At 36.5% G+C, this 144,179-nt stretch overlaps 8 protein-coding genes and 1 long non-coding RNA gene across 16 annotated transcripts; 6 read left to right on the top strand and 3 right to left on the bottom strand.

The window, feature by feature from the left end:
- The first annotated feature begins 7,031 nt into the window (after positions 1 to 7,031).
- On the top strand, positions 7,032 to 8,393 carry LOC138310590 (uncharacterized). The gene is made up of 2 exons (XR_011206457.1): positions 7,032 to 7,239; positions 7,519 to 8,393. It is a non-coding gene; the product is annotated as an uncharacterized lncRNA (long non-coding RNA).
- Positions 8,394 to 15,847: 7,454 nt separating this feature from the next.
- Positions 15,848 to 27,943, top strand: LOC138310512 (uncharacterized). 6 transcript variants are annotated; one of them, XR_011206443.1, is made up of 3 exons: positions 15,848 to 15,995; positions 26,129 to 26,221; positions 27,189 to 27,943. XR_011206443.1 is itself a non-coding variant. In XM_069251763.1 (3 exons), the coding sequence occupies exons 1-3, from the start codon at positions 18,382 to 18,384 to the stop codon at positions 27,351 to 27,353; spliced, it is 336 nt and encodes a 111-aa protein (XP_069107864.1). In that variant the 5' UTR covers positions 18,291 to 18,381; the 3' UTR covers positions 27,354 to 27,943. The 6 variants fall into 6 exon arrangements, 2 of the variants coding, with proteins under 2 accessions (XP_069107864.1, XP_069107865.1); XM_069251763.1 differs by lacking the exon at positions 15,848 to 15,995 and adding an exon at positions 18,291 to 18,459; XR_011206446.1 differs by lacking the exon at positions 15,848 to 15,995 and adding an exon at positions 21,423 to 21,444.
- An 8,203-nt stretch (positions 27,944 to 36,146) lies between these two features.
- Positions 36,147 to 40,952, top strand: LOC138310451 (uncharacterized). Of its 3 annotated transcripts, none has more exons than XM_069251677.1 (2): positions 36,147 to 37,863; positions 39,579 to 40,952. In XM_069251677.1, exon 1 carries the CDS (start codon positions 36,437 to 36,439, stop codon positions 37,844 to 37,846), a length of 1,410 nt encoding a protein of 469 aa, XP_069107778.1. In that variant the 5' UTR covers positions 36,147 to 36,436; the 3' UTR covers positions 37,847 to 37,863; positions 39,579 to 40,952. The 3 variants fall into 3 exon arrangements, with proteins under 3 accessions (XP_069107778.1, XP_069107780.1, XP_069107779.1); XM_069251679.1 differs by lacking the exon at positions 36,147 to 37,863 and adding an exon at positions 37,886 to 39,073 and having other exon boundaries at positions 39,588 to 40,952; XM_069251678.1 differs by lacking the exon at positions 36,147 to 37,863 and adding an exon at positions 37,886 to 39,073.
- Positions 40,953 to 51,381: 10,429 nt separating this feature from the next.
- Positions 51,382 to 63,249, top strand: LOC138310148 (uncharacterized). The gene is made up of 5 exons (XM_069251275.1): positions 51,382 to 51,590; positions 54,198 to 54,333; positions 57,522 to 57,655; positions 58,410 to 58,587; positions 62,468 to 63,249. The coding sequence occupies exons 1-5, from the start codon at positions 51,382 to 51,384 to the stop codon at positions 63,092 to 63,094; spliced, it is 1,284 nt and encodes a 427-aa protein (XP_069107376.1). The 3' UTR covers positions 63,095 to 63,249.
- LOC138310147 (uncharacterized) lies at positions 63,175 to 70,289 on the top strand. The gene is made up of 3 exons (XM_069251274.1): positions 63,175 to 63,200; positions 66,117 to 66,294; positions 68,377 to 70,289. Exons 1-3 carry the CDS (start codon positions 63,175 to 63,177, stop codon positions 68,911 to 68,913), a joined length of 741 nt encoding a protein of 246 aa, XP_069107375.1. The 3' UTR covers positions 68,914 to 70,289.
- Positions 70,290 to 75,550: 5,261 nt separating this feature from the next.
- LOC138311013 (uncharacterized) lies at positions 75,551 to 90,837 on the top strand. The gene is made up of 5 exons (XM_069252440.1): positions 75,551 to 77,978; positions 80,275 to 80,410; positions 83,610 to 83,743; positions 84,497 to 84,674; positions 87,602 to 90,837. Exons 1-5 carry the CDS (start codon positions 77,770 to 77,772, stop codon positions 88,223 to 88,225), a joined length of 1,281 nt encoding a protein of 426 aa, XP_069108541.1. The 5' UTR covers positions 75,551 to 77,769; the 3' UTR covers positions 88,226 to 90,837.
- A 2,678-nt stretch (positions 90,838 to 93,515) lies between these two features.
- LOC138311084 (uncharacterized) lies at positions 93,516 to 112,164 on the bottom strand. The gene is made up of 8 exons (XM_069252524.1): positions 112,145 to 112,164; positions 111,922 to 111,954; positions 110,741 to 110,779; positions 109,038 to 109,076; positions 101,094 to 101,208; positions 100,704 to 100,963; positions 96,008 to 96,666; positions 93,516 to 94,037 (listed from the first exon to the last, which is right to left on the bottom strand). The coding sequence occupies exons 6-7, from the start codon at positions 100,841 to 100,843 to the stop codon at positions 96,429 to 96,431; spliced, it is 378 nt and encodes a 125-aa protein (XP_069108625.1). The 5' UTR covers positions 100,844 to 100,963; positions 101,094 to 101,208; positions 109,038 to 109,076; positions 110,741 to 110,779; positions 111,922 to 111,954; positions 112,145 to 112,164; the 3' UTR covers positions 93,516 to 94,037; positions 96,008 to 96,428.
- A 436-nt stretch (positions 112,165 to 112,600) lies between these two features.
- LOC138310146 (uncharacterized) lies at positions 112,601 to 136,349 on the bottom strand. The gene is made up of 19 exons (XM_069251273.1): positions 136,217 to 136,349; positions 130,473 to 130,536; positions 130,056 to 130,094; positions 128,974 to 129,003; positions 126,579 to 126,608; positions 125,855 to 125,869; positions 120,795 to 120,821; positions 120,480 to 120,509; positions 120,333 to 120,365; positions 120,146 to 120,187; positions 118,458 to 118,472; positions 118,080 to 118,109; positions 117,791 to 117,820; positions 115,400 to 115,432; positions 114,047 to 114,067; positions 113,699 to 113,728; positions 113,497 to 113,511; positions 113,175 to 113,210; positions 112,601 to 112,640 (listed from the first exon to the last, which is right to left on the bottom strand). The coding sequence occupies exons 1-19, from the start codon at positions 136,347 to 136,349 to the stop codon at positions 112,601 to 112,603; spliced, it is 693 nt and encodes a 230-aa protein (XP_069107374.1).
- Positions 136,350 to 137,635: 1,286 nt separating this feature from the next.
- Positions 137,636 to 143,224, bottom strand: LOC138310787 (thyroid hormone-induced protein B-like). The gene is made up of 5 exons (XM_069252116.1): positions 143,149 to 143,224; positions 142,833 to 143,003; positions 141,831 to 141,953; positions 139,432 to 139,595; positions 137,636 to 138,383 (listed from the first exon to the last, which is right to left on the bottom strand). The coding sequence occupies exons 1-5, from the start codon at positions 143,222 to 143,224 to the stop codon at positions 138,201 to 138,203; spliced, it is 717 nt and encodes a 238-aa protein (XP_069108217.1). The 3' UTR covers positions 137,636 to 138,200.
- Between the last annotated feature and the right edge of the window lie 955 nt (positions 143,225 to 144,179).

Below are 144,179 nucleotides of genomic sequence, written 5' to 3'. Positions count from 1 at the left end.
GGTAGGGGTAGAGCGTAAAGGGTACGGGTAGATGGTAGAGGATAGGGGGTAGAGAGTAGAGGGTACAGCGTAGGTGATAGTGGAAAAAGGGTAGTTGTTGAGGTTTAGGGGTAGGTAGTAGGGGGTAGAGCGTAAATGGTAGGGGTAGATGGTAGAGGATAGGAGGTAAAGAATAGAGGGTAGGGATTGGGGGTAAAGAGTAAAATGTAAAGCGTAGGGGATAGTGGAAAAGGGTAGGGGTAGAGGTTAGGGGTAGGTAGTAGGGGTAGAGCAAAAGGGGTAGCGGTAGATGGTAGAGGATATGGGTAGAAAGTGATGGGTATGGGTTGCGGGTAGAGGGTAGAGGGTAAAGCGTAGGGGTAGAGGATAAAAGGTAGGGGTAGGTAGTAGAGGTTATAGCGTAAAGGATCGGGTAAATGGTAGAGGATATGGGGTAAAGAATAGAGGGTAGGGATTGGTGTAGAAAGTAGAGGGTAAAACGTAGGGGTAGAGGATTACGGGTAGAGATAAAGGTTTGGGGGTAGAGAGTAGAGGGGAGAGGGTAAGGGGTAAAGAGTGGAGGGTTGGGGTAGAGCGTAGTAGGTAGAGAGTAGAGGGGAAAATGTATAAGGTAGTGGCTAGAGGGTAGAGGCTAGAAGGTAAATAGTAGGGGTAAAGGGTAGGGGTAGATCGTAGAGGTAGGAGGGTGTGTGGTAGAGGGTAGGTGATAGTTTGTAGATCATACTAGAATCAGTTATATTATATATGTATGAAGGCGTGCGTGATTGACTTTGCATAGCAAGTGTGCAGATGGTTAGTCGGTAGGGGTAGAGGGTAGGGGTAGATGATAAAGGTGGGGGGTAGAGGATTGAGGATAGGCGTGCGTGAGTGAGTTAGCTAAGAAAGTGACTGGGTGGGTTGGTGGGTGAGTGAGTGAGTGAGTGAGTGAGTGAGTGAGTGAGTGAGTGAGTGAGTGAGTGCAGGGAGGGAGGGAGTGAGTGAGTGACGAGGGAGTGAGTGAGTGACGGAGGAAGTGACGGTGTGAGAAGAGATATAGTAACAAGATTCGGTGAGTGATTGAGTGTGTATGTGTGTGTGTGGGGGGTTGGGGGTTACTGAGTACATAATATACATCTCCTATCTTTGATATTACCGCTATCGATGACAATAATTGGATATTAAATATTGCTATTTATGAGCATCTTATGTGAGTATGGATTTAAGTCAGACCTGTATCGGCTGTCGTAACTATTCGGGGAAAAATAAATCGCTGTCACATACCCTATTGCCGCATATACAGCACACACAACCAATACTTTAGATAAATGAAATGCTAATTCCTAATTACTATTAAAGACGTAGGAACACTGTAATTTAATTTCAAAATTAACCAACAATGGCAAGTAAAAAAAACAACAACATAATTTTAAAATACATGATAACTAGCTATTCACTCAATCAGATATCATATCATACTTATAATATTTGGTCATAATACGAGAAGCTTTAGAAAATATATCAATCCATTATCAATTTGTTGACGATGAATTGTTAATTGATGCTTTAGATAGTAAGTTCCTAAAAGTCGCCTTTCTACGACCATGCAAAAGGAGCAACAGGTACAATTCTAACATCCTTCCTGTAAGGCAAACACAGTATTAAATATGTACCTTATTAATTCCATAGCTTTCACGAAGAGTTGCAAATTTTCACATAATTTAGAGGTATATGTTTTATATAGAGATTGAACAGTGTTTTGATTGCGTTAAAGGTGGTATGAACGCAATGGGATACAGACATATTCAATGTAGCGCGTTAGCGCTACATGTAGAATATGTCTGTATCCCATTGCGTTCATACCACCTTTAAGGCAATCAAAACACTGTTCAATCTTTATATTTACATCAATAAGTCTACTTTTACGTCAAATTTAAAACGGTGATGGTTGCTAAGTTGGGTAACTACGGTAGTCAGGATGACCGAAGATATAGTTCCGATTGTTGAATGTTATAGCTGCAGTTTGATTTGAAATATAACAATGACACCTTTAATTATTTTTAAATTATATTTTGTTCCCAATTTGATAATGTATCAATAATGTCCATTTCGAATAAAAATTGAGATAACCAAGGCGGAGCGACTACTGGTATCGTTGTCAGGGTAGTGATGCGGTCCGAAGTGGAGCGAGCCGCCATATTTGATTTTCAACCGAGGAAAGTAACTGTGAAATAGTCTGTTGACCAAATGGTATGACTGTTGAGCTGCTGAATGTTTCTAATGTATGTATCGGTCTACGCACGCGATATAGACTAAATTCTTCATAGTCACGACTTTTATTTTATTGTACGGATGATAGACAAGTGTTTGCATGGTGTGTGACTGACTTAACTATGGAATTCCTTGAACATTCCTGAGGAAAGCCCCCGGTTGTAGAACCCGACCAGCGATTCTTTTTGTTGTTTATTACCGTTACAATGCTTGAACACATATTCTGTTTTGATGTCAAATACATTTTAATTGGATCTAATAACGACTCTTTATTATTATTTTGAATCCGATAACGATGAAACTTTGTTTACATTTCATACAGTAGGCCAACCGAGTAGGCTAATGACGAGCATGTTATTGTCTGTGCCGCCTAAGGATCAGTCTTGAGACAAATAGAAGACCGAAACCGTTTTTTTAGTTTATTATTAATTCAAAGCAAATCTGTCATCTGTGAAAAGGTAAATGTAAATTAAGTAATTATAGTTTATTTAGATTATCATATGTTGCAAAATCTTACCGAAGCGTGAACTAGAAATCGTCCGATCCTACTTTGGGTTTGTATTCATACGTCGTTGCGTTTACGCTAATTTGAACGCAACTCCCCTCCCGTTGACTATATAGAGGCATATGTAAATATATTAGTTAAGATGCGTTATGAGATTGAAATGCTTAGAACAATTTAACAATACTATTTAAGAAACCCAATTTTAAAAATTTCCAAAATACGAATCTTTGTACACAACCTTAATGTAGAAAAGGGTCGTTACCCAAATATGCCACAACATGTACGAATATATACATTACATAATTAAAATGATGTTGAAGATGAATTTATTTTGTTTTAAAAATGTCCATGTTACTCTGATATCCGTAAAAATGTCATGAAAAACTACTATTGTTTGTATTATATGGTATACAATTTGAATGTCGTGTATAAAGTATGTATATCCATTGTTAGATATAATTGTTATCAATTATCAATGATCAGTGGTTATAGTAGAGTTGCATTTAAACGAAAGTTTATGATAAAGAAAGTATAATTATAAAAAGTGGTTTGCTTTTATTTATGATTTATATATTATATACCAACACATTTTAATCTTTTTTTTATATATTGTCCTCTAAGACGAGTACACTTCGTCATATATGAACATTGTTACTAAGAAATAAAACCGAAGAAGAGTATACACGGTCATTTCATAAACCTCCCGGCCGCCACAGCCTCTTCAGAACAGATTGTTTACTAAGCACATGAGAGTTTAATAATGAAATAAAACAAAAGACCAATGACCTCATACCTCCCTGGCAGGTCAAGGCTATTCACATTTTTTTATATCTAACCTTCTGTATTTATATAATTAATGCGTATCGGTGAGCTGGAGAAGGGTGTAATACTAGGCATGGCTACTCTAGTGCCTTATCAGAGAGAGTGCGAGACAAAACAGACTAATTTGTAAAGTCATTAATCAAAACTCTCTGGCTAGGTCCCCCCAAACCTAAACATAAAACAGTTATTAAATATATTAGGCCGTCGAATGGGAAAAGTCACAAACAATAAGGGACTCTGACTCCGAGAGACCCGATTATTTTACTACATGTAGATATCCCCGGTAATGTGACTATCCAGATATTTTTCCTCGTTACAACTGTTGGATGAAAAAATAATAATTACTTTATACTGATATTTCAGAAAGCAAACCTAACAGTTTATAGAAATGTAAGTTTTAGTTTGAAAAAAAAATATTTGTTCGTTTCAAATATTTGAGATTGTAGCGATGTAATTCAGTGCATTTGTAATTAACTATTTTTTATGCGACTGTCACCATATTCCAAACATTCGTAATATTATGATATCGTAAATATCGGATCCGAGTGCAGCGTACATGAACTCACGGGAACCCCAGGGGCTAACACCCCTTTGTAGAGAAGCGTCGATTTACTACGACGGCCGATAGCGGAATGTCCAAAAATTGTTTTTGGTACCCATGTTCAGTGTTGATCTGTAAGACAAAATATGCTGTCAATAACTTTGTTTTTATCAAAAAGACTAAAGTTCTGTTTCAAGTACAAAAAAAGGCACCACGAGCAACATTTTTTAGCTCACCTGGCCTATGTCATGGCGCGGCGTCCGTCGTCCGTCCGTCCGTCCGTCCGTCAACATTTCCTTTAAATCGCTACTAGTCATAGAGTTCTGCATGGATTGTAACCAAATTTGGCCACAATCATCCTTGGGGGAGGGCGAACAGAACTTGTATACATTTTGACTCTGATCCCCCGGGGGCAGGAGGGGCGGGGCCCAATAGGGGAAATAGAGGTAAATCCTATAAATCGCTACTTGTCCTAGAGTTCTGCATGGATTGTAACCAAATTTGGCCACAAAGATCAATTTTGGAAGGGGAACAGAACTTGTATAAATTTTGGCTCTGACCCTTTGGGGGCAAGAGGGGCGGGGCCCAATAGGGGAAATAGAGGTAAATCCTTTATATCGCTACTAGTCATAGAGTTCTACATGGATTGTAACCAAATTTGGCCACAAACATCCTTGGGGGAGGGCGAACAGAACTTGTATAAATTTTGGCTCTGACCCCCTGGGGGCAGGAGGGGCGGGGCCCAATAGGGGAAATAGAGGTAAATCCTTTAAATCGCTACTAGTCCTAGAGTTATGCATGGATTGTAACCAAAATTAGCCACAAACATCCTTGGGGGAAGGGGAACAGAACTTGTATAAATTTTGGCTCTGATCCCCCAGGGGCAGGAGGGGCGGGGCCCAATAGGGGAAATAGAGGTAAATCCTTTAAATCGCTACTAGTCATAGAGTTCTACATGGATTGTAACCAAATTTGGCCACAAACATCCTTGAGGGAAGGGGAACAGAACTTGTATAAATTTTGGCTCTGGCCCCCCGGGGGCTGGAAGGGTGGGGCCCAATAGGGAAATAGAGATAAATTCTATAAATCGCTACTTCTCCTAGAGTTCTGCATGGATTGTAACCAAATTTTGGCCACAAGCATCCTTGGGGGAAGGGGAACAGAACTTGAATAAATTTTGGCTCTGATCCCCCGGGGGCAGGAGGGGCGGGGCCCAATAGGGGAAATATAGGTAAATCCTATAAATCACTACTTGTCCTAGAGTTTTACTTGGAATGTGACCAAATTTGGCCATAAACATCCTTGGGGGAAGGGGAACAGAACTTGTATAAATTTTGGCTCTGACCCCCTGGGGGCAGGAGGGGGGGGCCCAATAGGGGATTTAGAGGTTAATATTAAAATTCCTTCAGAAAAGAAACAATGAACCTGTTTTCAGAACATTACTTGGCATTACAAACCAGGTGAGCGATACAGGCCATCTGGGCCTCTTGTTGTACATTAAGAACAAAACTCGAGTTACATGTACATATTTACGTTCTTTAAGGCCACTGTCAACAAGTGAATCTAAAAATAATTGCATTTGCTAAAAGGTGTTGACCTCCTTTCCCTAGCTATATGCTTTCATTCAGTATTGCAATGTAAGATATCGGGTTTAAAACAATAATACGAATGGAAGGAAGTAAATGGTAACAAGTAAAATGTTAATTTTCTATGCTTCAGAAATCACAAACTATTAATATCATTTACAGTTTTGCATGCTGATAATCATAATTGTTTTGAAGTAATTATGAAAAAAGTTTCGTTTTAAAAATCACTGCTATCTTTTATTTCAGAATCATAGTTTGATGGTATTACTGTAAATATTAGTTTTTGATTTCTGAAGTATAGAAAATCACCAACTTATTTGCTACCATGCTTTCTTCCATCCGTAATACTAAAATAAAGCATATTCAGATATTGCGGCCACGCGACCTCTGCATTCCTTCACGAGCTGGTAACTAGGGAAGGTTAGCACTAAAATCACAGACAATTGTATTTATATGTACTTGTAAGATATTATATATATATATAACACGACCTTGAAGGAAAGCGATTATGTATATGTAACTAAAGTTTTTCTTAGTGTATAAAAACTGTTACACATTACTTTATCTGTACTTGAAATACATTTTTTCTTATAAATACAAAAAAAAGGTTATTATAACATTTTTTTCCAAATTAAAACAATGCTGAATATATAAAATATACAGTAACCTCGTACAAAAATAGTTATTGCAATTTGCGTACATCCCGCTATCGGCCATCGTAATTCACAGCATTGCATCACAAACTAAAGGTTCCCCTTATTACTTACTAACGAATCAGGTTAACGCTATCAAAATAATTTCAATTCGAGCGTAGCTTAATATCTTTCGATGTTATTAATCAATGTTCTACAAAAGCTGGAATGGTTGTCGAAAGATGAAATATGTTATCTTGTACGATTTAGTATGTTGGTTCTGTCCCATGGCCGAGATACAACAAAATCATTACAAATGGCAGTTTCTGCTCCTGTTTAGTACTCAGCATACCGGAAGTGGAACGGCTATATCGCCAGTTGTTAGTATAATATAACTGGTTGGGGTGTGCTGTAAGAGTTTCACTATACAAGAAGACACAACACGAACATACCGCAGTCTCCCAAAACACGCATACCTACGGAGCCCGCGAAGGGACATGGAAATATATTTATTAATCCGTGCACACGGTTTGTCAATCCGTTCGCACGGATTACTAATCCGTGACCACGGTTTGTCAATCCGTGCACACGGTTTGTGAATCCGTGCACACGGTTTACCAATCCGTGCACACGGTTTGTCAATCCGTTCGCACGGATTACTAATCCGTGCACACTGTTTGTCAATCTGTACACACGGTTTACTAATCCGTGCACACGGTTTGCCAATCCGTCCGCACGGTTTGTCAATCCGTTCGCACGGTTTGTCAATCCGTCCGCACGGTTTACTAATCCGTGCACACGGTTTGTCTATTTGATATATTATTAAACCGTGACGTGTACATTGAACATTGAACCATCGACTACCTTCGAGTCAATTGATTATAGAGGGCACGGCGGCAACATGAGGTAAGGAAATCTAGGTTTAATTAATGGATAATACAATGGAGACCTATAAACATGTATCTTACAAAACGTTTAATGTGTTTTTTAATTGATGCCTACAGATTATTGATTATTTTCAATTTGTAAGTATGAAGTAAACGACATGTTATAAGTATGCTTAGAAGTCGATGTTAACATTTTAAGTAATTAGATCACAGAGTAAAGAGTAATATTAAAAAGAATATACGCAATGCATGTATATATGTACTTCATCTAATAGACAATTTCTACTTCATATTCCAGTTGACGGCAATTCAAAAACAAAGACACGTGCTTCCATTACGGGAAAAAGTAGTCAAATATTATTGTGTAACTCAACGGAGAGACGACATACTGGTGGTAAAACGATACCAAAGTTTTTAAGAAGAATACCGGTTGACTGTGTTTCAATGTGATGCTAAAATGGCTCTATCTAAAATCTGACATTGATTAGTTAACCATATTATTAATTGTCCTTAAAATAATGTCACGCTCGCCTGGTGATCAAGGATAAGATCAGACAGGGCTATAAAAGGACGAGTCTTATCGAGAGAAAAAAAAAGCAAGAGTACGTATTGGGAGAAAACCATCGATATGTTTCAAAATCCTGACAACTGCCCCACTCCACATAGGTTTCGAACTCAAGGTGAAAGACATCGCGCGACTGTCACTAATTGGACCAAAGACCAATAAACACTGCCATTCAAAAAAAAATGTTTCTTTAAAACTACATGTGAAGAAAATATTCATTGAGCTGTTTTTTCGTCTGACACAGTGATAGTCAACTAACGCACGATGATTACAACGAGGCGGAAAGCATAAGACGACCCGCGTTAGGAAGGTGAACATTTTATTTAAATTGTTCAGAAGATGATGATAAGTGTAGTGTTAATTAACTTTTGCAACTCTACAAAATTATCAGTCTCGTTTTATATTCCTATTTTTTAAAATAAAAGGTGTTTCGACAAGGTACATGTTTTGGGGTTTTATGTCAAACGGGATATTTTCCATGGATTTATTGTTGACTTTAATAAAAAAAAAAACATGTATATACGCTGACTGATACACAAATGTATCTCATTATTTTACAAATGATAGTTGATTGATTGTCACAATAAATCGATTTGTTTTGGCTACGTTTTCACATTTTTTGTTACATGTATAATCAGTGTATGTATGCTGACCTGTACATATGAAAATATTTACATTAGCAATATTTAAATGAGTTGTAACATGGTCCGTCTTCATATAGTGCTTAAATACATGTACAATAATCTAGTATTAAATGGACACAATATATTGTTTGTTTCTTAACATCAACCTGTACATGGATTCGTTCACTTTTAAAATTGTACAGTTGTCCTCGTCCGAATGTTGGAGCTCAAAGGCATCTGCAAATTACTTAGTTTATAGACATGTATAACCATTTTCAGTCGTTGTATAGATTTATATAATAAATCGGCTGGAATCATACTCTACATGGTGTACATGTATAAGACAAATGTAAGATTTAGACCTTTAAAACGTATTGTGGTAGACACAGGTCATACAATGTTTTCCATACTCGAGTTCAAGCTCGTAACTTTTAACAGGTAACTCACCCTGCGGCATATATTCTGTATGCAACAACAACGACTCTTGTAACCTGTATTTCTATAAACTGTAACTAATTATCAGATCCCTGTGTTTGGCTTACTGACGACTGGGAACCAATCTGACAATGTGACGTCTAAAGACGATATCAAGTTTGGTAATATGACCGAAGGCTTCAGTAAGCATAAATTATGCAATGTTAAAAAGTTCAATTTATGGAAATAACGGAGCCGAATTTTTTGTTTATTTTTTATCAATATATATTTTCACACTATCCTTGTCCCCAAATCCCCATTTGAGAAGGAAACCCACATAAGAGAAGAAAGAAACTTTTATTTCCGTAACATATATTGGACGTTAGTTTATCACTTGAACGCTTGCAAATAAAGAGCAACAGCACTGAGCTTCTGTCGGATGAAGATCACGTTCGTCGGATCTTAAAAGGCTTTGAATCGCTTGATTATATAATGAGCTGACTTCAAACATCGCATTCCCGCTGATAAGATTTTTTTACAGTGGATAAAAAAATGGCGGCCGCAAACTGAAGTTGTCAGTGTGTAGGATTCAATTTTAAAGAGTGTGTTTTTTCTTTATTTTCATGTACGAAGGGCGGCGACCTTATAAAGACAGTTCGGACTAGCTTCAATGTTATTTTTGTAATATTCTTTGAACTTTTTCGGCTGAGCGTTGTAACAAATTTCGAAACATGAGGTGCGTGTACTTTCAAGTAGAAGTGGATAACATTGGCGAATATAGAGGAGATGTGACGAATACCTGTGCTCAAAATCCCAAGGACTGTGTTATTCTTTATATACAGGCACATATGACTTAATTAACACAGAAAGGCACAAATATATGTTGTTTTTTTTTAAATATATACATGTACCATACGCATCGTTGTGTGCAGCAATGTTTTACAGAATTTGGTAAAACACCATAGAGTATTTAGGTACACATTCCTTGTTTTGTGGAATCGCCTTGGCGTCGGCGTCAGATTTGGTTTTGGTTTGTTAGCCGTTGTAAATGACATTGCTTTCTACATTATTATATGGTCATTATTGCTGTATATGCAAAACATTTAAAGGGAGAAAATGTAAGATTTTGAGAATTCCAAGAACCTCAATTTACCTGCATGGGTTCAGCGCAAAAAAGGATGCCCAGTGAGGGGCGGTCATCCTCGATACTCCATGGGTTGCTATCACTGACGATATATCCACGGTCGATATAAAAACAGTCATATTAACACTGGGTTATCGAGGATGAGTAAAGATTAATAAGTTATCTTGTAGAAATTATGATGTGCTTTGTTAAAGATAGGATATTGACTGAATAATGGGAAAACATGAAACTCGTGCTTGTATTTCGTCAATCTATAATATGAAGTGATTCTTCGCAGCCTCCTATCTATACACCACACACTACAGCGATTTCTCTTGTACACGATGTGAACCACAGTAGGGAACAACCAACAAAATGAAAAAAAGACCTTCGAAATGGTCCCTGTGTATACGAGCCCAGGATAAAATTTAACCCGGCCGCTGATTGGCTGGCTAATTATGAATTTCTAAAGTAAAAATGTTTTCTGACAGGCAATTATTCCTAGATAACCATGATATGAATTTGGAAATTCATATTGAGATTTAAGTTCAAAATATCAATTTTGATAATGAATAGGTAAAATATTAGAATTTCAGGATTTTTTAGCGCATAATGCGCCTTAATTCAATATAGCTACCCTGGTTGGAGTTTGAGCAGAAGGACCCATTTTTGTTCTATCTAGTGTTATATGAGAACCTAGACTTTAATTATAGAACTCAATAGCTAACTAATATTCCTCTGTTGGTACAGAACAGTTGGTTGTTTTCTATAAGGACGTAATCCTTGACCACAGGGACTTGATGGTCCATATGTACTTCAACTCGTAATATTGGACATACACTGTCCTCCAAAAGTTTTGTTACACATGGATTTTTGTCAAAACTATTTTATACAGAATCTAGACACTTGTAACAGACCTTTTGGATGGCAATGCATATTATATATTTTAAGGGTCTAAATTAAAATCGGTAAAAATCATACCTCTTTGTAATGTATACAGTTGTATACATAGGGAAGAAAGTTTTGAACTCGCGATCCAGAGGTAGTGTGGTAATATGTCAGGACATCTGAACCACTTGGCAACTCTCCTTTAACTAATTCGTAGGCTTCTATATTGTGCACGCGTTTAGAAATGATATGATAGCTACGGCAACTTTAGAATGAATTATAGGTATTGATATTACATATGTAGCATTCTTGAATAATGACACAACATAAAGAGTAGGGCTCCAATCGGTCAGACAACCGAGTAATGTCCCGACAAGCAAGGTAGCCCGAGTTACTAAGACACTGATACCGAACTATAGAGTATGATTTTTACCTATTTTTTTTTTATCTAGCCTCTAAAACATCTAAAATGGTCTGTGGGCACTCTGGTGTGTCCATGGTTATATAAAGTGTAACTAATTCTCATGTCCCTGTGAATCAGGCGTCAGCTGGCATGCTGCCCCTAATTATATAAATTGCCAGTTCGAAACTTGCTTTTCGATGGCTATGGCATAATAAGGCACTACTCATATATCGAAGGTACACAGTTTTCCCCGACTGTCACGTCACATTCTAAGACGTTGTTCCATCTATTTAAAACGATGTCTTATATTCACTTGTATTTACACAGAATTTCAGGATTACTTTAAATTTAAATACGTCGCATTTCTATTATTTTAAGTTTATCCGTGAAGACAGTCCCTTCATTGGTCAGGAACTAAGATCATTCATTATTTCTGACAATTATCTGCACTGTAGTTAACAGTTTATTAAGCCCGTTGTATCACCGTGGATAATATCTATAGGGGTATTTTAAGCTTGCAGAAACTCTGGGTTGCTAAAAGGACTTAAATGATTTATCCCAATGACCAATGTACATATTCCACATCAAAACTGAAGTTATGATTTTTAATCAAGCGATTCTATGGATATATTTGACGAAATATCGATTGTCCAATGGCATACATGTACATCCGTCATCCATACCTGTAACAGAAAAAATACAATATTTTGCATAAACTTCAGACAATACACTGTAATACCACATTTTATCATATGTATCTCAAAATCTGGATTTAATTATAAGCCATTATCTTCTAAATTTATATATAACAATATTGTATAAGAACGTCGTATAAACTCGAAGAAAAACGTGACAATTGTACACCTGGTATGTTTTCTCACATCATTTTGATTACATTCACACGAAGTAAGAAGTAGAATACAGCTATTCTCCCTAACAAAATAATACAAAGAATTGACCAAAAAGGTTAGATAAGAGAAAGTAGCATGTCTTTACCTTCTATGACCGTGTAATCCTTAATACGAGTCCGTGTAAACCCTAAGTATTGAATTGAACCCTTGTCCAGTGAAGATAGTAATCCCAGTGCATAGATCTAGTAAACCGTGTGGACGGATTGACAAACCGTGTGCACGGATTGTAAACCGTGTGCACGGATTAGTAAACCGTGTGGACGGATTGACAAACCGTGTGCACGGATTGGTAAACCGTGCGGACGGATTGTCAAACCGTGTGCACGGATTGGTAAACCGTGCGGACGGATTGTCAAATCGTGTGCACGGATTAGTAAACCGTGTGGACGGATTGACAAACCGTGTGCACGGATTGACAAACCGTGTGCACGGATTGACAAACCGTGTGCACGGATTGGTAAACCGTGTGCACGGATTCACAAACCGTGTGCACGGATTACTAATCCGTGCGAACGGATTGACAAACCGTGCGGACGGATTGGCAAACCGTGTGCACGGGTTGGTAAACCGTGTGCACGGATTAGTAAACCGTGCGGACGGATTGGCAAACCGTGTGCACGGATTAGTAATCCGTGCGAACGGATTGACAAACCGTGCGGACGGATTGACAAACCGTGTGCACGGATTAGTAATCCGTGCGAACGGATTGACAAACCGTGTGCACGGATTAATAAATATATTTCCATGTCCCTTCGCGGGCTCCGTACATACCGCACTTAACACAAGCTGCACACCGCATGCATGTGAGGCCGTCCATACATATACATAACCCGGGCGGCTAAAAGGATTTAATTACTCAAACAAATAAACAACTTTCAGTATCGTGTACGTACAACTTAGTATCATGTACATACAACTTAGGAACTTGTAAACTTAATATCTTGTACGTACAGATTAGTATTTTGTTCACTCAACTTAGTATCTTGTACGTAAACCTTTTTATCTTGTATGAACAAGACAGTATCTTGTACGTACAACTTGTATCTTACACGTACAAATTAGTATCTTGTTCGCACAACTTAGATTTAGTATCTTGTTTGTACAAGTTAGTTTCTTGTTTTTACAACTTATAATCCTGTACTTACATTATATCATCTTGTACGTACAACTTGTATCTTACACGTACAAGTTAGTATCTTGTTCGCTCAACTTAGATTTAGTATCTTGTTTTTACAAGTTAGTTTCTTGTTTGTACAACTTATTATCCTGTACGTAAATGTACATTATATCATCTTGTACGTACAACTTAATACCATGTTCGTAAAAGTTGAGTTGATCTGATATTTTTACTAATTGAAGATACTCTCTTTAGTACGACGGCGTATTAGGGTCACAATGCTGTACGTAAAGTTAGTAACTTCTACGTACAAGTTAGTATCTTTATGTACAACTTATTTTCTTGTACGTAAAACTTGATCTGCTGTTTGTCACCGAAGAAATTAATCAACTTCCTTATATTTTTTATAAGTAATAAGATATTCTGTCTACTTAGCATTGCTTCAAGCACGACCACGGGTTTATAAGCTAATCTGAAAAAATATAAATGTACATTAATTAGTACCTTATCTTTTTTACCATTGCAATTTGTAATTGCTGATTATCAGGTAAAACTGTAAAGTTATTTGCATTGTTTTGAAACTGGCGCTGTATAGTGGCATGCGAGGAAACTATTTAGTAGCTTGCACCGGCACTATATAGTAGCTTGAGAGGAAATCGTAAAGTAACTTGGGAGGACACTGTACAGTAGCTAGCGAGGATACTGTTTAGTAGGTTGCGAGAATGCTATACGGTAGCTTGCGAGGATACTGTATAGTAGCATGCGAGGATACTGTATAGTAGCGTGCGAGGATACTGTATAGTAGCTTGCGAGGATAATGTATAGTAGCTTCCGAGGACACTGTATAGTAGCTTGCGAGGATAATGTATAGTAGCTTGCGAGGATAATGTATAGTAGCTTGCGAGGATACTGTATAGTAGCTTGCGAGGATACTGTATAGTAGCTTGCGAGGATACTGTATAGTAGCTTGCGAGGATAATGTATAGTAGCTTGCGAGGATACTGTATAGTAGCTTGCGAGGATACTGTATAGTAGCGTGCGAGGATACTGTATAGTAGCTTGCGAGGATACTGTATAGTAGCTTCCGAGGACACTGTATAGTAGCTTGCGAGGATAATGTATAGCAGCTTGCGAGGATACTGTATAGTAGCTTGCGAGGATACTGTATAGTAGCTAGCGAAGATACTGTATAGTAGCTTGCGAGGACACTGTATAGTAGCTTGTGAGGATAATGTATAGTAGCTTGCGAGGATACTGTATAGTAGCTTACGAGGATACTGTATAGTAGCGTGCGAGGATACTGTATAGTAGCTTGCGAGGACACTGTATAGTAGCTTCTGAGGACACTGTATAGTAGCTTGCAAGGATACTATATAGCAGCTTGCAAGGATAATGTACAGAAGCTTGCGACGATGCTGTATAATAGGTTGCAATTATACTGTATTGTAGCTTACGAGGATAATGTATAACAGCTTGCAATGATACTGTATACTAGCTTGCAAAGATGAGGTCTAGTATCTAGGATAGCATATGGAAGGTTGCGATGATACTGTATAGTAGCTTGCGAGGATGGATACTGTATATAAGCTTGCGAGGTTACTGTATATAAGCTTGCGAGGTTACTGTATATAAGCTTGCGAGGACACCGTATAGTAGCTTGTAAGGATGCTGTATAGTAGCTTCCGTGGATACTATATTGAAGCTTACAAGGATAATGTATAGAAGCTTGCGAGGATACGGTATAGTAGCTTGCGAAGATACTGCATAGTAGCTTTCCAGGATACTATATAATAGCTTGCGACGATGCTGTATAATAGGTTGCAAGTAATGTATAGCAGCTGAAAAGAGGGACTAACGAATGACTTATCTGAATACACTTCCACGACATTTGTGCTGAGATTATGAAGTACAAGGTCTTGTGCCGAGTCTGGACAGTTTTCGAAATTGCATTACATGGCTGCAGGAGATGGCTACCATGTAATGATGCATAATTTCCAGTTTGTATATGGTGATATTCATACTTTACTGAACCCGAACAGTTGCAATATGTACTTTGTAGTTAAATAACAAGCCTCGTTTTCGTTTGGTGCATGAAATGGCAAACCTGTAGTCATAAGGTGCTCCAAGAACGGATACATAATATACCAACATTACAAAAGTGATAAAATCAACTTTACAAGCATACTATATCAAAATTTCCTTTCAGTTCTAAACACATATGGAATTAATTTAGTCCTTGCTTCATTATTGGACATTTTAATGTTCTTTCCCCCGTTCAGATTTCAGTATTGTGATTACTAATAGAAACGTTTATCCGTGCACCTTAACAATATGTTACATAGATGTTGTCATACTTGACCAAAAGTTAGACGAGTCTTTGACTCATTTTTTCATCAAGCATAATTAAAGACATATATATTCATGAGATTTTTAAATAGTCTTACATTAAACCCTCGCTTAGGACCATGTGCCCCTGTGACCCAGTCTTGCAATGTAACAAGCCCCTGTGGTCTCGGTCATGTACTATCATATAGCTATGCACGGACTCGCGCACGTGCTCCAAACTGGTTACATGTAGTATTCTGGTTACTAACCCATGCGCGTGCGTTGAAATGGGTAATACATTTAGTATTAATTCCAATCAAACAAAGATGTTACATGTAGCCTGATTTGGTACAAACGTTTACGAGTGGGGGTTGTCCAGTTCAGGAGTTGGTGTACATGCACACAGGTATGTGGTTTTTAAGATGTTATTCTTTATTTGAAATAATTATGTACAACCGATATGATCACTGGTTCGATATCCGTTAATGCACAATGTTACACATACTTCATTGTGAGTTATATGGATATATATACATATATACTGTATGACACGGAGTTACCTAAACGATAATAGTGGCCAACGTAAGCAGTATTAATTCTAAAATGATGTGGATACACGGCAGTACCGGAGTCTATGGTGGCTACATAATCAGTATTAATTCTAAAATGATGTGGATACACGGCAGTACCGGAGTCTATGGTGGCTACATAATCAGTATTAATTCTAAAATGATGTGGATACACGGCAGTACCGGAGTCTATGGTGGCTACATAATCAGTATTAATTCTAAAATGATGTGGATACACGGGAGTACCAGAGTCTATGGTAGCTACATAATCAGTATTAATTTTAAAATAATGTGGATACACGGGAGTACCGGAGTCTATGGTGGCTACATAATCAGTATTAATTCTAAAATGATGTGGATACACGGCAGTACCGGAGTCTATGGTGGCTACAGTATACTCAGTATTAATTCTAAAATGATGTGGATACACGGCAGTACCGGAGTCTATGGTGGCTACATAATCAGTATTAATTCTAAAATGATGTGGATACACGGCAGTACCGGAGTCTATGGTGGCTACATAATCAGTATTAATTCTAAAATGATGTGATATACGGCAGTACCGGAGTCTATGGTAGCTACATAATCAGTATTAATTCTAAAATGATGTGATACACGGCAGTACCGGAGTCTATGGTGGCTACATAATCAGTATTAATTCTAAAATGATGTGATACACGGCAGTACCGGAGTCTATGGTGGCTACATAATCAGTATTAATTCTAAAATGATGTGGATACACGGCAGTACCGGAGTCTATGGTAGCTACATAATCAGTATTAATTCTAAAATGATGTGGATACACGGTAGAACCGGAGTCTATGGTGGCTAAATAATCAGTATTAATTCTAAAATGATGTGGATACACGACAGTACCGGAGTCTATGGTGGCTACGTACATAATCAGTATTAATTCTAAAATGATGTGGATACACGGTAGAACCGGAGTCTATGGTGGCTAAATAATCAGTATTAATTCTAAAATGATGTGGATACACGACAGTACCGGAGTCTATGGTGGCTACGTACATAATCAGTATTAATTCTAAAATGATGTGGATACACGGCAGTACCGGAGTCTATGGTGGCTATATACATAATCAGTATTAATTCTAAAATGATGTGGATACACGGGCAGTACCGGAGTCTATGGTAGCTACGTAATCAGTATTAATTATAAAATGATGTGGATACACGGCAATACCGGAGTCTATGGTGGCTACATAATCAGTATTAATTCTAAAATGATGTGGATAAACGGCAGTACCGGAGTCTATGGTGGCTACATAATCAGTATTAATTCTAAAATCTAAATTTCTGCTTTGATAAATAAAACATTGTTTAAGGAAGGTTCGATCAGAAATTATGATATAAACCTTCCTATCAAGGAGAACTTTCCGTTGCAATCAATAATCAATTCTTTCATTCCTCAAAGATGATATTAATATTTACACATAAAAATCTATTGAAGTTCTGTTTGAAAAGGTTTTATTTTTTTGTTCTTCTACATTATATTCGTTGAACGTTGTAAATATGTTTCTCTATACAATGTTCTTTGTGAAGAGATAGAATTAATTTTGAAGTTTTAAGGCAATTGCAAGATACGTGAAATTTCATTTTTACGCTTTAGTGCTATATTTGCGGCATACAGTTGTAAAATTAATAATAAAAAAGAGGCAAGTAAACAAGACAGAGAAAGGAAGAATATAAGCAACAATACATATATCACAGACGCATATATAATTAATTTAGTTAGACTTAGCTCAAGTCATATTAGTTAAAATATGAGCAAAATATTAGAAACCAGAACGTACCCTCCACGAGCCCCATATTTGATGATAATCTAAATAATCGTTTGTTTGACGTATAGTTACCGACAGTTTATGTATACATTTGTATTTGGATATATCCTAGTGACCTCCATCCTCGATACTTCAGGGGTTACTAACTTTCATTGGTGTGAATATATATTATAACGACTGTGATAGTAACCCTTGGAATATCGAGGATGTATGTATAGAAATGTAAGTAGGTTTATTAGTGGTGTAGTGCGGAGTTGATTACTTTTCACCTAGTTGGAAGTTGTCACTATTGGCTGACACGACTATGCTGGTCACGTGACAGAAACGAAGACTATTACTGGTTCAGAAAATTTTCTTCGGCTCTCGGCCCAGATCTCAGAAACCTTCTCAGCCATACGCACGCTTTTGTATCGATCCAAGAATGGAAGCCTTTCTCCGTTTTGTCATTGCCATGGAACTTGTGTTTCATTGCTTAAACAAGGCTATTGCTCGCGGACAGGTATGTAACCTAAGGTTTGTTCCTAGTCCGGACTAATTAATTAAGTTAGTTTAAGTTACTATTGACTTTAAACATAATTTATTGTCTTCACAAAAAAATCACGGGATTAGCCACAAGTTATTACAACTGATGAGGTTTTCCCCAATCAATATGTTAATTAATAATAACTGGGATTGAGAAAAATATCTTTCTGGAGTGAAAATCCCAGAATTTGAGGTTTAATGCTCTTTGAATCAGTCGGAACAATACTTGGTAAACGAGGCCGCGATGCCATGGACAGACGATTAAATAAGATTAATTGGTAGCATGTTTGTATGAAGGACTACATGTACCTCAAGCTATCAAATGAATGACCTTAATATTCACTGAAGGTCACAAGGGTAAAACAGAAAACCCTTTTAGCATACCTCTATAAACGCCACATTTTCCGAAAATGGCGGGAAAACTAAGACGTCACTCATAAAATGTAGAAAATTTATTAATACACAGTGACTAGATCTACAACTGTTTAAGAGAGTGCATTCTGAAGTCTATGAGTAGCTCTCGCTACAGGGGAATAACTCGCACAAGATTTTTGTCTCTTCCTTACATGGTAATTCAGTCCATCTGATAATCCTTACACATTAAATTCCAAATCATTGACTTTCTACTGCAACAAAATCCTACTTTCCCAACTTTGATGGTAATGTTAAATTCTTATCTTTTTCTTCTTTGAAACGATATCTCGTCCCTAACCTATTTATACACATGAATGTACTTAGTAAGACTTCAGTGTTTGTTACCTTTCACCTATAAATTTGGCACCAGACTATTTGTGATAACTATGGCAACATTTATAAAAATGCTAACCATTTCTTTCTTGAATGTCGATCAGAATTCTACTACTGCCCGTGCTGATATGGCCCAAGTTTTTAATGACCTGAACATAAGAGTAGATCTAAATTTGTTACATTATGGAAATGAAAAACTTGGGCAAGAACGTATATGAGAAGGATAAGTCACACAGGGTTTTGGGCAAGTACGGCGCAGGAGTTTTTGTGTTTGTGCACTGACTGTGACGCTGGTCGACCACTGATTTTCCTTTGTTATCCGCCGGCGTCTTACTTTCTGAAGCGAGCCGTCATTTCATGAGCTGTCGTATTTTTTTAACGAAAATTTAAGACATTTCTTTTAAATATTTCCGCCCTTAAAGCAAGTACTAAACGTTGTGAAATTTTATTAACTTTACATTGGTGTTTCGTTTGACTCGACAAGACAAGTATTTGTTGAGAAAAATGGTTTTTATTCCCGGTTCATAGGCGTCTCGCGTGGTGTTAAGTAGTGTAAAGAGACAGTGACGAATCCTTCTCAATTATAAATCCTTGACTTGGGTTTGTAAGTTAATTGTTATTTATTTGAACCTGTTCAGTCATTTATAAAGTCCAGTAGAATATTTGAACATAATTATTGTATATCTTGTTATTAAGTAAACAGTATGTTAAATTCAACTTATTTATACCTATGCCATCACTTGGAAATTATTACATGTTAATTGAAGAAGGCTAAAATAATAATTGCTAAAAGTTAAAATAACTTACACCTAATCCATTTGTACTTATGATGACAATAAAGTCAAAAGTCAAAACAGGGGCTTTCTGCTTACTAAAAATATCAACTATGACCATTCAGTCCTACTGTATGCACAACTACTAGGGTTGCAGTGTATTATATTTTAGGATTGGTCAACAAGCTAAGATGGCTGGCAAGTCGCCATCTTGGATTTTGATAGTTGGAGTTTGTAACCCTTATTTCTCAGAAAGGGCTAAAGGGATCTGTCTCAAATTTCATATGTAGTTTCTCCTGATGGCAAGTCGCCATCTTGGATTTTGATAGTTGAAGTTTGTAACCCTTATTTCTCAGAAAGGGCTAAAGGGATCTGTCTCAAATTTCATGTAGTTTCTCCTGATGGCAAGTCACCATCTTGGATTTTGATAGTTGAAGTTTGTAACCCTTATTTCTCAGAAAGGGCTAAAGGGATCTGTCTCAAATTTCATATGTAGTTTCTCCTGTTGGCAAGTCGCCATCTTGGATTTTGATAGTTGAAGTTTGTAACCCTTATTTTTCAGAAAGGGCTAAAGGGATCTGTCTCAAATTTCATATGTAGTTTCTCCTGATGGCAAGTCGCCATCTTGGATTTTGATAGATGAAGTTTGTAACCCTTATTTCTCAGAAAGGGCTAAAGGGATCTGTCTCAAATTTCATATGTAGTTTCTCCTGGTTACCAGAAACATATATACATAGAGATTGGCAACTCCACAATTTTTACGATCGGCAGATGTACCTCTGTATGTGCTTAGGGGGTTTTAGATAAACTCTTAAACAGTTAAATACAACAAAATAAATTTGATATGTTATAAAAGTTCAGTATTTTTCAGATGGTTTGAGTACGATTTTGGATAGAAAAAATAATATTTTAACTTGTATTTGAATAAAACAAAATGCACTCTCGGTTTTGAATGTCTGATTTTCGAAAAACTAGGTAAAATTGCTGATTTTCATGCTTTCAAAAATCACATTAAATAATATCAATCGGGAAAACTGGTCACAGTCAAACCATGACATAATGTTTAAACTTTGAGTTGATGCAAAAATATCATGTTTGAAAGAATACACTTAAAAGTAGTTAGCCAAGGGAATATGCCTATAAACCAGAGGTCCCGCTGCCTGTCAACATAGACAAAGAAGGAGTTTTCAATCTCTATGTATATATGTTTCTGTGGTTACTACTAGTATATGCTATTGATGCAGTATCACAGGGACCTGGAACGAATTTCTAACCATATATGTATCATATATCTATGTGTGTGTACATCAGAAACATATATAATATGTATATGTTTCTGTGTATATACTGTTGGTTAGAAATTCTTTCCAGGTTCCAGTGTGCAGTTTGGAACCGATTGGTCAACAAGGTGGCCACCAGACCGCCATCTTGGAATTTGATAGGTAAAGTTTGTTACCGCTTTTAGTCTTTTACTCAGAAAGCACTAAAGGGATCTGCCTCAAGTTTCCCTGTGGCCCTAGCTGTGCATATTCATTTTGAGACAAGATGGCATCATCTTGGATATTGATATTTTTTTTTTTTTTTTTTTTTATGTCTCATTCATATGTCATACACAATTTTAAATAGGCTACCGTGATAAAAAGAAAGAGATTTATTTATAAAGAGTGAGCTTATTTGTACACAAGAGGTCTACATAATTAACATGAAAGATATAGCAATGTAAGCAATTTTGGTTGAAAATAAACACGGTCTTAGTTAGCAATATGGTTAAAGGTTAATATTGTTTTCAATTTTTATGTAATTAATTAATATACTAGATTGGCTGAGATACAACTTTGCAAGGGATTGTGGGGAGTTCATCACCAGACAGATCTGCCCAAATGTTTACAAGCTCTTTCCAGAAAATATTTAGGGAATTTGAAATTCTTAAAGACCTTCTCTCTTCATTTTGAAAATTTTATCGCCACCATAAGTTTCAATTTTATACAGAAACAGCGTTTTCCAAGGGGAAGAATTCAACAGATTTTCTCTCGGAACGCTTCTCGACTTTACATATCGTGACTATATTATGCAAATTATGTAATGTTGTACTTGTGGGTAAACTCGAGAAGCGTTCCGAAGAACAAATGAACATGGCGGTGACGGTTAAAGTAAGTGAGCAACACGATGTTTAAATGGAGTTTCTACAAAGTACGGGTCATGACACCTCCAAAGGAGATTGTGGATGAACACAGTTTTGGGTACTGTTTACCACCACAAGCGTAGATTTTGTGTGAAACGAACTACTTCCTCGTTTCTACTTGAGGGTTTCTCACTCAAGTCTAAAATACTGGGTTGTGATCACAGATCATCTGATTAGACAATTATTGGAAAGAATAACTCAACGCTTCCATACAAGTTCATACATATAATTCTGGTTCTGCAGATACAGAGTCACAATGTGTAATCACACTCTCTATCACTCTAATTACTGTACAACTAGAGATTATGCCAGAATATAGAAGCTATAAATGGTAGCGAGTACAAATGTACAATTATCTAAGTTGATAGTTAAACTCCCTGTTATAATATATGACTTGTCTTTTTATAAAGAAACAACAAAGTGATAACTAAGATGCAATAGCAACAATCGCGACAACAGAATAAAGATAATAGTAACTCTGTATATTTAGTTAGTAGTTTGTAGAAATTGATCAATATGCATCAATTTCTCTATGACAAGATTTCAACCCAAATATCTTGTAATAGATATACAAGAGAACACTAGTCTCTTGTATTAACACATGTAATTATCTACAATTATTTATGGAAATTGAGCAATGCATCAATTTCCCTATTACAAGATTCACAATTCCAAATATCTTGTAATAGAAATACTCAAGGCTTTTAAACCACTGTGTTTGTAATGAACAAAAGTATTTATTGAAATTGATCAAGTAATCAATTTCACTATTACAAGATTAACTATATCTTGTAATAGAAATACAAGAGTACACTAGACTCCTGTATTATCCTAAGTACAATTTATAGAATTTTAAGAATAATTTATAGAAATTGATCAAGTAATAATCAATCTCACTATTACAAGATTAACTATATCTTGTAATAGAGATACAAGAGTACACTAGACTCTTGTACCTCAGTACAAATTATTTATGGAAATTGATCAAGTTATCAATTCCTCTATTACAAGATTCATCTCTAAATATCTTGTAATAATCCCTATTGAACAATAGACGATTTGTATTATAAGTTATGCCAACTTTCCTATAATCAATATAAGGGAGATAACTCCTGTAGGCCTATCTACTAATGTGTCATGATGAGAACCAAAATGGCGCAAGAATACGTATCCGATGTCGGGAGGAGACGTTAAAAATCACAGTAATCGCTCCGACTTATATACCCCTCGGGCGTCCACATTTCCTTATATGGAAAAAGTGGAGGCAATGTGGAGGCAAAGTGGAGGCCCTCCAGGCTGTTTACAACAATAACAGTTGTACATTGCCGACATCACAATATAGTGCCAAAAATGTAGCACAAAGAAAAGGTTATACATAGCGTAAACCAACTGTTTATCGACTGAAAAATGTTCTTTAAATACACAAAATATAGTTACAAGTATCTGATTCCGTTTCCGATCCATATTTAAAAATGTACACAAAAACCAGCCGGAACGTCAGCGTCAACAGTTTCACCGTGAAAGCAGTACAACTGCTCGGACCGAATATGTCTTGAAATCGGCCGTTGTACGCCACAAGTACGTATTAAACACATACATTTTGATGAATAGTATTGTTATTGTCTTAACAATCACTGAATTAAATCATAAGATTGATCATGGAGCTTACATAGACAAAATAGCTAATTCAAATTCTGACCGCCTGCTTAGTCACGATCCAATATGGCGGCTATCGTAGCCAGTGACACACTACTTGCCAACAAACTGTTTCACATACAATCTGTTATCACATACATTTACCATCTGATAGCATGGTCAGTTAGATAAAAACATTGCCATTTGCCATGTACTACTAATAATATACAATTCAACCGTAATGACACGTTTATTCCATGTAAACACACCAGGGGTACAGTTCAGTAACATAAACACACAACAGCTGATCGTCAGTCAGCTGATCGTTACATGTGATTTTGGCTTGGTTTTTGAGGTGTCCATTAGAGCCGAGACGACATTTCGTGTCTACCTAGCATATTTTTTATTTTCCCGATTCATCAAGCCATAACTTTGTCAATACTTGGCCAATTTTGTTCATCAAGCACTCGATGGAAAGATAACTTATTTCTCTTTCAGGTAAGATATCCGTCAATGTTATATAGAACCCATTTATTAAAATAATCACGGTTTGAAAAAAAGGTCTATTTTTCTCTACTGCCGAGTTCATACCCGTGATACTATAGGCCTAATATATAGATGTATACTATTGGTTAAAATTTTTCGTGCCAGGTCCCTGTACATAGAATGGCCAGAAAATATCCTTGGGGGAAGGGGAAAAGAGTTTGAAGTTTGTATAAATTTTGGCTCTGACCCCCCCCCCCCCCCCCCGGGAGCAGGAGGGGCGGGGCCCAATAGGGGAAAAAGAGGTACATTGTAAATCGCTACTTGTCATAGAGTTCTGCATTGAATGTAACCAAATTTGGCCAGAAACAACCTTGGGGAAAGGGGAACAGAGTTTGTATAAATTTTGGCTCTGATCCCCCAGGGACAGGAGGGGCGGGGCCCAATAGGGGAAATAGAGATAAATCCTTTAAATCATTACTAGTCATAGAGTTCTGCATAGAATGTAACCAAATTTGGCCAGAAACATCCTTACGGGAAGAGAACATAGTTTGTATAAATTTTGGCTCTGACCCCCTTGGAGCAGAAAGAATGGGTCCCAATAGGGAAATTAGAGGTAAATCTTTAAATTCCGTCAGAAAAGAAACAATGATCTTGTAATCAGAACATTACTTAGCATTAAAATAACCAGGTGAGCGATACAGGCCCATATCACTTTGCCAAAAATTGTGTCATATTAATCATCTTTAGCGGTCATTAGTGTCAGACCGCAAGCGTTTGGTATAATGGCTCAATAGATATTTTAAGGTCACCTGACCCAACGGATATATAGCCATCAGTAAACTTTTCACATTTTGAACATAAGTTCTGTCGGTGCGATTTGGCTGAAACTTGCCTGAAATGATACTGACATGGTTCTGACAAAATGTTGTTATTTTTTGGGTTGATCTGAAATCCAAGATGGCTGCCACAGCCACCATGTTGAAGACACATTTTGAACTTCTCAAGTTCTATCAGTGCATGTGGTTTGGCTGATATGTATTGTTACGTCTCTGGTTGATCTCAAATCGACCATGACACCATATCTAATAATTTCCTTTATGACTATCGTCAAGGTAGTCAGATGACCTTTAAGGTCCTTGGGCCTCTTGTTATCTCTCTATCTTTCTATATCTATATATATGTAATATTTTATTACATATATATATATTTATACATAGTTATATAAAATTGGAAGAAAATAAAAATAATTATAACATGTCAGTGTTTGTACTATTTATCGAGGTACAGAATAAGAGAAAACTACGATTTTGTCATCCCTGATAGTCCAGGGGTTCCAATCACTTACGATCTCAACACCCCTGGACTATCTTATAGTGAAACTGAAGGCCACTGAGAGGAAAAAATCTGAACCAATCACAGGCTAACACATATTTCCTTTGAAGACTACAGAGAGACTACCAGGAGAGAAGAGATCATAAGTGATCGGAACCCCTGGAGTATCAAGGGTGCTATATCATATATGGAGAGGAAGGATTATAGGACACTATCACCATGTATATGAATGATAGAGACATTCTACCCTCTGGGTCACAAACACAATGTATTAATAAATATACATTTAAAATATGATCCTAAGGTAGATTACCCCCGACTTCTCTATCCACTTAAAAAAGAGTCTTATTTTACTGATATCAATTAATTTTATTCAAGTAAACATACCAGATCAGTTCGATCGACAAGATTTTTACTTGAATATCTGCGGAATATTGTGTATTATGTAACTTTATTTGTTTACTGAAATTTTGTCACTCTTGATCTTGTAGGCTGTGTCCTTCCGTGGCCTTAGCCTGGTTAGCCGGGTGGCAACCTCGATTGCTGTTGCGGCTGGCCAGCGTCTGTCTCTGTCGGAGGCCGTGGTAAGATGTTACATTTTAACGCTAAGTGTAGAATACATTATCTTTAAGCTGTAATATTGTAGCTTGAAAGATTTCTAGACAGATAATGTTGTCTTCTTTAAAGTGTAGTCAGGCTGGGTACGTACATGTACATATACCATAACAGTTTTCACACTATAATTGAACTCTCCTTATTACCGTATTCAACCCAATAAGGGCCCATGTCCCTATAAGCGCCCTTCCTCTTTTTGAAGCCTCCATTTCAATTGCCCAGGCTTAAAAAAAACCAGAACTATACAAAACTGTTTAGATTTTCAATAATATCGTCTTATTATTAGCACCTTTTCATTTTTTAATTTTTAAACGCCTTTTTGGGTTGAATACTGTACATGTATCGTTCTGTTTGATAAAGGATCTGGCAACAATCCATTAGGAGTGACTTTCTGGTGACCATCAGAATTGTCCAATTGTCCAGCTTCTAGAAACTGAGAAGTGACTTTTCAGTTTTCATTTATGTAACAGAGTGATTTTAAGAATCTGTGTTTTTAATTAGATTGACTTGGCACCAATGTAATTTGATATTATTGTAAAGTAGGCGAAGAGTTGGACTCTTGTTTAAAATATATAAAAAATAGTTCATTAGACTGTCAGAGACATATAGGTAGTATATACACTATCTAAATCTCTGGCACTGTACTGTATCAGGAAGAATTATGGATATTCTGCACTCTAGATCACAAAATATATATATAACAGTAATACAATGCGATATACAAATAAGTAAACAATATTTTTGGCCGTCGGTTAGATTATTCCTATCCTTCATATCCACTAAATAATCATAAATATATATATATATAAGGGATATCACATGCACATCAACATATCTGATCATTGGTTAGGCCAGATTCTAACTTGAATATCTACAAAAATACTGTGCATTAAGCACTTTTATTTGTTTACTGAAATGTAGCTTGTGTTCTTGCAGGTTGTGTACTTTGCTGCTACGCTCGACTGCCGAGGGGAGGATAGCCTTAGCCTTGCAGATGTCGATGATGAGCCAGCCACACCACCCGCTCCCACCCCTGTGTCTGTCCGTAGGTCTGGCCGTGTGAGGAGGGCACCAGCTTGGCACAAGGATTACATCATGTGATGTACTGTAATATCCTTGTAAAGTCCATGGACTGATGTCGCTTGAGGAAGTGGTAACCCCTCAACAATCGTCCCAATCCCACTCCCTCACCCAAAAATCTATACCCTGTTAATTAAACCACATGCACTGACACAAGTGTGGGGTTGTTTGAGGTACATAAGGGTTTTGAGAAACTTGACAGACATACTCGTGGGAGTGTGCTTAAAGGGTTTTTCAGGATAGAAATTCCAAGATGGCTTCCAGGGTCCACTTTCTGTTCTTAGATTTGGGTCTCCGATTTTGGTCTACATTGGTAAAAGGGGGTTTAAAGGGATGCGGAACAGCATTCCTATGTTTTTGGATACTGTGATAAACGAAGGCCTCTGACTGGTCAAAATTTATGAGTTGCTAGAAAAAGATAAAAATTGGTACTTAAAGGTTTTGAGGGACAATGAATACATGCAGTGATAAGACTGTGGAGTTGTTTGAGGTAGATGTGTAATGGTTCCCATTACAATCAGTACTTGTGTACAATGTTGGATTTGACTCAACTGAAGTGTACAGAAAGTAGTTAATAGGTTTTTTTTTTTTTTTGTCCCTGGCCCTAACAATACTCACTTTACCCAACCCATATACCCCAGCACAAACACAGCACACATTTAGTATTTAACATTCTAACCACTACTTTCTACATGTACACTCTCAGTTGACCTGTTCAAAAAATTGTAAATAATTGATTTGATTTGTTTTATGTCTTATTAACAACCAAGGTCATTTATGTACATTTACATGCCAGGGTCAAAGGTTGATTGAGAGAAAACCCTAGCCAGCGGCTAGTACCCGGCAACCACCCCACATGGGATTTGAATTTTTTTGAAAAAAAAAAAAATGAATGGCCCTAATTAATGGTCATCAGACAATCTTGGCACCAGAGAACTAGGAAAAGATTTGAATAAAAGACTTTCAAGATGATGACTTTTGCGCCCATCCTTGAAGTTCAAAATGTGTTTAAAGAACACTTGGTTAGGACCATTTCAGGATCATTAGCTTAATTGCATTGATAGAACTTGAAAAGAAGTTCAAAGTTTGCTTATAAGATGGGGGTCAAAGCAAGCATCTTTGGTTTTTTGGTTCCAAACCATATCAGGATGATTTCATGCAAGTTTCAGCTAAATTGCACCAGTGGAACTTGAGAAGTAGTTTAAAATATTTTAGATATGGATGCTGTAGTGGCCATCTTGGATTTCCGATTGACCCGCAAAATAGTAATACTTGGTCGGGACCATTTAGGGATCCTTTCACAGGTGTACTTAATTGGGACCCCAGTGATTTTACATAGATGTAAAAAATTATTCAAATCTGTTTGACATTTGTCAGAGTTGTTTGGGGCGTCTGTTTAAAATATAAAATTGTGGGACAGCACAAAGTAAAAACCAGAAAACATAGAAACTAACAGCACTGATTTTACAGCCTTAGTGAAAGATGAACGGCAAGAAGTGTTACCCTCAGTATCACACACTAAGCAGACACAATAACATGGAAATATGTCAAATATAAAACCAATGAGATTATATATGGAAATTATTTCTGTATAATAACAATGCGCATTATATAAGGGAAGTAACCATGATTAAAAACCAGGCGCAAGAGACATAAAATTGGTGTTAAACTGGTTAAAACCCTTGCACACCAGAACTATAAATGTTGTTAAACCAGGTACAAACCCTGCACAACAGAAATATCAAATAAAACCCTGCACAACAAACAAATCAATTTGTTGTTAAACCGGGTACAAACCCTGCACAACAGAAATAACAAATTGTTGTTAAACCGGGTATGAACCCTGCACAACAGAAATAAGTAAAGTATTGTTAAATCGGGTATGAAGCCTGCACAATACATACATACCTTGATAAAAGGTTGTTAAAGCAAATAGCAACAATTGTATAAAATATTGAACATAATAACTTAAAAATATACAATTATGACGAAGCAGCTACTACTTGAATTAGTTTATATAGATCTATAAGAAAACAAATAACAACAGTAGGCCCTACCGTGAGCCGAAGTTGTCAAGCCATGGGACACTATCTAATTATCTAATTAATATCAGATTGTATAGGCCTAATCAAACAATCACTCAGTTGATTTATCATTCAAAATTCAGACCGCAACGCGAGCTGTGGTAACTATAGCTGGCTTAGGAATATAATTGAAGAGAATACTGTTACGTAATCGTTTCTGGGTACACATGCTCGCTAAGTAGAACGACACATATATAAATGAGTTGAAAAAACCAGATAGGCGGATGTAAACAATCCAGCGCAGTCGCTATACATATAGAGTTGGGCGGATGTAAACAAACTCCGCGCAGCCGCAATGACTACCAAGTTCATGGTGTGAATGAATAGAGTTGGACAGATGTAAACAAAGTCTGCGCAGTCACAACGTGTGTTCATAGTACTACTAACCTTAAACGGAGCGGTCCGGTACTTGTATTTACGTAACCCTTTGTCCGAAAGATGTACTCCATCTTTGACACAAACAATCAAAATAAGCGTCCTTCATACCTTTATGTCGCCAGTAAAAACAACCTTCAATGGATCCACACATTGACTTTACGACATCATTAACACTATCTACGCTATGATTGTAATCCTGCACAGTAATATTTCGAGTTTTCCCGCGATAGAAAAGTTGCACATCCCAACCTGTTGCACAGAGAATCCTTCGCGTAGCCACTGAGGTACTGAAATCAAGTCTCTCGCTAAGCGATCTCGAACATTTTCAAAGTCTCTTGAGTCAATATCGTTGCCTCCAATCTGGATTAAGACTATCCTAGGCTTAATTGTCGATATGGCATCAGACATACATGAATAGATATCTCTCAATCGACCTCCAACTTTACCATAACAATGAACACTTATCGAGTCGTTATCAAACCCCAAATTTGACCATTCACCCGTTAAATCATCACGTAACCGACGTATTAAACTGTGACCGATTATCATAACATTCATTACATCACGGTCATCCATAATCACAAACGGGAAAGTCAAATAAAATCATGCAACAATCTGACCTTGACCAGTGACCATATTTGTTACTGCACAGGCTGGAAAGACTCTTCGTACAATGAGGAAGGCTCTGGGTTCTGTTCCCTGGCCGAGACACACCAAAGTCTATAAAAGTGGTAGTTTCTGCTCCTGCTTAGCGTTCAGCATACAGGGAGTGGGACGACTGGTTCGCCCGTTGTCAGTATAATGTGACCGGGTGGGGTGTGTTGCTTGGTGTCTTCGGCGGCATGCTTCAGTGATATAGCACTATAAAAAGGCCAACAGTTCCACTATACAAGAAGACACAACACGAACATACCGCAGTCTCCCAGTACACGCACCTCGCACAACATACACGCAACACACCGCATACATGGGAGGCCGTCCTTACATGACCATAGCTGTTAATAGGACGTTAATAAATCAAACAAACAAACAAACAAACAGCATCACATAGGAGGACGATTTACGTACCATAACATCAGACAAATCATGGGTGATGTGTTTTGGCACAACTAGCTCCATCCATTTAAATGAAGAGCAGTGAGTGATGATTTCCCTTCCAACCAGAACTTTAACTGCTTTTAGGAACTGATTGATTTCATAGTTTGATGGTAGAAACCTGTGTATGGATACTTCATTTCTTTGTTGCAAAAAAGCAGCAGGAATGTCATCTTCTTGGAGACGAAATTGGGTCCAGCCACTGGCAAAGAAATGGTAATCCTTATCATGATTATACATGCGAACATCATTTGTTTTAACGTGGAGGTCAAGGTTATCCCCATTTATTTTGCCATCTTTTCCACTATGAAGCTCTTTGAAGATACCCTTCTCTGTCACCGAAGCAAACTCTTTCACTACATTGCTCTTGCTTGACAAAGTGAGGTTGATCTTGTTTAATCGTTCAAGAAGCTACAATAAGAAAATTTAAGACTAAACAATATGTTGTTGCATTTCATATTAAGTTCAAATGGTATTTAAATATATATTAATTAGCAAAGTTTTGATGAAACTAAGGAAATACCATATAACAAACAGGGTCTCTAAATTTTACATTGTCAAATCAAGAATTAATATATATATATTTAAGTATAATGTTTAGTTAGACTTGATAGTCTTTATGGTAAGCAAAGTACACATATAAAATTAAAAGATGCTGCTGTTAATTTATTCACTTTAATGAAATGTGATTCACTAATGAAATGATTGAATTGTCCACATATCTTGACGTCATTTGAACCAATAGCTACCAGCACAAATGTATTATACATGAATGATATAGAAATATCACTTACTTTGTTATCAGCATGACATTTGATAGCAGCTGTAGTCCACATTCTCTGTATGGCAGAGGCCTGCATGTTTCTGCTGTGCATGATCATGCCATAAATTATGGCAATAGTTGCAACCTTTGTGCCAATTGCTTCACCAATCAAAGATGTTAACATTTCCAAAAGGAAATCAATGATGCTGGTGAAATAGGCTTCATTTTCTATTAATGCAACCGCATTTTTTTCGAACAGCACTGTGGATCCTTTTTTACAAATTGTAGAAAGACTTGCAGTCAGGTCATTTATCAATTCTGCTTTCACAGGGGCGTATGAAGCGGGGGGGCAGGGGGGGCAACTGCCCCCGTTCCCCATGACAGGAAGCTACGGAGGTTGTTTTGAATTCCAGAATGGTTTCCGATAAGCTACGACATTTCACTTGGATATTTTTAATAGCTGAAAATTGTCTTCATATAATATTCAATGTTTAAAATCATTAAATAAATTAAATAAAAGCAATGAAGTGAACATTAGATGATATCTCTGAGGTTTTTGCGGTCCCTGCCGTAAATGGGAATGGATTTTCAAACACCGGAAGTAAGGTTCGTCGCAATAAATGATAAGCGGGGACCCGTTCGGACCGAAATTCCGGAATTCTAAAAAATCCCATACGGATTTTCTTAAAGCACAAAATTTTGAGAAAATCATAATAACAAACAGACATAAACCAGATACAATACAACAAAAACATATGAACTGATGTGGAATATATTTTTGAGGCATGATTTTAAAACAATAGTCAAAAATGACCCATCTTAGCAGTGAATGAAATGGGGGTAGGGTTGTGAGTTACAAACTTCAAGCTTACAAAATTGTGAAAATTTGGCAAAATATGGCAAAACATGATAATTACGTATAGAAACGGTCATGAGAAATAACGAAAATTAGTAAGCATTTGTAAAAATACAAGAGTTTTGTATATTGTTCTATCGTTAGAAATTTAGGACAAAAAATCAACAGGATCGAGACTACATTCACCCTAATATTACAGAAAACATAATTTTATGAATTTTTCTATTTTCGGCCAGCAAATTTGCACGGATGGTATATTTCAAGCTCAAATATCTCAAAAAGTAGTTCGAGAACACCCATTTATCTTTACAGATTTGAAATCTACATGAAAAATGCAAGAAAATAAGACCTGTTACAAAAAGATGACATGGGTTTTCCCAAAAGTATGGATCTATGATTAAAGACACAGACAGCCCATACAGCCTATTTGCTTAATTGAGTAAATATAATACCATAGAATTAAACAAACAAACCATAGAATTAAACAAAGACACCAGGAGATCCCACATACCAGCTGTCATGTGACCGAAAGTAGTCCAAAATGGCTACTACGAGTCTAGTTTCGGAGAAAATGACGAAGAGTTCCAATTGTTGTTGCATGATCGGAAAGGGCGACTAAAGTTAGGATCTTGTCTTCTTTCCTAATGCCTCACTTAGCTCTGGGTTGGTTCTGTCCCCTGGTCTAGACACACGGAGTGGGACGACTGGTTCGCCCGTTGTCAGTATAATGTGACAAGGTGGGGGTGTTTTGCTTGTTTTTTTCGGCGGGTCTCAAAAACACGCACATCGCACTTCACGCACGCTACACACTGCATACATGGGAGGCAGTCCTTATATGACTCTGGCGGTTAATAGGACCTTGAAATAATCACACAAACAAACAAACAATGCTATATTCCTAAGATCATAAAACAAATATTTGTTCTGCATTGCTTTTAGATCCACGCTGTTTTTTTCTAAATAACGTGACATGTGCTTGAGAAAAGGCTGTTCCAAATGTAATGCAAACAAATCCTCATCCAATTGGCTCTGACGTGATAATATCGATTACCATGGGTACGTTGCTTTTGCTGTGTCTTCTAATCAAAATACTCATAATGTTCTTTATGCAGAAGAACAGTTTTCAGGTGGAGTTACATTGAAAATTGAAAGGTGCAATGCCGTGATAGTCCAGATAGTGTGATATGCTCCATCAGTGCAGATTACTTTTTTGGCAGTGGTCGCAAACATAATAATGTCGGTTTGGTTTCCAAATGACGTTGCAAAGTGTTTAGACCTTAAAACATTTTGCACATTTTTAATGTATTACTATACTACCTGTACAAGTTTTTATGTATTATAGTCTTCCCATACTCATTGCAAAGTTTATTCTTTCCTCTGCTGTTATAGAGGTAGAGGTGGTAAGAAAGTCTCTTCCTCCCACTGGATATGTAACGGATCCAAAAAGGACCCATCTTGACTGGTTCGCCCGTTGTCAGTATAATGTGACAGGTTGGGGTGCATTGCTTGATGTCTTCGGCGACATGCTTCAGCGCATACATGGAAGGCAGTCCAGACATGACCCTGTCTGTAAAATAATCAAACAAACAAAGAAATGGGATGACTGGTTCGCCCGTTGTCAATATAATGTGACTGCATGGGGTATGTAGCCCATCTTCACTGTGGACTTCCTTTTTCTGCAATAAATGCACAAGGAAATATTGATTAATATTTTAATTTCTTTCAAATACAATTATGAATTTTCTATTTGTTACTGAATCATCACCACTAGCACGTCACTGGTGTGGAACAAGTTCGAATCCCGGGGTTCAGACTTTTTCGGCTGGGTTTTTTCGGTAATATAATTTAGGTTTTTCAAATTCAAACCATTCGGATTGGTCTTCATATATGGAAAGGAGAAACACCTCAAACTGTGGAATAGTCAAGATAATGGATAGTTCGAGGCCGACTATTCCAGAGTTTGAGGTGTTTTTTCAGTATAATGTGACCGTTTAGGGTGTGTTGCTTGGTGTCTTCGGCGGCATGCTTCAGTGATATAGCATTATAAAAAGGGGCAAAAGTTCCACTATACAAGAAGACACAACATGAATATACAGCAGTCTCCCGAAACACGCACCTCGCACAACATACACGCAACACACCGCATACATGGGAGGCCGTCCTTACATGACCATAGCTGTTAATAGGACGTTAATTAATCAAACAAACAAACAAACAAAGTTCATTCTAAAAAGGGCAACAGTTCCACTATACAAGAAGACACAACACGAATATACCGCAGTCTCCCAAAACACGTAACTCGCACAACATACACGCAACACAACGCATATATTGGAGGCCGTCTTTACATGGCCATAGCTGTTAAAAGGACGTTAATTAATCAAACAAACAAACAAACAAAGCCAAAATGAAACTTTTAGCTGGACAGGGAATAGGAATCACGAAGCGCCAAGCTTCAGTGATTTCGTTTGAAGAGGAAAATAAGATGTGGTCCTTCGGAATCCTGGGACGAAACACACCACAAAAACTTTTATACCTATTATATACTTTAAGACTAAACTCCGTGCTTGAGTACAGGGCACAGGGCTTTGAGAGTTGGCCCAAATTCACAGCCAAGATTATATGAAGGAAATGGTCGCAGATACATTCAGTACACAGAGGATTTTTCAAAGACTAATCCCAGGGGTCTTGGTCATCGTAAACTTACACCGAAACAAGACTCGTTTTTATGAAAACCTAGAACAACCTGATAGATATCCCGTGAGAATATATAAACAATACACGAATCCATGATAAGTATTAAATATTTTACACTTATCTAGCGCCTATTCTTAACCAACATATTTCAAGAAAGAGCAGTATCAACTTTTAAAATTTAATTATCCGTTTTGCTCGGTTGAACAATGTTACCCTCTAAATTCCGGATACAAACACAAAAGAAGAAAATCCAGTCTTCTATATTAAATCTAAAGGTCACAAATAAACGTGCCTAGTTCGGTGGATAACATGGGACTGATTTATCGAGGATCACCTCGCCATTGTGATCGTGGTTGCAAAATTCTCTTTCAGTCAATTTCCTCAATATGATTGGCTTAGAACTTGCTCGCAGATACTAGCGCTCCTAACGGCAGTGTATTCAACAACTTTGATTTTACCGGGAATTTTAAATAGCAAATTTTGAATATGAAAGTTACTGAAATAAGCGTATCTGTAATGTTGAAATAGGAGAAGTAGATAACTGCTTTCATATCCTTACCATATACACTATCCAAATGATCTTAGGTTGGAAAATTTTTCACTTGAATTGTTTACAATGTATCTAGACTTTCCGTCCCGAAAATGTTGTTAACAATGCATGAAGACGTTTCGTCCCGAAAATGCTTCGCTTCGTCCCACGCGTTTTGTCCCTACTAGTGACAATTATCCCGAAACGGAAAAAATGAAATCAATGTTTCACCTCAAACATCAAAATTTTTACAATAATGATTTTTGTAATTTGAATCATATTAGTTCGGGAGCAAATAAATCTCAGGACGAAATGGAGATTTGTTTATCACGGCTGCGTTATGCCACATGTACGTGTAAATCCACAATGGAAGAAAGACAACTCTAAGAAAATTTAGGATAAACTTTGTAAACTGATTCTACCTCGTCACGTGGTCAATCAGGGATCCAATGAGAAGACACTTCCGGTTCCAGCATCAGACGCTACGGTTCCTTTTGTTTAGATAAGATCGATAATAATTTATCGATCTTTTATGCGGTAATCTGCGCTAATTTTAGTGTTTTTGCTAAAATTATTATTGACATAATTGTCAGTATTATTCAAGGAACATTTTGGTATTAATGATATATTAGGTTACTGCGGATTCTCACAGTAATCTGTGTTCAATTGTCTGACTGACCGTGGGTCAGTACTCTGGCCAACATGGCCTCAGGCAGCAGTAAGGACGCCATTTTGAAAAAAGGGAAAACGGACGACAAGCGAACACAATTGTTCAGCAGTCCGCTCGACCTCATCCCGGATGCAGGTGCTAAAATTACAGAAAAGGTGATATCAAATAAGCCCAATCAAAAGAATGACAATGATGGGAAAAAATCCACGTCAAAGTCGGTCAAACCTGCGAGCAGGCCTACCGCCGCCATTACAAGCGAAGAACGAGAGACCTCGAACTCGCGCAAAGAATGCAACAACACTGTACCGACGCAATCGTCGTACAGTGGCAGGAAAGACGATATTTCGGCCTTAGAAAAATCATTATGTGCCCTAACGTCACACATGACTCAAATGTCGCAGAATATGTCGAGTTTTATGACGGAGGTCAGAGGTCAGCAGGCAGAGATTTTTGAGTGCCTCGCTCAGAACAATGGCGAATACGCCGATACATACGAGGAGGAAATGGATGTGGAAACAGATGGCGTATGTGATCTGGCACCACAACAACAAATGTCGATGTTGTTGGAGAATTCAGACACAACAGCAGTTGATAGACAAGCAACAAGTTCTAGTACGGCTGCTAGTACTAGTAGGCCTAATAACGAAACTGAAAGTGAAAGTGTTTTGTTAACACAGCTACAAGACAAATACAACAAAACTGAGAAAGTGTCGCCAGCCATAAATCCAGAACTGGCTAAAGTGGTTACAACTATGGTTGATCAAGGACTTGATGATACGCATGTGACGGAACTCATGGAGAAATATAAACGTCCAAATAACTGTGACAGCCTGACTGTTAGCAAAATAAACCAAGAACTATGGGATCAAATTCAACCTGGAACGAGGTCTCAGGACATTAAGTTACAAAAGATACAGGCCACGCTCGTCAAAAGCATGATCCCCATTGTGAACATTGCTAATAACATTTTGGAAGTGAGGGCTGGACGTGCACAAAAACTGTCAGATGATGATATTTTCCGACTTGTAACAGACAGTCTCAGTCTAGTAACATCAACTAATCAAAACATAACGTCTCGTCGAAGGGAGATCATCAAAACCGACTTAAAAGACGAATACAAGTCTCTGTGTTCCAACAAGTTGGATGAAACCAAATTTTTGTTTGGGGAAGACTTGCTCCAAAAAGTACAAAACATCAACACAACTAATAAGGTCACGAACCAGCTCATCCAACGTCCATATGGACGAGGACGACCCTACCACATGGGTTATGGCCGAGGCAGTAGAGGCCGGTACACACCATACTACCATCATGAGGATGGATATTTTAAAAGAGGTTCTGGTCGTGGACAGAGAGGTTTTTTAGGCAGAGGCGGACGCGGCAGGCGCCCTCCATACCAACAGGCCCGAGGCAAGGCACATGTCAAGAAAGCCCAGCAATAAATCTACAGAACACACAGGTGAGTGATCATAACCATGACATAGAGAGTGATAAGACTGTAGAAAAACAACAGGCTAGAGAAAACATGTGTAACATTGCTGGTAGACTAAAAGATTTTATTGTAAGTTGGGAAACCATAACACAAGATCCATGGATATTAAAACAGGTGCAGGGGGCTGAAATAGAGTTTATTAGGAAACCTGTGCAGAATAAGCCCTGTCGTGAAAACAAATTTAATAAAAAAGAACAAGTTATTATTGATCATGAAGTAAAGAAACTTTTGGATAAGGGAGTCATTGTTGAAAGTCAGAATGAACCAGGCGAGTTCATATCTCCTATTTTTGTGCGTCCAAAAAAGGATGGGACATACAGAATGATTCTAAATTTGAAGGAATTAAATGAAGAGGTGGAATATCACCATTTCAAGATGGATAGTTTCCAGTCAGTAGTAGATCTTATTAGTGACAATTGTTTTATGGGCTCTATAGATCTAAGGGATGCTTACTACACTGTACCTATTGCATCACACCATCAGAAATATTTAAAATTTTCCTGGAAAGGGCAGCTTTATCAATACACCTGTATGCCTAATGGTTTGGCGTGTGCCCCTCGCTATTTTACAAAAATTATGAAGCCAGTGTTTGCGACTCTCCGTAGCCGGGGATATATTTCAAGCAGTTACATTGATGATGTGTTCTTGATGGGAGAGACCTCAGGTCAGTGTTTAGATAACATAGTAGAGACATCAACTCTCTTAAAATCTCTGGGCTTTATAATTCATGATGAAAAATCTGTGATCCAACCAACTCAGAGGCTTACTCATTTAGGGTTTATCATTGATACTATTGATATGACTATAGCATTAACAAAGGAGAAAATTGACAGATTTATCTCTGATGCAAAATATGTTTTATCTGGAACTAAGATTACTATTCTCGAGGTAGCTCGACTTATAGGTCTTATGATATCCGCCCTACCTGCAACAGACAGGGGAGCTCTGTATTATAGAACCCTAGAACAGGAAAAAATAGCAGCATTGAAAGTATCTAAAGGAAATTTTGCTGCTGTATTTGAGTTGTCTCCCTTGGCCCATCATGAAATTAAATGGTGGTGTCAGAATATAGCCACAAGTGTCTGCCCTATCTACAGGAAGGTACCTGATTTTGTAATTCAGAGTGATGCTTCAAATCAAGGATGGGGTGGTGTATTGGGAGACAATAACACTGGAGGTAGATGGAACACAAATGAAAAAGAGTTGCACATAAATTGTTTAGAATTAAAAGCTGCACTTTTTACACTACAAGCTTTTTGTAGTGAAGTCTCTAATAAGCATATCAAACTAGAAATGGATAATACTACAGCAGTAGCATATGTGAACCATAAAGGGGGAAGTAAATCAGAGGTGTGTAATGAAATAGCTAAAACTATGTGGGAATGGTGTTTTGAAAGGAACATTTGGTTAACAGCCACACATATATCAGGCATATCAAATGTAGATGCTGATAAAAAATCACGTTGTTTTGAGGATCAGACTGAGTGGATGTTAGATAAGAAAATATTTATGAAAATGACAGAGTTATTTGGTATACCAGATATTGACTTGTTTGCCTCCAGATTAAATTATCAAGTTAAACCTTTTGTGTCATGGCAGGCGGATCCAGAAGCTTATACCGTAAATGCTTTCTCTGTTTCTTGGAAACAATATGATTTATGTTATATGTTTCCTCCTTTCAGCCTCATCAGCCACATCTTACAGAAGTTAAGTCAGGAGGAAGCAGACGGGGTGATTGTAGTACCCGCATGGACAACCCAATGTTGGTTCCCCAAGCTACTTCATGTGTTGACAGCTCCACCAGTATATGTATCAGCGAAAAAGACACTTCTACAAATGCCAGCTTCTCAGACAGAAACTCATGTGTTATGGAAAAAACTAAATCTCCTGATTTGTCGTATATCAGGCAAGATCTCAAAAGTAAAGGAATTTCAGAGGACGCTGCCAGTGTCATCTTGGATTCTTGGAGAACCTGTACAAAACAACAATACAATGTCTACATACAAAAATGGACTCTGTTTTGTGATAAACGGAAGATTAATCCAATGTACCCATCTGTAGCTCTAGTGTTGGATTACCTGTATTCACTTTACAAAGGTGGACTAGGATACAGTGCGATTAATACAGCAAGATCTGCATTAGCGGCTGTATTTACTTTACCTGGTAATGTTATGATTGGAACACATCCACTGATTTGTCGTTTTATCAAAGGTGTTTTTCAACGGAAACCAGCTATACCTAGGTATGCAGTTACCTGGGATGTTAATATTGTACTTAAGTACCTTAAATCATTATTTCCTGTGGAAATGTTGACTTTGAAACAAGTTACCTACAAATTAGTGACTCTTGTGGCACTTGTGACAGGACAGAGATGTCAAACACTTGCACTATTGAATTTGGATAACATGCATAAAACACCATCTGGGATAGTTTTTCATATACCAGACAAAATCAAACAAACACGACCAGGATATGTTAACCCAACTGTTGTCTTGCCAAAGTTCAGTGGAAACCGGAAACTTTGTGTGGTGAAAACCATGGAACATTACCTGCATCTCACTGAAAGTCTTCGTAGTGATCAGACACGTGAACTGTTTATAACACACTGCAAGCCACATGGTGCTGCATCTAAAGCTACAATTTCTCGGTGGGTAAAGGAAACTTTACAAAAGTCAGGGATTGACACTACAATTTTCAAAGCCCACAGTACACGGGCAGCATCTACTAGTGCGGCGATGAGAGGAAATGTTCCTTTGGAGACAATTTTGAAAACAGCAGGATGGAACAAAGACTGTGTATTTCGCAAGTTCTATCAGAAACCAATTTTATGTGACAACAGTAGTAGTGAGTTTGGTTTAACTGTTTTATCTGAGAAGTAATGCAAATCTGCTGGTGGAGCAACTTAGTTTGGAGTGAAACTGGACACATATACATATATAAAGTATGTCTTCACTTTGTGGACAATGTTCGCTACATCATGCATGTACCGGTACATGCTTTTCAGTGTCGTTTTACAATGTAAATATGTTTTGAGTTTAATAGAACATTTAACTTTAGTTTCTTGTTGGTTATTTGTTGAATCATAATTAATTTAGTACTATTTGTACTAGTTTATCATAGCTCATGCCACTTTAAAATCTCATTGGATCCCTGATTGACCACGTGACGAGGTAGAATTGAAAAATTAAACGAGACTTACCTGGAAGTTGAAGTTTGATTGGAATTCTACCGAGTCACAGGGGTCAATCAAGGGATCAAATGCCCTCCCTTTATCTTCCCTCCCTATTTTGGGTGTACTATTTTTATATGTAACTCGCTTTTGGTTGGTGTATGCTTTAGCATATTTACATTTGCATTTTTATGCTTGGCTTATGTGCGAGTCTGGCATGTCGCTATGCTTTGAATACTGATGCTGGAACCTGTAACATGGCCAACATGTCAAGTTTTACACCTGAGTGAGTTTCAGCTATAGTCTTTCTTACTTTCTATGATATGAAATATTTATAAACCCCTGTTAAAATCGATTTGTGTAGGAAAGAAGTTTTAAAAGTTACATTTTCAGGTACTTCCATTAATAATTCTATTAAAACTTTTTTTCAAATTATCAATAACGGAACCTTCATTTCAAGATGGTAACTCACTACTTTGTTTTACAAAATGATCCATTTAGAAAAGAAAACAAATAAAATGTATGATTTGCAATTTTAATTCTAAAAATAGTGTCTTCTGATAATTATAATAATGCTTGATAGCCTTTCTGTAGAACTGGTACATATAATTAGATGGTATATGCATTAATGACTATAATGCTGTTTTATCATCGTTAATTAGGCTGTTTGAGCAATAATGGTACATATTTTCCTAATATATGAGATACATGTAAGTGTTGTTATAATTAATTAATCGAAATAGTGAATTCTTACGTTAGCAGTGTTTTTGAATTATGGATGTGAAATATGGGGATTTCATAAAGCTCCTGACATTGAAAATGTACAAAGCAGTTTCTTTAAAAGAGTACTTGGTGTGAAGAAAAACATTACTAATGCTATGGTAAATATTGAACTTAGAAGAGTTTCTTTATCTATTATCAGGGAAAGTAGAAATCTAAGAAAATAATCATAGCTGGATTTTTCAGTCTAGATTGGAATTAAACAATTGTGGTTTGGGCTATATATACTGTATATACATATACGTACATGTATATGATTTGGAATCGTTTCTTAAATCTGATTCTTATCGATTTAAACTCAAATTAGAAGATCTTTTTAGACAGGAATGTATACGTTTGATAAATGATTCATCTAAAGGAAATTCATACAAACATATTATTTTTGTCAACCTTATTCAAATAATTTTCTAGACATTAAAGTTAAGAGAAACATATCTAAATTCCGATCATCTGCACATGATTTGAATATAGAGAGGGGAAGATACAGGAATATACCTAGGAATCAAAGAATATGTTCATTTTGTAATGATGATATTGAAGATGAATTCCATTTCGTTATAAAATGTAAGGTGTATGAAGTTTAAATTTTATAAAACCATATTATGTCAGAAATCCTAGCTTGTTAAAGTAAATTCAATTATTAAATACACAAAATGTAAAGGAATTAAATAATTTGGGTAAATATATTTCTTTTGCTTTAGAAAGAAGAAAATTGCTGTCAGGTTGAGACCAACAATTGTTACTGTCTCTCTCTCTCTCTCTCTCTCTCTCTCTCTATTCTACAAAAGATGTAGAATTTAATGTTGTTGTTTTTTTTTTAATTTTATTTTATCTCATTTACTACATTTGCAGTAAAGAACTGTACATGTATTAAAATATGCACTGTAAAAATGTGATGAAAAACATTTCTAGTGTTGCTTGCTGATGAACTTAGGTGGAAATAATTTTAAAATAGTAGCTATATTCTCACTATATAGTTACTTTTACTATCCATCTGGTTTATATTTATTTGTGAATTAAATAACTAAAAAAATAGTAGCTATGTTCAAAATGTTATTACTTTTTTGCCCATTCTGATATATATTTATTAAAAATGAAATTTATTTAACTAATGGATTTAAAAGTAGGAAGTTTTATGAAACAGTCTATAACCTTACCTGTAATTATCTGCTATTGTTCTATCTTTCACACCTAGTCTCACCTGGCCAACAAAATACCTTACCTGTATACCTCAAAATTCAGAATGTTGGCTAAGTGAGAAGACACCCTCGGAACCCACTTCCTGCCAAAATATTTTACTTGTCAAGTTTTACTCTCGAAATATCTCGGGTGTTTTCATAACAATAATGTTAAAGGTAGGTTTCGCCCAATGAAATATAAAGACTACGAAATTGAAATTTATCCTATACATAGATATAATCTTCAGATCATTTTCAATGCATACAGCGAACAATATGGGTGGTCAGTTGCCTAGCTTGACCAGGAAAATACTCCTCTAAAAATAGAGCGAAGTCAAGCTTTACATAGAACATGACGTATTTTTTTTCAAAACGAGGCCGCAGCAACATACGGAAGCGTGCAACAAAATGTCAGATAGAAGTGACAGTCTTGCCACGGCATGTTTAGTTAAAAAACAACAACAACAAATCGAAGTGCGAGGGACTGTTAATACATATCATATAATCTAAAACACTTCATGTTACTTACACACTCTCGCTAACTTTGTACACAAAATATACATGTAGTTAGTCTGCGACTGTTTGTGCGCTGGCATATGTGTTGAAATTTAACTCACCACGTACAATGCCGTTACACAAGTCCCAACAGATCCCAGCAAGTTCCGCTTGAGATGTGGCTTCTGTTTCTTTTATTGCTACATGCCATTTCTGAATTTAATTCCCTATAGATATCCTAGGGTGCTGCCGAATCCATTATAATTTCCTCCACTTTGTTGCCGATTCAGATATATTTTTTTCATCGCACACACTTTCGTTCAGCCATTTTGTTTACTTTTAGTGCGTGACAATGCGCATGCGCCAAACTTCGACAACACAATCCATCGCAGCTTCATTTGCATATTATTTTGTCTGACGGACACCGTAATAAATCAAGGATTTCCTTCAATTTTGTATTCAAGACACATTTGTTCAATCTCAAACACAAAGAAATTAAATTGAGATATTTTAATATGTTTTTTCATCTTTTCTTCCGCTTATCGCATTTCACAAAAAAATATTTATTTGGTTGGGCGAAACCTACCTTTAAGGACGCAGTCCTCTGAGGTTTTAGCCCCGTTGACGTCTCGTTTCAATAGATATCAGAGACGTTAGGAGGTTTTCAAATAAAATCTATCATATCTGTAGCAAGTTGCTAGTTGTCAAAAAAATGACATTTCCATTATTGGTAGATTTCTGAATTCTAGAAAATGTTGACTTCTCCGAAGTGTGCATCCTTAACAATTATCAGACAAATAGATTTAATCAGATTAAAATACAAATCCTTAAAATCACTACAATCCCCTATTGAACGGAGAGGTTATATATATCTGTATTTCTATCAGATAAATTTCAAGTTGTTGCTAACATTATAATTGCATTTGAAATTGTTAAAAATAAACTGTTGAAGAATATGTAGACTGTATTTTCTTTCATTTTGCTAATATTGTCAATGAAGTCTTCTCATTTTACACTTGTAGGAGTCTATACAGACATTTAACAAAAGAGAATGATGTGCTGGGATAGAAAACGATTATACACCAGCTAGAATTACAGTGTACATCTTGGTATGAAATATTTCATCAGAGCAGAAGAGTTCATAAAGTTCCTAGAAGAAATAATAGAAGTAATCAATTGTTTTGTAAAATTAGAATGCTAGTACCAAACTAGCATGTGTTATCATTAATATACGTTTATCAGTGGACATTTCACTGCATAAAGCCTGACGACGTCATTGCTCAAAGGTTATATGTGCTTGTCATCATCTTAATTTGAATTTTTATTTAGGTATTCCTGAGCCATGTAAGAAAACCCCTTCATACAAAATTGCCATCCAACGTCATAGAAAAACCCGGTATCAGTAGTGTGACTAAAACCGGCATTTTGTTCAATGATGCCACACAAGAAGATGTCGATGCTCTCATTTTCTGTACAGGATACAGAGCAGAGTATCCTTTTCTTTCAACAGACATTTTACAAATTGAACGTCAACGCATTACCCCGCTCTATAAGCACTTTGTTCACATTAAGTTTCCAACTCAGTTTTTTGTTGGAATTCCAAAACTTCTTTGTTACTTTCCACAAAGCTACGACATAGCAAGAGCGATAGTGACTATTATGAACGGCAATGTCACACTTCCTTCAGAAGCCGAAATGTTAGATGATGAGGAACAGGAATTCTCCCCTCGCATAAATGTCCACGTTTACATGGTTTATAGTACATGTAGACTGACGCGTACCCGGGGCTAACCAACGCTAGTAATAATATAAGTGACATTGTAATATATTTGTAATACTAGAAATTTGTTATTTTTAAAATCTGTCATATCTTAGTTTGTTAAAAATTGTACCACTATCACGCGTATGTCATGTAGTGCGTTTACGATCAGGACTAGAGATATCTGATATTTTACCTCCGACCATTAGGTTTGACAGGTCACATGACTGTAAATAGACGTGAAAATGGCATCAAATTTTATCATCAATTTATATTTGTATCGATTATGCACGACTCGAAATGAGACGAATATGACTAATAACTTTCTGCTTCACAGTTCGTCTTAAAGTATGTTTCACAAATGGCCAATATTTTTTTTATGTTTGATTGTAAGAAGTTCATTGAAATTAACCCAACTTTTCCTCATATTCACTGAATAGTTTTACTCGTCATCTGACATCGTAAGCCATGTTGTGTTCCTCATATTCACTGATTAGTTTTACTTGTCATCTGACATCGTAAGCCATGTTGTGTTCGTCATATTCACTGATTAGTTTTACTCGTCATCTGACATCGTAAGCCATGTTGTGTTCCGCATATTCTCTGATTAGTTTTACTTGTCATCTGACATCGTAAGCCATGTTGTGTTCCTCATATTCACTGATTAGTTTTACTCGTCATCTGACATCGTAAGCCATGCTGTGTTCCTCATATTCACGATTATTTACTCGTCATCTGACATCGTAAGCCATGCTGTGTTCCTCATATTCACCGATTAATTTACTCGTCATCTGACATCGTAAGCCATGCTGTGTTCCTCATATTCACCGATTAATTTACTCGTCATCTGATATCGTAAGCCATGCTGTTTTCGTCATATTCACTGATAAGTTTTACTCGTCATCTGACATCGTAAGCCATGTTGTGTTCCTCATATTCACTGATTAGTTTTACTCGTCATCTGACATCGTAAGCCATGCTGTGTTCCTCATATTCACCGATTAATTTACTCGTCATCTGACATCGTAAGCCATGCTGTGTTCCTCATATTCACCGATTAATTTACTCGTCATCTGACATCGTAAGCCATGCTGTGTTCCTCATATTCACTGATTAGTTTTACTCGTCATCTGACATCGTAAGCCATGTTGTGTTCCTCATATTCACCGATTAATTTACTCGTCATCTGACATCGTAAGCCATGTTGTGTTCCTCATATTCACTGATAAGTTTTACTCGTCATCTGATATCGTAAGCCATGTTGTGTTCCTCATATTCACTGATTATTTTACTCGTCATTGATCGTAAGCCATGTTGTGTCCTCATATTCACTGATAGTTTTACTCGTCATCTGATTGTGTTCATATTCACTGATATTTTTACTCGTCATCTGATATCGTAAGCCATGTTGTGTTCATCATATTCACTGATTATTTTTACTCGTCATCTGACATCGTAAGCCATGTTGTGTTCCTCGATATACCAGTGCCAGTTTAAAACCGTCACGTGTCCAGGAGTCAAATATCCAGTACCCTTCTCGGAACCCACTTTCTGCAAAATATTTTACTTGTCAAGTTTTACTCTCGAAATATCTCGGGTGTTTTCATAACAATAATGTTAAGGACGCAGTCCTCTGAGGTTTTAGCCCCGTTGACGTCTCGTTTCAATAGATATCAGAGACGTTAGGAGGTTGTTTCAAATAAAATCTATCAATATCTGTAGCAAGTTGCTAGTTGTCAAAAAAATGACATTTCCATTATAAGTAGATTCCTGAATTCTAGAAAATTTTGACTTCATCGAAGTGTATATCCTTAACAATTATCACACAAACAGATTCAGTCAGATTAAAATACAGACCCTTAAAATCACTACAATCCGCTATTGAACGGAGAGGTTATATATATCTGTGTATCTTTCAGACAAATTTCAAGTTGTTGCTAACATTTTAATTGCATTAGAAATTGTTACAAATAAACTGTTGAAGAATATGTATACTGTATTTTCTTCCATTTTGTTAATTCTGTCCTCGAAGTCTTCTTTTTGTACACTGGTAGGAGTCTAAACAGTTATTTATATTTTCTAGTACATGTAACTCAAACATTAACAGTTAGAAATTCGGAATAATTAAACATATATTGCCCTGGTATGAGGGCGACATGAATATTTGTTTCCCCTTTATGAATCATGTTTTCCGAGGGCGTAGAGGGAAACATGACTTAGCTTATCAAGGGGAAACAAATCTTAATGTCTCCCACATACCAGGACAATAATTGCATATCATAGCATTTTATAATTATGATATCCTGCCATATTGATATAAGTTTGAAGAAAACCGCATCAGGGGCGTAGGAAGATGAAACGTAATGGGGGGGGGGGGGCAAAGGTCCTCAATATTTTGTAACACCCCCCCCCCCCCCCGCCGCCGCACCTACAGGAGGAGATTAATTCAACTCCCAACCATATGTGTTTTATGTACATTTTTCATATATCAGTAAATTTAATCCTTGTACACATTTATAGACAGTCGGGTCGCTATAAAAGGATATTAACGAATACGCAAATTGGCCAGATTAGCGTGTGAGCGCCGAAGGCGCGAGATTTTAGTGTTTTAGGTGTATGAGGGTGACCCCCGGAAAAAATATAGTAATTTAGAATGGCTGAGATGAGTTTTACAATGTATTTTGATGATTTTGCGAGCGCCCGAAAGCGCAGGATTTTGGTGTTTGGGGGGTCCGGGGCCTCCTCTAGGAAAAATATTACGATTTAGAATAGCTTAAATGAGTTTTGAAAGCGCGAGATTTTGGTGTTTGGGGGGTCCGGGTGTCTACCCCGGAAAAAAAATACGGTTTAGAATGGCTGAGATGAGTTTTACGATGTATTTTAATGATTATAAAGCGTTCTTAACATGGTAATTTTTCTATTTAAAACTGCTTGCATTTAGAAATGATAATTGTGTCGTCAAAACATTATGCAACCCTACTCGATCTGAATACACCGGCTTCACACCATCGGCACATGGTTGTGTAACATAAAAAATGAATTAATATTGTCTCGCTAAGACATAAAACAAATTGATCTTTTAAGAGAATTTTTTTAGGTAGTACATAAAATCCTGTGTATTGAATTTTGACAAGGCCTATTTAAGGTTTGACATTATGTGCTTGAACGTTTTAGGAAATACGCCGCGCAGCGGAAAATTTTCTAGAATGAAGTACGAAAAATGTGCAGGAGGACCCTTTTTTCTTTCAAATAAACATTTTTAGAAAATTTCAGTCGGCGAAAATGGGGGGGGGGGGGGGCAAAAAGACATGTTTGCCACCCGTCCTGGGGAACGGGGGGGGGGGGGGGGCAGTTGCCCCCCCCCCCCTGCTCCCCGCTTCCTACGCCCCTGCGCATTGATTCTCCATATACGAAAATTGGAAAGTTTTTCTTACACACAAATCCCGTTGTTTGCATTCATTATAGAAACGCTAGCGTCTTTTCTGAAAGTAACGTTTACATTTCACCGTGAAAGTAAGTAATTTTGTTCATCACAAACTTGTACTTCATGAGAGGTCATACGACACGAGTTTATTGCGTGAGACCAGTAACCGTAAGTAAGAAAATGTTATTGGTAAGAGGTCATTTTCCCATGTGTTCACTTTGACGTTTTGATGGATATAATTGATGAATATGTTTTAATGGGTATGTTGCTATTATCGCTCATGATTAACGTTAATTCACTACTTACCCATTTTATCTGGCGAAAGATTTCTGACGGGTCGTTGATCTTGTAACTTTTACGTGAGAGAACTAAATGTATGTTAGTTCAATATTTGATGAATAAATATATGATTGAATTGTATCGGTTTATCTCTGAATCATGCTGATACAGTTGTATATCATGAGACTGTATAGCACCACTATTCCATCATCATCATCATCATCACATGTGTTAATGGTTCTGATTAGACCGAGAAATACGTATTAAAGTATCTATACGTCATTTGTACCCGTACTCTCTAGTTTTGACTCGAACTGTGAAAACTGTCAAAACAGGACGTTTTCGCCAGCAACTGGTAAGTGTGTATATTTATATTTCGTTTCGTTATCACCAAAGAACACTAGATGTGACCAGCAAACATAGTATAATTATTTTGGTACTGAAATACTAGTACGCTGATGTAAATATGGGACATACATTGGTATGTACAATGTATTTTTGTAGAATCAATGGGTAAGTATTAATATATATGATAAATATAATCTGTCATGAGTTTCCCTACATATTTGATTGATGATACTGGTTTGGAATTTTTGTAACGAGTACATAACAAGTCTTTTATGAAGGAAAACGAAAATTAAATTATATTCATCATATGACTTTCCATTTAGAGCTTTCGGCCAGATTATTGATCAGTTGCGTTTCGGACCTCATCACTTACAAGAGACCCACAGGGTCTGTGTCGCTTACATAGGCCTGGTTTGTAATTTTGAATACAGGTTCATTGTTTCTTTTCTGAAGGAATTAAAATATTACCTCTAGTTTCCCCATTTTTAAATGGAGCCCCACTCTTAATTTATACCATATATATTTTTTTTTTACAAATTTTGTTACCCTTTCCGAGATGATGTTTCTGGCCAAATTTGGTTACAATCCAAGATTTACTCCATGACTATGACTAGTATATGGATTTCAAGGATTTACCTCTATTTCCCCTATTGACCCCCGCCCATCCTGCCCCGGGGGGAGGGGTCAGAGCCACAATTTTTACATACTCTATTCCTATCTTCTAGAAGATGTTTCTGACCATATTTGGTTACAATCTATGTAGAACTATATTACAAGTAGCAATCTAAAGATACTCAACTGCTGACAAATGCTAGTATTTCTTTATCTAAAACAAGACCAGTCGAATTAGTATGTATTTTAATGAGATTGATCAGTCTTCTTTTATGACTTCCGGTTAGGCTTTGTAGAAAGATGAGCTGTTTCAATTGATTATTTCTAAAGAAATTATTTACCATAATAGGTATTGAATCTAATTCAAAAAGGATTAAAAAGTAGCATATGTTCATCATAAAATTAAATAAAATAAATAATATAATTACGTGTATAGAGATAGATAATACAGAAATTTATTCATAATTACGTGTTAAGAAATCAAAAATATTTTTTGATGAAGTAAAAACACAACATATTTCTACCAAGCTTTAACTGAAAAGTTATATGTAATGCAATAAATAACAATAACTCACATATTCGTTCATACATTCTGACTAGAATGTTATAAGGATGAGTATTCAACATAACAAACATGCTGTAATAATTAATTTAAAGTGAAAGTAAATACTTGCATTACTACTAAAGACATCAATACATATATATTCTTATTTATACAAAGAAAACTGTTTTTATGATTTAATATATAGGTTTACATATTATAGAGTAGATATATTTAACTCATCAGGAGCATATAGAATGCTGCACACTAAGCATTTATGATGTATATAACCTAAAGGTTGTAGATGGATATGATATGGGTCTTAAATTGGAATAAATCGGACATTGAAAGAAAATGTACAAAATCTTCACTAAGAGCACCAAAAACACAGGATGGGTTATCAATCATGTGATCAAAATATTTATCATAATTAAGGAACGCTTGGTTAACTGTAGTTTTAATACTTAATTTCAGATATTTTAACAATTATTTTGTTCAAACTTGCACGAGATGAGAGTTGATACTAATTTTAAGCACCGTTATTAAACTACTGCATGATGACATGTAATGTCTGGTTAAAACATTACGGACAATTTCGTTTCTACCTGTTATCTCTTTTTATTGGATTGCTATTCGGGACATTTTTCGTTGCTCAACTCATTATGTTATAGTAAAATCGTTAAAATGTCCATACATTTTACCACACACCCTGCACCTCTAGGTTGAATAGTTAGAATCCTACGTGTTGTCGTTGTCTGATACTGACCTCTGATCGATGGTTTTTCTCCTGGTACTTAACCTTGCCTCCAGCTAAACATTAAACAACCAAACAATCCCAACAATTTATTTCATATTCTCAGATACGCTTCGCTTCCATACTTTCGTTTTTTAGTAATAAAAATGCCGGAAGCGTCCAGGCGTGTAGCTGTGATTGGAGCTGGTGTTGCCGGTCTGTGTACCCTCCGAAACCTTCTGTACACTGACAAGACCTATATACTGACCTGTTTTGAGAGAGGTCCAGATGTAGGAGGATTATGGTTTTACGGAGAGAATACACACACAGAGGAAAAGGGACTGCCGGCGTTTAGGAGTGTCTACCGAGATTTGGTGTAAGTGAACTAAGAGATCCAGTGTTGCTTAACTTTAATTTTGACGTAATTATAGTCACGAATCAGAAGGTTTTACAGAGGTTACACAACGAGAGGTTGTTGGATATGGAATTGATTTCACACGAGTTATTTTTTTTTAAGTTACAAGACACGAGCTTTAGCGAATGTCTTTTGTATCTTTTAAAACAGAATTTACAAGTGTGAAATAAATTCCAAATCTAATATCCCCGAGTTGTGTGACCTGTTTCTACCTTAATTAAATCATTTACAAGAAGACCAAAATAAGACAACGTTTTTTGCCGACATACGCAAATATTGTGTAGTGATATCATCATAAGCAAATAGGCAGTCATTAATATTAAAAAAACTTAAGTGCATACTATGTTAATACCAAATCATTTTAATTGTGAACAACTATTCCAAGCATTGCTACTTACCGAACGGCTTTTTGTATCTAGATTTCTATACTTATCATTGTCAACTACATTTGGACATGTTAACGGCAAAGTGGCACCTACTTACCGCCAGATAGTCATCAAACCATTGTAACCATGCACTTACCGCCAAATAGTCAGCAAACCATTGTAACCATGCACTATCCGCCAAATAGTCATCAAACCATTGTAACCATGCACTTACCGCCAAATAGTCAGCAAACCATTGTAACCATGCACTAGCCGCCAAATAGTCATCAAACAATTGTAACCAAGCACTTACCGCCAAATAGTCATCAAACCATTGTAACCATGCACTTTCCGCCAAATAGTCATCAAACCATTGTAACCAAGCACTATCCGCCAAATAGTCATCAAACCATTGTAACCATGCACTTACCGCCAAATAGTCATCAAACCATTGTAACCAAGCACTTACCGCCAAATAGTCATCAAACCATTGTAACCAAGCACAATCCGCCAAATAGTCACACACCATTGTAACCATGCACTATCCGCAAAATAGTCATCAAACCATTGTAACCATGCACTATCCGCCAAATAGTCATCAAACCATTGTAACCAAGCACTTACCGCCAAATAGTCATCAAACCATTGTAACCATGCACTATCCGCCAAATAGTCATCAAACCATTGTAACCAAGCACTTACCGCCAAATAGTCAGCACACCATTGTAACCATGCACTATCCGCCAAATAGTCATCAAACCATTGTAACCAAGCACTTACCGCCAAATAGTCAGCACACCATTGTAACCAAGCACTTACCGCCAAATAGTCATCAAACCATTGTAACCAAGCACTTACCGCCAAATAGTCATCAAACAATTGTATCCATGCACTATCCGCCAAATAGTCATCAAACCATTGTAACCAAGCACTTACCGCCAAATAGTCAGCACACCATTGTAACCATGCACTATCCGCCAAATAGTCATCAAACCATTGTAACCAAGCACTTACCGCCAAATAGTCATCAAACCATTGTAACCATGCACTATCCGCCAAATAGTCATCAAACCATTGTAACCAAGCACTTACCGCCAAATAGTCAGCACACCATTGTAACCAAGCACTTACCGCCAAATAGTCATCAAACCATTGTAACCAAGCACTATCCGCCAAATAGTCATCAAACCATTGTAACCAAGCACTTACCGCCAAATAGTCATCAAACCATTGTAACCATGCAATATCCGCCAAATAGTCATCAAACCATTGTAACAATGCACTATCCGCCAAATAGTCATCAAACCATTGTAACCAAACACTTACCACCAAATAGTCATCAAACCATTGTAAGCATGCACTATCCGCCAAATAGTCATCAAACCATTGTAACCAAACACTTACCACCAAATAGTCATCAAACCATTGTAACCATGCACTATCCGCCAAATAGTCATCAAACCATTGTAAACAAACAGCTGTGTACCTTAATACTACCGAAATCAACCCAAGGTTCGTTCTACGGAACATATACTACTAAACATTATACAATTAGGCATTTCGAGTCGATATTTTATGCTACGAATGAAAAAATGCATGAAAGATTCAGAAGCCGTCTTATATCCGGTTTCAACAGCAGTTTGCTCTGTCAGAAAGGATCGTAGCACAGCAACATGATGTCATTCGATAATTGATGACGTTATCAATTTGTGACACTTATTTAAATGAGACAATCTAACATAAATGTACCTGACCATACATCTTACAGAATTATTCAATGGTTTTTTTAATGAATTCAATAGACATAAAGCTGTCGGAACACGAATAAATAAGCATCATATTGATAGCCATTGGCGTTTACAATTTAAGGACGGCCTTCATAAAAAGGGCATCAGTTCCACTATACAAGAAGACACAACTTGAATATATCACAGTCTCCCAAAACACGCATCTCGGACAACATACACACTACACACCTCATACATAGGAGGCCGTCCTTACATGACCATAGCTGTTAATAGGACGTTAATAAATCAAACAAACAAACAAAATCATATATCGTGTGTTGTGGTGTGTGTATATCATGGACGTCTTCGATGTAATCGTTGTGAAATAGGTTAGGGGATAACAATTCTTTAGAACTACACGGTATTATCATTTAATGTAGCCATGTAGGCTCTACTCCATTAGGTTTGATTTCCAGAACAAGCATTCCCAAACAGTTGATGGAGTTTCCTGATTTCCCCCACAAAGACGGATCATCCTACCTCCACAGACAGCAAGTTTGTGATTATTTACAGCGATATGCGGATAATTTTGGTCTCAGAAAGTACATCAAGGTTTGTTTATTTTCAGTTTTTTTGTTGTTTTGTTTGTTCTTTCCATTAACGGATTAAATTAATTCATTTAATGACGGACTCTCCCGAAATCGTTTGTTGACCTGCAGTGACTGCATTTCTTATGAAACAGTAAAGACGACAAAGGTTTTGTTACTAAATACTACACTTATAGATGCCCTTTTTCTAAATAAAATAGTACAGCGCTATACAAAAATGGAACTTGCATTTAAATATGTTCCAATCACGAATATACAGACTAATCGATATCATTAGTAAATATTGCTTCGAAATACTGGAGTCGAGACAACGACTCGACAACATATTGTAAAAATATGCATCACAACTTTGGGTCTTTAGTGCATACGTCGTTATTAAACGATTCAAGATTAGAAAGCTTTCATATTTTCGCATTATGCTTGAACACCTGTGTCATTTTTTCCGTTATATTATGAAGTTTTATCTATTTTCTTACTAAGTCCGACTTTCTGATTGGCAGATTCTTTTTCTTCAGTGCCCTGCAGGTAGGGCGTTAGAATTGTACCTACTGCCCCTATTGCATGATCGTAAAAGGCGACTAAATTTAGGATCTTACTGACTTTATCTTTCCTAATGTCTCCCTTGGCACCGCCTCATTTTTGGCCTTGAGTTGAGCGTTCGCCCCTGTGAGGAAGGCTCTGGGTTCTGTCCCTTGGCCGAGACACACCAAAGTGGTAGTTTTTGCTCCTGCTTGGCGCTCAGCATATATGAAGTGGGACGACTGGTTCGCCCGTTGTCAGTATAATGTGACCGGGTTGGGCGTGTTGCTAAGTGTCTTCGGCGGCATACTTCAGTGATATAGCACTATAAAAAGGGCAAAAGTTCCACTATACAAGAAGTCACAACACGAACATACCGCAGTCTCCCAAAACACGCACCTCGCACAACATACTTGCAATACACCGCATACATGGGAGGCCGTCCTTTCATGACCATATCTGTTAATAGGACTTAATTAAACAAAAAAACAAACAAAAACGTTTTCTTCAGGTTTTTATGAATAAAAATCCGAGAATGTTGCCTGGCAGACCATCATCTTGGATTTTGGTAGTGAAAGATTGCAACCGCTATTTCTTCGAAAGTACTGTAGGGATCTTTCTCAAATTCCATTTATAGGTTTTCCCAGGCCCCTAGTTGTGTATATTGCATTTTGGGAACGTTCAACTAACAAAATAGCCGACCGGCCGTCATTATGGATTTTGATAGTTGAAGTTTGCTACCGCTATTAAACTACGTCAGATGTAAGTTCACATTGGGCTGTCGTTTGGCATATTACATTTTGTGGCCAAACGGTCAGCGAGATGACCAACAGGCCACCATCTTGGATTTTAAAAAGCAGAGAAAGGATTCCACTTTCAATTGACAGTCAGCAATCTTTGGTGGGAGCCAAGATCCCTCTGTGATATCCTGTTGTTAGATGAGCATGTTTCTTTTTGTCGTTAGTTGAGCACCTCTATCAACATCCTATCAGGAGTCACGTCCAGATGAAATGGCCAACATAATTGGTACTGCCAGAGTCTTGACTGGGGACTGAATATTTTGCAAAAGTTGTCAGAATTAGTTTTGTATACGTAGTCAGCCGAAAGAGCACAACAAAGCTAAATGTATATGTATTCTGGGACGAAATGCCGTTATCAATTGTAGTAGCAATGTGTAGAAAATATGATATGATGTACACGTGGTAAAAAGGTCATCCAAACATGACCCTTCATGGAATGTTGTCAGGTCCTCTATTTAACGGAGTGGTTATAAGGATCTGTATTTTAATTAGATTACTTACTGTGGTTTTTTCTCGTTAGATGAATACCTGTGTCTTTGTTTCGTTAGATGAACACCTCTGTCTTTGTCTCGTTAGATGAACACTTGTATCTTTGTCCCGTTAGATGATCATGAACACCTGTTTGTTTTTGTTGTAAATGAACACCTATGCCTTTTTCTCGTTAGATGAACACCTGTGTCTTTTTGTCGTTTAATTAACACTTAAGTCTTTATCTCGTTAGATGAACACCCTTGTCGGTTAGTCATAAGATTAATACCTGTGTTTTTTGTTGTTAGATGAACACCTATGCCTTTGTTTCGTTAGATGAACACCTATGTATATTTGTCTTAAATGAACACTTGTGTCTTTGTTGTCGTTAGATGAACACATGTGTCTTTTTGTCGTAGATGAACACCTATGCCCTTGTCTCATTAGATGAACACCTCTGTCTTTGTCGTTTAATGAACACTTGAATATTTGTCTCGTAAGATGAACACCCGTGTCTTTTTGTCGTAGATGAACACATGTGCCCTTGTCTCGTTAGACGAACACCTGTGTCTTTTTGTCGTTAAATGAACACTTGTGTCTTTGTTGTCGTTAGATGAACACCTGTGTCTTTTTGTCGTAGATGAACACCTATGCCCTTGTCTCGTTAGATGGAAACATGTGTCTTTGTCTCATTAGATGAACACCTGTGTCTTTTTGCCGTAGACAAACACATGTGTCTGTGTCTCGTTAGATGAACACTTGTGTCTTTTTGTCGTTTAATGAACACTTGTATCTTTGTTTCGTTAGATGAACACCTGTGTCTTTTTCTTGTAGATGAACACCTATGCCTTTTTCTCGTTATATGAACACCTGTGTCTTTTTGTCGTAGATGAACACCAATGCCTTTTCTCGTTAAATGAACACCTATACCTATTCTCGTTAAATGAACACCTGTGTCTTTTTATCGTAGATGAATACCTATACCTTTTCTCGTTAGATGAACACCTATACCTTGTCTCGTTAGATGAACACCTATACCTTGTCTCGTTAGATGAACAACTGTGTCTTTTTGTCGTAGGTGAACACCTATACCTTTTCTCGTTAAATGAACACCTATACCTTGTCTCGTTAGATGAACACCTATACATTGTCTCGTTAGATGAACACCTATACATTGTCTCGTTAGATGAACAACTGTGTCTTTTTGTCGTAGGTGAACACCTATACCTTTTCTCGTTAAATGAACACCTGTGTCTTTGGCGTTAGATGAACACCCGTGTCGGTTAGTCGTAAGATTAATACCTGTGTTTTTTGTCGTTATTTGGACACCTAGGTCTTTGTCTCGTTATTTGAACACCTAGGTCTTTGTCTCGTTAGATGAACACCTATGTATTTTTGTCGTTAGATGAACACCTGTGTCCAGGCTGTGATTCCAAATAACAACGAGAGATGCACCACATGGACCGTGGAGTATTATGACGTAAGGAAGAAACAGAAAATTCGCTCTGACGTTTTTGACTACGTCATCGTTTGCACTGGGTAAGACATAGTATGAATTAATTATTGTTAGTGTAAAAAAAGATACGGTATATATGATTAAAATCATGTTTTATCCTTATCTCTGTCAACCCCGGTGTAATTGCATGGCATTTTGTTCTTCATTTCTAGTATTAAACGCCTGTAAAATCCGCACACAAAACAATACCGACCATTCTGGTGATCCTGTTAACATTCGGTTTAGACAAATTACATTGTGTAAGTCAAAAAGTCTTCATGGAATTTCCTATATTTCCTAGAATAGTGACTTGGCATGTATGTTTCTGTAGCTGCAGTATATAATCGCAATATGTCTTATTAATACTTAGAATTCATTTCCAATTTTACACACACAAAAATACACCCTATCCGGTCTCATTATACCGACAACGAACGAACCTTCCCGTTTATTACGAGAGCTCGGCATAAACAGCAACCGCGGTGTGTATTGAATATGATATGGATTTACCAGAGAACATAGTTCGGAGCATTACGAACAGCGGCTAATGCTCAACTCGCTTAATATCAGGCGGCGTCACGACGTTTGGGAGAAGAAAGAAGATCAGGGCGTCCCAAATTTAGTCATCTTGTAATTATAATGCCATATGGCCATTACACTAAATGCTAAGTGCATAAAATATGATAAATGAACAAAATAAACAATAAGATAAATTACATAGATTGATTTTATTTTGTCTGATAACTGTATATTTGCATACGAAAGAATAAATCCATATTATTAATTTTCGATTTCTAGCCACCACGAAAATAGTTATACCCCGAAGTTAGAAGGAATTGACGATTTCCAAGGTGATGTTCTCCACATCCTCGACTACAGAGTCCCAGAGCCGTTCGCGGGGAAAACAGTCGCAATACTGGGTGCTGCTTTCTCTGGAGTTGACGTAGCCTTTCGATCCTCCTCAACGGCGAAAAAGGTTCAACTTTTCTTGGCATATGTCATCAATTTAATAACAATAATTATCTAAAAAATGTTATATTTTTATTGCTATACGGACAATAGTCGTTTGAACGGTCATCATTCTCCCAATTGTAACCTAATGTTGACCTTTTGCTTAGTACCGTATCATTAATTATGAATAAAATACATATCCTTATTACCAACCGTCTTACCAAACGTAGTGATACACATTCTTATAACCACCCGTCTTATCGAACATAGTGTTATATATCTTTTTAACCACCACCCGTCTTATCAATAGCAGTTATACATATCCTTATAGCCACCCGTCTGATCAAACGTAATTATATAGATCCTTATAGCCACCCGTCTTATCAAACGTAGTTATACATATCCTTATAAACTACCCGTCTTATCAAACGTAGTTATACAAATCCTTATAGCCACCCGTCTTATCAAACGTAGTTATACATATCCTTATAACCACCCGTCTTATCAAACGTAGTTATACAGATCCTTATAGCCAACCGTCTTATCAAACGTAGTGATACAAATCCTTATAACCACCCGTCTTATCAAACGTAGTTATATAGATCCTTATAACCACCCGTCTTATCAAACGTAGTTATACATATCCTTATAACCACCCGTCCTATCAAACATAGTTATATAGATCATTATAACCATCCGTCTTATCAAACGTAGTTATACAAATCCTTATATTCACCTGTCTTATCAAACGTAGTTATACGTATCCTTATAACCACCCGTCTTATCAAACGTAGTTATATAGATCATCATAACCATCCGTCTTATCAAACGTAGTTATATAGATCCTTATAACCACCCTTCTTATCAAACGTAGTGATACAAATCCTTATAACCACCCGTCTTATCAAACGTAGTTATATAGAACCTTATAACCACCCGTCTTATCAAACGTAGTTATATAGAACCTTATAACTACCCGTCTTATCAAACGTAGTTATACAGATCCTTATAACCAACCGTCTTATCAAACGTAGTTTTATAGAACCTTATAACCAACCGTCTTATCAAACGTAGTTATATAGATCTTTATAACCACCCGTATTATCGTAGTTATACAGATCCTTATAACCATCCGTTGTATCAAACGTAGTTTAATAGAACCTTATAACCAACCGTCTTATCAAACGTAGTTTTATAGAACCTTATAAACCAACCGTCTTATCAAACGTAGTTATATAGATCCTTATGACCACCCGTCTTATTAAACGTAGTTATATATATCCTTATAACCACCCGTCTTATCAAACGTAGTTATATAGATCCTTATAAACACCCGTCTTATCAAACGTAGTTATATAGATCCTTATGACCACCCGTTTTATCAAACGTAGTTATACAAATTCTTATAACCACCCGTCTTATCAAACGTAGTTATACAGATCCTTATAACCACCCGTCTTATCAAACGTAGTTATACATATTCTTATAACCACCCGTCTTATCAAACGTAGTGATACAAATCCTTATAACCATCCGTCTTATCAAACGTAGTTTTACATATCCTTATAACCACCCGTCTTATCAAACGTAGTTATACAGATCCTTATAACCAACCGTCTTATCAAACGTAGTTTTATAGAACCTTATAACCAACCGTCTTATCAAACGTAGTTATATAGAACTTTATAACCACCCGTATTATCGTAGTTATACAGATCCTTATAACCATCCGTCTTATCAAACGTAGTTTAATAGAACCTTATAACCAACCGTCTTATCAAACGTAGTTTTATAGAACCTTATAACCAACCGTCTTATCAAACGTAGTTATATAGATCCTTATGACCACCCGTCTTATTAAACGTAGTTATATAGATCCTTATAACCACCCGTCTTATCAAACGTAGTTATATAGATCCTTATAAACACCCGTCTTATCAAACGTAGTTATATAGATCCTTATGACCACCCGTTTTATCAAACGTAGTTATACAGTTATAACCACCGTTTATCACGTTAATAGTTTACAATCTTATAACCACCCGTCTTATCAAACGTAGTATACAGATCCTTATACATCCCGTCTTATCAAACGTAGTTATACATATCTTATAACCACCCGTCTTATCAAACGTAGTGATACAAATCCTTATAACCACCCGTCTTATCAAACGTAGTTATACATATCCTTATAACCACCCGTCTTATCAAACGTAGTGATACAAATCCTTATAACCACCCGTCTTATCACACGTAGTTATATAGATCCTTATAACCACCCGTCTTATCAAACGTAGTTATACATATCCTTAGTAACCACCCGTCTTATCAAACGTAGTTATATAGATCATATAACCATCCGTCTTATCAAACGTAGTTATACATAATCCTTATAACCACCCTTCTTATCAAACGTAGTTATACAGATCCTTATAACCACCCGTCTTATCAAACGTAGCTATATAGAACTTTATAACCACCCGTCTTATCAAACGTAGTTATATAGAACCTTATAACTACCCGTCTTATCAAACGTAGTTATATAGATCCTTATTACCACCCGTCTTATCAAACGTAGTTATATAGAACCTTATAACCACCCGTCTTATCAAACGTAGTTATACAGATCCTTATAACCACCCGTCTTATCAAACGTAGTTATACAGATCCTTATAACCAACCGTCTTATCAAACGTAGTTTTATAGAACCTTATAACCAACCGTCTTATCAAATGTAGTTATATAGATCTTTATAACCACCCGTATTATCGTAGTTATACAGATCCTTATAACCACCGTCTTATCAAACGTAGTTTATAGATTTTATAACCCCTTTATGTAACCAACCGTCTTATCAAACGTAGTTTTATAGAACCTTATAACCAACCGTCTTATCAAACGTAGTTATATAGATCCTTATAACCACCCGTCTTATCAAACGTAGTTATATAGATCCTTATAACCACCCGTCTTATCAAACGTAGTTATATAGATCCTTATAACCACCCGTCTTATCAAACGTAGTTATATAGATCCTTATAAACACCCGTCTTATCAAACGTAGTTATATAGATCCTTATGACCACCCGTTTTATCAAACGTAGTTATACAAATCCTTATAACCACCCGTCTTATCAAACGTAGTTATACAGATCCTTATAACCACCCGTCTTATCAAACGTAGTTATACAGATCCTTATAACCAACCGTCTTATCAAACGTAGTTTTATAGAACCTTATAACCAACCGTCTTATCAAACGTAGTTTTATATATCCTTATAACCACCCGTCTTATCAAACGTAGTTATATAGATCCTTATAAACACCCGTCTTATCAAACGTAGTTATATAGATCCTTATGACCACCCGTCTTATCAAACGTAGTTATATAAATCCTTATAACCACCCGTCTTATCAAACGTAGTTATACAGATCCTTATAACCACCCGTCTTATCAAACGTAGTTATACAGATCCTTATAACCAACCGTCTTATCAAACGTAGTTATATAGAACCTTATAACCAACCGTCTTATCAAACGTAGTTTTACAGAACCTTATAACCAACCGTCTTATCAAACTTTTTTTACCTGTTATCATAAAACCATACTTGTACTTCTAACGCGCAGGTTTTAATTTCCTACAGACAAATATAACTTTAAAATGAATCTTCGCAGTACTGCCAAAATAATTATATTTAAGTTTACAAAAAGAGTTATGCACGAACATATAATTTTAATATTAATCTGATCAACTTGTAAACTAGCAAACTAGAAATAGAACATTAGAGATCTGAAGTATAATGAACTATTGATTTATTGATTACATTACCAGCAAATTGTATGTCACTGCAATTTTTTTCCAATTCTTCAATTGCTAAATGCATCACTTTTTGTTCGTAATTAGGTTTTCCTATGCCATGACAAGAAACCCCTTCAGACGAAATTACCTCCCAACGTCATAGAAAAACCTGGCATCAAGAGAATGACTAAAACCGGCATTTTGTTCAATGATGCCACACAAGAAGAAGATGTCGATGCTCTCATTTTCTGTACAGGATACAGAGCAGAGTATCCTTTTCTTTCAACAGACATTTTACAAATTGAACGTCAACGTATTACGCCGCTCTATAAACACTTTGTTCACATTAAGTTTCCAACTTTGTTTTTTGTTGGAATTCCAAAACTTCTTTGTTACTTTCCACAAAGCTACGCCATAGCAAGAGCGATAGTTGCTATTATGAACGGCAAAGTCAAACTTCCTTCAGAAGCCGAAATGTTAGAAGATGAGGAACAGGAATTCGCCCAGAGGAAGAAAGAGGGATTTGGTCCCAATAAAGCTCATTTCATGGGAGACGGGGATCGGCAATGGAGATTTAACAAAGAAATAGCTGAAATTGGCGGGTTTGATCCACTTCCGGCTACGTTTCAGCGTCTGTGGGATTACGTGACAGTTCAGAGAGATTTTATCTTCGGTTCATTCCGGAAACATAATTTCAGAATAATGGACTTTGATAAATTCATGGAAGTTTAAGAAATTCTGATTTCAGAAGAGTTGGCTTAAATTTCGGATACCAAGCCAAGTTGCTAGATACGGTATCTTTACGGTAGATCATGACGTTTGGGAGATACACACGATTGTAAATAGGCGGGAAAATTGAATCGATTTAGATTGTGATAGTTTACACAATAGCGTCTGCGTTCATTCTACCGTATAAAGTATAAAGTATATATATTTAGAATTGTGTAGTCAACTTTGACTTTTTGACATTTTTTTTGGACAATTATTAACAATCACACTCACTTAGAATAACAAACTCATTTATTCAGTGCATCAAACTAATTATTATACCGAGGTAAGCCAGCTCGGTCATCTATAGTCCCAAAACTACCAGTATAAAGAGAAATAGTTAGGTTTTATCCCTTTTGGGCCCCATCTCACTTGCCCTGGGAGTAAAAGCCAAGAAACCCTTATCCTCTTCTCCACGTATGTTTCTAAGTAAATTTCTTCACTGAATGCTTTATGATTAAAAGCGATATTAATTAACTGAATTTACCACCCATGAGTTATGTAAGATTTATTCAATATTATTTATTTATATTTCCAATTTCTGATGATGTTTCTTGCCCGTTACAATTATTTGTACGAAAGTAGTTTTGATTTTTGAATTTAAATTAGTTAATTGCATTAATACACATATGTCAAAATACTTAAAACCCGATTGGACCATTTTACTTGCAGCGCCCCCTACATTAACACATGGTAAATTTAAAGCCCATTGGGACTTTACCTGGCATAAGTCATAGATAAAACACTTAAATCACGTTTTTCTTATGATTAAAAATACCACATAAAATTGTCTTTTTAACGACATATCACACTTGGCTGTATCCAATGTCATTTTATCATAAATGGAACGTAAATATCAAATTTGACAGAAATTACGACTTTTTGAAGGTTACGTTTTTTCGTTTGATCAACAGAATAAGTAAGGCACTGCTCGAGTACCCTAAACTTTTGATGTTTAAGATTATAATTTGGTTATCATCGTTTCACCATAAACAGCTCAAGTTGATGAATCACTGGAAAAGCCACTTTTTTTAGGTTTATTTCGTCTACCCCCTGTTCTTTTCCATAATATCAAAGTACTGAGAGTACACTGTCAAATATTACCGACTTTACTGTAAGAGTAGAATGTGATGATGAGTTGCGTATTTCAACCAAACCTTGAAACTATCATCATAAACTCATGTTTATGATATTTTTCAGAAATTCTGCTTATCTGTTTTGAAACAGTGGGACATATAATACCGACAGTTATGATTTAACATATACACAATGTCATATTGCATTCCAGAAACTGTATAAGCATTAAGGTAATAAATATGACAGTATGTGTCCTTTGCCCATTGTTAAAGGGAACCATCAATGTTGCCATCGTCTCGGATAGGGCGTTAGAATTGCACCTGCTATACCCATTGCAAAAGGCAACTAAATTTGGTTCCTTTTTTGCTAACGTCAATCAGACATCAGACGAGGCGCTATGTCTCATTTTACCTTTAGTATTGCGAAATAATACCATCAAAAAGTTTACCAGGTACTGATTACAAGTTATAAGTTTTTTCTCATCCAACATCCTTCAGTGCATGCTTTCTAGATTATCTAATGAAAGTTCTAGAAACGCTCTAAGAAGTTCTAGAACAGTTCTATAACTGTTCCAGAGCGGTTCTACAATGTTAAATGAGACTTTTTCAGAAAAGTTCTGAAACTATTCTAGAAATGTTCTAGAACTGGAACTGTCCTAGAACTCCTCCAGTTTTCAATTCCAGAATAGTTCAAGAATTGTTCTAGAACATTATTCTAGAACACTGTTCCAAAACAGTTCTAGAGCATCGTTCTAGAAAAGTCTCATTTAACATTGTAGAACGATTCTATAATTACTTTAGAATAATTCTAGAACAGTTATAGAACTTTTTCCAGAACTGATCTGGAGCAGTCCTAGAAATCCTTGCAGGGGTAGCAACACATTCCCACCCAGTCACATTATACTGACAACAGGCGAACCAATCGTCCTACTCTCTTAATGCTGAGCGCTAAGCAGGGTGTAACGTGTGTCTCGGCCAGGTGACAGAACCCAGAGCCTACCTCACAAGGGCTCTCAACCGAAGGCCAAACGTGAGGCAGTGTCAAGGAAGACGTTAGGAAGTATAAATTAAGTTAGGAAGAAGAGATGCTATGATACGATCCTAAATTTAGTCGCCTTTTACAATCATGCACTAGGGGCAGTAGGTACAATTCTAACGCCCTACCTGCAGGACCGCGTTTTCATCGTTAGTTCATTTTAATGTCATAAGGTCATCTAAGCCGAATGGTCAGGTTGACCTATAGTCACCATGCTTTGTCCATTGCTGTGCGCTGTTCTCATTTCATCGTTCGTATAAACTTTTCAATGAAACGACTTCTTATCAATATCCAAAAGGCCCAAGAAACTGATATTAGGCATGTAGAACACTGGAATGATGGACCACCAAGTACCAAGGATACCTAGATACCTGATATAAGGCCTGTAGTATGCTGGCATGAAAAACTACCAAGTTCATTTAAGGTTACAATGGTCAAATAGGCTAAAAACTTTAAACGACTTATTGTGAATAACTAAGAGGTATTGGAATATGATATTGTGACTGTAGAATAAATGCTTAAACGACTACCGAGTTTGTTCAAATGAATGACCTTGACCTATCTTCATGGTCACATGAGTCAAATAGACTAAAATCTTTAAACGACTTCTTGTAAATAACTAAGAAGACTAGAGACCTTATATTGTACATGTTCATAATTTTTGCTAAACGTAAACTAACCCGTGATGATATAGATCCAAATTGTTACATTTTCTATTTCTAGCCACCACGAAAAGAGTTATTCACCAAAGTTGGACTTCTTGTAAATAACTAAGAAGACTAGAGACCTTATATTGTACATGTTCATAATTTTTGCTAAACGTAAACTAACCTGTGATGATATAGATCCAAATTGTTACATTTTCGATTTCTAGCCACCACGAAAAGAGTTATTCACCAAAGCTGGAAGGACTTGAGGATTTCCAAGGTGATGTTCTCCACATCCTCGACTACAGAGTCCCAGAGCCGTTCGCGGGGAAAACAGTCGCAATACTGGGTGCTGCTTTCTCTGGAGTTGACATAGCCTTTGGGATTTCCTCTGCGGCGAGAGAGGTTTGAAGATTTATTCTTAAGGTTGATCACTACAAATACAATACGAATCTGGATTATTATTCCGTAAACCTGTTATTGAATATTTAGGTTTAACGGTGAAGTACCCCTTGACCCTCAATATATATTGACGTCAAATTTTGAATATTGAGCCAAACGACGGTTCGTCAGCTGTCAATCAAGCAGTCCATGTAACGCACGTGAGCGTGCATGCTACACCGTGTATGCTTTTGTTTGTTTTGTTTTATTAGCTTTAACCTATTCACTTCCAGGCGTTGCTATATACCATCTAGCGATCGCTTAGATACTGAATGTAGGTTGATGTTTTTCTCCGAATTTATGCCACGAAAAAAAAAAAACAATCTTAGTTTGTAAGTCGACATTAACCAAAAGAGAATGATGTGCTGGAATAGATAACGTTAATACATAGAGGGGTCCCCAAAAAGTGGCTGTTGTTTATCATGTTTATCTAAACTCTCGTAAGTTAATTTTCAATTTTTTAAAAGACACTTGCTAAAGCTCATGTCTTTTCAAAATTTGAAAATTAACTAACTCGAGTTTGATAAACATGATAAACAACAAATTTTGTAAAGACACGAGCTTTAGCGAGTGTCTTTTCAAAATTTGAAAATTAACTAACGAGAGTTTAGATAAACATAACGAACAACAGTCACGCGTTGGGAACCTTCTCTATCCCATAACTTTAACTCCATATCTATATACCGTGGTGACCATTTTCTCGTCTTCATTCGGGGAAACTTAACACCATACAGTATGTAGTGATATCTTACCGTCACAAAATATAGTGCCTAAATAGAGAGCCAATATTATATTACATAATTAAAATGCAATTCTAATACAATTTATACATGCTGAAGGTTTATTAATTACAATCTTTTATGTATCGTAAGATGTAGTTCCTACTCAACGTTATTTGATAGATGAAGGGCGCAGGGTCACGGAGGTGAAAAGGTCATGCGCACTAATTCGATTTATGTGAGATAGCGCATTATCTAGTATCTACACAGGCCAGCCACTGTAACAGGTGTCAGTTTTGAGATGGACACAAGTCAAGGTCAGTAATTTGTACCGTGTACTTTGGAATTGAAGCTGCGTACATGTTGAGTACATGTTTTTAATTATTGAGTGTAAGTTACATTTATTAACACATTGCGTTGATATTGAGTGTAAGTTACATTTATTAACACATTGCGTTGATATCAAGTCAGTATCTTGTTTGTGTGATGTTAAATGAAGACCTCTGGTATTATTCATCTTATTATTTCTTAGTTTATGGTGTGGCGTTTTTGTATCCCCACCTTGTACCAAAAGTTTATATCAAATACCTTTGTTTATTGTTTGAAATATCGACTTGCGAAAGCAAGTCTATTTCAATTGTCGTTTAATAAAAAAACAGCCAACTTCAATTCAATCAAACTTGTCTGGTTTTTTTGTCCTTTGGTACAACTAGCTCGTCCTGTCCGAAGTCATGTATAATGTTTAATACTTTGAATAAACAGTAAATACAGTGCTAGCCTATTTAAAAGAAAATGCGCTATCAAAAGTAGCCCGAAGTTGAGTACCAATCGCGATCGGTATCAAGAGATTTTGGAGTTGACCAATCAAAATCGCCGTAGGTGTTTACACACTGGAGTGTGTAAACATAATAAATGATAATCAACTGCTATGGAATTTATCACATGGGTTTCCCATTGTGAAACATGCATAATTATGGGATAAACCAGAATTACAGTATATATCTTTGTGTGAAATATTTCATCAAAGCGTTCATAAAGTTCGTAGAAGAAATAATAGAAGTAATCAATTACACATATATAATTATTTGTAAAATTAGCATGCTAGTACCAAACTGGCCAGTGTTCTCATTAATATACGTTTATCAGTGCACATTTCACTGCATAAAGCCTGACGACGTCATTGCTCAAAGGTTATATGTGCTTGTTATCACCTAAATTTAATTTTTATTTAGTTATTCCTGAGCCATGTAAGAAAGCCACCTCATACGAAATTGCCAACCAACGTGATAGAAAAACCCGGCATCAGTAGGGTGACTAAAACCGGCATTATATCTTCAATGATGCCACACAAGAAGATGTCGATGCTCTCATTTTCTGTACAGGATACAGAGCGGGTTATCCTTTTCTTTCAACAGACATTTTACAAATTGAACGTCAACGCATTACGCCGCTCTATAAGCACTTTGTTCACATTAAGTTTCCAACTCTGTTTTTTGTTGGAATTCCAAATTTAAAACTTCTTTGTTACTTTCCACAAAGCTACGCCATAGCAAGAGCGATAGTTGCTATTATGAACGGCAAAGTCACACTTCCTTCAGAAGCCGAAATGTTAGAAGATGAGGAACAGGAATTCGCCCAGAGGAAGAAAGAGGGAGTTGGTCCTAGTAAAGCTCATTTCATGGGAGACGGGGATCGGCAATGGAGCTTCAACAAAGAAATAGCTGAAATAGGAAGGTTTGATCCACTTCCGGCTACGTTTCAGCGTCTCTGGGATTACGTTTCAGTTCAGAGAGACTTGATCTTTGGTTCATTCCGGAAACATAATTTCAGGATAATGGAGTCTGATAAATTTATTGAAGTTTAGGAAAATGTACTTTTAGGGACAGTGAATACGAAATGTGACTGAATATGTACACTTTTTATTATGCATCTCCTGTTCTGAGCGTAGCGTACTACATGCTGTAAACCTGGATATTTTCACGAGTGCTTAATTGCGCGATTTGCATACATAAAACTTCCACCGTGTTGTTATTTCCACGATAGTTACACTTTCATACGTTTACAAACAAAGTTTATAATGTACACAATCTTACGCGAGGGGGAAATTAGAAGCGAACATACAATGTAAATGTCCACGTTTACATGGTTTATAGTACATGTAGACTGACGCGTACCCGGGGCTTACCAACGCTAGTAATAATATAAGTGACATGGTAATATATTTGTAGTACTAGAAATTTGTTATTTTTAAAATCTGTCATATTTTAGTTTGTTAAAAATTGTACCACTATCACTTTAATGCGCAGGAAAATTTTGGGGATGTCTATAATTTTGAGACGTACCCCGATACGCGTCCGCGTATGTGTATGTAGTGCGTTTACGATCAGGACTAGAGATATCTGATATTTACCTCAGACCATTAGGTTTGACAGGTCAAATGACTGTAAATAGAGGTGAAAATGACATCAAATTTCATCATCAAATTATATTTGTATCGATTATGCATGACTCTAAGTGAGACAAAATTTCATCATCAATTTATATTTGTATCGATTATGCATGACTCGAAGTGAGACAAATATGACTAATAACTGTCTGCTTCACAGTTCGTCTTAAAGTATATTTCACAAATGGCCAATATTTTTTTTAATGTTCAATTGTAGGAAGTTCATTGAACTTAACCCATCTGACATCGTAAGCCATGTTGTGTTCCTTATATTCACTGATTAGTTTTACTCGTAATCGATATACCAGTGCCAGTTTAAAACCGTCACCTGTCCAGGAGTCAAATATCTATAGTACCCCTCTCGGAACCCACTTCCTGCCAAAATATTTTACTTGTCAAGTTTTACTCTCGAAATATCTCGGGTGTTTTCATAACAATAATGTTAAGGACGCAGTCCTCTGAGGTTTTAGCCTCGTTGACGTCTCGTTTCAATAGATATCAAAGCAGTTAGGAAGTTTTTAAATAAAATCTTATCAATATCTGTAGCAAGTTGCTAGTTGTCAAAAAATTTCAATTATTGGTAGATTTATGAATTCTAGAAAATGTTGACTTCTCCGAAGTGTGCATCCTTAACAATTATCAGACAAATAGATTTAATCAGATTAAAATACAAATCCTTAAAATCACTACAATCCCCTATTGAACGGAGAGGTTATATATATCTGTATTTCTATCAGATAAATTTCAAGTTGTTGCTAACATTATAATTGCATTTGAAATTGTTAAAAATAAACTGTTGAAGAATATGTAGACTGTATTTTCTTTCATTTTGCTAATATTGTCAATGAAGTCTTCTCATTTTACACTTGTAGGAGTCTATACAGACATTTAACAAAAGAGAATGATGTGCTGGGATAGAAAACGATTATACACCAGCTAGAATTACAGTGTACATCTTGGTATGAAATATTTCATCAGAGCAGAAGAGTTCATAAAGTTCCTAGAAGAAATAATAGAAGTAATCAATTGTTTTGTAAAATTAGAATGCTAGTACCAAACTAGCATGTGTTATCATTAATATACGTTTATCAGTGGACATTTCACTGCATAAAGCCTGACGACGTCATTGCTCAAAGGTTATATGTGCTTGTCATCATCTTAATTTGAATTTTTATTTAGGTATTCCTGAGCCATGTAAGAAAACCCCTTCATACAAAATTGCCATCCAACGTCATAGAAAAACCCGGTATCAGTAGTGTGACTAAAACCGGCATTATGTTCAATGATGCCACACAAGAAGATGTCGATGCTCTCATTTTCTGTACAGGATACAGAGCAGAGTATCCTTTTCTTTCAACAGACATTTTACAAATTGAACGTCAACGCATTACCCCGCTCTATAAGCACTTTGTTCACATTAAGTTTCCAACTCAGTTTTTTGTTGGAATTCCAAAACTTCTTTGTTACTTTCCACAAAGCTATGACATAGCAAGAGCGATAGTGACTATTATGAACGGCAATGTCACACTTCCTTCAGAAGCCGAAATGTTAGATGATGAGGAACAGGAATTCTCCCCTCGCATAAATGTCCACGTTTACATGGTTTATAGTACATGTAGACTGACGCGTACCCGGGGCTAACCAACGCTAGTAATAATATAAGTGACATTGTAATATATTTGTAATACTAGAAATTTGTTATTTTTAAAATCTGTCATATCTTAGTTTGTTAAAAATTGTACCACTATCACGCGTATGTTATGTAGTGCGTTTACGATCAGGACTAGAGATATCTGATATTTTACCTCCGACCATTAGGTTTGACAGGTCACATGACTGTAAATAGACGTGAAAATGGCATCAAATTTTATCATCAATTTATATTTGTATCGATTATGCACGACTCGAAATGAGACGAATATGACTAATAACTTTCTGCTTCACAGTTCGTCTTAAAGTATGTTTCACAAATGGCCAATATTTTTTTATGTTTGATTGTAAGAAGTTCATTGAAATTAACCCAACTTTTCCTCATATTCACTGAATAGTTTTACTCGTCATCTGACATCGTAAGCCATGTTGTGTTCCTCATATTCACTGATTAGTTTTACTCGTCATCTGACATCGTAAGCCATTCTGTGTTCCTCATATTCACTGATTAGTTTTACTCGTCATCTGACATCGTAAGCCATGTTGTTTTCGTTATATTCACTGATAAGTTTTACTCGTCATCTGACATCGTAAGCCATGTTGTGTTCCTCATATTCACTGATTAGGTTTACTTGTCATCTGACATCGTAAGCCATGCTGTGTTCATCATATTCACTGATTAGGTTTACTTGTCATCTGACATCGTAAGCCATGTTGTGTTCCTCATATTCACTGATTAGGTTTACTTGTCATCTGACATCGTAAGCCATGTTGTGTTCCTCATATTCACTAATTAGTTTTATTCGTCATCTGTCATCGTAAGCCATGTTGTTTTCGTCATGTTCTCTGATTAGTTTTACTCGTCATCTGACATCGTAAGCCATGCTGTGTTCCTCATATTCACCGATTAATTTACTCGTCATCTGACATCGTAAGCCATGTTGTGTTCCTCATATTCACTGATTAGTTTTACTCGTCATCTGACATCGTAAGCCATGTTGTGTTCCTCATATTCACTGATTAGTTTTACTCGTCATCTGACATCGTAAGCCATGTTGTGTTCCTCATATTCACTGATTAGTTTTACTCGTCATCTGACATCGTAAGCCATGCTGTGTTCCTCATATTCACTGATTAGGTTTACTTGTCATCTGACATCGTAAGCCATGTTGTGTTCCTCATATTCACTAATTAGTTTTATTCGTCATCTGTCATCTTAAGCCATGTTGTTTTCGTCATGTTCTCTGATTAGTTTTACTCGTCATCTGACATCGTAAGCCATGCTGTGTTCATCATATTCACCGATTAATTTACTCGTCATCTGACATCGTAAGCCATGCTGTGTTCCTCATATTCACCGATTAATTTACTCGTCATCTGACATCGTAAGCCATGTTGTGTTCCTCATATTCACTGATTAGTTTTACTTGTCATCTGACATCGTAAGCCATGCTGTGTTCCTCATATTCACCGATTAATTTACTCGTCATCTGACATCGTAAGCCATGTTGTGTTCCTCATATTCACTGATTAGTTTTACTCGTCATCTGACATCGTAAGCCATGCTGTGTTCCTCATATTCACCGATTAATTTACTCGTCATCTGACATCGTAAGCCATGTTGTGTTCCTCATATTCACTGATTAGTTTTACTCGTCATCTGACATCGTAAGCCATGTTGTGTTCCTCATATTCACTGATTAGTTTTACTCGTCATCTGATATCGTAAGCCATGTTGTGTTCATCATATTCACTGATTATTTTTACTCGTCATCTGATATCGTAAGCCATGTTGTGTTCATCATATTCACTGATTATTTTTACTCGTCATCTGACATCGTAAGCCATGTTGTGTTCCTCGATATACCAGTGCCAGTTTAAAACCGTCACGTGTCCAGGAGTCAAATATCCAGTACCCTTCTCGGAACCCACTTTCTGCAAAATATTTTACTTGTCAAGTTTTACTCTCGAAATATCTCGGGTGTTTTCATAACAATAATGTTAAGGACGCAGTCCTCTGAGGTTTTAGCCCCGTTGACGTCTCGTTTCAATAGATATCAGAGACGTTAGGAGGTTTTCAAATAAAATCTATCAATATCTGTAGCAAGTTGCTAGTTGTCAAAAAAATGACATTTCCATTATAAGTAGATTCCTGAATTCTAGAAAATTTTGACTTCATCGAAGTGTATATCCTTAACAATTATCACACAAACAGATTCAGTCAGATTAAAATACAGACCCTTAAAATCACTACAATCCGCTATTGAACGGAGAGGTTATATATATCTGTGTATCTTTCAGACAAATTTCAAGTTGTTGCTAACATTTTAATTGCATTAGAAATTGTTACAAATAAACTGTTGAAGAATATGTATACTGTATTTTCTTCCATTTTGTTAATTCTGTCCTCGAAGTCTTCTTTTTGTACACTGGTAGGAGTCTAAACAGTTATTTATATTTTCTAGTACATGTAACTCAAACATTAACAGTTAGAAATTCGGAATAATTAAACATATATTGCCCTGGTATGAGGGCGACATGAATATTTGTTTCCCCTTTATGAATCATGTTTTCCGAGGGCGTAGAGGGAAACATGACTTAGCTTATCAAGGGGAAACAAATCTTAATGTCTCCCACATACCAGGACAATAATTGCATATCATAGCATTTTATAATTATGATATCCTGCCATATTGATATAAGTTTGAAGAAAACCGCATCAGGGGCGTAGGAAGATGAAACGTAATGGGGGGGGGGGGGGGGGGGGGGGGGGCGGTCCTCAATATTTTGTAACACCCCCCCCCCCCCCCCCCCCGCCGCACCTACAGGAGGAGATTAATTCAACTCCCAACCATATGTGTTTTATGTACATTTTTCATATATCAGTAAATTTAATCCTTGTACACATTTATAGACAGTCGGGTCGCTATAAAAGGATATTAACGAATACGCAAATTGGCCAGATTAGCGTGTGAGCGCCGAAGGCGCGAGATTTTAGTGTTTTAGGTGTATGAGGGTGACCCCCGGAAAAAATATAGTAATTTAGAATGGCTGAGATGAGTTTTACAATGTATTTTGATGATTTTGCGAGCGCCCGAAAGCGCAGGATTTTGGTGTTTGGGGGGTCCGGGGCCTCCTCTAGGAAAAATATTACGATTTAGAATAGCTTAAATGAGTTTTGAAAGCGCGAGATTTTGGTGTTTGGGGGGTCCGGGTGTCTACCCCGGAAAAAAAATACGGTTTAGAATGGCTGAGATGAGTTTTACGATGTATTTTACTGATTATAAAGCGTTCTTAACATGGTAATTTTTCTATTTAAAACTGCTTGCATTTAGAAATGATAATTGTGTCGTCAAAATATTATGCAACCCTACTCGATCTGAATACACCGGCTTCACACCATCGGCACATGGTTGTGTAACATAAAAAATGAATTAATATTGTCTCGCTAAGACATAAACAAATTGATCTTTTAAGAGAATTTTTTTAGGTAGTACATAAAATCCTGTGTATTGAATTTTGACAAGGCCTATTTCAGGTTTGACATTATGTGCTTGAACGTTTTAGGAAATACGCCGCGCAGCGGAAAATTTTCTAGAATGAAGTACGAAAAATGTGCAGGAGGACCCTTTTTTCTTTCAAATAAACATTTTTAGAAAATTTCAGTCGGCGAAAATGGGGGGGGGGGGGGGGGGGTCCTGGGGAACGGGGGGGGGGGGGGGGGGGGTTGCCCCCCCCCCCCCCCCCCCCCCCCTGCTCCCCGCTTCCTACGCCCCTGCGCATTGATTCTCCATATACGAAAATTGGAAAGTTTTTCTTACACACAAATCCCGTTGTTTGCATTCATTATAGAAACGCTAGCGTCTTTTCTGAAAGTAACGTTTACATTTCACCGTGAAAGTAAGTAATTTTGTTCATCACAAACTTGTACTTCATGAGAGGTCATACGACACGAGTTTATTGCGTGAGACCAGTAACCGTAAGTAAGAAAATGTTATTGGTAAGAGGTCATTTTCCCATGTGTTCACTTTGACGTTTTGATGGATATAATTGATGAATATGTTTTAATGGGTATGTTGCTATTATCGCTCATGATTAACGTTAATTCACTACTTACCCATTTTATCTGGCGAAAGATTTCTGACGGGTCGTTGATCTTGTAACTTTTACGTGAGAGAACTAAATGTATGTTAGTTCAATATTTGATGAATAAATATATGATTGAATTGTATCGGTTTATCTCTGAATCATGCTGATACAGTTGTATATCATGAGACTGTATAGCACCACTATTCCATCATCATCATCATCATCACATGTGTTAATGGTTCTGATTAGACCGAGAAATACGTATTAAAGTATCTATACGTCATTTGTACCCGCACTCTCTAGTTTTGACTCGAACTGTGAAAACTGTCAAAACAGGACGTTTTCGCCAGCAACTGGTAAGTGTGTATATTTATATTTCGTTTCGTTATCACCAAAGAACACTAGATATGACCAGCAAACATAGTATAATTATTTTGGTACTGAAATACTAGTACGCTGATGTAAATATGGGACATACATTGGTATGTACAATGTATTTTTGTAGAATCAATGGGTAAGTATTAATATATATGATAAATATAATCTGTCATGAGTTTCCCTACATATTTGATTGATGATACTGGTTTGGAATTTTTGTAACGAGTACATAACAAGTCTTTTATGAAGGAAAACGAAAATTAAATTATATTCATCATATGACTTTCCATTTAGAGCTTTCGGCCAGATTATTGATCAGTTGCGTTTCGGACCTCATCACTTACAAGAGACCCACAGGGTCTGTGTCGCTTACATAGGCCTGGTTTGTAATTTTGAATACAGGTTCATTGTTTCTTTTCTGAAGGAATTAAAATATTACCTCTAGTTTCCCCATTTTTAAATGGAGCCCCACTCTTAATTTATACCATATATATTTTTTTTTTTACAAATTTTGTTACCCTTTCCGAGATGATGTTTCTGGCCAAATTTGGTTACAATCCAAGATTTACTCCATGACTATGACTAGTATATGGATTTCAAGGATTTACCTCTATTTCCCCTATTGACCCCCGCCCATCCTGCCCCGGGGGGAGGGGTCAGAGCCACAATTTTTACATACTCTATTCCTATCTTCTAGAAGATGTTTCTGACCATATTTGGTTACAATCTATGTAGAACTATATTACAAGTAGCAATCTAAAGATACTCAACTGCTGACAAATGCTAGTATTTCTTTATCTAAAACAAGACCAGTCGAATTAGTATGTATTTTAATGAGATTGATCAGTCTTCTTTTATGACTTCCGGTTAGGCTTTGTAGAAAGATGAGCTGTTTCAATTGATTATTTCTAAAGAAATTATTTACCATAATAGGTATTGAATCTAATTCAAAAAGGATTAAAAAGTAGCATATGTTCATCATAAAATTAAATAAAATAAATAATATAATTACGTGTATAGAGATAGATACTACAGAAATGTATTCATAATTACGTGTTAAGAAATCAAAAATATTTTTTGATGAAGTAAAAACACAACATATTTCTACCAAGCTTTAACTGAAAAGTTATATGTAATGCAACACATAACAATAACTCACATATTCGTTCATACATTCTGACTAGAATGTTATAAGGATGAGTATTCAACATAACAAACATGCTGTAATAATTAATTTAAAGTGAAAGTAAATACTTGCATTACTACTACAGACATCAATACATATATATTCTTATTTATACAAAGAAAACTTTTTTTTTATGATTTAATATATAGGTTTACATATTATAGAGTAGATATATTTAACTCATCAGGCCCCAATTTCTCGAAACAAAAGTGCAGACTTAAGTTAAAACTTAAGTTTTTCTCCTTATGTAACTTATATGAAAATTTATGACTTAAGTCAGTTTTGGACTTAAGTTTGTTTCGAGAAATTGGCGCCAGGAGCATATAGAATGCTGCACACTAAGCATTTAAGATGTATATAACCTAAAGGTTGTAGATGGATACAATATGGGTCTTAAATTGGAATAAATCGGACATTGAAAGAAAATGTACTAAATCTTCACTAAGAGCACCAAAAACACAGGATGGGTTATCAATCATGTGATCAAAATATTTATCATAATTAAGGAACGCTTGGTTAACTGTAGTTTTAATACTTAATTTCAGATATTTTAACAATTATTTTGTTCAAACTTGCACGAGATGAGAGTTGATACTAATTTTAAGCACCGTTATTAAACTACTGCATGATGACATGTAATGTCTGGTTAAAACATTACGGACAATTTCGTTTCTACCTGTTATCTCTTTTTATTGGATTGCTATTCGGGACATTTTTCGTTGCTCAACTCATTATGTTATAGTAAAATCGTTAAAATGTCCATACATTTTACCACACACCCTGCACCTCTAGGTTGAATAGTTAGAATCCTACGTGTTGTCGTTGTCTGATACTGACCTCTGATCGATGGTTTTTCTCCTGGTACTTAACCTTGCCTCCAGCTAAACATTAAACAACCAAACAATCCCAACAATTTATTTCATATTCTCAGATACGCTTCGCTTCCATACTTTCGTTTTTTAGTAATAAAAATGCCGGAAGCGTCCAGGCGTGTAGCTGTGATTGGAGCTGGTGTTGCCGGTCTGTGTACCCTCCGAAACCTTCTGTACACTGACAAGACCTATATACTGACCTGTTTTGAGAGAGGTCCAGATGTAGGAGGATTATGGTTTTACGGAGAGAATACACACACAGAGGAAAAGGGACTGCCGGCGTTCAGGAGTGTCTACCGAGATTTGGTGTAAGTGAACTAAGAGATCCAGTGTTGCTTAACTTTAATTTTGACGTAATTATAGTCACGAATCAGAAGGTTTTACAGAGGTTACACAACGAGAGGTTGTTGGATATGGAATTGATTTCACACGAGTTATTTTTTTTAAAGTTACAAGACACGAGCTTTAGCGAATGTCTTTTGTATCTTTTAAAACAGAATTTACAAGTGTGAAATAAATTCCAAATCTAATATCCCCGAGTTGTGTGACCTGTTTCTACCTTAATTAAATCATTTACAAGAAGACCAAAATAAGACAACGTTTTTTGCCGACATACGCAAATATTGTGTAGTGATATCATTATAAGCAAATAGGCAGTCATTAATATTAAAAAAACTTAAGTGCATAATATGTTAATACCAAATCATTTTAATTGTGAACAACTATTCCAAGCATTGCTACTTACCGAACGGCTTTTTGTATCTAGATTTCTATACTTATCATTGTCAACTACATTTGGACATGTTAACGGCAAAGTGGCACCTACTTACCGCCAGATAGTCATCAAACCATTGTAACCATGCACTTACCGCCAAATAGTCAGCAAACCATTGTAACCATGCACTATCCGCCAAATAGTCATCAAACCATTGTAACCATGCACTTACCGCCAAATAGTCAGCAAACCATTGTAACCATGCACTAGCCGCCAAATAGTCATCAAACAATTGTAACCAAGCACTTACCGCCAAATAGTCATCAAACCATTGTAACCATGCACTTTCCGCCAAATAGTCATCAAACCATTGTAACCAAGCACTATCCGCCAAATAGTCATCAAACCATTGTAACCATGCACTTACCGCCAAATAGTCATCAAACCATTGTAACCAAGCACTTACCGCCAAATAGTCATCAAACCATTGTAACCAAGCACTATCCGCCAAATAGTCAGCACACCATTGTAACCATGCACTATCCGCCAAATAGTCATCAAACCATTGTAACCATGCACTATCCGCCAAATAGTCATCAAACCATTGTAACCAAGCACTTACCGCCAAATAGTCATCAAACCATTGTAACCATGCACTATCCGCCAAATAGTCATCAAACCATTGTAACCAAGCACTTACCGCCAAATAGTCAGCACACCATTGTAACCATGCACTATCCGCCAAATAGTCATCAAACCATTGTAACCAAGCACTTACCGCCAAATAGTCATCAAACCATTGTAACCATGCACTATCCGCCAAATAGTCATCAAACCATTGTAACCAAGCACTTACCGCCAAATAGTCAGCACACCATTGTAACCAAGCACTTACCGCCAAATAGTCATCAAACCATTGTAGCCATGTACTATCCGCCAAATAGTCATCAAACCATTGTAACCAAGCACTTACCGCCAAATAGTCATCAAACCATTGTAACCATGCACTATCCGCCAAATAGTCATCAAACCATTGTAACAATGCACTATCCGCCAAATAGTCATCAAACCATTGTAACCAAACACTTACCACCAAATAGTCATCAAACCATTGTAACCATGCACTATCCGCCAAATAGTCATCAAACCATTGTAAACAAACAGATGTGTACCTTAATACTACCGAAATCAACCCAAGGTTCGTTCTACGGAACATATACTACTAAACATTATACAATTAGGCATTTCGAGTCGATATTTTATGCTACGAATGAAAAAATGCATGAAAGATTCAGAAGCCGTCTTATATCCGGTTTCAACAGCAGTTTGCTCTGTCAGAAAGGATCGTAGCACAGCAACATGATGTCATTCGATAATTGATGACGTTATCAATTTGTGACACTTATTTAAATGAGACAATCTAACATAAATGTACCTGACCATACATCTTACAGAATTATTCAATGGTTTTTTTAATGAATTCAATAGACATAAAGCTGTCGGAACACGAATAAATAAGCATCATATTGATAGCCATTGGCGTTTACAATTTAAGGACGGCCTTCATAAAAAGGGCATCAGTTCCACTATACAAGAAGACACAACTTGAATATATCACAGTCTCCCAAAACACGCATCTCGGACAACATACACACTACACACCTCATACATAGGAGGCCGTCCTTACATGACCATAGCTGTTAATAGGACGTTAATAAATCAAACAAACAAACAAAATCATATATCGTGTGTTGTGGTGTGTGTATATCATGGACGTCTTCGATGTAATCGTTGTGAAATAGGTTAGGGGATAACAATTCTTTAGAACTACACGGTATTATCATTTAATGTAGCCATGTAGGCTCTACTCCATTAGGTTTGATTTCCAGAACAAGCATTCCCAAACAGTTGATGGAGTTTCCTGATTTCCCCCACAAAGACGGACCATCCTACCTCCACAGACAGCAAGTTTGTGATTATTTACAGCGATATGCGGATAATTTTGGTCTCAGAAAGTACATCAAGGTTTGTTTATTTTCAGTTTTTGTTGTTGTTTTGTTTGTTCTTTCCATTAACGGATTAAATTAATTCATTTAATGACGGACTCTCCCGAAATCGTTTGTTGACCTGCAGTGACTGCATTTCTTATGAAACAGTAAAGACGACAAAGGTTTTGTTACTAAATACTACACTTATAGATGCCCTTTTTCTAAATAAAATAGTACAGCGCTATACAAAAATGGAACTTGCATTTAAATATGTTCCAATCACGAATATACAGACTAATCGATATCATTAGTAAATATTGCTTCGAAATACTGGAGTCGAGACAACGACTCGACAACATATTGTAAAAATATGCATCACAACTTTGGGTCTTTAGTGCATACGTCGTTATTAAACGATTCAAGATTAGAAAGCTTTCATATCTTTCGCATTATGCTTGAACACCTGTGTCATTTTTTCCGTTATATTATGAAGTTTTATCTATTTTCTTACTAAGTCCGACTTTCTGATTGGCAGATTCTTTTTCTTCAGTGCCCTGCAGGTAGGGCGTTAGAATTGTACCTACTGCCCCTATTGCATGATCGTAAAAGGCGACTAAATTTAGGATCTTACTGACTTTATCTTTCCTAATGTCTCCCTTGGCACCGCCTCATTTTTGGCCTTGAGTTGAGCGTTCGCCCCTGTGAGGAAGGCTCTGGGTTCTGTCCCTTGGCCGAGACACACCAAAGTGGTAGTTTTTGCTCCTGCTTGGCGCTCAGCATACATGAAGTGGGACGACTGGTTCGCCCGTTGTCAGTATAATGTGACCGGGTTGGGCGTGTTGCTAAGTGTCTTCGGCGGCATGCTTCAGTGATATAGCACTATGAAAAGGGCAAAAGTTCCACTATACAAGAAGTCACAACACGAACATACCGCAGTCTCCCAAAACACGCACCTCGCACAACATACTTGCAATACACCGCATACATGGGAGGCCGTCCTTTCATGACCATATCTGTTAATAGGACATTAATTAAACAAAAAAACAAACAAAAACGTTTTCTTCAGGTTTTTATGAATAAAAATCCGAGAATGTTGCCTGGCAGACCATCATCTTGGATTTTGGTAGTGAAAGATTGCAACCGCTATTTCTTCGAAAGTACTGTAGGGATCTTTCTCAAATTCCATTTATAGGTTTTCCCAGGCCCCTAGTTGTGTATATTGCATTTTGGGAACGTTCAACTAACAAAATAGCCGACCGGCCGTCATTATGGATTTTGATAGTTGAAGTTTGCTACCGCTATTAAACTACGTCAGATGTAAGTTCACATTGGGCTGTCGTTTGGCATATTACATTTTGTGGCCAAACGGTCAGCGAGATGACCAACAGGCCACCATCTTGGATTTTAAAAAGCAGAGAAAGGATTCCACTTTCAATTGACAGTCAGCAATCTTTGGTGGGAGCCAAGATCCCTCTGGGATATCCTGTTGTTAGATGAGCATGTTTCTTTTTGTCGTTAGTTGAGCACCTCTATCAACATCCTATCAGGAGTCACGTCCAGATGAAATGGCCAACATAATTGGTACTGCCAGAGTCTTGACTGGGGACTGAATATTTTGCAAAAGTTGTCAGAATTAGTTTTGTATACGTAGTCAGCCGAAAGAGCACAACAAAGCTAAATGTATATGTATTCTGGGACGAAATGCCGTTATCAATTGTAGTAGCAATGTGTAGAAAATATGATATGATGTACACGTGGTAAAAAGGTCATCCAAACATGACCCTTCATGGAATGTTGTCAGGTCCTCTATTTAACGGAGTGGTTATAAGGATCTGTATTTTAATTAGATTACTTACTGTGGTTTTTTCTCGTTAGATGAATACCTGTGTCTTTGTTTCGTTAGATGAACACCTCTGTCTTTGTCCCGTTAGATGATCATGAACACCTGTTTGTTTTTGTTGTAAATGAACACCTATGCCTTTTTCTCGTTAGATGATCATGAACACCTGTTTGTTTTTGTTGTAAATGAACACCTATGCCTTTTTCTCGTTAGATGAACACCTGTGTCTTTTTGTCGTTTAATTAACACTTAAGTCTTTATCTCGTTAGATGAACACCCTTGTCGGTTAGTCATAAGATTAATACCTGTGTTTTTTGTTGTTAGATGAACACCTATGCCTTTGTTTCGTTAGATGAACACCTATGTATATTTGTCTTAAATGAACACTTGTGTCTTTGTTGTCGTTAGATGAACACATGTGTCTTTTTGTCGTAGATGAACACCTATGCCCTTGTCTCATTAGATGAACACCTCTGTCTTTGTCGTTTAATGAACACTTGAATATTTGTCTCGTAAGATGAACACCCGTGTCTTTTTGTCGTAGATGAACACATGTGCCCTTGTCTCGTTAGACGAACACCTGTGTCTTTTTGTCGTTAAATGAACACTTGTGTCTTTGTTGTCGTTAGATGAACACCTGTGTCTTTTTGTCGTAGATGAACACCTATGCCCTTGTCTCGTTAGATGGAAACATGTGTCTTTGTCTCATTAGATGAACACCTGTGTCTTTTTGCCGTAGACAAACACATGTGTCTGTGTCTCGTTAGATGAACACTTGTGTCTTTTTGTCGTTTAATGAACACTTGTATCTTTGTTTCGTTAGATGAACACCTGTGTCTTTTTCTTGTAGATGAACACCTATGCCTTTTTCTCGTTATATGAACACCTGTGTCTTTTTGTCGTAGATGAACACCAATGCCTTTTCTCGTTAAATGAACACCTATACCTATTCTCGTTAAATGAACACCTGTGTCTTTTTATCGTAGATGAATACCTATACCTTTTCTCGTTAGATGAACACCTATACCTTGTCTCGTTAGATGAACACCTATACCTTGTCTCGTTAGATGAACAACTGTGTCTTTTTGTCGTAGGTGAACACCTATACCTTTTCTCGTTAAATGAACACCTATACCTTGTCTCGTTAGATGAACACCTATACATTGTCTCGTTAGAGATGAACAACTGTGTCTTTTTGTCGTAGGTGAACACCTATACCTTTTCTCGTTAAATGAACACCTGTGTCTTTGGCGTTAGATGAACACCCGTGTCGGTTAGTCGTAAGATTAATACCTGTGTTTTTTGTCGTTATTTGGACACCTAGGTCTTTGTCTCGTTATTTGAACACCTAGGTCTTTGTCTCGTTAGATGAACACCTATGTATTTTTGTCGTTAGATGAACACCTGTGTCCAGGCTGTGATTCCAAATAACAACGAGAGATGCACCACATGGACCGTGGAGTATTATGACGTAAGGAAGAAACAGAAAATTCGCTCTGACGTTTTTGACTACGTCATCGTTTGCACTGGGTAAGACATAGTATGAATTAATTATTGTTAGTGTAAAAAAAGATACGGTATATATGATTAAAATCATGTTTTATCCTTATCTCTGTCAACCCCGGTGTAATTGCATGGCATTTTGTTCTTCATTTCTAGTATTAAACGCCTGTAAAATCCGCACACAAAACAATACCGACCATTCTGGTGATCCTGTTAACATTCGGTTTAGACAAATTACATTGTGTAAGTCAAAAAGTCTTCATGGAATTTCCTATATTTCCTAGAATAGTGACTTGGCATGTATGTTTCTGTAGCTGCAGTATATAATCGCAATATGTCTTATTAATACTTAGAATCATTTCCAATTTTACACACACAAAAATACACCCTATCCGGTCTCATTATACCGACAACGAACGAACCTTCCCGTTTATTACGAGAGCTCGGCATAAACAGCAACCGCGGTGTGTATTGAATATGATATGGATTTACCAGAGAACATAGTTCGGAGCATTGCTAACAGCGGCTAATGCTCAACTCGCTTAATATCAGGCGGCGTCACGACGTTTGGGAGAAGAAAGAAGATCAGGGCGTCCCAAATTTAGTCATCTTGTAATTATAATGCCATATGGCCATTACACTAAATGCTAAGTGCATAAAATATGATAAATGAACAAAATAAACAATAAGATAAATTACATAGATTGATTTTATTTTGTCTGATAACTGTATATTTGCATACGAAAGAATAAATCCATATTATTAATTTTCGATTTCTAGCCACCACGAAAATAGTTATACCCCGAAGTTAGAAGGAATTGACGATTTCCAAGGTGATGTTCTCCACATCCTCGACTACAGAGTCCCAGAGCCGTTCGCGGGGAAAACAGTCGCAATACTGGGTGCTGCTTTCTCTGGAGTTGACGTAGCCTTTCGATCCTCCTCAACGGCGAAAAAGGTTCAACTTTTCTTGGCATATGTCATCAATTTAATAACAATAATTATCTAAAAAATGTTATATTTTTATTGCTATACGGACAATAGTCGTTGAACGGTCATCATTCTCCCAATTGTAACCTAATGTTGACCTTTTGCTTAGTACCGTATCATTAATTATGAATAAAATACATATCCTTATTACCAACCGTCTTACCAAACGTAGTGATACACATTCTTATAACCACCCGTCTTATCGAACATAGTGTTATATATCTTTTTAACCACCCGTCTTATCAATAGCAGTTATACATATCCTTATAGCCACCCGTCTGATCAAACGTAGTTATATAGATCCTTATAACCACCCGTCTTATCAAACGTAGTTATACATATCCTTATAACCACCCGTCTTATCAAACGTAGTTATACAAATCCTTATAACCATCCGTCTTATCAAACGTAGTTATATAGATCCTTATAGCCACCCGTCTTATCAAACGTAGTTATACATATCCTTATAACCACCCGTCTTATCAAACGTAGTGATACAAATCCTTATAACCATCCGTCTTATCAAACGTAGTTATACATATCCTTATAGCCACCCGTCTTATCAAACGTAGTGATACAAATCCTTATAACCACCCGTCTTATCAAACGTAGTTATATAGATCCTTATAACCACCCGTCTTATCAAACGTAGTTATACATATCTTTATAACCACCCGTCCTATCAAACATAGTTATATAGATCATTATAACCATCCGTCTTATCAAACGCAGTTATACAAATCCTTATATTCACCCGTCTTATCAAACGTATTATACGTATCCTTATAACCACCCGTCTTATCAAACGTAGTTATATAGATCCTTATAACCACCCTCTTATCAAACGTTCTAACGTTTATCAAACGTAGTTATAAGATCCTTATAACCACCCGTCTTATCAAACGTAGTTATATAGATCCTTATAACCACCCGTCTTATCAAACGTAGTTATATAGATCCTTATAACCACCCGTCTTATCAAACGTAGTTATACAGATCCTTATAACCACCCGTCTTATCAAACGTAGTTATACAGATCCTTATAACCACCCGTCTTATCAAACGTAGTTATATAGAACCTTATAACCACCCGTCTTATCAAACGTAGTTATATAGAACCTTATAACCACCCGTCTTATCAAACGTAGTTATATAGATCCTTATAACCACCCGTCTTATCAAACGTAGTTATACAGATCCTTATAACCACCCGTCTTATCAAACGTAGTTATATAGATCCTTATAACCAACCGTCTTATCAAACGTAGTTTTATAGAACCTTATAACCAACCGTCTTATCAAACTATTTATACTAGTCTTATCAAACGTAGTTATATAGATCCTTATAACCACCCGTATTATCGTAGTTATACAGATCCTTATAACCATCCGTCTTATCAAACGTAGTTTAATAGAACCTTATAACCAACCGTCTTATCAAACGTAGTTTTATAGAACCTTATAACCAACCGTCTTATCAAACGTAGTTATAGATCCTTATAAATACATCCTTATAACCACCCGTCTTATCAAACGTAGTTATATAGATCCTTATAACCACCCGTCTTATCAAACGTAGTTATATAGATCCTTATAACCACCCGTCTTATCAAACGTAGTTATATAGATCCTTATAACCACCCGTCTTATCAAACGTAGTTATATAGATCCTTATAACCACCCGTCTTATCAAACGTAGTTATATAGATCCTTATAACCACCCGTCTTATCAAACGTAGTTATATAGATCCTTATAACCACCCGTCTTATCAAACGTAGTTATACAAATCCTTATAACCACCCGTCTTATCAAACGTAGTTATACAGATCCTTATAACCACCCGTCTTATCAAACGTAGTTATACAGATCCTTATAACCAACCGTCTTATCAAACGTAGTTTTATAGAACCTTATAACCAACCGTCTTATCAAACGTAGTTTTATAGATCCTTATAACCACCCGTGAACCTTATAACCAACCGTCTTATCAAACGTAGTTATATAGATCCTTATAACCACCCGTCTTATCAAACGTAGTTATATAGATCCTTATAACCACCCGTCTTATCAAACGTAGTTATATAGATCCTTATAACCACCCGTCTTATCAAACGTAGTTATATAGATCCTTATAACCACCCGTCTTATCAAACGTAGTTATACAGATCCTTATAACCACCCGTCTTATCAAACGTAGTTATACAGATCCTTATAACCACCCGTCTTATCAAACGTAGTTATACAGATCCTTATAACCAACCGTCTTATCAAACGTAGTTATATAGAACCTTATAACCAACCGTCTTATCAAACGTAGTTTTATAGAACCTTATAACCAACCGTCTTATCAAACGTAGTTATATAGATCCTTATAACCACCCGTATTATCGTAGTTATTCAGGTCCTTATATTCACCCGTTTTGTCAAACGTAGTTTTAATGAACCTTATAACCACCCGTCTTATCAAACGTAATTATATAGATCCTTATAACCATCCGTCTTATCAAACGTAGTGATAATAAGGATATGTATTACAATCATATTGAATACCCGGATGTCCATAAAACTTTTTTTTACCTGTTATCATAAAACCATACTTGTACTTCTAACGCGCAGGTTTTAATTTCCTACAGACAAATATAACTTTAAAATGAATCTTCGCAGTACTGCCAAAAATAATTATATTTAAGTTTACAAAAAGAGTTATGCACGAACATATAATTTTAATATTAAACTGATCAACTTGTAAACTAGCAAACTAGAAATAGAACATTAGAGATCTGAAGTATAATGAACTATTGATTTATTGATTACATTACCAGCAAATTGTATGTCACTGCAATTTTTTTCCAATTCTTCAATTGCTAAATGCATCACTTTTTGTTCGTAATTAGGTTTTCCTATGCCATGACAAGAAACCCCTTCAGACGAAATTACCTCCCAACGTGATAGAAAAACCTGGCATCAAGAGAATGATTAAAACCGGCATTATCTTCAATGATGCCACACAAGAAGATGTCGATGCTCTCATTTTCTGTACAGGATACAGAGCAGAGTATCCTTTTCTTTCAACAGACATTTTACAAATTGAACGTCAACGTATTACGCCGCTCTATAAACACTTTGTTCACATTAAGTTTCCAACTTTGTTTTTTGTTGGAATTCCAAAACTTCTTTGTTACTTTCCACAAAGCTACGCCATAGCAAGAGCGATAGTTGCTATTATGAACGGCAAAGTCAAACTTCCTTCAGAAGCCGAAATGTTAGAAGATGAGGAACAGGAATTCGCCCAGAGGAAGAAAGAGGGATTTGGTCCCAATAAAGCTCATTTCATGGGAGACGGGGATCGGCAATGGAGATTTAACAAAGAAATAGCTGAAATTGGCGGGTTTGATCCACTTCCGGCTACGTTTCAGCGTCTGTGGGATTACGTGACAGTTCAGAGAGATTTTATCTTCGGTTCATTCCGGAAACATAATTTCAGAATAATAGACTTTGATAAATTCATGGAAGTTTAAGAAATTCTGATTTCAGAAGAGTTGGCTTAAATTTCGGATACCAAGCCAAGTTGCTAGATACGGTATCTTTACGGTAGATCATGACGTTTGGGAGATACACACGAGTGTAAATAGGTGGGAAAATTGAATCGATTTACATTGTTATAGTTTACACAATAGCGTCTGCGTTCATTCTACCGTATAAAGTATAAAGTATATATAATTAGAATTGTGTAGTCAACTTTGACTTTTTGACATTTTTTTTGGACAATTATTAACTACCACACTCACTTAGAATAACAAACTCATTTATTCAGTGCATCAAACTAATTATTATACCGAGGTAAGCCAGCTCGGTCATCTATAGTTCCAAAACTACCAGTATAAAGAGAAATAGTTAGGTTTTATCTCTTTTGTCCCCTTTTGGGCCCCATCTCACTTGCCCTGGGAGTAAAAGCCAAGAAACCCTTCTCCTCTTCTCCACGTATGTTTCCACGTTGTTTAAAATTCACTGAATGCTTTATGATTAAAAGCGATATTAATTAACTGAATTTACCACCCATGAGTTATTTAAGATTTATTCAATATTATTTATTTATATTTCCAATTTCTGATGATGTTTCTTGCCCGTTACAATTATTTGTACAAAAGTAGTGATATCCAGGCAAATATGATGGATTTTAACTTGAGTTCAATCAAAGCAATCAAAATTTAAAAAAAAATCTAAATCCGAATGACTGACGGTTGTAATCTTTGATTTTGGGCAAAAATATATACAAATGCGTGTTTATAATGCAATAATTTGAAAACTAAAATTGTATAGAATAGTGTCCATCAGCACACACATGCAGGGCCCATTTCCTATCCAGCCAGTCTAGTACAACTTTTGTTGCTACCAAATCATTAATGTCATGCAACAAATAGTTGTTCATTAAACCCTATCGTAAAGTCACCATGACATAACAGAAAGTTTCAGAACTTCAAGGGGTGTAGATATACTTGTTGAAAGGTTATCAGCCGCAGGAAGTGACTTGCAACGACGTGTAAATGTGTGGTTCATATTACGTGGTAGATACTCTTCAGTATATACAAATAATGGCGTTCCGCCTATCGCCCTCAATGGGTTAAAGTTATATGTGTCGTAAGTTTCATGCTCACGAATCAAGAATAGCATTTAATATGTTATTCGCTACCAACATTCTGAGAATTACATTACTTAACAATGCATCAGTGTTCATTTTACAAAGTCAATTATGAGTTAAAAATGAATTTTGGCATCACTTTAAAACATTATGATAGTTACTTCTACAGTGCAATATTGAGGTAAGCTGTGGGTTTTGTCCCATGATCGAGACAGACCAAAGTCTATAACGGTGGTAGTTTCTGCTCCCGTGCTAAGCGCTCAGCTAAAATGGATAAATGGAGTAGGACGACTGGTTTGCCGGTCGTCAGTATAATGTGACCGGGTGGGGTGTGTTGCTTGGTGTTTTCGGCGGCATGTTCCAGTGATATAGCACTATACAAGGGCAACAGTTCCGCTATACAATAGACACAACATGAATATACCGCAGTCTCCCAAAACACACACCTCTCATTGCATAAGACTACAAACCGCATACATAGGAAGCCGTCCTTGCATGACCCTAGCTGTTAATAGGACATTGATTTGTACAATAATGTTATTTCCTTATTGCGTATTCAAAATGGTATATAATTGATTTGCAGTTACATGTAAAGGTACTATATGTATAATTATTTTCCAATTTCTTATGCGTTGAACATGTAAAGCATGTTATTTGGATGCTGAATACTGTTAGTTAGTGATATGTACTGTAATAGAATTCACTAAATTAGATAGAATACGTGTATACTGTACATAGATCTGTTAATATATATATTATTTTGAGGACAGGCGCAAGCTTTCTTAAATGCACGAAACAGTATCGATCAAACTCAAAAAGTGTTGTTGTGTAACGTAACGAGTTGGTGTTTTTTTCTCTTGCATTGCAGTCTTAACTTTTATTCTTAAAAAAGAAGTGAAAAGGCGATTTTCAAAGCAATCAATTTATTGAAATACAATGACGTGAACTATAAAAAAAACACATCACACGGATTTTAATTTTGATTAAATTAATGCAAATTCACGATGCCAGGGTATGTTTCAACACAGCTTACGAATAGTTTTTAAAAAAATGTTGAGAGTGTAAACCTTTTACATACGTACCACCCAGCTTATTATTATTGTTGTTATATCTGTTATACGTGCACGAAAACAGATTTTACCTATGAAGCCAATTATATATATATATTGTAATATCGTTAGCTTGTAATAACTTTATTGCTTTACATAGTATATGGTAATTATTAATTAACACAGTTTTCAAACAAAATTTCTTTCACACATCGATGCTTAAATAATAATAAAAATACTGTTAGAGATATTTTCATGATTCAAACTGTTCAGAAATCAAAATGGTTGTTTTAGTGTCCCAACTTACATGCATGTAAGGTCTTTATCACTGTGGTGTTTATTCCGTTTGAAAACAAACGTTCTGACGCCCTTGAACTTTGCGAATTTAAATTCAACAAAAGAAGCAGAACAATATCAATAAACAATGCAATTGCAGCACTAATATCGACATTAGTCGGTCGGTCAAATATCTCGATACCAGATAATAAGAATTATCTGTAACAGTTGCGATAGACAAATATAACGATGTCAGTAAATAAATGTTTAATTTCTTTATTTTGATTCCAAATTCTGAATTTGATGCTTTGATCCCGAACATTCCAGTGTCGTCACTTTTAGTAGGAGTGAATGAATCGACAATCAGCCCCTCCAAACAGTGACGTCACAATCACCGGAATGACGTCGCTTATATATTTCCCACGGTTGTAAAAAGGAGTACACACTTATTCGCTTTAGTGAATGCATCATTTCTTGGATCATCAAAGAAGCGTCTCGCTTTTAGCGAAATCATATAAATAACCGGCAATTTCCTTTCGTTTCTTACAATACAGTTTTTTATATTTTGGTGTCGACACGGAAAGACGAGATGACTCGGCAAAATCTCTTCATCTTATCTCATCGCACAAACCAGCATCGATATTGATTACAGCAAAATAAAAATATGTAAGGTTGGATATATTGCTTTTTACATTCAATATTTACACATTAACCAATAATTAAAACAAATCCTTTATTTCATCCAGACAAACAATAATTTGTAAATTCCAGACACGAGATGCAAGGAGATATAGGCATATCGCTACCCACGATGCACTCGATCGTGGTCTTATATTATGTTCAGCTTTTCAACGATTATTTGATGCAGATATGATTTTTCTTCGGCAGTAATAGTATGTGCAAGAATCATGTGTACAATGTACAAGATGAAAATAACCCATCTAAACTGCTTTTCCGGGACCGTAATATGTAATCTTGGTTAATTAAGCCCAACCACAGGGGCACGCAAATTCTTCATCATGTAAAAATGTTGCTGTGTACATCATGTCCACATCGTCGAAAAAAAGTGATAATTAATTATATATCATGTAAATATCGGTTAGCTTGTAACAATAATAATAATAATAATAATAGTTAACTGTATTGAAAGAGCATAGCATACTTGCCCAAAACTACCGCAAGGTCCTCAAAGGTTAGCAAAACATTTTATGGTTAGAAAAACACATGTTTATGAATATCACAGATAGGAATAATTATATCAGAGTGACATCAGTCCATTACGGATAAGCAAACTGTTGTTATTAAGATTGCTCCATACTTTTTTGGGGAAACCCATTTTATTGTATTTCTAACAGCTCTTCTGTTCTTGCATTTTTCATGCAGATTTAAAATCTGTAAAGACAACTGGGTGTTCTTGAACTACTGTTTTAGATATTTGAGGTTGAAATATACCATCCGCGCACATTTGCTTGCCGAAAGTAGAAAATTCATAAAATTAAGTTTTCTAAAATACTACAGTGAATGTAGTCTCAATATTGTTATTTTTTGTCCTAAATTCCCAGAACCGTTTCGCCCCTTAAATATCAATGAATAGGCAAAAAAGGAAATGAAAACCCATATCAATTTCACTATATTTTTATATGATACATATGTTTCCCAAAGGAATATAATTTTCAGATATCATATAATAACATGGGGTCCTCGATCAAATTTTCACAATTTTGCGAGCTTGATGTCTGTAACTCACATCCCTACCCCCATTTCATCCCGTGCTACGACTGGTCATATTTGACTATTGTTTGAAAATCATGCCGCAAAGGTCCCTATCATTTATTGCGACGAACGTTACTTCCGGTGTTTGAACATCCATTCCCATTTAAGACAGGGACCGCAATGTTTACTTCATTGCTTTTATTTGATTCATTTAATGATTTTAAACATTCAATATATTAATGTAGACAATTTTCACTTATCGGAAACCATCCGGAATTCAAAACACCCTCCGCAATTTCCGGTTTAGCGTAATAAAATTTGGCGCGGTTTTCAAAAGAATGAATCTACCTTAAGATACTTGTTTCCTAAATCAATAATCCATATATTGTAACATTCAGTACAATATTAGGTACATGAACAATTAACACACTATTATCACAGCCAGCGTTAATTAAAACGATCACAGTATTTAATGACATTTAGTATTATACAAATAACATTTCAATATTATGCATATCAGGACATACTCGAATTAAGTGTTTGCTAAATCTTCCTTTGAATGATTAATGCATTAATTGCATTACCAGGACTCTAAAATTAATAACAATATTTTATTACATCATATACGACAAAGTTAATTAACATTTAGCACATGTTACTACATATATTCATGATGAAATTATAGATTACTATTAATTTGTTTCAATATATCATAAATATTTATATTAATGTAAAATAGAAATTGGAACAAAATTTCGCTTACTGCTATCAAATATCGCATCCCATAAATGGGGATTCATCGTGTTATATACAATACAAAATATAAAATCATGTGCGGTGTGATCGCCAGCTGGCGATCCGTCATTATCCCTCTGTCTTACTATATGTGATTGAAATGGGATAGAAAAGGCACATATATTGCATATTATTGTTAGTTATTGACGATGGCGTGATCAAAACAAATAAATATTAGCGGAAACAAGAATTGTTAACGGACCGACGGACAGAAGGACGGACGGATCACGGACGAAAGGCGATTTGAATAGCCCACCATCTGATGATGTCGGCCGAAAAATTATTGAGGCGATCCTAACATAACTTGTGATAAGTTTATGTTTCGTATACCCCCAACAACGAAGTTAAGCGGGTGTAACTTCGTCCTGCAAACTCCTAATAAACTACCTGACAGATTTTGACAAAATTTGGAACACAGAACCCTGACACTTCTAGTCTAATCTGCAGTCGGACATCATACATAATCAGATGCAGCTCTCTGAGATATATTGAGTTGGGAAGCCGCAGGAAACCAGTCTGTCTGATCCCCTTGATTGGCATGCGTCTACTACTTAAAATCAGCACTCCTCATAGCGCGATTCTGTCTGAAAACCTGCATAACTGTATCTGCAATCCTGTTCAATTCCGCTTCTTCCAATGCTTCACACAGTGTGGACACTTTCTCTTCGTCTGAACATACAAGATTTCCATTCCAATATTCAAGGATGCTGAATTTGATTTCATCCATATTGTTTTGATAACTGTCTTTGAAAGCCTCATACTTTACTCTTGATACGTTTAACGCAATAGCTACTTTCCACATTTCCTTTGGTGGGATTTTCGTTGCGAGAGCAAGCATACTTCTGTCCTCCCAAAAATCTGAAAAAATATTAACATAACACAGGTGATTTTTAGTATAATCTTTTAGAATTTTTATTTGCTTTTTATGCCTTATGTATGTTTAGATGTAAGCATACTTGCAGAAATCAAATTTTGATCACTAATAATACTGTAAAATGTAATATGAAACAGAAGACTACAATACAGGCGTGACTGTATGCACTCATTTCACTGCACTGTAGATGTTAACATATTTAATGTTGGCATTACATAAAACGTATACATTGTAAGTGTTATAATTCTCAAAGCGAGTATGACAATTAACTTTGAGAAGTAACTTTAGGTGTTTATTTTGAAAAATAAATACGTTATCTTTTTGCTAGTGTAGCGTTTATTTGTACCGCTTGCATTTTGAGAAAAAACATCGAACCTGGAATATTCAGTCAAACAGTTCGGCTTCATATTTTCATTCTTATTATGGTAATACTATCTATCCCGCCTTAGACAAGAATCTTGTATTCCTATTGGTTAAAATGACGTGATATCCAATATATAGTCGTATCAGGTTAGTAGAACTTAGTATCAGGTTTAGGCGATAGAGTTATCGTTCTCTGCCCCTAACGTCATTAGCAACAAGATGGCGGTCAAGTAACGCTTCGCGACGACGGCACTCAAAAGAGATGGAGACAAAATGTTTGAATGCCAGCGCTGATGACCACTTTCAAAGCAAACCGAAATCTGCAACACTTATTTAGGATTGTTTAACAGAAATGGACCATGGCAACGCATTCGAGTCTTCAATGAGGTGAAAATTGTTTTAAGTTTTGAGTCGTTCTGGTTTCCATACTCAGTACATAATGCATTTTGCAGTTACTTCCTTGAAGGGGTCTTCGACGGGATAAATTCGTTACACAGTTTGTTAGTGAGCTAATAGGGAAAAATATTGGGTCTAAAATAAACATGTATCAGGCTCGGCGATATTCTTATGCAGTAACCCTTGACGCCTGCTAAGCGCTCAGCCTAAAGGGGAGTGGGACGACTGGTTTGCCCTTTGTCAGTACAATTTAACCGGGTGGAGTGTGTTGCATTGTGTCATCGGCGGTGTGCTTCAGTGATATAGCACTATAAAAAGGGCAATAATTCCATTATACAAGAAGACACAACACGAATATACCGCAGTCGCCTAAAATACGTACCACGCACTTCATACATGCAACACGCTGCATACAAGGGAGGCCGTCCTTACACTGACCTTGCTTTTAATAGGACGTTCATTAATCAAACAAACAAACCATGACCATTTGTTTCTATACAGTAATTTTCTCTCGTATTTTATATAAAGTCAATATAGTTAATATTTAATTATATGATAACAATTTTTGCCTTCTGTGTTGCTTGGTGTGTTTGGCAGCATGCTTTTTCTTTATACCGCATACATGGGAAGCAGACCATAGTAATTTATATGACGTTAATTAATCAAACAGACCAATCGTCCCACTTCCTGTAATTTGACCGCTTAGCAGGAGCAGAACACAGAGCCTTCCCCAAAGGGGCGAGCGCTCAACCGAAAGCCAAAATTGAGGTGGTGTCAAGGCATACATTAGGAAGAAGACAGTTAGTTAGGAAGAAAGAAAAGATAAGATCCTTTATTTATTCGCCATTTACGATCATGCAATCGGGGTAGCAGGTACAATTTTAACGCCCTACCTGCAGGGCTAAGGACGACCGATTCGACCCTTGTCAGTATAATGTGACCTGGTGGGGGTGTGTTGCTTGGTGTTTTCGGCAGCATGTTTCAGTGATATAGCACTGGAAAAAGGGCAACATTTTCAATAAGAAGACACAACACGAATATACTGCAGTCTCCTTAAACATGCACCACACGCTGCGTACATGCTGTACACCGCATGCATGGGAGGTCATCCCAACATGGACCTGACTGTTTAATTATCAGACGATAATTAATGAAACAAATCAATTTTTAGCCATACACAAGAAAAGCTTCATACCACTTTTTTCGGCCTCAGACCTCGAGCTTCCCAAAGATGACACGGAAGTCGTAGTAACTGTAGTCCTGTAATTTTCGCCCCGTGAGTTAATGTGTGAGGACGCTACAGTGCCACTGGTCGTAGCGGGGATGGTTCCGGATCCTCTTGTCATTGGCGAATCAGGTCTGGGATACCTTTGATATTTGCTCATATCCCGTGGGTCGAAGTAAGCTGTATAAAGTTCTTTGCCACTTTTTTTTTTAAAGTAAACGGTCGCCATTTTGTCTTTGGTTCTCCTCCTTACTGGAAACGCAACGAAATTATCATCGGCGCCTGCTATAATCTCTATAAAACTCGTCCTGTCTCACACAAGGCCAAAGGACCGTCCGACCGCAATCGGATTTCAATCTTTTTTATTTGTCTTACAATCAAACTTGGTGATCTACACTCTCGCAGTTCTACGATATTTTTTTTCCTTTTGTCGTTTTCTGATAGTGCTGATTACGTCATCTTGCTCTACTATTTCTGCATGGAGTGTCCAGGTGTGAGGTTCATATCCATTGCCAAGGAAGAGAAGAATATTGTGAGGACTTGCCCCATTCAGTCTTCTTATTTCTTTCAAAAATGCCTTCAGATACCTTCTTAATTTGTCTCCTTTCTTCTTTCCATATATACCATTGCTGTGTATGCAAAAAAATGCCGCAGCGATTTAATTTTGTGTTTTTATGCCAATGAAATTTTCAGGGAGATTTTGAATTTGCGATTAACAAGTGAAATGTTCTATTGTACTTGTAGCTGATTTTTTTTCGTGGTAATTTACTTTCACTTTAAATAACTTTAAATAGCGAAAATAATTTGGGTTTACAGCAACTTTTAGTTTGTAACAATTCAAGCGCTATTCGGTGGTTCAATGCCCTGTTACAAATTATAGCACTGTACGAGAATAAGCGCTTGAAAGACAGTGCAAAAGGCGCTCAGATAACACTACAATACTTCATAGCCTTATAACCGGAACTAGGTACCCCCTGAAGCGAGAGTGAGAAAATCAGGATTTGAACGGAGGTAAGATTGTCGCTTTTATCTGCATTTTGAGATGTTTTTAGATACTGACGTTTGGTGAACGTATTTGCGAATATATCAGCCACACAATGATATAGAAATGGTTTTCCAGAAATGTCGCAAAAAAAAAAGATGTAAACATGGCATCACACCAAAGGAGGTACCGATATAAACCGCCTGTCGTTAGAACAGATGCTGGAAAAGAACATTCCATCGACCATAAATACATAATTTTGTACTACATTGCTCTATAATGATATATTATGAGAAGATTCACAAGAAAAATACTTCTCAACCCGTCTCATTTATGTCAAAAGGCTCGTGCAAATCGCAATGGTGTACGACACATGGCGAAGGAGGTTACGGCTCATAGCAAATGTTTATCTCGGGAGGTGTACGGCACATATTTACTTTATATTAAGGGAGTTGTACCGCTTATAGTTACTATCATATATCTTTTGAGTGATGGAATGGTGAAAACTAAAAAGGATACATATTTAAGACTTGAGGTAATGCATCTTATGTATCATTATTGCATTATTAGTGCTACTAACAGTTTGCAATCATGCATAAAAGTGTGGTTTGCCTGTTACTCATAATCAGTTAATTGCAATCTAAAGACAGTACAGAACACATAACTTTCGGTCCTACTCACTAATTAGGTTATCGTTTGTAAATCCATTATATTCAATATCCACGAAATTATCGAGATGATAATGCGTTTTACTAAGATAAATATATTTTGGTGTCTAATCCATTGTCAATATTAGATATGGCTCAACGTGAAGCCGCAAGAATTATTACTAGTTTACCTTCATATGTAACTAGGAAGGTAAACTAGTAATAATTCTTGCGGCTTCACGTTGAGCCATATCTAATATTGACAATGGATTAGACCTTCATATGTAACTAGGCCCTGCAGGTAGGGCGTTAGAATTGTACCTGCTGCCCCTATTGCATGATCGTAAAAGGCGACTAAATTTAGGATCTTATCTTTTCTCTTCTTCCTAACTGACTTTATCTTTCCTAATGCCTCCCTTGGCACCGCCTCACTTTTGGCCTTGAGTTGAGCGTTCGCCCCTGTGAGGAAGGCTCTGGGTTCTGTCCCCTGGCCGAGACACACCAAAGTCTATAAAAGTGGTAGTTTCTGCTCCTGCTTAGCGTTCAGCATACAGGGAGTGGGACGACTGGTTCGCCCGTTGTCAGTATAATGTGACCGGGTGGGGTGTGTTGCTTGGTGTCTTCGGCGGCATGCTTCAGTGATATAGCACTATAAAAAGGGCAACAGTTCCACTATACAAGAAGACACAACACGAACATACCACAGTCTCCCAGTACACTCACCTCGCACAACATACACGCAACACACCGCACACATGGGAGGCCGTCCTTACATGACCATAGCTGTTAATAGGACGTTAATTAATCAAACAAACAAACAAAAAATCATATGTAACTGTTTCAGCTTTTTATTCGGAAACGGGCTTTGATACACTTTCTAACTGATGCAAATGTTGAAAAGTTAAAGTTAAGTCTACAAAATTGAGAATAATGAAGCACCGAACTATCTCTTTCACCAAAGGTCGGCTATATGTGGCGTTTCGCCACTTTATCATGAAATATTTTGGTTAGTGACTACTGCGAGCGATTAACAAAAGCTATAATTTCTTAGTATATACAGGGGCCTGTCTGACCATCGACATGTTGTCTTAATGATTGGGTATATAACACAGCAAATGGTATATTGCAACCAAACAATCTTGTTCCCGACTATCCTATAGTCGTCGACCACCCCGTGGTCACTGACCGTGTCACTCACTACCGTGTACATGTAGTCGTTAACCACTCTGTGGTTACTGGCCTATAGTCACTGTCCTGTGGCTCCCGACATACTACGTTGTCGCTGACTACCTTGTAGCCGCCGAGACTATAAAGTGGAAACCCGGACGCACACATGTAAACAAATACACAGCGCTGCCTGATTGGTATGTGTTATTCTTATTCATTACAGATATGTATAACTACACTTTAAGAACAGCAATTATAGAATTCCACTTCACAGACTTTCAGCCAATTTCTAACTAAATTTTCTTTTAAACATTTTTCTTTGCATGTTTGTGGAGTTACTTGGATGAAGTGACTAAAATATCCAGTCTAGTACAATTTTTGGTAACAGAAATACAAATATTGTACATCCAAAGTTAAGACATCGATGTAGCCAGTTAAACATATTTCCTGTAAACCTCACCAACAGCCCAAATTGTATCTGTGGTCATAAGTGTTAGAGTGCATATCATTTGTTTCTTCCAATGTAATAAGTATGTGAATGGCAGAATTATTTTATTAGGATAACTTAAGAAACATGAATGTTGATATTTTGAAAGTTTTACAATGTGGCAGCGAGCTATATGCTGATCATATAAACCAAGGTATTTTCTGACCCGTGCATCAATTTATAAAGTCTAGCAGAAGATTTTGGTTAAGTAAAAATGTAAATTTTGTATTTAATGTTATTAATAGTGTCTATGTCTATTGTATCCTGTTTCGTCATTGTATGTTACGAGAAGGCTTTTCAAAGTTGTAATGACTTTTGCCTGATCCCTTTGTCTTTTGAATTGACAATAAAACACGTTAAAAATGTTTCTCAACATTTCCATTTCCTACTATCCAGATGGCGACGTATATATATATATAGAGAGAGATAAATAGAGAATACATGGTTAGTATCTTACAATACAAGGTTTATTTTGGTGCGAGACTTAGGAAAGCCGAGATGACGAGGCTTTGCCGAGTCATCCCGGCTTTTCGTGTCGAGCACCAAAATAAACCTTGTATTGTAAGATATTAACCGTGTATTCTGTTTATCCTGCAACCATTTTGGCATTCAAAACGAAAGCAAATTGACAGTTTTTTACTGGGTTTCGCTCGAAGCGAGACGCTTCCTTGACGCGGAGGTAAAGATTCATTCAGTAAACCGAATGAGAGTGTACTCCTTTTTACTGCCGTGGGAAATAAAAGCGCATTCACAAACAGTAACTGTAATTCTATTCAGTGTGATATATCACTGAAAGGAAATGGAAATACTCAAATAACAATAAATATCCATCAAAGAATTACTTTACAATACATACCTTTGCCATGAGCCAAGAAAAAGACGACACCGCCATACGAGATTTTCGATAGCGTAAAAATGACGTCATTCCGGTGAATGTTACGTCACGTTTTAGCGGGACTGAATAACGTTTCATTCACCGAAAGGTTCAAGTTCTGGGTTAAGTTAGAAAAATTTCCGTCAGATATGGAACAAATTCACGTGATCGTATTGACGGATAAAGCATTTCGTATAGACGGATAAAGCACAAGTTTATCCGGCAGTAGTTATCGGTCAGTATGTGGGACAGTTGCAGGATAAAGTACTTATCAAGTGAATCTACCATTATATATCATATTCGGAACCACGTGTAACAACCTTCAGTATCCAAAATCATCTCAAAATGAAGATGAAAGCAACAATATTACCTCTGTTCAAATCCTGATTTTCTCACCCTCGCTTCAGGAGGTACCTAGTTCTGGTGTCATTACCATACGGTGAGATAGGTACGTACACATAGCTGCTTTATAATTGCGAAAATGTAAACGTTATTTGCAATTTACAAACCCAGAGAAGGATGCCGTTTCAAAGCTGCAAATGTTTCCTGACACAATCTGTACTTTGACATCTTCATTGATTGGGATGTCGTCATCGCCGACATGGACACAAAACCACTCGCAAGCTGACACATCTGTTTCTCCTAACATTGTTATTGGGACTTGCACCTTTACTGGCTTAATAAAGTCTTCATCATGATGTATGTAAACCGTGTCGGAATATCCGAGGACTTCTGTTAATGGAACTGTACTCTGTCTCACTGGTTCCAACTGTAATACAATAAATTAATAAACGATGTTTTTATCTAGCTTTGACCGTCTAGTTTCTGCGAGTGTTTCATGAATACCAAACGCTTAAACGTATGATAGAAATGTACCGTACGCAATACGTGTATCTTACCTGAATGTTTATATTTCCCTCACACTCAATAGCTCCCGTGGGAATATTCACCTGTACATCATCTTTTCCAGGACAAACACACAAAGCTCCTTTATCCGGACTTACCTTCTGCGTTCTAGAAATAAAAAGGATATCTCAGCGCATGTATTTTTTTCGACAGCCATTGTACATTGGCAGAAAATCTCAAGTTTCATAAATGCCCTTTTTACAAATGTAAAAATATATGATCATCCAAATGCATGCAATCGACATTGGATTTAATAGTCAAGTTTATAATCAAGAAAAGAAATTCCCGTTTTGAGTATAAGCAAAGATATATCCTAAAATGATATTTGCTTTTGAACGCTTCTTAACGTTTTCCAATCTGATTAAAATACAGATCAGTATTATAACTATGTTTCATAATAGTGTTTTCGTTCATTGTCATTATTTTGTGTTTATTTCCCTAGATCCATAAATTTATGATAACGTTTACCTGTTGTTCGAAGGTAATTTAGTGAAGAGTCGAGCTTAATTAATCAAAGAAATTTTAAAAATCAGCCACTGGTATCTTTTTATAGTAACGTCATGGAATTGTTAGATATCCGACATTAAATATCACCGCCCAATAACTAGTATGAACTAATCAGGTAAGACATCCAAGGGATTGCTATTTACTAATAAAGTAAGAGTAAAATATTGAATTTAGTGTTTTGACCTGTTTTGACCATACAGCGAACAAAAAGATGTATGTCAACATCGCATGAGCAAAACTGACGTAGCTGCATTATTAAACACGATGTAACGGTCGCGTGACCGACTATGCCTGTTGCTACTCTGTACTGCAACTACAACTGTAGTACGGTCCGTTACCAAGTTCTATCTTGGACCCAGGCACTGTTAAACACAACAAACTAAATACTGCCTACAATATATACAAATAAATGTCTAGTCTACTTGACTCATAATCACATGTTAACAACTATATTCTGATTGCTTTACACCTGGTAAAGAGGACACTAAATCACTATGAACAACCTATGTTCCTTAACTATCTGTAATACCACCTAACTGTAACTGCGAGTCAGTTTCCTGCGTACAAGGTACACAGTACCACGATACCCTTTACCGAGACACCTGTGACTACTAAACCTATTACCGAGTCACCCTTTCACCGCGGCACCGAGTGCCTTGGCAAACCTTGTCTCACACAATGATCAAGCAACACGTCGCCCTGTGTGCTTAACCCCTGGTATCCAAATAACACCACGTTACCCTGTACTCGTCAGTACGTCGCCCTGTACTCAGTACCCCGTAACGTTAATCACGAAGTGATATCAACAGTGGAACCCCAACTTACTCAGCTAGGCCCAAACTTATTCAGCTTGGTCACTGACCGAATCTCGCCAGAGCATAGATTCACCACCCCGTTTAACAATCTATCTAAACTACTTAAGTTAGAATCAGTAGATTATTCCTGGTATACAGAATTTCAATAATTAAATACTTATATATATTTCAACTTTAATCAACTTTTCATTTGCTAATATATCTTTCCTACATATAACTGTAAATAAAATCATCAACACTCCAGCCCTACCCATTTATTAGTCATTAATTAATTAAAGAATCATTATACACTTTCGGAAATCAAGGGGAATAACTCTAATCAAAATATTGTACAATCATTTGCTTCATTACCCACGCCTCCGATTCAATGCGTCCCGCATTGTCTATTAATCATTTTCAATCATATCTGTTAATGTTCTTCTGTTTCTTTGGACAGCATCACATCATGTGTACACATATCAGAGCACAAATTCATTCATCCAGACTGGTCTTCTCCTGACACGACCTTTTGTGCTATCTGGGAGATCTTCATGGTTATTAGTCTCAAGCTCTTCTGTGTTAGTATTAGCGTCTTCATCGTCTGATCCTGCTTGATTCTCATTTTCTCCTTTCAGAACCTGTGGCTGGCACCTTCGCATTCTGTCAACATGAATCACATGTTGTTTCTGAGTTTCTTCACTTGCAACTTTGTAAATGACATCAGAAACCTTGTCAACAATCCTAAATGGACCTTGCCAGAAACTCATCAACTTGGGCGACCTGCCAACCCTCTTCGTTTTTGCCTCAACATTGCTCCTTCTATGTTTTCTCTAGCCAACTTGTGGGCTGCCACTAGTTTTTCTCTAAGATCCCAGGCCCATTGACTTTGGAAGACTGGTTTGGATTCACTTGGTACATCATAGAACAAATCTACCGGTGTGGATACCTCTCTGCCTAACATGAGCATATTTGGCGTGAAACCTGTGCTTTCCTGCTCTGTTGACCGGTACGCCATCATTACGTATGGTAGGTGTTCATCCCAGTCATCCTGGCGTTCATGGACATATGCAGTCAGCATACTTGCCAGAGTACGGTTGAACCTCTCGATCATACCATCAGATTTCGGCTGATATGGCGTAGTTCTTGTTTTCTTGATACCAAGTAGAAGGCACATTTCCTGAAAGAGTCTGCTTTCATATTGTCGGCCTTGGTCCGAGTGTATGACGTTTGGTACACCGAAGCGCACAATTACTTCCTCCACAATTAACGCTGCGACAGTTGTAGCTTCCATGTTTGGCATAGCAAACGCTTCTGTCCATTTGGAGAAGTAATCACCGACCACCAGAATATATCTGTTGCCATCCTTTGTCTCAGGTAAGGGCCCAAGTTTTTCGGTAGCCAGTCTTTCCATAGGGTATCCTGTATGCTCTATTTGCATTGGAGCTTTTCGTTTTGTGCATTCCTATCTGCACACACAGTGTTTGCATCCGGTGATGTACTGGCGTACATCTCTTTGCAATTCCATGCCAGTAAAACCGCTGCCTAACGCGACTCATAGTTTTCTGCACTCCCAGGTGTCCACTAGTCCTTTGGTTGTGACACATCTCCAAGATGTTTCTCCTTTCATCGTATGGTATAACAATTTGACACCTTTTCTGTTTGGATTGGTTCACCCAACGCCTGCAAAGCAGTCCGTTTTCAATTGTCAATTGAACCCATTGTGCAATAAGTGACCTCACCACAGTACCAAATTTCTTTACAGATTCCGAATTTGGTTTTGAGCCGTGTTTCACCCAATCAGTAACTTGTTTTAAATCACTGTCAGACATCTGTTTGTTTTGCAATGCTCTTGCTTCCTCATCTTCTTTGACCGTTACGTTATCTGGTTGCTGATTGCTCTTGATAGTCCGTATTGGGATTTTTTTTTGATCTCGTTCCCAATCTTCATAGAATCCACACTGCTTGCATGGTATTCGGCTCATATCATCAGCGTTTTGGTGAAGTTTCCCAGCTCTGTGTTGGATATCTAGGTCATAAGTTGAAATGACCTCCAGCTAACGCGCCAGCTGTCCTTCAGGTTCCTTATACCTCATCAGCCACTTCAATGCGCTATGGTCTGTTCGTACAAGGCACTTGTGTTTGTACAAGTATGGGCGATACTGCTTTATACAGTATACCATGGCCAGCAGTTCTTTCCGCGTCACGCAGTATTTCCGCTCGCTCTTGGTCAGAGCCCTACTGCTGTAAGCTATGACATGTTCTTTACCATCTATACACTGTGACAGTACTCCTCCAATAGCAAACTGGCTGGCATCCGTGTCCAAGACAAAAGGCTTGGTAAAGTCAGGATACGCAAGAATGGGTGCTGTCGTCAAACATTTCTTTAGAGCATCAAACGAAACTTGGCACCTTTCTGTCCATGTAAAGGATGTCCCCTTTTCTGTCAGCTGGTGTAAGGGTTTGGCTATCTCGGCAAACTTGTGAATGAATCGCCTATAGTAACTGCAAAGCCCTAGAAATGATCTGACATCTGTCTGTGTCGTAGGTAATGGCCAATCTCTTACTGCCTTCACTTTTTCAAGGTCCGTTGATATTCCCTCTGCCGATACAGTGTAACCTAGGAAAAGCACCTGTTTCCGAAACAGATGACATTTTTTCGCTTTAAGTCTCAGTCCTGCCTGGCGTAATCTGTCAAACACTTTCTCCAGATTGGTTATTGCTTCATCAAAAGTCTTGCCCAAGACTATCACGTCATCAATGTAAACCAAGCATATTTCCCAATTCAGCTGAGCCAATACGGTCTCCATTAATCGCTCGAACGTTGCTGGACTGTTACAAAGTCCGAAAGGCATCACGTTGAAATGATAAAACCCGCTTCTAGTGACAAAGGCTGTCTTCTGCTTATCTTCTTTATCCATCTCGACTTGCCAATACCCCGAAAACAAGTCCAATGTTGAGAACCACTTCGCTCCAGACAATCTGTCCAATGATTCATCAACGCGGGTTAATGGGTATGCATCTTTTACTGTCACTTTATTTAAGGCGCGGTAGTCAACACAGAACCTAAGACTGCCGTCTTTCTTCTGTACCAGGACAACACCTGATGCCCATGGACTTGACGATGGTTCTATAATGCCTCTGTCAAGCATACTCTGCACTTGCTGGTCTACTTCCTCTGCTGCATGGTGTGGAAGCCTCCTTGGGGGTTGCTTAACAGGTCTTGCATTCTGAGTTTCAATCTTGTGTTTAACCATGTTGGTCCTCCCTAAATCATCATCCGATTTAGCAAATAGATCTTGCGACCTCAACAGCAACTGCCTAACTTGTTCTGTCTGTTCCGGAGAAAGTTCTTCTTTAGCTTCTTCATAAAGCTGTACAAGATGGCTCGGTAACTCCTGTTTGTTTCTGATCACTTCAGTTTCTGTGTTGTCAAACACTTTATCTACTGGGCTGATTCGTCCAACATGTGTGTCCCGGTATACTTTTACCGTTTCATCTGATAAGTTGAGTAAACGCAAAGGAACAGTGTCGCCTACATTAACAATGGTTCTTGCCACTAAAGCTTTTCCGTTCTTCATGAATCTGTCGCTTGATTCAATTATGAATGTGTCGCTGGGGAGCTGTTCTTTGCGAGGAATATGTACAACTCCCTCACAAACTGTTTCTGATCGTGGAGCTAGGCTAAGCGTATCCTTCATGCTGACCCGGTAACATCCCAATGTCCCTTGCCAGGTCAATGTACTGTCCTTCTGACCAATCGTCATCTTTCCTTGTGCACAGTCAATAACACTGCTACTATCTTTCAGGAAGTCTAGGCCGATGATTCCATCTAGTTTCATATCAACAACTACCTCAGTACAGTCACACCTGTAGGAGTCGATAGTTATTTGGAACCGCCCCTTACCCACTATTGACATAGGTAAGTCATTGGCTCCAAGTATGTCCCGTGTCATGGGCTGAAGCCTCATGTTGTCCCTCCTACTGATAGACTGGAATGTTTGCCTTGAGACCAGCGTCACTGTAGCTCCTGTATCAATGAGAAATTTTGCCGGTACTCCGTTGATATCCAAGTGCACAAAGAGTCCTGTCTCGGCACCACTGCATTCCTGTACACATTTCAGGTGTCTTGCACTAGATCTGTCGTCGTTACCATTCTTAGCCACAGTTGCTAGGTATTTTTGACATTTCCTCTTTATATGGCCATATTCCTTACAAAAGTAGCATTGTATGTCTAGCCGTCCCTTTGGTGATCCATTGGATTTGCTGCCTTGTACTGGTGATTGTGCTTTCTGTTCCTTCAAATCCTGCATGTCTTTCTCCAGTTTCTTGATAGACTGCTGTAGAGATCCGAGCATGGTGGTTAAATTCTCTATAGCCTCGTCTCCATGACTGGTGTTATGATCAGGCTGTACACCCGAGCAAATTTCACATACTTCGTTTCGTCCCGTCTATCTCGTTCTACCTTGCAAAATGACTCTATCTCCACAGCTAAGCTAACAGCTTCATTCAATGTATGTGGCCTTGACTGTTTTATTCTCAGCCTCATGTCGCCATCAGGTAGAGCATCAATGAAATTGTCCTTGGCCATCATTTCCGCGACATCTCGAGTGACTGTGGGGTAAGCCGAGTATGTCAACCTTTTGATTGCTTCTCCAAGCTCAGGAATTGTCTCTGTTGGCCCTAACTTCCTCTGTCTCAGTATTGAACGACATAGATCCGTCTGGTTCTTTGGGGCAAATCGTGCCTCCAGTGCTGCTGCCAACGATGTATATTACCTTGGTTGTCCTTTGACATATTGCCTAACACTGTCTGTGCATGTCCCCTTAATGATGCAGCGAGATACATCCCTTTCTGTGACTCTGTCCAATAATTGATACTGCTACATGCCTCAAAATCCAGCCAGGATCCCGTCCCATCATATGTCGCTGGCTTCATGTAGTTAGTCAAGGGTCTCTGCTTCACACAGACAGCCTCATCTTGTAAATCCATCCTGCGGTCTAGATCTCTAGCTTTCTTCATCCGCGTAGTAACATTGTCGCTGACACTGTATATATCCGGTAAGGTGTCAGGTATACTGGTATATCTTCTCTCGCTGTCATCGCGTCTTGTCCTCTGTGACTCTAGTCTAACCTCATCATGACCACCTGTGATAACAGGGTCATCATCAAACCTCACAGATGGCCGCTGGTCCCTAGTACTGCTCACATGTTGGTATCCATCACCCTTTACAGAAGACCGTGTACTAGTGAATCCAGAATCCTGAGGACTGCTACCTTTTCCCTGTTTACTAGACACTGGAGTTGATTGCGACATAAACCTAATGCTGTTTTCCCTCAATGCCTCTAACCTAGCATCTAACTCTGCAATCTCATCTGTCAAATTAATATCAGACATCATGATATACTGAATGAACCAATAGACACAATAAAACTATAATAAAACTAGAACACTGCAAACTATCAAACCCTAACACTACGCAAGTATATATTAATAACAGTGACTGGATCCCACAACGCTGCCACCAATTTCTGTAACGGTCGCGTGACCGACTATGCCTGTTGCTACTCTGTACTGCAACTACAACTGTAGTACGGTCCGTTACCAAGTTCTATCTTGGACCCAGGCACTGTTAAACACAACAAACTAAATACTGCCTACAATATATACAAATAAATGTCTAGTCTACTTGACTCATAATCACATGTGAACAACTATATTCTGATTGCTTTACACCTGGTAAAGAGGACACTAAATCACTATGAACAACCTATGTTCCTTAACTATCTGTAATACCACCTAACTGTAACTGCGAGTCAGTTTCCTGCGTACAAGGTACACAGTACCACGATACCCTTTACCGAGACACCTGTGACTACTAAACCTATTACCGAGTCACCCTTTCACCGCGGCACCGAGTGCCTTGGCAAACCTTGTCTCACACAATGATCAAGCAACACGTCGCCCTGTGTGCTTAACCCCTGGTATCCAAATGACACCACGTTACCCTGTACTCGTCAGTACGTCGCCCTGTACTGCAGTACCCCGTAACGTTAATCACGAAGTGATATCAACAGTGGAACCCCAACTTACTCAGCTAGGCCCAAACTTATTCAGCTTGGTCACTGACCGAATCTCGCCAGAGCATAGATTCACCACCCCGTTTAACAATCTATCTAAACTACTTAACTTAGAATCAGTAGATTATTCCTGGTATACAGAATTTCAATAATTAAATACTTATATATATTTCAACTTTAATCAACTTTTCATTTGCTAACATATCTTTCCTACATATAACTGTAAATTTAGAAACTATCATCAACACTCCAGCCCTACCCATTTATCAGTCATTAATTAATTAAAGAATCATTATACACTTCCGGAAATCTAGGGGAATAACTCTAATCAAAATATTGTACAATCATTTGCTTCACACGATACAGCAAACGGTGAAAGCTCTTCCAATTTTGAAAACATTTTTTGGGGATATGATATACATAAGGGGGCCAGAATATGAATAAACATCAGATATGTCGAAATGAGTATTATGAAAAATGAAAAAATAGAAATCCATGATAATATCGATATATTTTAATTCTTAATCCCATATGATTTTAAACATAAATGGTTGCTTACGTGTTTTGTTCCAAAATTTGTTCCCATTGAGTCTTCTCCCTTTGAAAAAAATCCATTGCCATTATATATATGATACATATTCTTTCATACCAATACGTGTAACACTGGCTGGTCTAGGGCCATACACTCATGTCACCTGAGGCTGTATTGCATGACTACCCATGTAATAAAGCCTCGTGACGTCACAGCATTACAAAATTACCATTTTCTAGGTACAACTTTAACAGAAACTATGCTGGATTTACAATGTTTTTAAAAGATACAAAAAAAGGTGTTGGTATCCATCACCCTTTACAGAAGACCGTGTACTAGTGAATCCAGAATCCTGAGGACTGCTACCTTTTCCCTGTTTACTAGACACTGGAGTTGATTGTGACATAAACCTAATGCTGTTTTCCCTCAATGCCTCTAACCTAGCATCTAACTCTGCAATCTCATCTGTCAAATTAATATCAGACATCATGAAATACTGAATGAACCAATAGACACAATAAAACTATAATGAAACTAGAACACTGCAAACTATCAAACCCTAACACTACGCAAGCATATATTAATAACAGTGACTGGATCCCACAACGCTGCCACCAATTTCTGTAACGGTCGCGTGACCGACTATGCCTGTTGCTACTCTGTACTGCAACTACAACTGTAGTACGGTCCGTTACCAAGTTCTATCTTGGACCCAGGCACTGTTTAACACAACAAACTAAATACTGCCTACAATATATACAAATAAATGTCTAGTCTACTTGACTCATAATCACATGTGAACAACTATATTCTGATTGCTTTCACCTGGTAAAGAGGACACTAAATCACTATGAACAACCTATGTTCCTTAACTATCTGTAATACCACCTAACTGTAACTGCGAGTCAGTTTCCTGCGTACAAGGTACACAGTACCACGATACCCTTACCGAGACACCTGTGACTACTAAACCTATTACCGAGTCACCCTTTCACCGCGGCACCGAGTGCCTTGGCAAACCTTGTCTCACACAATGATCAAGCAACACGTCGCCCTGTGTGCTTAACCCCTGGTATCCAAATGACACCACGTTACCCTGTACTCGTCAGTACGTCGCCCTGTACTGCAGTACCCCGTAACGTTAATCACGAAGTGATATCAACAGTGGAACCCCAACTTACTCAGCTAGGCCCAAACTTATTCAGCTTGGTCACTGACCGAATCTCGCCAGAGCATAGATTCACCACCCCGTTTAACAATCTAGCTAAACTACTTAACTTAGAATCAGTAGATTATTCCTGGTATACAGAATTTCAATAATTAAATACTTATACATATTTCAACTTTAATCAACTTTTCATTTGCTAACATATCTTTCCTACATATAACTGTAAATTTAGAAACTATCATCATCAACACTCCAGCCCTACCCATTTATCAGTCATTAATTAATTAAAGAATCATTATACACTTCCGGAAATCTAGGGGAATAACTCTAATCAAAATATTGTACAATCATTTGCTTCACACGATACAGCAAACGGTGAAAGCTCTTCCAATTTTGAAAACATTTTTTGGGGATATGATATACATAAGGGGGCCAGAATATGAATAAACATCAGATATGTCGAAATGAGTATTATGAAAAATGAAAAAATAGAAATCCATGATAATATCGATATATTTTAATTCTTAATCCCATATGATTTTAAACATAAATGGTTGCTTACGTGTTTTGTTCCAAAATTTGTTCCCATTGAGTCTTCTCCCTTTGAAAAAAATCCATTGCCATTATATATATGATACATATTCTTTCATACCAATACGTGTAACACTGGCTGGTCTAGGGCCATACACTCATGTCACCTGAGGCTGTATTGCATGACTACCCATGTAATAAAGCCTCGTGACGTCACAGCATTACAAAATTACCATTTTCTAGGTACAACTTTAACAGAAACTATGCTGGATTTACAATGTTTTTAAAAGATACAAACAACGGGATTTGCGTTGTAAATGTCATGCAATTTATATACATGGAGAATTTTTTGCAGTCGCGTTCTTTTCGAATTTATTTCAAAATGCCGAAAAATCATAGTAGTCAAATTGCAATGAAACGCCGGGGTATGAGAGAAAAATATTCTTTCATAAGTGGATATGAAGGATAGGGATATTCTACCCTTGGGATTACAAAATGTTGTAAAACCCTCGGTAAGCCTCGGGTAGAATATCCCTATCCTTCATATCCACATATGAAAGAGTCTTATAGCCTTGACCTCCTTTTCTAAACCATGACTATGCATTCTTATGTCAGCCAAGATAAAATATAAAAGCTTTGATTAATGTTATCATGAGAAACTGATAAAGAGCAGGTTGCATAATTATATTTTTGACATGATGGCGGCCATGAAAAGCTTGACGAAATCGAAACTCAAGAGATATCTATAAAAACAAAATAATTAACATCAAAGCTGAAACTTGGCAATAATTATTTAGGATTCTCTAGTATTAATGGCTAATGACAATATACTTTATTCATTCAAGAGGTTAACGTTTCTGAAAGTCAGCTATTTGCAATTATTTTATACCCTTACAACGAAGTTAAAGGGGAAGGGTATACTAGAATCGGGTTGTCTGTCCGTCCGTCTGTCTGTCTGTAGACACAACTTTGTCCGGTGAACTCCTCCTAAACTACCGAACAGATGTTGATAAATTTGGTAAAAAGAAACCCGACATAAAGGGGAGTGGAGTTAACTTTGGTGGGTTCTGCAGCGTCCACTATTAATGGAGTTATTACTAAATGTGTACAGCGGCAGTATGCTTCAATGGGCCGTACACATGATCAATGTAGGATTGCAAGAAATTGGACGAGGTTACTTATAATAACTACATGAAATTAAAAAATTCTTACTTTTCCAAGCGCTCCACCAATGTTCTGCCTTTCCTATAAAAATACAGAACACAATAGCATGTATCTATTTTACAGTCATATATTAGGGAGGCATGATAGAAATGAAATATATATCAATGTCTACAAGGCATGAATGTCGCTAACTCCGTATGAAATTGTTCCTCTGAATAAGGTGACGATTTGTATTGACATCAGAAAATTAAGATGATATGCTTCTACTTACACAAGCGTAAGTGTCCCTTCCAACCTGTGAATGAAGAATATGAAACATTTTACCAAAATAAAAATAATGCTTGTCATAAACATTGGCTTAATAAATATGTTATCATGCTAATTTATGTCGCATTGGATTGGTTAATACGCCAGTGTAATAAATTCTAAGAGTAAAAAAGCCCATCCATCAAAGTTGATTTGCAGTTTTAATTTAATTATAAATTTATTTGTTATGCTACGGATTTCATGCGGTTTATATAAACTCAAATGACATTAAAGTTAACGAGGTACAAGTGTTTTACTGGCAAACCACACTCGTAAATTGTTAATAGTAGCGTTTGTGATAATAAAACAGAATTTTTTTTTAAAAATAGTAAATATCTTGAATTACTTTTATGAATTGTATTTATGCTTGCTTTTGACACGTTGAAATGAAAGTTCTGTAGCTAGATAAAGATGTTAAATATCACACTTGCCTTGTTATCAACAATTCTACATCTGTCATCCTGAAATACAAAATAAATACGTCTCAGTATTAAGCAATATTATAAAACATCCTATATGAATATATTTCAATAAACGTTGTATAATACTGTATAATGCCTTAAGTTCGCGGATCCAGAACACTTTGTACACATGGGAGACCTCCTCAATGATGCATTCCTCTGAGGTTTCAGTCCCGTTGAAGACTCGTTTCGACATAGATCAAATTTATCATTATATGTAGGAAATTGTCAGTTGAACATTTTGTCAAAAAAATTACATTTCTACTGCAAGTATATTTTTATATGGGGGTTTTAAGAAATGACCCATTTGGCGGGCATTTTGAAAATGTGCATTTTTTCGCTTTGAGTAGAGCCAATGTTTAACATTGTTTTCTTCCGCCAGAAAGTCGTTACCATTTAATTCCCTATTTCTGCTGAGGCTGTGAGGCTGTGAATTACATAGAATAACGTTACCGAGACATCTCTATCACAAGAGTCCGGCCCGGTCGCTGCGCTCTCTATAAAAAACATTACTTCCTACTACCATATACTTACATGCGTGCATTCAGTTTCAAGATGATCGACGGCCATCTGTAACCATTCATACAGCACAACTATTTAACTAGCACATAAAAAATTACAATCTACATGTAATTAATCTTGAGATAATGATATGTAGAAAATACTGATTTTTCCTGTATTGAAACACACATTTGTCATGGTGATAATTCAACTTTTGACCAACGATGCCTTTTCTCGATTTTAATATTATGAAAGTAATATTTTTATTTAATATGCAATGGCAAAACTGCAGTAAGCTGCAGTAACAATTAAGAAACTATTTGTTCATTAATATGTGATCCTATTGCCAACATACCCGCTTTCTTGACATCTGAATAAGAAAAGGAAAGAATAACATTAAAAGGGAAAGAATAAAATTAAAGAAGTCATTAAGGAACAGAAAATACAAATGAATGTTCAAATATCAAGAATAATTAACAAATAAAGAATGACAAATCAACATATTTGATAGTGACCCAAAAAGAGAAATAATTATACGTTAAATATGTTGTACTTACAGTCTACGAAATGTTTTGATATCTTCTAATCTGAAAAAATAGATAATATTAAATGCGTATATTGAGCTAAAGTTCAGAACAGAATATCGTGTTTACATCATCTTTAATCACTTCCATATGTGTTTAATCTTTAATTGAGGAGATGATATCTTTATTCTGTTTTTTACTAGATTATCCCCACTAGGTTGATTCGCAGGGTTAAATAATTATTGTACTATTTGGTACCAGTACATTGTTATGTCAAGATGTCAAAGGTATGCTCAATGAATACATCTATCATTGTATATTTAAGAGACTAAACACAGAAATTCTTGTCGTATTATGGTTTCATTCGACGAGGTTACTTACACATCGGAATTCTTGCATAAACTGAAATAAGAATGGAATAATTGTATAGTGATTGCCATCTCAATGCGAAAACGCATTTATTCCATATGTTCCACCTGTATTATATGTTTTGTTGTTTTTTGTATATTTTTTTGGAGGGGGGGGGGTAGTTTTCCAATCACAAGTATATTGATTTTATATTGACGCAATCAGTATTTCATTCTATATAGGGTATGCCATGGATTGTTTTCGTAATGCAATGCATTGTTTGTAACATTTTTATCTTTAAGTAAAATAAGAAGCTCAAACTCTTCAGTGATGGTAATGGTGTAAGGTAAGTAAAATTTGTAACTGAAGGAAAATACTTATTTGTTTGCACCTGTTTTTGATAAAGAAAAGGTAAGTAACTTAATTTTGTAACTGATGAAAATTACTAATTCGTATATTCTTCACCTTAAACTTACTATTCGTTGGATGTAGTACCTGTGCATGATCTGTATTCGTTAATTATTTCAGATAGATAAAGAAATTGACATACTGGTTTTATATATTCTTGCATTTTGTTTTATATATTCGTATTGATAATTGTATTGTGCATTCAAATTATAACTAATGAGAATTCGCGTTTGTGGTATCTCGCGAAATTACGCGACAATTTGTATCTAGAGAAATTGACGTGGTTTACGGTATGATAAGTTTGATTTGTTGATAGCAACATTAAAATATATCTACTTCTGTTTTCTTGTGAAATGTCTTTTAAAAAATAATCGTGTCAAAGTTATATGCATGCCGTAGTTTGCATACTTAAGAATCAAGAAGAGCTTTTAATATTTTATTCACCACCAAATATTCTGAGAATTACAATATTTACAATGCTTAGGTTTTGATTTAGCAAGTGCAAATACGAGCTAATATAATATATTAACAGTGCAATGATATGACAATCTGATCAAAATACATTATTATCACAACGTGTGATAAGAGTATCTGACAACATCCCACTAGGGGTCACGTCCTGGTGACCTTTGGACATGGTCAATAATATTGCTGCCTACAAATTCTTGAAAATGAATTTCAGGGGACGAAATAATTTTAAAAAGCTGTCAAGAATTATTTTCCTGTACGTAGTCATCTCGTCCAAAGCTTATTGTATATGTATACTTGAAGCAACATCGTGTGGATGCATTTGATTTGAAGTATAGGTGATATAAGGGTCATCCGAACATGACATCTTATAGGATGTTGTCAGATCCTTTATTGAACGGAGTGGTTATAAACATCCGTATTTTAATCAGATTAAGTAACATAAAATCACGAAGCCAAGATGTGGTCAACAATTTCATTTCACCATGTTTAACATTCCATGTAACTTACCTTTCTAGAATAGACATGAGTTCCGCCTCAGATCTATAATTAAAATTATAAACTTAAAAAAAATCAAAACATATAGAACATGTTGTCACAGCTATCAGAAAAAGTCTCTTCACAAATAGTAAACTATTGAATGGTATATATTATATGTTATTCTTCTTAATGCAGTGCAGGTGTTGGTTGAAATGCAAACACAGGAAACTGTGACATGGTGTGCTTATTTCTGCGGCATGCTTAAGTGGATTTGCACTATAAAAAGGACAAGAGTTCCACTTTTACATATAACTAAATCAAGACCATGAGCCCATCTAAAATACACCGGATACCAGACAGAATAGGTGTACGAAATTGAACCGAAACTCTATATCATAGTGCGTCAAACTAATAACTCGAATTGCCTGTAGGTAGGGCGTAAGAATTGTACCTGCTGCCCCTATTGCATGATCGTAAAAAGCGACTAAATTTAGGATCGTATCTTTTCTTTGTCCCTAAATTACTTTGTTCTTCCTAGAGTCTCCCTTGACACCACCTCACTTTTGGCCTTTGGTTGAGCGCTCGCCCCTGTGAGGAAGGCTCTGGGTTCTGTCCCCTGGCCGAGAAACACCAAAGTCTATAAAAGTGGTAGTTTCTGCTCCTGCTTAGCGCTCAGCATACAGGGAGTGGGACGACTGGTTCCCCCGTTGTCAGTATAATGTGACCGGGTGGGGTGTGTTGCTTGGTTTCTTCGGCGGCATGCTTCAGTTATATAGCACTATAAAAAGGCAACAGTTCCACTATACAAGAAGACACAACACGAATATACCGCAGTCTACCAAAACACACACATCGCACAACATACACGCAATACACCGCATACATGGGAGGCCGTCCTTACATGATCATAGCTGTTGATAGGACGTTAATGAATCAAACAAACTAACAAAGAATTGCTCAGCTGTCTTTCAGGGGGCATTTACTAAGATAAATATAAGCAAATATGTTCACTCTTCAATACTGTTGATTTATATTTGGTTTGACATGCAGTACCCCATTTACTAATATCAAATTACACAACGAGTTGCTGAATGATATGGAAATAATTTCAAACAACGAGATATTTTAATGTACCAAAAGACATGAGCTTGTTTTCTGACTTTTCTACCACAATAACAACTACGACTTTGTGTGACATGTTTCTACCACAATACCAACTACGACTTTGTGTGGCCTGTTTCTACCACAATACCAACTACGACTTTGTGTGGCCTGTTTCTACCACAATACCAACTACGACTTTGTGTGGCCTGTTTCTACCACAATAACAACTACAACTTTATGTGTTTTTTCTACCACAATAACAACCTCGACTTTGTATTTCGTAGTTAGTTGTAATTCACAAGTATATTACCTAGAGTAACTATCATACTTAAATGACATTTACAACAAGAAATCGCATAGGGGTCTTGGCGCTCACCAAAGACTGATCATGATCTATGTTTGACAATGGAAAGATGGATCTTTTCTCTGTTTTCAAATTTTTACTACATACTACATGTGAAATTTGAGAAAGACGTTTTCAGTACTTTCTGAGATATATAGCAGTAAAAAACCATTATCAAAACCAAAGATGACTACTTGTCGGCAATCTTATCGACCGATCGGTCCAAAAATGCAATCTGCACAACTTATGTCCTAGGGGAACACATTAAAATGTGATACAGATCCCTTCAGTACTTTCTGAGAAATAGCGGTAACAAGCTTCAATTATCAAAATATAAAATGGCGACCCGTCCGCCATCTTGTTCATCGATCGGTTCCAAAATACAATATACACATCTAGGACCTAGGGAAACCAAAATATGAAATTTGAGGATGATCTCTTCAGTACTTTCTGCGAAATAGCGATAACAAACTTTAACTACCAAAATCCAATATAGCTCCCTAGCGGTCCGCGGCCTTCTTGTTGATTGATCGGTCCCAAAATACAATATTCACAACAAGGGCCCTAGGGAAACCTACATATGAAATTAGAGAATGATTCTTTCATTACTTTCTGATAACAAACTTTAACTTCCAAAATTCAAGATGGATGCCTGGTGGCCATTGACCGATTGGTCCCAAAATGCAATATGCGTAACAAGAGCCGTAACAGAATATACATATGGATTTGATAATGATCGCTTCAACACTTTCTGAAAATAGCGAAATAAGAATTGTTAACGGATGGACGGACCACGGATAAAAAGCGATTTGAATAGCCCACCATCTGATGGTGAGCTAAAAATACAATCATTCTTTTTTGCATACCAAACAGAAATTGAAAATGCAGTGATGTGACATGGCCATTTATAAACGAATCTCTTGAAATGACGAAAACTTATTTGAGATGTCAATGTATTGATGGAATATACATACGTTTCCTTCGCTGTATGTAAGGTGTTCAGGCTGAAATGACAAGCGTGTATCCCAATGTAAGTAATAAAATACCTTCTGGGGAAAACTTTATAATGAAATGTGAAAAAGTAAACAAGATAGACTCACTTCACAAAAAGAAAGTATACAATTTGAAAACATCGATGAATGGTCATTAAAATCTAATCCTTGAGGTCAACATCATACCATTCATCAACACTAAGAATATACGTAATTGATTTGTTGTAGTGTGATTGTAAGAATTCTGTATTAATAATATCTGTATACTTACTTAGAAGATCTTTCTCCGAGATATTCGATTCTGAAATTATTTGTTATTCGATTCAATATTTTATATTGTGAAACACGTTTATAGAGAACAAACATACAACAAATTTATTGTAATAAAACTACCATTTTGGTTATCAATACTGTCAACATTTCAAAATTTGAAACACTGTTCACTGAAGCATTGTTGGTTTCAGAATATTATAAGTTTTGACTTGTTACACTGTAACTTGTAACTATTGAACAAGATCAAGGGTAAAAATGCTAGGTTTTACACAACAGATTTTCAGTTTGTAATTAATTTACACGGTGTATTAGAAATTAACGCGTATTTCTCCTCCCAACATGCACACTATCCAAGTAATATTAAATTAATACTCACATGTTTAAAGCCATGCTGAAAATGAACAAATCGAATAGATTTAGTTTTCTTAGTGCACTGTGGTTTCCTCCCACTTGTTCCTTTACATCCGGTTCATCGCGATCGATGTACAATTAATAAGGGCGCAACGAAGTCCGAAGCACTTCTAAGGTAACAGATACACGAAAATATAAGAAAAAACACAATCTTCAAAATTCAATCCTACACACTGACAGCTTCAGTTTGCGGCCGCCATTTTTTCATACATATGGGGAGGTGTGCGTTGCTCCGGTACTGCTCTTCCCAGTAAATATATATTTAACTAATGCAGATGCATAACAGGAGATTTTAAACATTTTCTATTTTTTTTTTTTTAAATAACAATAAAAACACTTTGAAAGTTATAAGCTACGGAATGCAGTCAAAATATCCACAAAGGCGAAGATGAGCACAAGGAATCATAACGTCACATAACGTCAACAAGTGGCGCGAAATCATAGGATTCGCATACGCGGCACTCCAGGCCTTGAATGGACACAGAGAAATCCGAATCTTTGAGTTCATTTCTTTGAGTTTATGCTAGACAATTATTATATCATATACTTCTATAGTTTAAAATGCGTCCTTTTATTTCTAAATTGTTTTATACATGAAATGGAAAATAAAATAAACAAGTAGAGCTTCGCTCTTCCCATGCTGTGCATGATTCATATTAAAACATCTGGCTGCGCCCTTTAACGCCTTGCATTCAGTCATATAACAGTTTCTATCAGAATAGGCGGTGTTATTCATATCTCAGGGTATCAAATAAACGATGCAGCTGTTGATAAACAATTTGTTTATTCCACAAGTGGTATAAACTCTGTACGCATTCTGATTAGCTGACGCGGTGAACTTGAACTTGATTACAATGACTTGATTATTTTTGGCGCGAAGTAAACGGCACGGCTCTGTCGTGTGCGCGCTATATAGGCCTATAGTCCGACAATGAGTGTAATATTGTTAAAGTAATTTTGAAAATTTAATTAAGTAATACGTAAAAAGAAAAATATTTCATCCTAAAGTTGTTACTAATTAGAAGACTTTTATATGATTGGATTCTTTATCAAAATCAAGCTGATTAAAATACAGACCTTATTATCACTGCGTTGGATAAGAGGATATGACAACATCCCATTTGGGGTCATGTTCAGGTGACCTTTGGACCTTTGGTCGAAATGGCGTTTTGAATTGATGAAGAAAATGTGTAGAAAATGCTTTGGATCTGAAGTAAACGTGGAACAAAGGTCATCCAATCATGACCCCTTATGGGATGTTGTCAGATCCTCTATTGAACGGAGTGGTTAATATAAGGATATGTATTTCAACCAGATTACATCAAAATATGATTTTGGAATATCAATTAGTGCATTATTGCTGATGAAAATTTACTACATCTTATTTGCATATCTCGACAAACAAATTACTTTATCCACCGTCGTATTTATATTGGTAAAAGCGGATATAATAAGTTATTTTTTAAAGTTACAAAAGACAGGTAACTTTCGAAAAATAACTTACTCGTGTGGAATAAATGCCAACAACCATTCGATTTGTAACCTCTATTTATATCATTTCAGATGTAGTCACGTAATTAGATTTCAATAACCCTTAAGATAAATACACGGATGAATTACCTACCGCAAATAAGGTTTTGTATTGGTACTTACCAACATTCTGTTATCTGAAATGCTGACATATGTTCGTTGACACTGAATAGAAACAAAAACAAAATCGTATTAGAGTCATCATTTAGATTCAATAAAATTATTTCTGAAAGTACTTTGGGAAGATCTTAGCAATATTTTACATATTTACTTATATACATATACATATTTTACGTATATACATGCTTACCTATTCAATCGATCGAATGCCTCGTCTTCGATTCTAAAATAAGAAAACGATATGAATTAGTTATTGTTTGTTTGTTTATCAATAGTCACAGTATAATTGTACAGCGTGTTATCCTGCAATATTCACAATATTCATTTTAATACTCACATGTTGACAATTTGGGCGGCACATCGGTATCTGCAATAATAGAATTAATTACATAAGATATGGGTTACCTAAAACATACTGATATAAAAAGTGAGAAATTATGCTAAATATTTAAAGTACATGTATGTGGTATTTTTGAAATATGAGATTTTATGCTTTACAACTAACATATCAATTATCTTTCTATTTCGCTTTAACAAAGAAGTAATTTTATATGGTGAAACTATAATTATAGATATATATATATCTATAATTATACTCCTTTTTTGTCAAAAAAACTTTTTGACAAATTGGATAAAACATGTTCATACTTACGAGTCTCTGATGCTGACGATGTAACATCTGAAACAAAAACGAACATCTCTAAAAGAGCAATTTGATTACTAAAAGCCTAAGGTATTACGATTTTATGAAGTTTTGAAAGCGTAAACTATCGTGAACTTATTCCACCACACAAATCACTTCGGCTGCTTTCGACTGGCAACTCTCGAGTATGAATAAAAATATATATAGAAATGTCAAACTTTCTTCAGTTGAATGCTTCATTCCGATAGTAAGGCCGTTTTCATTTATATGGTTAGACTGGTTGGACCTCTAGTTGTTAGTTTGTGAATTAAAGACGATGATTTTATATTATTTCAAACAAGCCTTGACAAAGCCCACATAAGCTTGCACAAAAACTGCAGATCATTGATAATTTATACTTGAAATAATAACTTTAAAAAACGGCCGAACCGGTTGTTCCTAATAATTGAAAACGGCCTGTCTCGTTTCAACATTTTAACAGTCCTCAAACTCTCCATATACGAGGGTTCTTCAAACAACCTATAAAATCTACCTTTATCATACTCGAGTAAGACCCTGCGCGTTCGACTGCCCGAGTAATAACTATGTCGACCCGAGAGTTGCCGGTCGAAAGCAGCCTTCGGTCGTTTACACCGCTTTTCATTTGACCACTGATTAGCGCTCAGTATTATGTGAGTGGGACGACTGGTTCGCCCGTTGTCACTATAATGTGATCGGATGGGGTATGTGCTTGGTGTCTTCGGCGGCATGCTTCAGTGATATAGCACTATAAAAAGGTCGACTTTTTGGCAAAATCGTTCAAAATTTGAAGAAAACTTTGCATATCGTTTCTTTATGACATAAGGTTTTGGAAAAACTGGACCCAAAAAAATCACAGCCCCTGACGGCCGCCATATTGGTTGCCAAAAACTCGACCTTAGCCGCTCCACTATAAATGTCATTACTATTCAAGACTGCATGCAGTCGATCCGGTTAACGGGCAAAATGATGGCCTGTTTAGACATGGCCGAAGTGATTTGTATCGCGTTACGCGATCGGTCAAAATGACCTGTCAATCAAGGCGATATAAGGAACACCTTAGCTGAAGTTTCTGAAACAGGTGCCGAAGTGATTTGTATCGCGTTACGCGATCGGTCAAAATGACCTGTCAATCAAGGCGATATAAGGAACACCTTAGCTGAAGTTTCTGAAACAGGTGATGACTTTGAGAAGATAACGGTCATTCACTTGAACAAAACTTGGTAGTTCTTCATCCCAGTATTCTGTAGGCCCAATATAAGGTCTATATAACGTATTTATGCGTAATTATGCATTTGCCCCATTTCATGCACCCTTCTGGAGCCCCACTGAGACCGTTGAAAACTAAATACTAGTTTTTTGAAAAGAAGATGTTCATCCCTATATAGCATGTCAATATCGATTCGGTCATTGCATTAGTGACGTCACAAATCACCTTTGAACATGCCCAAATAAGTCAAAAATTGAGGTCTGAAACCCGGATTTTAGTGTGTGCCCGGAAACCTGTCGTTGTGAGCTTAATTATCAAGATACAGACATGCAGATGGTCTTAAACGATAGAAGAGATATCAAAGTAAGAGAAAATAGAGAGAAAGGGGAAAGGAAGGGGAAAATAGCACCGATTTCAAAAAAAAAAAAAAAAAAAAAAAAAAAAAAACAAGTCCCACGCGCAGGTTTCTGCCTTCCATGACCCGTGCGTGGTGACCTTTAGGGGACTTCCGGTGACTGTTTTTACTTGTTTGTAGTGTGTGCTGTTTGTTATCATCGTGAAAATGGCATCAAACCGTAATCTAGATGCAAACTGCTTTCATAGATGGCATTTGTAATAACCTACTATCAAAATTGAGTCAAGTTCGAATCCTGCCGGCCGTCGAAAGGATATAGGATCTATATAGTTATTCACAAGAAATTGTTTTTGAAAATTCAGACTATTTCACCCATGTGACCTTGAATGGTCAAGTTCATTCATTTCCACAAACTTCGTAGCCCTTAATCCTACCATGCTGCAGGTACAAAATCGGGTCTCTAGGCCTCTTAGCTATGCACAAAAAGTCGTTTAAAGATTTAAGCCTCTTTGACCTTGTTACATTGATTTTTTTTTCTACAGATGTTCCATACGGTTATAATCCGTTCAAAGATTAAGAAAGGAGTAGGATTATGAAGCTAAATTTCAACAAAGTTCCCCTTTTGGAGCCCCGGCCCTTTGTCCCTAGGGGTCGAATCTGATTTATCTATAAAAACATGATTGTATTTCCCAAATGATGTCTCACATCAAATATGGTTGAAATCCACTCAAGGATTAAGCAGAACCTGATTTTTGAAAGTCAAATTGAATCAGATTTCCCCATTCTGAGCCCCAGCCCGCCCCTCTGTCCCCAGTGATCGGTCATGGCTCGCTTATACAAGATATGATTGCCATCCCCTTATGTTATTTCAAATTAAATATGGTTGTGATGCACTAAAGGGTTAAGGAAGTTCCCCATTTGGAGCTCCGTCCTTTGGCATTAGGGGTCGAACCTAACTCATTTATATAGAATATGATTGTCTTTCCCAATGATGGTTCACATCCAATATGGTTGAATTTAAATCAACGGTTAAGGAGTAGAAGGATTTTAAAGCACACTTTCAGCAAAGTTCCCCGTTTGGAGCCTCGCCCCTTTGTCCCCAGGGGTCACACCTGGGTTACATATATAAAATATTATTATTATTCCCAATTATGTTTAACACCAAAGATAGTTGTAATCCACGCAAGGATTAAGGTTGAGTAGTAATTTAAAGCAAAACATCAGCAAAGTTTCCCCTTTGGAGCCCCGGCCCCACCACTTTGTCCCTAGGAGTCGGATCAGGCTCATTTATACGAAATGTGGTTTCCTTTCCCAACAATGCTTCAATCAAATTTGGTTGCCATCCATTCAGGGACGAAGGAGGAGAAAATCCCCCCTTTTGGAGCCCCTTTTCCCTTATAGGTTGGACCAGGCTCATTTATACAAAATGTGATTTCCTTTCCCAACAATGTTTCAACCAAATTTGGTTGCTATCCATTCAGGGATGAAGGAGGAGAAAATCCCCCCTTTTGGAGCCCCAACCCTTTGCCAATAGGGGTCGGACCAGGCTCATTTATACAAAGTGTGATTTCCTTTCCCAACAATGTTTCAACCAAATTTTGTTGCCATCCATTCAAGGATGAAGGAGGAGAAAATCTCCACTTTTGGAGCCCCTTTTCCCTTATAGGTTGGACCAGGCTCATTTATACAAAATGTGATTTCCTTTCCCAACAATGTTTCAACCAAATTTGGTTGCTATCCATTCAGGGATGAAGGAGGAGAAAATCCCCCCTTTTGGAGCCCCAACCCTTTGCCAATAGGGGTCGGACCAGGCTCATTTATACAAAGTGTGATTTCCTTTCCCAACAATGTTTCAACCAAATTTTGTTGCCATCCATTCAAGGATGAAGGAGGAGAAAATCTCCACTTTTGGAGCCCGCCCTTTTGCCCATAGGGTTGGATTAGGCTCATTTATATAAAATATGATTGTACTTTCCTAAAAATGATTTTAGAAAAAAGTTTGTTGCTATACATCCAAGGGTTAGGAAGGAGTAGGATTTTTAATTCTAACGAAGTTTGACTCATATCCTATGAAAATTGAGGAAACAATTTCATAAATGTGTTTTCCCTTTATAAACCATAGTAAACTTGATCCCCTCCTCAGGGAGAAACGTGAGACCCCAGGGTCATATAAATCACATTTTTGTAAAGGACCTTAAGAACTTTCCATCTATGTAAAGTATCTTATTCTACCATTTCAAGAATTCTAGAAGAAGATTTTTGAAGTTTAAGCCTATTTGATCCTTTTTGGCCCCGCCCCTAAAGCCCCTGGGGGTCAGTCATGGAAAATATGTTAGTAGGATTCAATGGCCATCATATATTGATAATTCTGACATCATTTGACTTACTTCCTATTACAAACGACCAAATAATTCTCAAAAATGTGTTTTCCATATATGAACTATAGTAAACATAACCCCCTCCCAAGAGGGAAACGAGAGGCCCCAGGGTCATAATTTACTATTTTTGTAAAGGACCTTAAGACCTTTTTATCTATGAAGAGATTTTGATTCCACCACATCTGTGAGTGGAGAAGAAGATTTTTGAAATTTTACTCAATTTTACCCCTTTTGGCCCCTCCAACAGCCCCCTGGGGGATGGGGACATATAATTCACAATTTTGACTGGCCTTATGCCTTAGAAGGTTTGTCCAAATTCCAATGAATTTGTTTCAGCAGTTTTGGAGAAGTCGAAAATGTAAATTGTTTATGGACATACGACGCACGACAGACGACGCACGACAGCCGACGACTGTCAAAAGGCGATTAGTAAAGGTCACTTGAGACTGCTTCACAGGTGACCTAAAATATTATTGTGCTTTACCAATGATGTTTTAAACCTAATACGGTTGAAATCTGCTTTGCGGTTAAGGAGAAGTAGCGATTTAAATGCAAAAGTTTACACACGACGCATGACACACGGCGCACGACGACTATAGGTTATCCTGTCACTTCGGGTCAGATGACCTTCAAAAAGAGACAAAATATCGCTGTCTTCCAAAACATACAGACATACACACACACATTTCACACGAGATAAACCGTCTTCAAATTTCCCTAGCTTTCCATAGGAAGATAAACCCAATTACCAACCAACCAACCAACCAGCCACTATCTCAATATTTACCTTATTGTATAAGTATAAAATACACAGAGTACATACAGTAATTATCACATAACTGGCCCGTCCAGTCATGTCATAAATATCATAAGACTTATCTATTATGACGTCATAATCTACATATGATGGTAGTCTCCGTAGACTTAAACGTCACATCCGAGCCCGATTTTTAGTGTTATATATAGATACGAAATTAAAAGCTTCGCTTATTTATAAAAGTTATGTGAAATAGAATCATACACAAAAGATCTTACATACAAGATCCTCTAAATATACACTGTACGTACACGCCTTTTGAACTTAAAAAAATCAAGAAAAAACACATACCCGTCCTTCAACCATCTACAAAGCAAACAATATTATCAATTAGTATCCGCAAAAATCTCTTTTAATGCAATAATCGAGCTGCTATACTTAACTGACGTCAAATAATAGTATTGCCATATGTATATATGTGATTTCAAAAGCATAGTATTGCCATATGTATATATGTGATTTCAAAAGCATATTTCTGTACTCTGTATTCTAACATTTCTGCAGAAATCCTATATTATCAAAATGGGTCTAGATAAAAAATACATACTTCCGAAAGTCAAGATAGAAAATACTTACTTCCGAAGGTCAATATAGAAAATACTTACATCCGAAGGTCAAGATAGAAAATACTTACTTCCGAAGGTCAAGATAAAAAATACTTACTTCCGATGGTTTATATAGAAAATACATACTTCCGAAGGTCAAGATAGAAAATACTTACTTTCGACGGTCAAGATAGAAAATACTTACTTCCGAATGTCAAGATAGAAAATTCTTACTTCCGAAGGTTAAGATAGAAAATACTTACTTCCGAAGGTCAAGATAGAAAATACTTACCTCCGAAGGTCAAGAAAGAAAATACTTACTTCCGAAGGTTAATATAGAAAATACTTACATCCGAAGGTCAAGATAGAAAAATACATACTTCCGAAGGTCAAGATAGAAAAATACTTACTCCCGAAGGTCTAGATAGAAAATACTTACTTCCGAAGGTCAAGATAAAAAAAATACTTACTTCCGAAGGTATTTCTGTAGCTGTACCAGCCTGAAAATAATGAAAACAAACCTTGTGTTAAAAGTCGATGACTCATCGATGTTTTTCTCACGTTATAGTCTGGAAACTAATATTTTGTGAAACAATTTATTTTTTAGTTACAGTGACCTTTGCAGTTGACCTTATTATCCCAAGCTATATTTTCTCATATGCTACCATTGTGTGAAGCTTGATTAAAATCCGTTGATGGTTTTTTTTTCAAGTTATCGTCTGGAAACTAATATCTTGTGAAACAGTTATGTTTAGTGGCAGTGACCAATCACAAACTGTATTTTCCCACATGCTACCATTCACCGGCAGATGACTAAAAATAAACATCGCATGCATGGGAGGCCGTCCTTACATAACCCTGGCTGTTAATAGGAAGTTAATTTATCAAACGAGCAAACAAAAGATGTTAGTAAAGTTAGACAAGGAGTATATGAAACATTGCGTTATGTGTGTGAGTTTGATATCGTTTTTAAAGCAAAAAGCATAATAAGAAGTATATTCGGACACTCAAGTTATGAATGTTTGGCAAATGCTATTATGTAAAAACATGAAACCTGGCTCCTGGATCATGAAACAGTCCTAGATTGAAGTTTTTGCTTAGCCAATCAAATAGGACGTAACATTTTGTAACGTCATCTTTGATTTTTTGATGATCCTGAGGTCAGGTCTAAGCAGTAAGCGATTTAAACGTGTAGGACACTGATCCTGAGGTCAGGTCTAAGCAGTAAGCGATTTAAACGTGTCAGACACAGATTGTACTTACCTCTGTGGTAAATTCTCGCTAAGACTGTTACAGAGGAAAATACAAAACAATAACGGAAATCATTCGATTAAACAAACAATTAAATGTTGTATTGCCATTATTTATTATCTTTCAACGAGGGAAAGGGAGATGCATTTCCATGCTGATTGTGTATATCGTGTAGCGTTTGTTACTAGTTTGTGCATAGTTTTAATAAGTACAAGAAAGACTTAATAATTTCTTATAACAATGCGACTTGCATTAACTTCAGAAATGTAAGAATTAATAGGAAAACAAAACCAATACATACTCCTGAAGTAAAGTGTCTCTCTCTCTGAAACAACAGAAATATAAAAAGTCTCTGAAAACTTAGTGCGTTCAGTATTTCAACTGTGCTAAGAAGAGCATGCGACCCACTCTTCTATCACCTGTCACTCTATCATGGGTTATTGTACAAAATGGGCATTTTCTGTAGATCAGTTTTTCATATTTTCTGTAGATCAACCTGATTACAAGAGGTCCAATCGGAACTTGAAAGCTTTAGATTTGAACTTTATCCATTTATTCCTACGGATTTTCAAGATTTTTATGTATTTTCCATATTTGACCCCACCCCTCAAGACCCTGGGGGACCAGGCTAACAGTTTATTCAAAACTGGTTCCCCTTCACCCAAGGAAGCTTCAGACCAAATCAGATCAAAACCACTTAATTCCTACAGAATAATTAGAATTGTTAAGAATTTGCTATATTTCCCTTATTGGGCCCCGTACCTGAGGCCCCTGGAGGTCCAGGCCCACTGTTTCTAAAAAAATCTCCTTTACCCAAGCCTCATACCAAATTAGAACTATATCCCATCATATGCTATGTTTCCCTTATTGGGCCCCATCCCTCGGACCCCTGGAGATGCTATACATAATTGGTTCCCCTTCACCAAAGGAAGCTGCAGTCTAAATTAGAACAAAATCCTTTCATTCCTACTGGTTAAAATCAATTCAGTTATTCATGAATAGTGAGAATTTTTGTGAAAAGTCGACGGACGGATGGACACCGCGCCATGACATAAGACAGGGCCAGGTTGTCTAAAAATACAGATCCTTATAACACTCTGTTCGATCTTCTTATCAAACGTAGGATCTGTATTTTAGCACATTGTCTCTACATCAGACTGTTTTCGTTGAGTACTCTGACTTTTCTCAATCAGTCAAAGTCATTGGGTTTTATTATCTAACGTCCTATTAGCAGACAGGACAATTTAATGACGTGCTAGGTTTGTTAATAGAGGAAAACTGGTCAGAGTACCCGGAGAAAAACAAGCGGCAGTTACCGACAATGAGATTTAAACTTGCAACCCTGACTTGGACGGCTTGTGGTAATATACCGTGACAGCTAAACCATTCGTCCACTGTGGCTATCAGACAGGTTATGTGATTAAAGTAAACTTATATAAGAGTCTTCGGTCAAGTGATATTATATTTTAGTACATTTAATACATTTAAGATACTTTTTCCTTCTTACACTTATATCCTTTGTTGTATACCGAGATGTTTTTGTTTATCAATGACATATGATCTCATTTCTCAAAACATTTAGCCCCGGAAAATTATAACATAATAGTCACAAACCTTTCAGAGACTTTTTCGAATTCCGTTAATCTGAAAAATAAAATTCACCTATTCTTAAAGTTTAAAAAGTTATTTAAGAATTTCAGTACGGTATCAAAGAAAATATTTTGTTTTACTAGCTTTCATTTATTTTCTAGTTGGAATAAATAATGTGTTTATTTTATTGAGGCGTGTACCAAAACTGCAAAAAAGTATTACAATGAATTTGAATTGTACCACTTGACAAGTGGCTCATAAGCCTGAACGGTCACCTGATTTCGGATACAGAATGAAACAAAGAAATATAAACACTATGTATTGGCCCATGAAGTCTGTCAGTGATTTTATCAATTTTATATTCTTATCTATGAAGAGTATTTGATTCATTACATTAAGGAGGTTTTTGTTTTATCCACGTTGATCTCTTATCATTTTGGTCGTCCCATCCCTTAGGCCTCTAGATGTCACCCAGGGCCTATATATATATATGGATATGATGTTAAAATGTTATTTTCAACTAATAATAATATACAAGCTTAACACATTTCCTATGAACATTAAGCAAACTATGGTCATAAAAGTGTTTTTTCCTATATACACTTTAGTAAATTTGACCCCCTCCTTTGGGGAAAACCTAAGACCACATGGCAATGGAATTCACCAATGTTGTAGAGGGCCTAAGAGATACAATCAATGAAGGGTATTTGGTTCTATCAAATCTGTGACTTCGGAAGAAGATTTGTTAAATTTAGTCAATGTTACCCCTTTTGGCCCCTCCCACAGCCACATGTGGCCATATAATTCACAATTTTGATTGGCTTTATGCCTTAGCAAGTAACGTTATATTCACCCTTGAATTATAGTGCTAACACTTTTACAATCATATCAAAACGGAAAAAGGAATAATTTCAGTTTAAAGAAATGAATTTGTTTCTTATGATATAGACTGACAAAAAACACTCAATTGATATAATATGATAAATGCCTATCAATATTCAAACAATGGATGAATCAATACTACAACCGAAAGCAGAACTATGATTATTTTAGCTACATTTATATGCCAAAGATTATTTGAGTTTTATTGGTACGGGTATATTTACAGTTCTTTCGGTATGTCATCTCCCTCGTCTACTTCGATCCTGAAATAATGAAAGCAGAAAATGTTACACTTTATTTAAAAACCACACATTTCTTTTAATAATCTGCGTAAGCATTTAATTTCGTTGGAATTTAATGTTCGTGATTTTCGGTTTTTAGCCCACCATCCAATCCAATAAAAAACAGATCAGTATACTAACTCCGTATCGTAGATGGCATAAGTCAGTTACGGTATCCTATATATATTATATATTAATAAATAATGACTTTCTACAAGTGTTTGTAAGTTCTGAAAAATTGACCCGGAAATGAAAAAAGAGGAATATTTGAAAGGTGATTTTCAGGCATTTTTTTATCTATCTTTCTATGAACTGCGAAACTTAACATTTACCATTTGCATGAGATTAACTGAGGCTTACCTTGACTTTTGTATCTCTGTCATCATGTCGGATTGATACATAAAGCCATCAGTTACAAGAGAATCTAAACCGGAAATGAAAATGTATACTTAATTAATGACATTCCGAGCAGTGGTCGAATGTGCGTTCGGAACGCCACTTGAACACACATGTGTGACTAAGATCATGAAGAATAGCGATCTATATGTTATGCGCCTAACGGTATCTTACCTTTTAACATTAATATCAGGAGAGTATAGTCGATAAACGGCTATTTATCATATTGTACTTAGTTCGGTTTACCGAAAGCTTGATACCTGATGAAAATCAAAGTTTGCACGGTAGATATAGCTTCAATAAACCATCTACAGAAACAGAAATATTTTCATCTCTCCATCGCCGCCTCCCCCCATCCCCCTACTTTTCGTTCATCCTGTACAAGAATGTTTCATGAATATTGCTTACGTAGATGTCTACATGTACAAGTATCATATTTAGCGAATATGATCTTCAATAGGCACCAACACCTTCTGGAAACAAAACTTATATGTACGATAAGACATAACTACATGCATTGTTTTTAGATGACATATCCTGTTAAGAGAAAATGATGGAAGTACTGTGATTCGGTTGATCAACTATTACTTTACTAAATAACACATGTAAGCTAATGTCAACAGCAGTATTTTATCTTTCATATAGAAATTAATTATGTATATATGTAGATATAGACTACATTCGTTCCCTATCTATCAGCTGAACTTAGATCCGAGGATTCAGATGAAGAGATTTTTTCTTTGACATACATTTGCCTATTTACAGTAAGGTAATCTTGAAGATCCAAAAATCTGTTTTAGTTTACATACTTCGGATAATAAATATTCTACGTGTATTAAAAATCAGTTTCTAACAATTTGTAAAATGAGACCATAGCACTTTGTAACGTTGAATATATAAGGTGCACTTTACACAAATATTACCGCACGATATTGGTCTAATTATATTATTGTGAAAAGTCATTTTTAGGGGGTAGGGGTATAGAAAAACTAATTTCTCCAAAATTCCGCTGTAAATTTGTTTAATATTCTTTCATTGTAACCCATACAACTGTCTAATTATGTGTACAAAAAATCAGGAAAATTGAACGACACAATTTTTTATAATAATGTTACTTAAATTGAAATCAAAACGAAAAATTTGGCCTTTTTAGTCCTTATGTAAGTATTCGCGTAAAAATTGCATAGTTCATGCAATTTTAAGAGTGGAAACGACATTAAGGTCAGTGATGGCAATATAAGCTTACATATTAGAGATAAAAAAAATGTTGTTGTTTGTAATATTTCAGTCAATTACCAAGCTTTGAAATTGTTTGTGTAAAATTGTATTTTGAGAATAACAGACTGTACAGTGGGGAACAGACTGTACAGTGGGGTTATTGAGAGTGCAATATTTCCAAAACCGCTCGGTCAAATTTCAAATAAAAGCCTTAATAGTGTATCAACCAATCTTTTAGGGGACAAATTTAAAGAAAAATTAAAAGAGGGGAAATTTTTATGCCTAGCTGTATCGAACCACCTTAAATCAGTGACTAGGTACATCATCTTAGAAGTGTGATATGAGGATAGCAGGAAATAGACCATAAAACCGCTTGGATTGGTTTACTATAGGTTTAACGTCCTATTAACAGTCGGTGTCTTTTATGTTACTATTTGCCATTTTCTTGTTTAAATATTTCTTATTCTAACATATTCTTGATATTTTAGCTTAATTTGGAGACGATTTGTCAGTAAAATGAGGAAACGAAACTAAAATAAATAGCGTAATACTTACAGTGTTAGTTTGTTCTCAGGTATGTCGGTATAGCCGTATAGAGACGATTTGTTTGTGTGTTTTATTAGATAGAGCCTTATATCGTGAATCACTACGCAGGTATTGCATTGATTATAATTACGTTTGGAAAAAACCCGGAATTTTGAATTAACCAGCAAATGCATCGTCAGCTTAACGTGTAGATTATCTAAAATAGTTATGTCTCCTGAATTTAATACAAAAGAACAAATGAATAAACTTTTGTTAGAAACCTATAACAGTAACATAATCATTAACTTAAGTCATTGTCACCTTATATATTATGAAACTTATTTCAACAGAATAACTGTAGGAAGCTCATCAGTTATGAAAGATAAATTGTAACGCTGTGTGTTATTTTGACGTATATACACAGGTATGTGTGTCTTCAAAATCGATATTTACAAACCGATTGTATAAATCAGATGACAATTTTGAACTTTTTTTCAATCTAAATTTTATCCAATGACGCATTTATCAAACCTTCTATACCAATCCATTCCATGTAAACTTTAACGTGTAGATTATTTAAAGTAGTTATGTCTTATGAAACATATTACAGTAACATAATCGGTACCTTAAGTCATTGTCAACTTATACATTCTGAAACATATTCCAACAGAATAACTGCAGGAAGCTAATCAGTTATGACAGGTGTTATTTTTATCATAGAGGAAAATACCCGTCGTCACGACTTGTCAGGCTGGTCTTTGTTTGTTTAGTCATGTTCAGAAAGATAAAATTTAAGCTCTGTGTCATTTTGACGTATTGCGATTTTAAGTACATAGTACATAGGTGGGGTTTTTTCACAAACAAATGTTAAATTTAACATTACATTTTATACAATATATATTCCTTTCGTAGAAGGACTTTCACACAATTTACATATTTTATACTTTTATCTTAAAACAAACTTACATCTCTCTCTCTTTATTACAACCATACATCCAACATCCTTGAAATATAAACAATCACAATAAATATCAATACAACATACTTTCTTAATGTGACTACAACTGTACTCTTTTATACAAGAAAATAAATAATAACAGGGGAGACAATTCCTTATGGTAAAAAAATAGAAGGGAGATAACACTCTTCCAATTTACTTTAGTTGCAATTTAATATGATATAAAGAATATTTATATTATGATCAGTGTTACTAACATATATAAATATATATATATACTTGTATATGAATACTTTCATATCTCACTTACCCTAATCAAATACAGTACGCTTTAAAATGTAGCCTACATATATGATACTCAATATTCCGGATTTCTCCTACCTAATTTGACCCCTTTTTCATAAGTTTATACAACGTGACACGTTTCCGGTTGGGATATGTCAACAGTAATAAAATGGTAGTATTTTCTTGTTTTCATAATTTTTTTTGCATACGAAAGCTTAAATTATATATCATCGTTCTTAAGTTATGTTAGCCATGTAAATGCTGACTGTAAGTGGAAAATATTTGCCCCCAAATATAAGTATTTTATTCCGAAACCCTTTCCTTCGAAATGTATTATACAAACAAGTGTTAGGTTGCATTACAATACACAACATGTACAGTAAATTAAATTACAAATCATGTACACACATATATATCTACTATATCCATACAACATATAACTATACTCCACTATACACCACTTGCTTTCACTATCTCTTTCAATCTAATTATTTCTATCTCTTTTTCTTTGTCTTTGTTGTAACTAGTCTTGACATAGAGATTGATATGTGTAAGTAATAAATTCTTTAATTGTATAAAAGCAGAGTTGAGTCCAGTTGCTTTGTTATGGTATTTTTTCTGGTTTCTTATCAACCATAATATGAATTTAAGGCAAAGCCTCAGAAGAGCGCAGCTACTCATAAAAATATAAATACAGTTAGGATTATAACCTCAGAATGAGATTAAAACTGTTTCAACTTGTAGCCCGATCATTGATTTTTAGTTAATGCTATTCTTCAAAATTTGTGCCCAGCAGTCGTCATATACAGGTCAGAAAGAAATATTCAACTGGATTATTTCAATTTTTTCGATCTCGTTTCTCTCCAATGCGGAAAACTTGGCAACATGCCATGTATCAAAAATGCGCGGGAATATGTGGCGTCATCTTTGGCACCAAGCTTCCTGACGTCATGGCTGACGGTGCGCTTGACAACACATTGACAGTACTCATTTTGACTAGTACATTTATTGTGTCGTTCGTGTCTTTGTGTAGTTATCTAAAACTACTTACAGTAATTTCAAAGTGTATCCTGATGACACTTTTTGTCTTGAGAGAAAATTTTAAATCTCGTCGTGCTGTAACGAGAATTAAAACACGGCTGCCTGCATGGAGGCGCGAGACTTTTCCCGCGGGACACGATTTCAAAGTCCAAGGGGTACTGGAATGTATTGAAATCAATATGCTTATACACGTGTTATGGTTAGTAGAGCTTCGCTCTACGCGGCCTTCGGCCGCGCAGAGAGCTGCGCTCAAGATTATTATGTACTTCATAGACAAGAGTATTGTATTTTTTATGCAATTTGTTGTTTGGTTATGGTTAAGAGACCCTAAGAGTATATCTTTTTCTGTAACAGGTTCCGGATTTGGTAATTTTTCTAAAATCTGAGTACTAACTTTCTCAACTAATTGAGTTGTGTATGGACAGTTATAAAATAGGTGGGATAATGTTTCCCTATTACCATCACATACATGACAAGCTCCATTTGATCTGTTCATTTTCTACAGTCTGTCTTCAGTGTAGAGTTTTCTATGTGTGATTTTGAATTGAAACCTTTAATTTTGTTTGTCACTATTGAATTCTTTATATTGGTCCAAATTACTTTCCAGTCTAGTGGCAAATTAAATTCTGTTTCCCAACTTGTTTCACACTCGGGCCTTGATGCATCATTTAAGATCTGTTGTAGGACAGATGGCTTTAGATTTCTCGGTTTTATAATAATTTCAGTACTTGAGTTCAGTATTTTTAAATGTTCGTTTATAAATATTACATTTCCACCTTTTACATTTACTTCAGGTGTGTTTAATCTATCTATGTTACCTAGGCCAGTTCTTGATAATTTAGTTGTACACTCTTTAGGTATGGCTGTTTTTATTTTTGGAATTTCTGAAATCCAGTTATGTTTTTGTATCAGTTTATTTAGGATTGATCTGCTATTTAGGAAGCTATTTGCATTAACATCCCAAATATCTGATATTTTAGTTATTTTGCTCTTTAGAAATGATTGTATGAATAGAGGTTCATTCTTGTACAGGATGTTTGAGTTGCCAAACAAAGGTTCCTCAAGAACTTCATTGATAGTTAACATGTTTTATTCAGTGTGCATCTTAGTTTTGCCTATGCCTTTATTGCAATTTTGTAAAAACCTGGTAAACTATCTAAATTCAAACCATTTACACAGGAACACTTCATTAAGAAGTTTTTTGTATCAAATTTTTGGTCATATCTATTCAAATAGAACATTCCTATCCTACTCCAACTTCCATTTGTTGAGTGGTAAATGTTGTAAATTGTTTTGATGTACCTACTTTCAATAAAAGTGTCCAAGCTTATCATCCCCATACCCCCTTTTCCAGTTTCTGAGCAGCATACTTTACGATCTATTTGATTTGGTTTGCCGTCCCAAATGAAGTTCCAAATAAGTCTGTTTATTTCATTTTGGAATTTTAATGGTATACCACGTACTTCGATTTCATATCCAATTACAGACAATATGAAAGTTTTTACAATCAAGGTTTTTCCGATAAAAGTTAAATTTCTTCTCTTCCGTATTTGTAAACAATTTTTATTTTTTTCTATTTTCTCCATCCACACTTTTTACACAGGTTAAAATAATCATTTGATCTATGGGTTCTGTGCTGTTTTGGTCGAAAAGCCCCGCTCTGACAAAGGCTCGCCAATACTTGGCTGTATGTCCAGATCTGGACGTTTTGTAATGTTAGCGCCTTCCAACTTCACCACTTCAACCTCGCCGATTGTGATCGGTTCAGGCTCGGATTGATCTGTTTTGGAGCCAGGTGTCAGATTTCTCCACATTCCTCTCCGTCTTAGAATTGTATCTGCTGCTTCTATTGCATGACCGTAAAGGCAACTAAAGTTAGGATCTTATTTTTTGTCTTCTTCCTAACTAACTTTCTTCTTCTTCCTAACGTCACTCTTGACTTTTTCTCAATTTTTGGCCTTCTGTTCTGCGCTCGCCCCTGTGAGGAAGGCGCTGGGTTCTGTTCCCTGGCCTAGACACACGAAAGTCTATAAAAGTGGTAGTTTCTGCTCCTGCTTAGCGCTCAGCATACAGGGAGTGACAGGACTGGTTCGCCCGTTGTCAGTATAATGTGACCGGTGAGGTGTGTTGCTTGGTGTCTTACGCAGCATGTTTCAGTGATATAGCACTATAAAAACACGCACTGCAATCTGCATACACTTTGCACACCGCATACATGGGTGGCTGTCCTTATATGGCTGTGAATTAAACGTTAGTTATCAAACAAACATTTACATCAATGTGACTATGTAATAAACACTATAACGCTGGCAAAGCATAAACGACAATTCAACAATGATAATTGTGTTTCCTCATGTAAATATATGTCTCATTAAAGGCCCGCTACCTTTTCGAAACGGCTTTTAATCTTTAAAATGGGAATGTAAAACGAGATCGATAATTTTGTAGAGTCAAAAAAGTTATTCAAATAATACTACACTTATTACCGCCTTCTAAACAATTTAATTAAAATGAAAAAAATGTCAGTTTTCATAACACGGGTCGTCTTATGCTTCTCGCCGTTGTCCTAAATACCGCCAGACGGCAAAACAGCGAAACGAATATCCACTGTTATCATATATCACGCAGGAAATCTTGTTTGGTGTTGTAACCTCATCTTAGGCCATCGATATATATTTTCTTATGCTATTAATGTTTTTAAGAAACTTTTAAATTTTACTCCGGAAAGGTAGCGGGCCTTTAACACAAAAAATAACATAAAATAACTTTTGATTTCGATGGATGTGCAATCGGTACTTTATTCCATATACATGTATGACCTTTTTCGGGATGCAATTAATTATTTTTAATATTTTCATCGTGAAGGAAAATAAGAGGTTCAATTTTGTCGATGCCGGTAATGGTGCAAAGTAAGTAACTATTGTAACCGAAGAAAGATACGTATTCGCCTGCTCCTGATTTTGAGAGAGAACAAAATTACCATTAACGCGGTTTAGCATCTCTAAGTTTAACACCAAACAAATGTATTTAGAAACACATATGTTCACCTAGACAACACTAGAACACAATTCAAAAATTAATACCACTAAGAACAAACTAATTTCATTAATATCAGTTACATAATGATTACCAATAAAATGACACGGCCACTTATCAATATGAAATGTTAAAGGAATCGAATGTTATCCCGCAACTTTCTCTCATCCGACATCATAGTCATTATATTGACTATAATACAGTGGTGCGGAGGCTGGAACTTGGACTTGGAATAAAGTAGCATTGCTAAGGTATCCTATGTTGATTACCTATAGGGATTATATGTTCAGGCGATCCGGGGATGTCAAACGTGTAATTATAGTTTGATATTTTCTTACAGTTAGATGAAAAGATGAAGAACTCGTATCACTTTTCACTAGCCTGTGTCACGACTGGACAAGTCAGACTAAGCAGGTGCGTTTTAGACAGGTACGTATAAAGGCAAAACACAGACAAAGGGAGACCAACATGTATTCTTTAGTCAATAAGCGGTGATCGACCGAGACAGTGGGTAAACATAGCATTGTGATTCAACTGTTGAAAAACAGCTTTCATTTAAAAAGCTTTCAGTTCTTTCTTAACCTTTTACTAAGTGACACAGATATAGTGATGTTTGTATTCTATGATGGTTAGCATATATACATCTCAATATCGTCTAGACAAATGTCGGACCTAAAGTTGTTTCCACACACCCCGACTATCGATAGCCACACTTGACTGGCCTGAGCTTCCAATGTAGCTGACCACTGTTTCCACGTGTCTCCCTGTGATCCCTCAGCAATCGTGATATTAGACATCGCTCCATACTGGTTCTATAAGAAATAAAAATATATATAAGTATATATATTAGTACCTGCTGTACCTAGCGCATTATATCGTAAAAGGCGACTAAATTTAGAATACTTTATTTTGTAGTCATCGAGCTTCGTCCTACGTCGTGCGACGTCCGCCGTCAGTACACTTTTCATTCAAACGACTTCTCAATAAGCGAAAAGTCCAGGGCATTCATTTTAGGGCCTACAGCATGCTTGGATAAAGGCCTACCATATTGGTTTAATGAAAGACCTTAACCTTCATTCATGGTCACAGGTGTCAACAAGCCTAAAATTTTTAAAAAGACTTCTTGTTAATTACTAAGACCACTAGAGACCTTATATTGGACATGTAGCATACTCCGTGAAAGGCTACGAAATTTGTTCAAATGAATGAGCCTTTCCTTCAAGGTCACATGGGTCAAAATACTAAAATATTTAAATATCAATAACTAAGATTGACATGATCAGATTAATGTGTATGAGGCGGACAAACTTACCTGTAATACAATATGTAGGTGACAGACAAACTTACCTGTAATACAATATGTAGGTGACTGACACACTTACCTGTAATACAATATGTAGGTGACTGACACACTTACCTGTAATACAATATGTAGGTGACAGACACACTTACCTGTAATACAATATGTAGGTGACAGACAAACTTACCTGTAATACAATATGTAGGTGACAGACAAACTTACCTGTAATACAATATGTAGGTGACTGACACACTTACCTGTAATACAATGTGTAGGTGACAGACACGACAATATGTAGGTGACAGACACACTTACCTGTAATACAATATGTAGGTGACAGACAAACTTACCTGTAATACAATATGTAGGTGACAGACAAACTTACCTGTAATACAATATGTAGGTGACAGACACACTTACCTGTAATACAATATGTAGGTGACAGACACACTTACCTGTAATACAATATGTAGGTGACTGACACACTTACCTGTAATACAATATGTAGGTGACTGACACACTTACCTGTAATACAATATGTAGGTGACAGACAAACCTACCTGTAATACAATATGTAGTGATCCCATGTTTCTACCATTCATATGATACCACAGGTGTATACAGATCGGATGACCAGTAGGGAAAGGACTAGCAGTTGTCATCGTGAACTGATATCCTATAGGGATCCCGGACGCCTCAAGATAGTAGTAATATCCATCTGTACCTAATATAACATAATACACTCAAGATAGTAGTAATATCCGTATGTACCTAATATAACATAATACACTCAAGATAGTAGTAATATTCATCTGTACCTAATATAACATAATACACTCCAGATAGTAGTAATATCCGTCTGTACCTAATATAACATAATACACTCAAGATAATGGCAATATCCGTCGTTACCTAATATAACATAATACACTCAAGATAGTAGTAATATTCGTCTGTACCTAATATAACATAATACACTCCAGATAGTAGTAATATTCGTCTGTACCTAATATAACATAATACACTCCAGATAGTAGTAATATCCGTCGGTACCTAATTAACATAATACACTCCAGATAGTAGTAATATTCGTCTGTACCTAATATAACATAATACACTCCAGATAGTAGTAATATTCGTCTGTACCTAATATAACATAATACACTCCAGATAGTAGTAATATCCGTCGGTACCTAATATAACATAATACACTCCAGATAGTAGTAATATTCGTCTGTACCTAATATAACATAATACACTCCAGATAGTAGTAATATCCGTCGGTACCTAATATAAACATAATACACTCCAGATAGTAGTAATATTCGTCTGTACCTAATATAACATAATAATACACTCCAGATAGTAGTAATATTCGTCTGTACCTAATATAACATAATACACTCCAGATAGTAGTAATATCCGTCGGTACCTAATATAACATAATACACTCCAGATAGTAGTAATATTCGTCTGTACCTAATATAACATAATACACTCCAGATAGTAGTAATATTCGTCTGTACCTAATATAACACAATACACTCAAGATAGTAGTAATATCCGTATGTACCTAATATAACATAATACACTCAAGATAGTAGTAATATTCGTCTGTACCTAATATAACATAATACACTCAAGATAGTAGTAATATCCGTCTGTACCTAATGTAACATAATACACTCAAGATAGTAGTAATATCCGTCGGTACCTAATATAACATAATACACTCCAGATAGTAGTAATATTCGTCTGTACCTAATATAACATAATACACTCCAGATAGTAGTAATATCCGTCTGTACCTAATATAACATAATACACTCCAGATAGTAGTAATATTCGTCTGTACCTAATATAACATAATACACTCCAGATAGTAGTAATATTCGTCTGTACCTAATATAACATAATACACTCCAGATAGTAGTAATATTCGTCTGTACCTAATATAACATAATACACTCCAGATAGTAGTAATATTCGTCTGTACCTAATATAACACAATACACTCAAGATAGTAGTAATATCCGTATGTACCTAATATAACATAATACACTCAAGATAGTAGTAATATTCGTCTGTACCTAATATAACATAATACACTCAAGACTCCGTACAGACGGATTATTACTGCTATCTTGAATTTATTATGTTATATTAGGTTATATCCTTAATATGGAACATGTTTATTATGATGTTGAATATCCTTAAGATGGAACATGTTTATTATAATGTTGACTATCCTTAAGATGGAACATGTTTATTATAATGTTGACTATCCTTAAGATGGAACATGTTTATTATAATGTTGAATATCCTTAAGATGGAACATGTTTATTATAATGTTGACTATCCTTAAGATGGAACATGTTTATTATAATGTTGACTATCCTTAAGATAGAACATGTTTATTATAATGTTGACTATCCTTAAGATGGAACATGTTTATTATAATGTTGACTATCCTTAAGATGGAACATGTTTATTATAATGTTGACTATCCTTAAGATGGAACATGTTTATTATAATGTTGACTATCCTTAAGATGGAACGTGTTTATTATAATGTTGACTATCCTTAAGATGGAACGTGTTTATTATGTTGGAAGTGTAATGATGATTTTTATTATTTACATGGACTTATGTTTTTACCGCGAATGACTTCGGAGCCACTTATGACGTCACAAGAAGAGGCTTCACTAACGGAGGCAGCGGGAAATTCGATTACAGTTTATATTACAGGTTGGCTTAAAAATAATACAAAACGGAAATATAACCATTATAATGCCTTCTTGGGGGATTCATCGTCCTATAATTTTCCAGGATTGCTGATAAATCAATCATAACGCGTGGTATACAAATGGTCAGCATTAAAGGACCATAAATCCCCAAAGACGGAAGTTTAACGCTTAAATAAGCACCTCCACCATAAGGTTATATCCTTCTAAGCTTACCTGTCGTATGGTCTTCACTACAGCCAGTCTCTACAGATGGGGTACTGCCATTACGTCGCGTGAACTGACGAACGGAAGTGTGCTCGAAAACCGGGCATGGTATCTCGAAAGAACAATTTACAGCTGTGGAAAAAAATATAAGTTTTTAAACGAACTTTATAAACGAAAGCATCAGTATAGGGGGAATACAAACTGCTCTTATGGTTTTATTTATTAGATGGGTAATGATGTGAACAGGACCTGTGTTTAAAGGTTCCATTGGCGTACATGTCGTTTTGTATGAATGCTTTGTTGTAAAGATCTGGAGATTACACAAGGAGTGATTACTGGATACATATTGAATTTATTTCACAGGAGTGATTATCTTTTAAAAGTTACAAGATGCATAGTTTAAATCGTCCAAACTGATGAGTTGTCAATAGATAAGTAAAGAAAAATTATTTTAAAATTATCGCCCAGTTATGGGACATATACCTTTAAAACCAAACAGGTTTGATCCAATTTACATACGTATGATTTCATCGAATCACCAGAACAGCTACCAATTAGGAACAATCACGTGAGCTAGGCGCCATTAGACATCCATTTATTGGTATAAACCTTTTGATTAGAAGTTTGTTTTCAGATCGATATCGGCAAGCATGGCTGATGTCCATAGTAAGCTCCAACGGCGAAGCTAAGATTGGTGATTTAATGGGCGGTACAATATTCGAATAAATCATTGGTGCAGAACGGTTCAACTGTTCAACTAATATCGACTACTTGTGTAGGACGACATGTTCGCCCGTTGTCAGTATAATGTGACCGGGTGGAGTGTGTTGCTTGGTGTCTTCGGCGGCTTCCTTCAATGATATAGCACTATAAATGGGAAAGTGGTCCAATATAAAAGAAGACACAACATATATACTACAGCATCCCAAAACACACACGCAAGACACTGCTACATGGGATGCCGTCCTTAAATACCATTGGCTGTTAATAGGACGTAGATAAAATACTTACCACAGAGTGGGCGAGTTTGTCTCCAGAGGCCGCTAGCCAGGCATATCTGGTTGTTGTTATTCATATAATCAGCGCTACAGTTGTATGGAAAGTTTTCGCCTGCTTTGTAATACAGCTCAGCGTTATCCTCAATCACAGTTTTGTCGTACACTGGCCAGTCCAGAACACATTCTGAAAATTAATTCATACCAATATAGCTAAAAATAACTACAGTATCACTTGTCTTAACCGGATGTCACCAAGACCAGCATATTTAGACGGTTTCCAGATTAAATTACTATAAGATTAGTTATATGTAAGAATGAAAATGCCATACCATTACTCCGGAATACACAGGGATCCAGAGTAGACACGGGTTTTTTGACAAGGTATCGTATAATTATTCCGATCATTTAGTAGATAGCACTATCAAAATGGCAAGAGTTCCTCTATTACATCAATACACAACACCAATGTACCGCAGCCTTCCAACATAGGTATCGCCCACAACACATACATGAAAGGCCATCCTTAAAGGCCCAATTTCCGTATCTTTCTTATTTTTTTCATGATTTAGAAGAAAAACAAAATCCTGTTGTAAATCATGCAGAGACAGGACTAAATCGAAATCAAGATGAGCGATTATGATTCGGAATATTGTGATAAAAATCAAATAAATATTAAACATCGCTAGGTGGGTCCCACTTAGTCAAACAAGCCGAAGTTAGCCGACATTGTAACGTCGTTGCCGAGAACGTCATGTGACTACCGTAAGTACGTAACGTCTGTCCGAACTCTTCCGAAAACGGGTCATGAACTTTCCGACTTCCGTTCGGCAATAATCGTAACTTCTATGGCGACCAGTTTAAAATGAAGGCATGCTTACATGTATCGACTTTCAACAACTGCTGTACCAAATTTATTAAAAAACATTATAAACATTCTTTGATATATCTTAATTTCAACCACATCTACAAATACTAACAATATCGGAGTCAAATTTAACTTGATTTTTTGTTTATAGTTACGTATAGTGTGGCTTTAACTGACTCTGGCTGTTAATAGGACGTTATTTTAATTACAGGACATCTACCATCGACACACGTGGTTCCTCCCGACTTCAGGACGATACACATCTGAGATGTTGAACATGGACTAAGAGAGCACGGGTCGGTGAGCTGTTGGTGAGAATATCACAGTATAACAAATATGTAAGTTTTATTACAGTCGTTAGTAGCACTATAGGCATTACAAGGAGACTCAACACGAATATACTACAGCCGTCCAAAACAATCACGCACCTCACACACGCAACACACCGCATACCTTAAATGACTAATGGAATTATGTTATCGGACAATTTACAAA

The sequence above is a fragment of the Argopecten irradians genome, chromosome 16, assembly GCF_041381155.1.
Source record: "Argopecten irradians isolate NY chromosome 16, Ai_NY, whole genome shotgun sequence".
NCBI classification, from domain to species: Eukaryota; Metazoa; Mollusca; class Bivalvia; order Pectinida; family Pectinidae; genus Argopecten; species Argopecten irradians.
Note: the sequence above shows the minus strand (reverse complement) of the source record. Positions and strands in the feature narration are given on the sequence as shown.

Coding starts and splice junctions, on each gene's coding strand:
- LOC138310512 (XM_069251763.1), top strand. CDS start 18,382: ATGGAAGCCTTTCTCCGTTTTGTCATTGCCATGGAACTTGTGTTTCAT. Junction 18,460..26,128: donor AGGCTATTGCTCGCGGACAG/GTATGTAACCTA, acceptor TTGATCTTGTAG/GCTGTGTCCTTCCGTGGCCT. Junction 26,222..27,188: donor TGTCTCTGTCGGAGGCCGTG/GTAAGATGTTAC, acceptor GTGTTCTTGCAG/GTTGTGTACTTTGCTGCTAC.
- LOC138310451 (XM_069251677.1), top strand. CDS start 36,437: ATGGCCTCAGGCAGCAGTAAGGACGCCATTTTGAAAAAAGGGAAAACG.
- LOC138310148 (XM_069251275.1), top strand. CDS start 51,382: ATGCCGGAAGCGTCCAGGCGTGTAGCTGTGATTGGAGCTGGTGTTGCC. Junction 51,591..54,197: donor AGTGTCTACCGAGATTTGGT/GTAAGTGAACTA, acceptor TTTGATTTCCAG/AACAAGCATTCCCAAACAGT. Junction 54,334..57,521: donor GTCTCAGAAAGTACATCAAG/GTTTGTTTATTT, acceptor TTTTGTCGTTAG/ATGAACACCTGTGTCCAGGC.
- LOC138310147 (XM_069251274.1), top strand. CDS start 63,175: ATGACGTTTGGGAGATACACACGATT. Junction 63,201..66,116: donor TTTGGGAGATACACACGATT/GTAAATAGGCGG, acceptor TTCGATTTCTAG/CCACCACGAAAAGAGTTATT. Junction 66,295..68,376: donor TTTCCTCTGCGGCGAGAGAG/GTTTGAAGATTT, acceptor TAAAACCGGCAT/TATATCTTCAATGATGCCAC.
- LOC138311013 (XM_069252440.1), top strand. CDS start 77,770: ATGCCGGAAGCGTCCAGGCGTGTAGCTGTGATTGGAGCTGGTGTTGCC. Junction 77,979..80,274: donor AGTGTCTACCGAGATTTGGT/GTAAGTGAACTA, acceptor TTTGATTTCCAG/AACAAGCATTCCCAAACAGT. Junction 80,411..83,609: donor GTCTCAGAAAGTACATCAAG/GTTTGTTTATTT, acceptor TTTTGTCGTTAG/ATGAACACCTGTGTCCAGGC.
- LOC138311084 (XM_069252524.1), bottom strand. CDS start 100,843: ATGTTAGGAGAAACAGATGTGTCAGCTTGCGAGTGGTTTTGTGTCCAT. Junction 96,667..100,703: donor GAAACGGCATCCTTCTCTGG/GTTTGTAAATTG, acceptor TTGCATACACAG/CAATGGTATATATGGAAAGA.
- LOC138310146 (XM_069251273.1), bottom strand. CDS start 136,349: ATGTGGAGAAATCTGACACCTGGCTCCAAAACAGATCAATCCGAGCCT. Junction 129,004..130,055: donor GATGACATACCGAAAGAACT/GTAAATATACCC, acceptor TTTATTTTTCAG/ATTAACGGAATTCGAAAAAG. Junction 120,366..120,479: donor GCCGCCCAAATTGTCAACAT/GTGAGTATTAAA, acceptor TTCTTATTTTAG/AATCGAAGACGAGGCATTCG.
- LOC138310787 (XM_069252116.1), bottom strand. CDS start 143,224: ATGATCGGAATAATTATACGATACCTTGTCAAAAAACCCGTGTCTACT. Junction 143,004..143,148: donor CTGTGTATTCCGGAGTAATG/GTATGGCATTTT, acceptor ATTAATTTTCAG/AATGTGTTCTGGACTGGCCA. Junction 139,596..141,830: donor TAGTGAAGACCATACGACAG/GTAAGCTTAGAA, acceptor ATGTTATATTAG/GTACAGATGGATATTACTAC.